The sequence below is a fragment of the Hyalella azteca genome, unplaced genomic scaffold, assembly GCF_000764305.2.
Source record: "Hyalella azteca isolate HAZT.00-mixed unplaced genomic scaffold, Hazt_2.0.2 contig7948, whole genome shotgun sequence".
Classification (NCBI taxonomy): domain Eukaryota; kingdom Metazoa; phylum Arthropoda; class Malacostraca; order Amphipoda; family Hyalellidae; genus Hyalella; species Hyalella azteca.
Genome location: NW_025938055.1, coordinates 72,770 through 203,121, shown reverse-complemented (window position 1 = coordinate 203,121; position 130,352 = coordinate 72,770). Strand labels below are relative to the sequence as shown.

At 38.3% G+C, this 130,352-nt stretch overlaps 1 protein-coding gene across 1 annotated transcript; it reads right to left on the bottom strand.

Moving 5' to 3' along the window:
- Positions 1-8,921: 8,921 nt before the first annotated feature.
- Positions 8,922-92,017, bottom strand: LOC108683409 (histone-lysine N-methyltransferase PRDM16-like). The gene is made up of 2 exons (XM_018172721.2): positions 91,922-92,017; positions 8,922-11,483 (listed from the first exon to the last, which is right to left on the bottom strand). Exon 2 carries the CDS (start codon positions 11,447-11,449, stop codon positions 9,983-9,985), a length of 1,467 nt encoding a protein of 488 aa, XP_018028210.1. The 5' UTR covers positions 11,450-11,483; positions 91,922-92,017; the 3' UTR covers positions 8,922-9,982.
- Between the last annotated feature and the right edge of the window lie 38,335 nt (positions 92,018-130,352).

The following is a 130,352-nucleotide window of genomic DNA, read 5'->3' as shown; positions in this document are numbered from 1 at the left end:
ATCACCCACCCACTAATCACCCACCCACTAATCACCCACCCACTAATCACCCACAACCTGATCACCCACCCACTAATCACCCACCCACTAATCACCCACCCACTAATCACCCACTTACTAATCACCCACCCACTGGGAAGGAATTCAAGTTCCGCAAACGAATTTATCACTTCAAGTTCGTCACTTCATCACTTTAACCAATCGTAAAATATACATTTGAGATCTCATTAAAGTAAACATCATTTGTTCTTAATGTTATTCACGTGTATCAAATAATTAATTTGCCTGTTTTGAAGGCAGCTATTTTTAAATAGGTAGGCACATTAAACATGCTGGGTCTTGCCCGGCTTGCAGTGTTGAGCTAGAACCTATTTCTTCGCCTGGAGAATCTTTAATTTATACATTAAATATACGAGTTAGTGTACATCATGTATGGGAGTATGTGTACATCATGTATACGAGTATGTGTACATAATGTATACGAGTATGTGTACATCATATATACGAGTATGTGTACATCATGTATACGAGTATGTGCACATCATGTATACGAGTATGTGTACATCATGTATACGAGTATGTGTACATCAAGTACACGAGCGAGCCCCATACATCACTAGGCATATTATCAAGTCTCACCTTATCCAGCCATCGCTGACTGTAGACCTGCTAGGTCAGGTCCTGCTCTGACCTGTAGACCTGCTAGGTCAGGTCCTACTCTGACCTGTAGACCTGCTAGGTCAGGTCCTACTCTGACCGTAGACCTGCTAGGTCAGGTCCTACTCTGACCCGCTGCGCTGACCACTGCAACCTGCTCTCCTATTCTCTTTACTAATCTACGAATTTAAAAATTAAAATTTTAAAATTTTAATTTATTTCGCTGAGGTTTATGTTGATCTGGGACGAATTAAATTAAGTAAAGTTGATGTATGAAGAATGTCAAGATTTTAACAACCGTATTAAGGATTCCTTCCCACTATGGTATGTATTCCTTATTTCTATGGTAAACTTTGCTTCAAGTAGATACTGGAATAATCGGTGAAGGTAACTATAATGATAGAAGTTCTTAACGAATGTAACGACCTTCGTTCTACCTCCAGACTGTGCAAGATAATAGTTTGAGTATATAAGTTAAAAAATCAATACGTAATGAGCATATGTGGCCTTGTTTACAGCATCTTTTGAATTTAACAGCGAAAATAATATCCTGAAAACTATAAATACTTCTACTTATTCAATACTATAAATACTTCTGTAAGAAGTATTTATTTTACTCTCATATCAAGAGAATATATTCTAATTGCTTTACATATAATAATTGACATATTGGCAGAAGAAAATATTGCCAAAGCAATGAGAGATGAAACAATATTCACCCAAGCCGACGTCGCCTTCTATTCAAACATCACAAATGAAGTGATCATTTATGTGCTTGTTTTATTTATGGATGCACATTATTTATGCATGCGTATTATTTATGTTTGCACACTATTTAAGTATGCGTATTATTATGGATGCACACTATTTATGCATGCGTATTATTTATGGATGCACATTATTTATGCATGCGTATTTTAAGTGGTCACGGATGGAGGAAAGCTTTTAGAGCTTCAGAGTTTACGCAATGTTAAAAAGAAGGCATTTACATACGTGAATATTATGAAGGTTAATAGGTGCTCAATAGTACGGCTCTTCGAGAGTTAGTACTGGCATAAGTTCCGACTGCTGAAGCTTTAATTATTTATATGGATGTAAAAATCAATTAATATAAAGTTATTTGTGTGCGTTTGTGGTCATTTGCGTCATCCGATTCTGAAATTTTAAACGTTTTTGATGAATAATTTATATCTACGATGTGGCTAGATTGTACACAGTTTTAATGAATGACTGGCATCACTCTCAATGTGTTTTCTGTCAATGAATTTATTACAAGGGAGATCCATACCATCTTACGCAACCCGGCCTTGTTGTTCAATGGAGACTTTTCTCTGTTAACTTCGTTTACGAATAAACAATGGTATTGTTATGGTATATTATTCGAAAGCAAGAATATTTTCAATGAAGTCATTGAAGTACTTTTGAGCTGTTAACAAATATGATCAGATTCGCTGCTTGTTGCGCTTATATATATATATATATATATATATATATATATATATAAAAGATATGATTTCATCTTATGGAGAACTTGTGAACTTTGAATTTAGTCGCTCGCGATGTTTTACGTTCAATTTGTTATGTATTCTATTTATTCATATCGACTTTATTTGGAGCAGGAATGAGTGTCCGGTATAGTAAAATATATAAATTCTCGACATTGATGATGCCGCAGAATTACACAAATTACTCATCCACATACTATATAGATCAGAAGGCATACGAAATACTCAATAATTTTGTTTATTTTTATTTGTTACTTACTTGGACCTCGATATTTAAAGAACTGAACCTCCCATTAATAGTTTGAATTTAATCCTATTGTCTTGTGATCAGTCAACTTTCTAGAACAATCATTAGCACCGAGCCTCTCTTAGGTTCAATTCTTAGCTTGTCATTAAATTTTGACAGTTTTGTGACAAAAAGTTTTGCGACGTGTTCCGTTGCTCCAAAAGCCTGTTTCTTTCCTCCTGTAGGTGAAGAGTCATGTCAAAAATGTATTCTTCATTACATTATTAGGATTAATTTTTCTTATTGAGGGCTCTCTCTTCTGAACTAAAACCGGCCCAAAATTCTTTTTATTTTCATGTACCAATATGGCATGCAGAAAATTCGTTTCTGTACGAACTGATTTTATCGAAACCATTTAAGTGACGGAAAGCCGAAAAAACTCTTATTCAACCCATTACTGTACCTCACAGCACCCAGACTAATGTCTCGTTCAGTATAACGTGCATTTTAAATCTTCAATAATGACCAAATGAACGACCTGCCGTACAGAAAGCAGCAGCTCTCTATTGTTCCATCGACATTCCTTGCATAACAGCTAACTTGAACTAGAATGCAAACCCGGCAATACAGTAAAAGTAATATTAAAAATCGTTATTAATTCCGTGGAGGAGGAATTCACATTTGGATGTCCAGAGCACTTTGCCCTTGTATAAGCGAGAATAAATACACCTTCAGGGACTGGTTGAATGAGTATAATGCGTATTTAATAAGTGGATGAAAGCCTCTAATGAAGCTGCGGTTATGAAGGTTCGTCCGAACCGGCAGCACTTGAGCGCTTCTTGCAGTTGCGTTGAAAACCAAATCAGAAAAACGAATTGTGTGTCCCGACCGTTTTAATACCATGTGCGTGAAAGATTTTTAGACACATTCAATGGACTTATGAGTCACAAAATTCACAATATCTTATCAGACTCGGTGAAAAAGTGTCTGGTTCTCAAAAAGTTTTACATAAGAATTAAGAAAATGTTTTTTGAAGAAAATAGTCGAGTTTGCTTGATACAATGATTGTCATAGTAATTTAAACTTCATAGTAATTGAAATACTTCGACTTGACAATAAATTAAATGCTCAAACCGCCTTCAATGAAACTTGAGTTTTTTAACTGATAACAGCATTTTTTTAAGAAACTGCATTTCTCACTGAGTCATATTGTAGTGAATAAATGAAAACAGGAACATCCCTTAATTGATTCTTAAAATGAATGTTGGGACATCACACTCGTATTAAAAAATGGCAGGAGAAAAATGCATGGTGATGATGAATGCCCCAAAAATGCATCGAATTAAAAACCATAATTTCATTATATCATTCTGAAAAATTAAAACATGCATCAGAGCATTCGTTTTTAAGAAATTTCAACACTTTTCGCCCATACTTTTTGCAGTCACAAAAAATCGTGAATTTCAATTGCTAATTTCGCCCCAGTACCGAGCTTGTTAGACCGACGAAACAAAAACGGCCTCAACGAGAATGGGAAAGCGATTCGAAAAACAATGTTTTCCGTGCCAGGCCGACGACAACAATAAGTCTAGCATCGGGCCAGTGCTTAGTTCCACATGATCGCTTTCTTCCTTCTCAGTAAAATACTCTCATGGTATTTCAGTGCACATGCAGTATTTTCAATGCCCCATCATATTTCACCGTAATTGTTTCTTTGGAAGCCATGCAGTCTCACTAGCCACGTAGCTCGCTTCTACGTGGAAATTGCATGGAATGCGTATATCTCGCTACAAGTGGACATTACGTGGAATGCATGTAGCTCGCTAAAGCATTGACATTGCGTGGCGCTCGTGTATAGCATATACCATATATAATATATCATATATCATATACCATATACCAGGATATATCATATATCATATATCAAATATCAATAACTCGCTACCGCGTGAATATATATTGCGTAAAGCGTACAGCTCGCTAGTGCGTGGACATTGCGTAGAGCGCAAGTAGTTGGCTGCTGCGTGGAAATAGCATGGAGCGCTTTTAGCAAGCTACTACGTGGACATTGCGTGAGGACCTGTGAGACTGGTCATGCGTGAGATTGCACGCAGCTTCATTTCGCGCTAACGGAACAGCCCACATGCATATTGATACCACAGCCCAGGGTGTAAAAAGTATGGGCCGATAGCCCGCAACTACACGGCATTGTTGTTCAAAGTTCAGTTCGAGGGGTCACTTCGATACCAACGCCTCAGACAATTGAATTAGATGAAGATAGAGGCAGCAGCGTGGAATTAGAGCCATTGAGAAGCAAGTGGTCATCTTTAGGTTCATCAGACGGCTTGACATCGTTCGGCTTTGTAGTGCGAGACGTTTTGGTATTCGTTCCGTTTCTTAATAGCCTGCAGAGATTTCTAAATATATAAAGGAAGCTAGACCGCGTATGTTGAGACCTTTAAACGTGTACTACAATAGCATCTGAAGATGGAGATCCTTCTGCTCTCGAGCGTGAAATGAACTCTACACCGACCTGACCTTTCATTAAAGAAGAAGTTTTTCGTCCTCGCAATTATTCCGTCGTGTGTCGAATAAAACTTTGCGACTGCAATACATGGAATGATTTCTATAGTATGATTGGCCCGCTCACTTATAAACGTGACCGACAGTTAACTACAAATTTTCTTCTTCATTACAGATCGGCTCTAATGATAGAACTCGAACTCAATGCCCTCAATGCCCAGTGCCTGGGATGAGAACTTTTAAGCTCACCGATTTTACTGCTGATCATCATAAAGTAAATATACCGGTTTAGTCAGGTTCCTGATTGGGCATCTGTTTTGACCTTAATTATACGGCAAGAAGAAGGCCGAGATGCGCATGAACAAGCAACTTTATGAGCTACCGTTGCAGGGTGACGAGAAGGAAAAATTCTTTTAAAGGAGTTGGCTACCAAAATTTCAGGTATCTTGACAATAACAAATATTCTTTGGTGCCCATACGCTATACATTTTATGCGCTACAGTCGCTTACAAATCATGAATAATAAAATACATCATAATAGACATGAATAATGGATGGACGCGCTAGCCTGCGACGGCGACTTTGATTCCAGCTTATCGTGCTTGATAGCGAAGCTCACCTTATAATTTATGGAGAAAAAGTGGCGACTAAAGTGATACTGTCGACTGTTGTGATACTGTCGACTGTTGTGATACTTGCGACTGCCGTGATACTTGCGACTGTTGTGATACTGTCGACTGATGTGATACTGTCGACTGATGTGATACTGTCGACTGATGTGATACTGGCGACTGTTGTGATACTTGCGACTGTTGTGATACTTGCGACTGTTGTGATACTTGCGACTGTTGTGATACTTGCGACTGCTGTGATACTTGCGACTGATGTGATACTTGCGACTGTTGTGATACTTGCGACTGTTGTGATACTTGCGACTGTTGTGATACTTGCGACTGTTGTGATACTTGCGACTGTTGCGATACTTGCGACTGTTGTGATACTTGCGACTGTTGTGATACTTGCGACAGTTGTGATACTTGCGACTGTTGTGATACTTGCGACTGTCGTGATACTTGCGACTGCTGTGAAACAACTGTATACTTTTGTACACTTTACGCCTGAAATAATTTTTTTTCAATTTCCAGCGTAGATCTGAATCCCACAGTTGTCACCCATGCGATAGCTTACAATGGCAATTGCTCTGTATTGAATATTGAAGGCTAAGCTGCGAAAGAAAGATCATTTGTACGTCCAGTTTTGTTGTGAGCGATCCAGTGCTGGACGATTACCCTGCGGGCCAAATTATTGGTATTTCTGGCTAGGAAATTACTTGCATCTGTTGGAGGATGCTGCGCCCTTCAGTTATTTATTCTATTTAACTCTCATCAATGCTTTCTGATTCTTTGAAATGTCATGATATATGAAGTTAAATTTATGTGTTATAATTAAATGTCAGTTGTAGTGTCCTTTTCTAAATCTTTATTTCGATAAATGCAGTCAGCATTTCTATTTCATGTCATGAATCAGCCATTTCCTGATTAACATTCAATTGCATTTTCGATTTGTCATTCCCCACCTTTCACTTCCTAAAAAAATACATTTTGTGGCACATAAACGGATAAAAATTTTGTATGTTAACTGCAATGTGGAAACAAATAAAACAAGCAAGCTGTACATTTTGAAGAATATTTTTCATTACATTTTTGATAGGCGATCTATTACAATCTGCAGCATATGGAGCTGTGATGTGCAGGAAACTTAGTGAACTTAAAAAAATGAGTGTGACTTTATCCAAATATGTCTTTTTTCCCTCCCTCACCAAGTTTTACCCTGGAAAGGGCGTATCAGTGCTACGTGCCGAAAGTGTGTCACTATTTCAAAAACATGACTCATTAATTTTTTGAGTGTAGCCATATATGAGTTGTGCCCGGCGCCGTTATAATCGTAGAGGGCAACCCACACACGTGCTCCAGTCTGCCGGGTTTTCTTTTGTTCCAAATACCAGCACCAGAAAAAGACCAGCTCACCAAACTACTTTTTTCAATATTGCCTTCCCGAGGCAATAAATGAGCTACGAGCCTTTAATGATAATGGCCCAGGCCAGAAAGCTGTTCTATGTTGCTTTTTTTAAAAAAGAATTTACAGACCGGCTCGGTCCTCGGATTTTGCTTGATAGCTTCACCCGGACTCTGCGGACTCTCTAACTTGCGTGCATTGTGTTTTGGGATGAAGAATTGTGAAGGAGTTAAGAGATTATCAATGATCAATGAGTATTTCCAAATAATGACTTGTACTTTAACGTGCGAATGTTTTCCAAGAGAAATTTTTTCTGTTGAATGTCGGAAATGCTTTTTGTAATGTGAGAATCTAGGTTTAAATAACTCACATCGACATCGAATCGAAAAGGAATAATATGCAGGTAACAATCCTACTATGAACACAGTGGTTAAGGTAAATAAATTGATCAACTGGGCATTTTTAAAAGTATAATTGTGCTCTAGCCTACAGTTGCGATAGACAAGCTTATCTATAAATCTTTGACTCATTTTCGCATTCATGTTTGTTAGAGGAGTAAGCCAAATTTTTCTTTTTGAATCTGAGCCTCTTTCCGGCAATCATTCAATTTTGCGATGAAAATTTCACATTTTGTTAATAAACTCCGATTCACTGCACACGTATTACAATTTTGGATTTATTTATTGAATCAATCTTTTTCCTGTATAGGGGTTAAGCTCTGATAAAAAAAATTGTAAAATCTATTGTAACATTTTCATTCGTGAACATTAGACTCCATTTTGGATAGGAAACGGTATTTCGCCAAATCACATATAAGTTCACGATATGTGAAGAAACAAAGTATTGTTTGCTTGGCTGCTCTTTTATAAAATTTTGAAAATTATGAGTATAATGTGCGTCGCCTGCGCAAAAATTTTAATTTGAACCGTTTTCCCGAAACGCAACGCTAATCCAAGTAATGAATCTCAGGGAACTAAAACTTGTTACTAACAGGATAAGAAAACAGCAAGTGATGTAATATTTTAATAAAAAATATTGCATTTGTACACGACGAAAACGCCGGAGACCACACAAAACTTCTAGTAATTACCAGACAATAAACATAAAATTAATGCACCTGTGACAGCCGAACTCAAATTCGTCAATAATTGATATGTCCGAGTTCATTGTACATTAGTTGGTAGAATCAAAACACAATATTTTGCGTGAGACCTATACTTTTTCTTCCTGATGGATATACGAGACTTCGGCATCAGAGACTGCAGCGTTCTGTAGCATTTTTGAACCTAAAACATTACTTATCCACCAAGTTGAGAAAGTCGTCGATAGTCACTTTTTAGTCACTTGGTAACTTTTGATAGCTCCGAGAATCAGTTCACCACAGGATCTGTATCAGGGAACGAGTAAATCAGTTGTAAAACCCAACCTCTCCCTAACCTCTATGAATTTTGTTTTTATTCTTATTTAATTTTGCAAGTAAACTTTTACCAGAAAAAGGAGGGAAAGGCACGGAGTCCTGCCCAAGCGTCACAACTTAACCCCCACACCCTGACCCGATGCGCAGGGGCGCTCCGCAGTGATGTATCAGATGACACACTTATTAGAATGGCTATGAAAAACTAACAAATTGCATCAGAATGCCAAACATTTAACGGTTTAACATGATTTTCTGTCAACATTTCTCACTAAAATAAAAAAAAATTAACAAAATTTTGCCAGAGAATTTAACACCAAAGTTTGCATGGATAATATTACCTTGAAACAATAAATGAGGAGATCTCTTGGAAAAGTTACTCAAAGACTTCGTAAATGATATCAAAGAACTAATTAACATCGTTTGATAGACTCAACACTTAGAAAATCATCAAATAGCATTAAAAAAATTCATTTCTTTGCCATAAAGTAAATTTAAATACATTTTGTTTTAAAGGAAAACACAGAATTGTTTTAAAGGAAAAAAATATAAACATATTTTCTATCAATCTATGGTGAGCAGTGCAGTTAAAAACATAACTCTTAATAAAAATATTGTCACTAATAAATTTATTTTATATATATTAATGATCTCCAATAGTCGATAACGCTGTAACACAATCAGCGCTTCGAAATAACGTTGGTATGATATCTTTTTGGTTATTACTGGCGACCCTTGAAGAAAAGTGGAACAATATTAAATATGAACAGTTCATGAACAGGCCAGAAAAAGAAGAAATTTGAGATCAGTAAAAAGTATTCAACCCAAGTTTTCACGAATATGAGACAGAAATTTTTATGAAAAATCGTAAATTTTGTCGTAAAGACAACTTGAAACTGCGTACAATAAAAATGATGCCGTCAGAACTTATGTTGGTGCCACCAAAAAGCTTATTTCAGCCACCATGAGTGATGCGTACTCTACGCTTAAGTGCTTTATCTAATAGTGGTGCAAATTTATGTGAAGAAATCGAAGTAACTCCCAGGAAATGAATGATGGTAGAAAACGAGGTCACAGATAATAAATGGAAATAAGGATAGAGGTTTAAATAATTCCATTTCAACGATGAATAAATAATTGTATAAATATATTTCACAAAATAAACATTATTTAGCTTTCTCATAACTGCAAAATGGCATGAAATTCTATAGTATCTTTACGTTAATGTTTGAATGAGAAATAAAAATTGTTTGAAGATTCCTCAAATATAAAAATATATTTCTTCACAAAATTGATATTATTGATGCCGCAAATTCAAGGAATGCCTGGTCGGCACTCTGCCGTGTAATGTCACGTTAACCCGAAATAATTTTCAACTTAACCTTATGTGAAACCATAGCGAATATATGATTTCATACTTTAAAATAAACGCTATTTCAGTCTCTTTATTTCACAGGACATGTTTTATTAGTTCAATCAACCCCAGCTATTCGAGTCGGTCACTGAACTACTAAAAAATATACTGCATTCGACCAAACTGCAATAATTTTAGCAATACCTGAAAATGAACATGCTTTTGGGGTTTCCTTAACACAAAATAAGTCTAGGTCTAAAGCGTCGGATTTTCTACCGGATTTGTAACTATGCAGCTATGAGGTTGCTAGAACTAGGAGAGCAATCACTGTCGTGACTGGCTATCACCTCCGACGCCGGTCTTATTGTCATTTCAAATGAAACTGAGGTATTCCCTAACCCATTAACCTGAGCTTCGTCATTGACAGATTCTTCCTTTGAATAAGTTGCAGTTGAGTCAGGACGTTGATCTTCCTTGTCTGAATCAGAAGTGCCGTCTTCAACCACGTCCACAATTTCATCAATGGCCTCGTCAACGTCTGATGGTTCCATGTCTTCGGTGGACTTCGGTGACATCGCTAGAGCTCCGCTTGCTAGAAACTTGTGCAAAGAGTTTAAATTATTTGACCTTTTAATAGCTTCTCCGATCGATGAATACTCAAATTTCCGTGGGTAGTTGTCTAGGATGGTCGGGCACTCGTTTTGATGTTTTTTCAAATGTCGGTCAAGATTAGTCTGTTGGCCAAAAGCCCTGTTACATCGCGGACATGTGTAGGGTTTTTCTTTGTTGTGAATGTTACGCACGTGTCGCTGGAGATTCGATGATATTGAGAAAGATCGTGTGCAGTGTCGGCATTTGTAAGGCTGCTCACCCGTGTGGGTTCTCACGTGTCTCGTCAGGTTGGCTGAACGAGGAAAAACTTTGCCACAATACTTGCAGGTATAGCGGTCCTTGCTTTTAGAAGTGGTTTGGCATGGACTTGGAACTAAATGACTGTTCTCCCTGCGGTCTTTAATTGCTTCGTATAAAAACGAAGTTGAATTCTCTGAAAACGATTGCTTGAATGAATATGGGGTAGGTTGAACCGGTGGAATTGGAAATGGGTGGTAGGGGGAATTGTTTGCGAATTGGAAATTAACTGGTGATGGCAAAGGTGACGAGAAGTATGGGCTCCCGTTACCCATGCCTGGGTAGGTCACTTGCGGCATTCGTGGATAAAAGAATCGAGGATCAAAAATGAAAGGTAATGTTGTTGAGTCCACACTTTTGTTACCCTCTGAAGGAGTCGGTGAAGGAGATTTAGTATCCCGAGACGTCCTGTTATGGCAAGCTAAACTTTGCTGCATGGCTTCAAAAAATGTCATATTTGGATTCACGTCAACAGTCTCGACGAAGGGAACCGTCAGTTTCCTCTTCTCGCTATGATCAAATTTTATTTTCTTGCACTCTACCCGAAGGTCGAGAGGCTCGTCACTCTCGACGAGATATGGTGGACTATTTGGGCATTCACGTTTGAGGCTCGCCAACGTCTGGCACTGCAAGTAAGCGGGAGGCTCTGAGAGGGAACGTCTAGCGTCTTCCAGAGTGGAAACGCTGGTGTGAATCTCAGGACAGAGCGAGGCTGTTTTTGGCGATGGCAGCAAGTCGGGCAAAGGCCTTCTGTTGGTTGTGGCTGCTGGAGGGTCCATGGTCGGTGGCAGGAGTCCGAAGATCGCAAGTAGTTTAGACGAATTTGGAGTAAACCGCAAGTTCATTCCCCTTTGTTTCCCCGGAAGTTGGCTTCACGGCCTGTGAAAAAGTAATCATTAGTATGTAAACTTAATGCACAGCTTAATTTACTTTTAACTTCTATTGCCTTTATTTTAATATTATTGCTGCAGTGTCAATACTGTATCTTAATACGAAATTAAAACAACATCTATTGCTAAAAAAACAGTCAAGAATGAAAATTTCAGCAATATTTAAAGAATAAAATTAAAGAATTAAAGAAGAATATTAAAATAAAGAATGAAAGATCAGCAATAATTCATTCCCGCGTCATCGATGCTGGCAGCTTATTATTAAACTTTGATCGGCCGAAATGTCCGCAGCTGGAGCCCAGAACCATAACCGTAAGCTGTTCCATAAGGAAGACCGGAATTTATCGAGAGCCGAGAACAATTTATACGGCACTAATTCAGGGGTAGCAAACGGCACAAGAACTCGACGCGGTTGCTTTCAAAAAGAACTCATGCCCAGAAAATATAAAATTTGTATGAAAATTAATATAATGTCAAACAATATAAATTGAATTAGATGGTTTACAGGGCTTTTAGAGCTCCTTGATTCTATTAAACGACAGTAAAACGCTCCCCAAGAGCCAGGGCATACAAGTTTCTGATCGTTAAAGTTTTTTTTAGATACTGTCGATGCAAAACTTGGTCGACGAGCAAAAACTTGGAAAATATTCTCAGAGATTCAAAAGTTCAAGCAAGTCGCGTGTGAATCTTTTATTGCATTGAAACCAGTTCAAGTGACTAAAAATATACCACGCATTCCTATTTAGGCAGAACATGATCTTCTCGGCACAAATTAAACATTTGTTATGGTGGTTTCACTTAAATAACGAATGCGGGTTGATTAAATGATGCGAATCAATTAGAAATGCCACATTCAATAAAATTTAGTTTCCCACGTACTCAGTAAATTAAACATCAACCGAACAAGATCCCACACAGCCAATATTAAAAACATATTTTCGACCACGAGAATGATGCTGGATGTTACGAAACTTGAATCATTAAATATACGGCTTTTATTAATGTTCACTGTATAGAACTCGGACCAAAAGTTATCCCGCTCTCCCGTGAACTGATTTCTAAAGACTGAGGATTATGTCTCCTAAAGAAGCGACCTCTGAGCGGCGAAGACATATAATCATGTCGAGTTTCAATTAAAAGGCCTCCCTTTACGGTGTCATCTCATTACGCGGCCTTAAGATGTCGCTTCGCTATAGGCGCTACTTCGTGCGGGATTTCGTCCTCATAAGAGAAAAAGAGCATATAAAATTTATGGGTGTGACTGGCTAAAAAAGAGCTATAGAGCAACCAATATATTATTCAGCTGCTTATGTTGTATAATTTTCAATATCGTATATATCATTATATGATATGTATTTATTATTAATTTATACATAATAAAAAGCTGGTGATTGTGTTTCCAGACGTAATTCTGTGCATAAAATATGACTGCAGCACGGTTTAATTTCAACAAATTAATTATTTATTTCATTTAAATTTTTGTTTCAATATCGATACAAAATGACGACTGCAGTTTCATCAATATCAGAAGGAACCTTATTAACCTCAGTTCAGCGTCAATGTTTTCCACTGATAAATTTAAAATACATTCATTGGTTCCAAAATATTCATTCAAACTTCAATCTTGATATATTTTATCAGTACGCGAATAAAGTCACACATTCCACCAATTTCGTGTCACTGCAATGTCCTCCAGCCACTAACAATTATCCTGTAAATATTTTAAATCATCGTGCCCCAGTTTAGGCCTGTGCTACTAGACATGACGGTATTTGGTATTAAAAAAAGCGCCAGCGTTGGTCAAGCCATAGGCATGATAGAACAAATTTATTCCATGGATTGTAATTACTGGTTCCAGATCTTCCTTGCATGCCAGGTTACCATCGCGGATCTACGATACCCAGAAGCAGCCTTAACCGTAATCGTCCGTATCCGCAATCACCTAGACTGGTAATTATCACTGAAGAAAGAGGGCCACTGCTTAGCTAGACGTTGTAATCACCATCGTGCTGGACCACAGCGATAACTATGTAGATATCACAGCAAGAAGTAAGTGAAATTTAACATAGTGCTTCTTCATAAAATGAAGAATTATCTCTCAAGCAAATGGCGTGAAAATTGGAGGGTAGGACTTCACTTGCAGTCCTCGGGCCACTGGATGACCTACATTATCTTGTTACAAAAAAAGAAAGCCTTTTAATCGCAATTGCTATTGTGACAACTGCAATTTTATTCTGATGTCCTCAAATAATTTTCCAAATTCTAATTAATCGTCAAGAACTTACTGCTACCGGGCTGCAAATGGATGGTGTTTTGGCAGAGTATTTTCGACAATTGCTCTTTAAATCTAATTTGAGACGGCCCCATTTTTAAGCCCAGGAAAATTGTCGGTAAAGCCTAGAGAAAAAACGATCAACCATGGGGCGAATTAATGGAAAGTACACTTCCCTGATTTGAAGCAAAAGTGCTATGCCTTAATGCTGATTGATTTATTTTATGTACACAAATTCAGTGATTTCAGCATTCAGCATAATATGGATCATCTTTCTAGTCTTTAAGAAAATTGTTTAATCCTGAATCGTCAGTTTAAAATTTTTTCCTCAGATTATATAACACATTTTACAAATGCGAATTTTTGCACTTTTTGCAGCAACAAGACGATCGAAAACACACGTACCTCAACCTCCTTTAGAACACAACTTAATTGGACACCGAGCCTTGCCGCGCAGTGCATCTCTAGACGCTATTATTTGGCACCTAGAAATAAATTTTCAGCTTTCAAAATAGTAAACAAAAAGTTCATGACCAAGCAACTATGACATTGACTGGGCCGAAGCCGATGTTCGGCATCTTCATAAAAGAAAATGCTTTTTAGGCTCCCCTTTCACCACAATCTCCCAATTGACTTCTGGTCGGCAATCGGTAAACAGGCGCCGGGATAAGCACCCATTGACAGGTGATGCACGCAACCAATCAGCTTTGCCGCTGGCCGAACGGCAGAACTAAATGCGCTGCTGAGGAATGATTTACAGTAGTTTTTTACTCGACACAAACCACTGCGCCGTCTTCCAATTCTTCCAAACCTTCCAGAGGAATATAGAGTCCGAAGAAGCAGCACATGCTATGGAGGAAAATGCAACATGCCGCCAATTCTGCTGGTTAGTAACGGTTGCGATCGTCAGAGTGTAAGTGCAGTGCTTGAACCCAAGGTACGAGATCGATATGAAGGCTTTCAACGGGCGTTCCGTCAGGTTTGCAAGTAATGACGCCCCACAAAAACGCTACACAAGACGGAGCTTCCTGATGGGGTCAGAGCAAAAAAAAATGTTCCTCTCAAGTGTTCGTTTGGTGCTCCACACGAGAGAATGTTTAGACATTAAAGTCTCTTAAAATTTGGTTAGACCCATCACCTGCTAATACAAATCCTCTAAAAAGTGAATCATAAAATCTTCTTCAGTTCTTGAATCGTTTCTGAATCTAAATCACCTTCTTGAACTCAGGCAGCTCATCATCTCTCAATGAGAGCAGAGTCTTTAAACCGAAACAAAAAAAGTTTTGCACTCCTATCGAAACGCTTCGAATTCCGATGCGCAGAGGTGGCTTTGGAGCCGATATCATCCGTTGTGTCTCGAGATGCACCTGGAACATATGATTTGAATAGCAGTTTTAGGAGCACCGGGACAAATTCTGAAATTTGCTCCAGTAGAGATTGACATTTATGTGACTTATTCAGAACTTTCTGCCAGCCGAGACTGGCAGCATTGTCAGTGATTCCGAACTTTGTGCCTGCAAAGATCGGCATTAATGTGACGTTTCAAAACTTTGTGCCTGCATGGATTGGCGTTTATGTGACGTATTCCGAACTTTGGGTGAGCAGAGACGGGCACTAATATATCTTGTTTGAAATTATTCAGGATCAAAAATTGAGCTGGACAGTTATTAAAATATGTATGATATTGGTCGTCAATCGTCATGGATGGTATTTGTTCCACGAACAATTACGATCTGGAATTTGTTCCCCGAACATTTACAATCTAAAATTTGTCATGTAATGTTTTTCAGATAATTTGTCACGCTGTTATCGGCTGATCTGCCCATTCCTCGTTTCGTTATTGCGTGATGTGCAGATAGCAAGAGTTCTCTCCCTCATCTCGCGGAACTGCCACGCCCAAGCCTCAGGCTAAAGATGTTCAAGGTTGCGTCCTATAAAAAATCATTTGCGATTCCCGCTTGTTTTTATACTTTTATCTCACACTATATTAATTCTGTACAATTTTCATTTATTTTTATTTTTCTCCAAAAATTTCAAACAATTGCGAGATAAATTTCGAAGACAACATTTTCAGAGATCTGAAAACCACACATGAATGGAATTTGCTCCGAAATTCTGAAGTAATGAAGATATAACAAGAACCCTATTACTAGCTAATCAAATACGTGTGTAAACGTCTGTCGATGAGCTGGGTTAATACAAAGCTGATATTTCGCGAAATTCGCCAGTAATTTCACCTGCATTTCAGCTCAAAAGTTGAAGGTAAAGTTAATATCTACGGCTGTAGTAATGTCGGTTTACACGGGAAATGATATGCAAAAACTATAACCTCGTCCCTATATAATTTTCAAATCAATCTCTGCCAGTTTCGTGATCATATATGCCTAACTAACGTCAGATAAATCACGATTGTTTTTCCAGGCTACAGTGTCTAGAGGCAGGTTTTACTCTGCAAATCGCGTTTACATTATTGCATCTTTGGTACAAGGCGGTTCATCTCAACGCAACTGAGAAATCTTCTCATAAACGATCATGTCATACCGGGAATCTCCATACAGTTTCTGAAAATAAATCTAAACAAATTTGCTAAACATCCATAAGTTTTATAATACTCTCAAACGTACTAGTATCATAAAAGCTTACCATAAAGAATGCAAATAAATCGCTACATAACGCACCACAAGAACGGCCAAGAACTTATTCCTGACGCTGACATAAGCTGTTCTGCAGCACCGAACTGTGGTCATACTGCGCGATTCCTTTGATGTCTCAATTGCCATTTACAGCGGATGACTGCACATACATCAACTTGTGCTCAAATTGATCTCCTAAGCACGTAGAAAAATGTTTAAAAGTCTGCTATCGTATTAACTTTTTTATATCAGTGGTAATCGCTGTCCTCTGGATTTCGCAGATGGATGTCGCCACTTCATTACGCGACAAGAGCAGCATCGTAACTTATGGTCATCATATGTAATTTTGTCTCATTACAACGCTATGACTACCCTTAGGCTATTGCAGGTGGAAAGCTTTCCTTCTTAGTCATGAACAGTTATGCATGACCCGCAGACTTTAAGAAGGTCACGGCAGTTTCGAGGCTTTCTGATCCGACGGCTTTTTGCGCTCTGCCCAAGAAAAATCTCCCATCAGCTTCATCCATTAAATTAACCAAATTATCTGTCATGCGTTGATGGAAAGTACCTGGTGAAATCCTAGCAAGGAAAAGCTAATAGCCGATTAGGATCAATACATCATTCCTAAAGTTAAGGAATGGATACTCTTATTTAACTTATATAGACTAAGTTGGAAGTACGATGCATTAATTTCCATTTACTTGACGCTGGTAAATTTGCAGAAGCAAGTCAAGTTTCCTACCTCTTCCCAATTACATTTCTGTGGTGCATGTCGTAGAGAACTTTAACTTGTAAATTTTTTCTCGAAATGTAGTCCCATTTAGAAGCTGTCTTCTTGAAAACATTTTATTTTGAATTTCAGTGAACCTTCCGTGCCTATTTGTACGGAAGCAACAGTGGTTGAGGATTAAACTAAACTCAGTGGAACGTGCAGCCAGGCTTTTAGTATACGACGAGGAGCTTATTAGCGATAAAAACACAGCCGTTTGTCATGAGAGACAGAACTCTTCAGTCAATGAGATGCACTGAGATTCTCATCGGCCCTGCCTACTCTGCAGGTAAGAACGGCACCGAAATTCTCGAAAGCGTTAAGAGGCTGCGGCGTATGACCGACCTCGATTCATCTGCAACAGAAGCAAGAAAAGCTTAAAGGTTCCACCCAAGAATTTTTTGTTTGGGCTTTAAACCAAGCTTCGCGTTAGGAATGGCTCCATATAAGGTACCAGACACCATGTGTTCTTCTCTAAAATTAATAATTAAAAGAGCAGGTCATTTTTTCAAACGAAGTTGAGATGACGTAAGTTGAAATTGCCGCTGGACGTGCATGACTTGCAAGTGATTGCCGTTCGCATGACATGTTAAAAAGCCCAAATCTCAAGTGGTTAATAACTGTACCCTGAAGTGGCGGTCACCGAGATTTGCTAGAGGGTATCTTTCAAAAGCAAGGCATTTGCTCGAGGCAGACACAAGCGAAGAGCCGTAGTGTGCAGCGAAGAATTCGCTGTGTCTCCCATCCTCATTGTCCATCAGCGAAGGCCACTTAGCCGACTTTTGTGATGTAGATCCACTATATAATGGTAGCCTCAGCTTACCAACATGCTTGCATGCGAGCCTCCTCGCCTTCAGCAGAATTTGTACAGCCTGACGCATGGTGATGCCTGATCGTACCGTTCTGCTCCACAGTCGCCGTAGGCATGAGCGTGAGTGCCAAATTCTTAGTTAGCTTTCGCGTACTATTTTTAGAAATTTAATTGTAAGTTGTAAGAGTAGCACAACTGCCGTCAACAAAAAAAAAGTGGCATATGCTTGAGTCGAATTCGGCACAAGATTTTCTGAGTAAAAAATGAGGTAATGTGAATAACGCATGCGCGAATATGCATGGACAATTGTTAAATCGACTTAAATCTTTCCGATATAAAGAGTTCATTAAAATAGCGTTTCTAAAAAGTTCTGCAAAAACTAAACGGCCGCAATTTTTGTAAGAACGAAATGCCCAATGTTATTTCATCAGGTTTCTCCTTCCTAACGAATCAGATTTTTGCTTCCGGCATTCAGAGAAACATTCATGCTACGTGGTTATCTACTGGCATCTCATTAGAGAGCGCTAATGATATTCGAAATTTGCCGACAACCTTGCGCATCCTCTAGCAATCTTCTCCTCCTTAATGTGAAGAGGATCTGCTAAACAAGCCGTAAATTTATCATTATTCAAGAGGTATTCTTAAAGGCAATTTAAACTATCATTGAGACTCGGCGCACAGGAGTCTTAAGGCCACATTTGCTCGCATAGCCAAGTTGATAACGAAGAGTAGGAACCCTAACGCGAGCAGCGCCGTGCACGCTGGAACGTGAAACTCGTGGGCAATTTACTGCACGTTTTTTCGTAGGCATATTTACTGCCAGTTTATTCGTAGGCATATTTACAGGGCGTGAAACTCATGGGTAGATTTACCGAACGTTTTTTCCTATAGGCATATTTACAGTACGTGAAACTCGTGGGCAGATTTACTGCTCATTTATTCGTAGGCATATTTACTGCCAGTTTATTCGTTGGCATATTTACAGGGCGTGAAACTCGTGGGCAGATTTACTGTACTTCACAATCGTGCAAATTGTGGTCGATTTACTAAACGTTGAACTTGTGGGCAGATTTACTGTTTATTCGAATAGCATCTCGTCAAGACTAAAGCTTATTGCTTTTCATTAACTCGACTGAAGCAACGATTATTCTAAACTTGAAATCGTCTTCTGGTTGAAATAACTAATTCTTCCTAACTACACTCAAATGGGGCTTATTTTATTGATTGCATCGCGAGCTCTGTATTAGGTTCACAGCTGGTTTATGGAAATGAAAGTTACAAAGAAAATTTTACTTGCTGATAGGCTTATTGAATAAACAGCCCCAAAAACACCACAGTTTTCCCGCTTTTAACATTTTCATGCACACAAATTTCTGACCCAGGTTATCAACAAAAAATGTTTACTTCAAGCAACAACCCCATGAACCTCTCTAATAGAATGCTTGAAGAGCCGTAGCCTACGCTCAAACTTGGCTTCATCATGTATATTTTCAGCTGCAATTTCAGCCGGCATTCTTCGAACATTCTCAGGCTTGAAGTGGAGGAAAAAACTATGCCAGGATCGTAAATGGAATGCTGAGCATCTGCCGAATAGAGCAAGAAAGATCGGGCAAGTCGGCGGGTCTCTACTGTGTTCTTCATACGAATACAAAAGCTAGTACAAATGAGGATGGCTGTGGTATTATGGATGGACGCATCAGGCAAGGAAAATTTCTCGCAACAGATGACGAACTTGCTTAGGTGTTCGTGAAAGTTTCCTGCAATCTCTAAATGGAAGCGACAGGTCAAGACACGCCCAAAGGCTAGCCAATAAAATTAGCCGAAGATTTCTTAGCGCTCCACGACAGTCAAGAATAGAAAAGATGTTAATAGAATGAGTAGCATAAATTAGCAAACATGCACCCTGTCGCCGACTTTGATTTGTGCAGCCAAGAAGACCGGAAGAATTCGTATCGAGAATTTAAATTCTAAAGTTTTAATGCATGCAAATGATGACGATGTCAATCAGCAAAGGCTGAGATTTGAGACATTATGTCATGAAAAGTATGTTGTCAGGCTTAATTAAACGACCGAAAATTTCAACGTTCAATCATTATGTGATGGGCGTTAGGAAGGGATAAATTTGTCAGTGTAAAGGCATCGTAAGCCTAAATATGAATGTGTATCATCATTATACGATATGGTTCATCGTCACCAATGTTATTAGCATATGAATGCATTCAATTGAATTCCGAGATAGGCAGTACGAGGGGCAGTGAAGTAATGTAATTTTCATGATCTCCTTCAGCCAAACTCTGAACCTGCACTGAAACTATGCTTATGACTCGTGTCTATGGCCATGCTGCAGGATGTATGTTATTTTCAATGAAACAATTGAAATATCTTCGTTGGTGGTCCAAAGTGTGCGTTTATGCTCCAGGAACGAGTTAATAGAGTAGATCAGATAGCACCTGTATACCTCAATGAACTTTTATGTACTGAACGCAAACGATTCCAGTTTGATTGGGCGCTATGAAGCTCACATGAACGAGGCAACCCAAATTCTGGTAGGAACTATTACACGATAATTTCGTTCATTTTATTCTATTTCTGACTGGATATAAGTATAGGGCAGCTGTTTTACAGCATACGTTGCATTCCTGAACTGAAATTATTGCTTCTCATGGAGGCTAGTACAGAGCACCTGCGCCTGAAAGGAACAGCGGATCGAGTACAATAGGTGTCGTAAAGTCCGAAGAAAATTATTAGATCGATTCCAAAATCCTAAATTATTGTCAGATATTTCAGTCGAATGAGTTTTACGTATAGTAAGCGGCAAAATTTGGCTAAATTGCACCCGAAGAGATGACCTAGAAGTTTCGACGGTTTCGTGCTCATGAGCATCTTTAAAGTTGGGTGCAATGCAAAGTTTTATATGGAACGCAAGCGCCCGCCGTGCCACAGTTATGTCTATTGAATTTGCATGCAAATTTTCTTTGTGATTATGTTAAGCGAAGGCATCCTTCCGAAACTCGATGGATGATTTAAATTTAATTTTATTCAAATCAAGATAACAATGAGCTAAGCTATTTTATTAAAATTCATATGTGGATTAACGAGTATGTAACAGAAGTTTGCGAATGAATTGACCCGATTAATTCAATTTAGATCAGGCAAGCCAAAAACTTCGTGTCATTAGTGTCTATAAAAATTGGATTAAAAATGTTATTTGTTCCTTGAATTAACAGCAAATATTAAAAAAATATCAATCAAAGAATTTATCAACCAATAGTTTGTCATGAAAATTATTTCTGAATTTTCAATCACGACATTTCACCTTCTGCTGATGGCAATGTAGAAATTTTTTTGTAATATCGAAGCTTTTTAGGAATAACTTTCGATAATATAATGCCAATGATGTGCTGATGACGAACCCGGGAACATTTATGGATTGTAACGTTGCTCAAATTTAAAGGATTTAAATTACCTGTTTTTCATATCCTGTCCATCGCCTGTTTTTTATCGACCATTAATTGTTTTTTTATTTCGTTTCCATTAGCCGTTTTTCATGATATTTCCATAGACTATTTTTCCTACTAATTCCACAAACTGTTATTCATTTCAGGTCCACTTCCTGTTTTTCTACCTGATGTGTGGACCCCGCGTGGCCCCCCGAGCTCCCTGTTGTTCAACGGTAATATCATCGATAACCGTACAGAAAATTATACGATCTCATGTCAGGCGGCGCGATAATTCACCACTAGTGACAATTTATTGCCTATAAGTTCTACTTCACACAGAAGTTAACTGCCTGCTTTAACTAGTTTTTCAGGCATACTTTGAAACTTTGAGAGTTTTTCACATGAAGTTAGACACGTGTTCGGATCCCTAACCTGAAGCAACATCTGCAGAGAGTTTCTCAAATATTTAAGCCATTAAAAAAATGTTTCTCTAATCTTTCATTTCTCAATATCTACGATGGCCTCTAATAAATATGACCTTATGGTTACAAAATTATCATACAATTTTCAATGCCCTGAAAGAAATCATTTTCTTTCAAAACAAATTCATATCTAGAGATTTCTTAGTCCTCAGCTGTTGTGGTCAGTTATACAACGTGGCGTTAGAGGCTACCGACTGCGATATTTTCGCCATTTCGATTCATCCACTGAAATATTTTGCAGATTTAGTCGATCGTAAAACCTGGATGAGGCCACATGATAAGCAGTGCTTAAATTTATCTCGCTCTCCAGAGATCTGCCCGAGACATTATTTTAGGACGAGAGTTGCCCGCGGATCGCCGGATCTCCAATAGAAAGTTAGCACCCGCGAACAAAATTGCTGATCAGTTAAAAAAGAAGCGCATCTCCAACAACGGTGCTTCGCTATCCCCAAATTTATTTTCTAATTAAAAAAGGTTGCAAAACAAAGAATTTGAGGCGTGCCTATTGCATATTTTGTTGGCGTACTGGCAATTATATGGTGCGATTTGAAACTGACATTTTCATCACATTATTATAAATACATTTAAATTATGTTAGCTTTTATGTTTCTTACCACTGCTTGCATTGGTTTGAAGTTAATATGTATATCTGCATTGCAGTTAAATCGCAGTACTTTTAATCACACTTATATTATTGTATTAATCTTTACTCAAAATTAAGTGTGGTTACTGACAAACTTTGTGTTTTCTGCAGCATGACAAGTGAATCCTTGCTGCTCAAAACAATTAATTTATCTCAAACAATATGAGTCAATTAATTGTAAGCCTCAGTCAGCTTTTTTAAAAATAATTTTATTTGAAAGCAAAGTTGCGTCTAAGTCGGAAAGAGTCAAATTTCCATTTAACCATAAAAATGCACTACCATTAAACTGAATGCAAATCACAGTGCCGAGTCAAACGTACTGCTCACGCAGCCTCAAATAATAAACTTGCTTAGCTCCTTTACACAATGGAAGCTACAGAGTTTGTTTCACAAGTTCCATTCTAATAAACCCCGAAAACTTTAATTCAAAATACACACTTGTAGTGTTACCTGAAGCAAACGCCAGGTTAACGCCCAGCCAATGTTAAGCGCCTCGAATATTAAGACTGGTGAGCTTAATTTACAGTTACACAATGAATGGTACGGAGCTTGTATCACAAATGATCGTCTAATAAACCCGAAAACATAATTCAAATTGCACGTTTGCCGTGTGTTACTCGAAGCTGACGCCATGTTATCGTGCCAGCGTGATTTAAGAGGCCCTAGAGTAGCTCGTAGAGTCTCCTCTTCCTACCATCAGCCGCACGAAAACATTAACAAATTGCTTTATTACTTACCAGCCTACAGTTTAAACTGGGCCATTAGCCAGCAATTAAGCGAAAAAAAACATGGAGTTACGCGGGAAAGTCAGAGCTGCAATAGCCGGGTAGTCCGCCCTGGTTCCAGGGCTTAATTTATACCCATTAACTGATGAACCGATAAAGCCGCAAACAAATCGCTCCAAAAACTAAGTCCGTTTTCAGGTGTTTTTCTGACGAGGGCATATTTATTACTGCAGGTCGGGCAACGGAAAATGGAGTTGCAATTATGCCCCCCGGAGATTCAAAGCGATCATCCACACATTAATCACGTATTGGTTCGATTTGAACTTTCGACTGCCCCATGGGCCGAGGGCCTGTAGACAATACAAGTTCATAACCAATGCATGCGTGGAGCAAAATATAATTCAAAGGTTGAAGCACGAAATTGGGCTGGTCGAAGCCTTGAAGGTAATTAAACTGTTGTATTTATTTTTTAGATGGCATTTCCACAAGTCGTGTTCTCTTTCTCTCTTATCTCTTTCCCTGCTTATTTAAATTAATTTGAAAATGAATGAACAAAACGAAATGAATGTTTAATTTGAACGGTGCTAATTAACATGGATAAAAATCAACGGCCCTTGTAAACTTCAAAAACCAAAGGAATTATAATAGGCATAAAGAATTATGTAAATGCTGTTCAATTTTAATTTATCATTGTTTGAAAGCCTCGTACCTATATTCGGTCCCAAAATAAAATATTTTACAGACGTGCTGCCTGACCTTCAGGATTCTAATATATACCCTTTCTTTATCGGCACGGTGAACAACACAAATGAAATTTTCTATCTATAAAGTATTTTCCAACATAAAACTCATTATCAGAACGAACTATAAAAATTTTTGAAGAATTAGCAGGCGGAGAATATATTGAGCTACAGTGTCATGTGTAACATATGACTCTGATTCAACGTCCGGCTTTAATGCTAGGCTTGTAGGTACAGGCATTCATTATATCTAGAGACATGACCGTTCACTAATTTATACATGATAAGTGTGTCTCGCAATCGCGCCCGGAAAATATTCTGCACTAATACCATTGTTTGCATTTTACACGAGTTTCTCACCACGTCCGAATGCATCTTCGTTTAATTGAGACAGAACCTGTCGACCGCAATGCAAATGAACTCACCCACAAATAAATTATATGCGAAGAGTCCCGCGAAGGCTATTAAATTCTAGGTTAGAAACCATGGCCGGGAATTGGAACCGTTCCTTACATATGGTGCATCATGGAGAAAGAAAGTTGTCGGGATTTCAACCTGCGATGTTGCGGTTCAAAGAGTGCGCCAAATCTGAAGCCATAATCTCAAAACTGCAGCTGCCACCGTTTCATTTGAGCTTGAATTATGTGCTGAAAATTACGCCAATGAAGCACCAGTAGAGATGCGACCTCAACTTCCAGTGAAGTCATCAATAAAAGTTTTTACTGGTGAGACCGGTTGGTAGTCCGCCAATGCAACGAAATTATGGGCGAATTTTTGCATTGAAGCCACGAGGCTGTCATGGTTCTTTTGCGACAGAGTAGCAGTGGACGAATAGTTTGCTATTTAGATCTGGGCAATAGAGACGAAGAGGAAAACAAGTCATACAATAATGTCAGTTCACGAATACGGTCCCAACAATCGTGTCAGTTCACGTATATCGTCCCAACAATCATGTCAGTTTACATATATAATTTATTGAGTAAACATTAGGTTTTAAGCACAGACAGTTACAATTAATAGATTCAATATTTTTTCTACCTAATTTTCGAAATTATCCAATTAAAGAACCAAATAACAACTAACTATAGTAGTATATTACTGTCGCAATGATTCATGCTTAATTGAAAGAAGCCCATAATTATTCCGTTGAGCAGGTCACGTTTTTCTATTTGAACAAGTCAAATAATCATACCTTTGAGCATTTGAAAAGATTAAATCATTCCCCTGAGCAGATCACATCATTCCTTTGAGCAGACTCCATCATCGCTTTGAGCAGATCACATCAATCCTTTGAGCAGATTTCATCATTCCTCTGAGCAAGTTTCCTCATTCCTTTTAGCGGATCACGTCAATCCTTTGAGCAGATCACATCATTCCTGTGGGCAGATCACATCATTCCTGTGAGCAAGTTCCCTCATTCCTTTTAGCGGATCACGTCATTCCTCTGAGCAAGTTCCCTCATTCCTTTTAGCGGATCACGTCATTCCTCTGAGTAAGTTTCTCATTCCTTAGATCAGATTCCATCATTGTTCTGTAAAATTCATGTGATGGACGACGTCTCAGGTGAATGTACTAATTGCAGTGCTCCGTCAAACGTAAGTGGACGGCATACGAATCGATCGCTAAACATGCGTTCAGGAAAGATGATGTTACTAATGAATGATTGAAGTGGGCATATTTACAGGGAAGGATTGACATGAACTTAGTTCTGCGCTACGTATTTTTGGCTATGTTGCAATAGAACTAAAATAATATTATCGTGATTGAAGTGGGCATATTTACAGGGAAGGATTGACATGAACTTATGTCTGCGCGACGTATTTTCGGCTATGTTGCAATAGAACTAAAATAATATTATCATAATTGAAGTAGGCATATTTACAGGGAGGACTGACATGAACTTATGTCTGCGCGACGTATTTTTGGCTAGGTTGCAATAGAACTAAAATAATATTATCATTATTTTACATTGCCCATGGTTGATGGCGTCTCTCATGTATATTCTTTGGTGAAATAGTAATACGATTTTGTTCATCTATAGATGAAAAACTATATTAGAGCTAAAATCTGTCTTTAATCGAGTTTGAAAATAATCAAGACCTAATTGGTAAGTTAAACAAATGCATAGTACGCATAAACTACCATGCTTCTTGACGCAAATACTTAAGTAATACTTGAAAAGTACATATACTTTAATGTTTTTTAAGTTATTTTATGTGGATAAGTGAATTACAGAAAATAATATATTGTGCGCACTCTTCACGTTGATACCTATGATGATGCAGCTCTGTAAGCGTGCTCTGCACTTAAATCACATGTCCAGCCGGCCTATACTTTCAAAAAAAGTTAAGAGATCGTAAGTTCATCAGCCAATCATTGACGGCCTTTCAAACAAAATCCACCAATTATTATACATAGACAAGAAAATAGAACGTAAGTACTTACGTTTACTTAGCGTGGCTACTGTTACTGTTATTCGGAATAGCTCTGTGGCTGCTCTCGTTATTCCGATTGAGTTTCAGCGCAGGTGATAAAAATCAGGTTTGAAGTCGGCGCATTTTAGCTTCAAATGATGGTTTTCGGCACAAAAAAAAACCATCCTCAACCTCTCTGGCCAACCGAAGCCGCAATTTGGCGTTATGGGGTATGTCAGCTGGGCTCTTAAAACTTTAATGAGATATACCGTTGCAACCTCCGCATGTCCTACTTACAAGAGAGTAGAATATTTCTAAAAATATTGGAGGATACTGCGATCCCTAAGCATGTCGAGAATGTTTTGCTAGATTTCTTGATGACATATTACCTTCGTTTTGCTCCGAGATTTTATGCCCAAGCTTCCTGTTTACTCGCGCCAATAAGCAGGGCCTCGCTATATTTAACTTATGCAAACACACGACTGGCTAGAAGCAGGCTGGTTCGGCAAGCACGACAAGGCTGGTTTGAAAAGCAAAGTTGCCTGATCGCCGGTGTTGGTCGGGAGGACAACGGTTCCATCGTATCCTTGTTATTAACAAAATCAAATTCTTTGGCAGCCGAAAAACAATTTTCATGATGAAAAGCGCCTCCAGCGCGGTCAGGTTTTGTTTGACGTAACCCAGTCGTTGATTCAATTTTGAAATAATAATTTTGACGAGTTATTATAAGAAAAAAAAATGAAAAACTAAGAAAATACTTGACTGAAGCACTTAAGTGATTGAAGTATTCACCGACAATTTCAATGAAGCAAAATGAAGACAATGAATCGAATTAAGTTTTGAAAATTATATTTACATTCCCTTAAATGATCTACAATGAGATTAGAAAATCATGTGATGCGCGCAAAAACAATGTTGAAATACTAACCATAAATAAAAGATGGACTTCACGATGTAGGTGTACTTCTAACGCCTCGTAATTGCACTGAAAACACAACACTTTTTTTTCTCTTCAATAATATTGCATTTTCCTCAGTATTATAAACACTGCACAGATGCTATATGAACGCGTAACTAAAAATTTCAACACAACTCCATATTACTCTAAATTCGCATCAAGAATCTAAAATTTATAACAAAATATTGAAATGGTTATCGTCAGGCAGGAGGAGAACTCTTCAGAAGCTGGGGCAAATATGCTCACTAAATATCATCTCACGTGATACTAAAACTCAATTCCTCATGTGCGTCTCGACAGGCGGAACAAGGAGGAGCTCTAACAATCTGGAGTCACATTCATCGTCTCTTGCTTCAGGTCGAAGGAGATTTTCAGCACAGATAAAAATTACCCAATGCCAGCGCCGAGAAAGCAGGTATCTCTACTTTACATCTCATTACAACAACCTCTTAAGCCACACAAAAGCTATGAAGTGGCCGATGTCAGGTACAATGCTTATATTAATTAACATAACGGAAGTCGCTTTAACCGCTGCACTTAGTTCCTAATTTCGGAGAGGTTATCAGGACACTCTCATGGGACACTTGTCAACGTCAGAGAAGTAGAATATCACACCAAGACCCAGCCCGGTAATGAACTTTGCCGTATCAGGTTTACTCATCAGAGGTGAGTAACGACAGATGACAACGTTTACATAAATCTGCTTTCACTTTGGGGACCCTTGGGGTTATCCAAATCAATCTCCTTGTTGGTGTCGTACTAAATTTGTCCCTCTTTGTTGGAGTCACTTTTGAGTCTTACCAAATTGACTTTTTATTCTCGCTGTTGTTTTTTTCTTGGAGATGCACCAATTGCTGCCTCATTTCTCACAATTAAAAAACGTCTCCCACCTCAAAGTACGATATTCAAGATGTTGATGTTAACATGCACTCAACGCAGGAGCGTAATAAATATTATTCATATTAAACGGCTTTGCATTCTCAATTTATCGAAATGTGCAGGTAGGCCCTCTGCAAATAGATTGACTATAACATATTTATTTTTTTAATAATACTTACAATACACCTAGCGCTAGTCTGAACCCAACGAACCTATGAGAACCAGGCCGAACCTATGATATATATTCTCCAGACCTGCAGGCTACATATAGTGTATATTCATGAAAACTTGCCAGACCCTGCGAATTGAAGACCAGACGATCAGCACAACGCGTGTGGGTAGTCGGTAAGAAGCTATTAATTTTTTCCCTTAAGTCGTTAAACTCAAAGCAAAGGCACGTAACTGTTTGATCGGAGGTGATGAGGAGATCTTCCGTACAAGGCGCGAAAACGAGCAAAAACTCGACCATTAAATTACTACCTACAACACCGGTTGGCACCGATACTTCATATTGCTTTCAAATAATCCGCGGCCTAACAAGTAGATGTTCCGAATAAATCCAATGAGTCAGTTATTATAATGAAAGTTTGTTTTTCGTTTCGAATTTAAATAATAAAATAATATTTCAATGCGAAAATGAAATAAATTTATGACTAGTCCTAGTAAATATGAGCTATTTGAAAGGAGCAAATTTTTCAAAACAGAACTGCTTTTCTGCATTAAAAGTTGTGGCAGCTATAGTACAGCTTTCAAGTACTAGCCGTCACTGTTTATCGTGTTATTGGCCTCGTGTATAGTCACTATTGGCCATGGAGTGACACTGTAACTCTTCACACGAGACCAGCATCATGATGATTATTTCAGTTACCGTTTAAAAATTGCACTGCATATGGCCGCTACTACAGTCCCCGCGAAGAAGGACCTTTACTAGTGCACAGTGGCAAGGATAATGATGCATGGCGGGAAACTAAGCTCATTTCAAATGCATCAAACACTTAGTGACTTGAACAAGCATTTCTAACATATATTAATTCATTAATTCATATAAAATGTAACCCCGTGACCGTGAGTACATTATTTGATTGAGATTAATAATTTATTTGTGCCCTATATCAATTCAGTTTTCTCCCACTAGAAGATAAGAATTGTCAGTTCTTCTTTTGCATCATAAGTAAACACGTACTATTTCATTGAACGGACAATTAAGACAAACCCTAAAATTTTGGAGTTGCTAGCAAACAATTTTAGTGAAATCTTATTTCTGTATTTTTCAGAATACTGACTATATATTTACCCGGGTAATTATTTACTGTAATAACATAAAAATCGAAAGGATCCTGCCGACTAAATCCTATGGGCAGTTACACATGACTCGGTCGAATAAGCTGAGAATTTTCATCTCTATAATTAAGTCATAAGAATAAATTTTTATTGCTCTCGTTTGGCATGGAAATCATTGCTGTTGTGGAAGGTCCATTAGGCGCACCATACCCTGTTACCTAAATGAATGCACGTCTCATAAATAACATGCGCATATCCTTAACATGTACGAGTGTCTTAACCTATAAGACTTCTTCATGTATTTCAAATTAAAGTAAGCTAAATAAATACAGGTTCCGTCGCATAACAAGGGCTTCGTGAAAGTAGCGCGTATTGCAAAACTCCATGGGTAAATTTCAACAGCTTTGTTTAAGAAGAATTTTTATGTGGCACATGAGAATTTGCAATAAAAGATGACTTGCGAGTTTTTTAAACTAATATAATATGCATGAAGATATGTGTGCCCATATTTGCGAAGAATTATTTATTATTATTTTATTTTTTGAGCAGAACAGTGCGAGCGTGGAATGATACATGGCAGGTCAGCCTGTACCACTTCCCGAGCGAACGGACCTGATGCAATATTATATAAGTTTCAAAGAGAAATATTAACAAATTTTTAAAATTAAAACACAGCGAATCACAATTAAATTACAATTAAATGTTGGCTTTCGCTTCAGAAAATTTTAAAATTTAAATTATTTACAACTAATTTTTTTGGTGAAATTTCCTGTGCGCAAATAAAGGTTACAAAAGAGAATGATAATAAACGCTTGTGTTTAATCAGTAGGTGGGAAATTTACAAATATCAAATCTATTTATTCCAATTCATACTGCCTCATGAATATTGTTTGGTATTTCTCAACTGAATCACAACATAATTCATAGATTTGTTTATAAACAGTAAAATAAGTATAACTTTGAAAGAAGAATAAATATTAATTAAAGTCTAAAGTATAACTTACTACCGTACTATTGTTTAAATTAACAATCAAAATCCGGATCTATTGAGTGCCCAAACACTCAAAGACATCATGGGGTCTGATATTCCACCACGGTAATTGATCCATTTTAACTTCCGCATCACCCTAATGTTCAAAACAGTTCAGCACGCACTCATAACTGCCACTGATTTCTCCGGGAGAAAGCGGACGGAGCTAACAAAACGTACCTTCACATACAAGGAGCGAGCACGAGTTTACTGTAACGGACCCGTAATTTTCGGTCGAAACAACAGTGCAAAGCTTCCATTGCATTGCTATGTTCGCATAAATTGTGTTGACGAGTGCGGACCAGGCAGCCATCCTTAGACGACAATTAAAATGCTAGGTGAGTCAACGGTCATTAAAGTACGTAAAGTACGGTTATTAAAAGGACGCTAGGTCATTAAAGTACGTACAAGCAAGTGGGCAGTACAGTAGGCAGCAGAGTGGGCAGTGGAGTGGGTAACTGAGTGGCTAGCGGAGTGGCCAGCTGAGTAGGGAGCTGAGTGTTCAGCTGAGTGGCCAGCTAAATGGGCAGCGGAGTGGGTAACTGAGTGGGCAGCGAAGTGGTTAGCTGAGTGTGCAGCTGAGGGGTCAGCTGAGTGTGCAGCTGAGGGGCCAGCTGAGCGGGCATGCAGCGGAGTGGGCAGCTGAGCGGGCAGCGGAGTGGGCAACAAGTTATGGCCCCCGATCCCCGAAGCACTGCAATGGAATTACATACGGCGACCCTTCTAAACGTGCGTTATTTTTTGAGATTCTAATAATGGCATCTAATGACCCTGAGTAACATTCATGCAGGTTACTTATGAAAACTATTTGATGATGGTCAGACCAGACACTCGTAGTTCAACTCCATCCTGTTACAATGACAACCTAATAAAGCAACCTTGACTCGGTCGCTACTCTCACATTCGGGAACGATTGCTTTGATCCACAACTTGGTGCCTGACGATATTAGGTCGTTCAGTTGCACTAAATTTACAGCTGTTGATGAAGTTTCTTTGAACACTCGCAATATGACTTTCACTAAGCATAAACTTGTGTATTCTTGGCAGGACGATTGTTTAATGTGCATTGTTTGGAGAGGAGCAAATGCAAGGCTCGTTCCAAGAGCTCACTGCAGAGGAGCCCCGACCTGAATACCAGAGTATCCCCGTCAAGGTCTGGGGGACCTCCCTGGTGCTCAGTCGCCTGTTCTTTGAGGGGTCATCTTCTTTCACCGCAGCATCCCTTTTAGACTGTTTCTTACCTTAAATATTAAAGTTTCTTGCCAATGAATCAAACCTTCATCATTGAAGGCTCGAATTATTGAGGTAGAAAATGCACCTCATATATTGTCGGTGTCTACCAATTCTAAATTCTTATCCTTTTCATTACCGTTTTTCGTCACAAAATATTCCAATTTTTCCGAATTATTATTTATTTCAATTGCATTTTACGCAAAAGGGAGTCGTAGCTAGGAGCTTTGACGTATATCCAAATATGTTTTCCAATTGATTATCTTGCTTATCATTAGGTCAATATAGTAACAGTAGTTCTCTTTATTGCAAAATGAGGCTTTTCAAACCAGATTATACCCCAACACCTATATTAGATAGACCGAACAATCGAAACAATGGGCACTTATAGCAGAAATTCAGAGCGATGGAAAACTTCATTTGTCTCGAATTCATTCACGAATGCAGCAAAAATATTATAAAACTATCAACAGGAACCGGTTTACATGAGCGTTATACGAATCGTTCCTGTTCATTTATGATCAGAAATTCGGAAAGCTCATTCACGTAGATTGCACGAAGAACCAACCATATTTTAGTATAAATAAATCATTCACTAATAGTGAAGTTTTCTATGATAAATATTTTGCTAAGAAGCCACGCGGATTTTATGAATTGCATTTAATGTTTATGTTCAACTATTATTATGCTCACTTACACTTTTTTTTAAATCACATTAGCTTCTAATAGTTAATGCATTGTGCTGTACGATCACAGGTCTAATGTCAAGGGTCATTGACTATATTTTTTCTATCTATTCAATGAGTGGACCCCGACATAAAGAACTCTTGTATTCACGAGCATTTTTGATTCTGAACGCTTTGTTCTCTGAACTCATATGAGGCTCTCGATATCCCTGCCCCATGGCGTGCCATCTTTTGTATTGAACTGACCTTGCGCTCCATATTAGATGGTTCACGATCGGCATAATGTGCCCATTCGTCATTCATATTCCTTGAAATTGGGACTTCAGATCAGATTGCAGCTGCTTTAGTCCTGACTTGTGTGCATCTGCATATGGTACTTGCAACTAGATGCTATCGTACGCCTTGCTTCGTCGCTGGCTGGCCTTGCCCTCAAACTGGATTAACTTTAATGCTGATAGAGAACTCGTCCTCGGGGACATCTTCCGTGTAAAGCTAACATCGTAAGATTCTAGTGCTTTATATTTTATAATCAACATGAACTGCGTTTCATATATTACTAGAAGCTATCAATAAAACCAAGCACCAGCAACATTGACAGAGCTTCTAATTATGTATGTTATCCAAGCTCTCCATCGCTCTATACGCATTCCGAATGAGACAAGTGAAAGTGGAAGACCAGCTACATGTCATAATTCAATAGAAAATTAACAGAATTGATGGCAAAGATTTGTATGCAGAGCTCGAAGTGTGCTTAAAAAAACTATTTTTACGACCTTGGATGCCTGTTGACTGCAATAATGGACAAATAAATAGAATTTTCTCAGCAATGGGGAACATGCAGCTGTGCCATCAGCATCTCGTATACTACATTCGGGTGCTGGAATCATGTTATGGAAACACAATAAGGCAGAGTGATATGGAAACATGACGTGAGAATATGTTATGAATACATTCTATGGACACATGCTCTGGAACAAGATACATAAACATGCTGTAGAAACTTGATAGAAATAATATCCGTTTAAAAATTACTTTTTAAACGTATATTCACACTCAATATTTAAAGACAACACTCTAAAGAATCCAGTGTCTCCAATGTAACAGATGTACAATGAATCTCACTTTATTTTCGAATATTAAAAAAATCAATTTTTCAATTTAATTTAATTTATAAAAATTTTTTCCAAAATTATTATTCTGTCAATTGATTCATGCATTGCCTCCGACTTCACACAAGTGTGCAAAATTTCAGATCAATTGGACAGGTAAAAGTGTATCAAATATCAGTTAAAAGATTTGTAGCTGACAAAATTATTTTTTCAATTTCTAATATTCAAAAAGAATTAATTTTTAAAATAATTTATTTTGTCATTTGATTCATGCAGTCTCCAACATTACGCAAGTGTGCAAAATTTCAGATCGATGGGATAAGTAGAAGTGTGTTAAATTTCGATTATAAGATTTGTAGCAGACAGACAAACAAGCAACAAGAAGTGAAGTTCAAGAGCAGTGTTGTAAAATATGACGCGTTAGCATGATGAGAGAAAGTGTTATAGAGACACCATACGGCAACCTGCTTTTTATACGAATTTAGAGACATTTTATAGAATCATATATATAACATAACGGAAGAAACATGTTCCGGAGATCATCCGGTATCTGTCACTCCTTCTGATTAAATGTCACATCGTAGACGAAGGCCGCAGAAATCTAAATATCGCTGGCATTTTTGTTGAAAAAAAATTTCAATAGATTTCATTTCATTGAGGTAAAGTTGGGAGAAGAACCTGTCCAAAATATTAACCCTAATGTGTTATTATTTGCGCTTTTGGTAACAAACAACATTGATCCTTTGCTAGAATATTCTTTCAATAAAGCCACTGAGAATTAATTCTACCCCTGCCATTGCCCCATCACCAGTTGCGCTGTTAAGTAAGGAATTATTAATTTATATTTAAAAAGATGAATGATTCGCTGATGAGCATTGACGTTACGAGAGACCCATCGAGAGCTTTCATCAAAGGTTCTGCGGGTGAATCCAATGCACGAAAATTGATGTCATAGAAATCGAATATCTTGCGTATCGAATAAAAATAAATATCGAATATCCTGCATGGGACATCGCATGTATCAGGATCAGGTGACAGGTACCTCGCTACCACTTTTGTTGTAGTGCACGGTACGCAGAAGCTTAAGAGAAATAAATACGCTTTTTGAATAGTGATAGTTAGTTCAAGATGGCCCACGGCGATGTCAGAGAGTCATCAGGTTAATTAGATGCAAGTAAGTGAACAACCTGAGGACGAGTGGCATTAATAATTATTAATTCAATTATTAATTATAATCGCTAATTATAATTATAATATAATTATATTATAATATGATTATATACTATATTATTATATATAATAATATATATATTACATTATTATAATCTATATTATAATAATATAATATAAATAATTATTAATTAATAATCAATAAGAGAAATTCATAATGATGGTGATTCGCTCATCAGGTTTGAGTCCATGTTAAGTCAAAATCATATTTTATCGAGCAACAATTGTTTTCTTTATTATCTAGCACATTGCGAACTACAATATTGATTCATTTTCTGATCAATCACCTCACTCAAATATTATTGTAGAGATTTATTATTACATGTATATAGATATATGTTAGAATAGGTTGGCAGAATTTGTTCCCTTGAGCAGGTTTCATTAAAGACCACAGAATTTATTTTATTGACAATTTTCTTATTAAATTTTTTGTTTGCAATACTGCAATAACAATATTTTTTGTTTGCACTGATAAATCGAAATTCAGGGTACTGATGATCATTTTTAATTCATTAACAGCGTTTCAAATGAATCGATGTAATTAGATGATTTTGTATCGCTGTCGATACATTTTGTTTTGATTTTGTTTTGGTACAACGTTTATTTATTAAACATGATTTTGTACTTATGTCAATCTAAATTTCATCACTCAATGCGTCTTGCAACTTGATAATGAATGATTGATACATTCGAAACGTTGTTAACGAATTAAAAATGTCCATCGGTACCCTTATTTTCGATTTACCAGTGCAAACGAAATATACATTAAAAAACTAATATCTTGAAAAAAATAATCAGAAAATTGTCATTAAAATAAATCTTCTGGTCTTCAGTGAAACGTGCTAAGACATATTGGAATAAATACTACTGTGTTATAATAGTCCCAAAGATAATTTTTATTACTATAATTAATATAGCATTCTAATGTCTAACATAAAAATGTTATATTTAATATATAAAATCATACTTTACGATACTAAGTGCTTTATTATTACTTACCAAGTTACTTTATACTGAATAGTTTTCGGTTCTCTGAAGATCGTGCTACACTGGAAAATTTGCAAACAGTTTTTCTATGAATATCAATATGTAAATGTTGACATAGGAAGACTGCAATGTCACCTTCATCTCACATCCTAATTTACGGCAGTTAGGATAGCATGCCCTGGCATGCTCGTTATCATTGCTTTTTTGTTGAAGCCTCATTAATTCAGAATAACTTCTGTCTGAATGAACGCTCGGTGCCGTGTCTTAAAAGACAGTAAAATATATTAATTACAATACTTAAAGACTATCAAGTACAACTTAAAGTTATATTATAATTCTCCCAGAGTTCAGTAAAATTACTTGGCTTTCAAATTGATAAGAATTTCTAGCAAAAACAGGCCAGCCACTCGAAAGATGCGGCCGTTATGAACTCGTTTTCAGCAATGAAAAACATGAAGGAGAAAAACACGTGCAAAATCTTAGGCCATGCGACGCAAAGTAATCGTTTTTGGGTCGCGGATTTTAATAGAAAGAGCAACTAATAATGTAAAGAATTGACTTGGAGTTAAATTGCTCGTGTCATCGTCAAACTTCCCTGAGAGCCGAAATTTCAGTTCTAAGACCCTCTACGGTTAATTGAAGTACGATAGAGATTATTCTCTCAAAACCACATTACTAAATTCCCAATAGTATATTAAAGCGCATCATAATCTCCAATAATCTAGATGCATTATTTCAGAATGTCTCACACAGTTGGTCCGGTGCATTATAAAGTTTAATTTATAACCATTCAATACAATGCGTTTTCTTTCGCCATGTTCCATATTAGTGCAAATCATGCATTTCATGCATGATCCACTCCCGCATTTCTATAATTAATTGCTCGAGTTTGTACATGCCCAAGAGGCGCAGAGCAAAAAACAAACGAGATTGGTTCCTATACTGCACTGAATTTTAGTTATAGATTTTTCTACGTTGAGCACGTGCAACATCCAATGTTTTTTCTTGCTCGAAGGATTCACAGACTGGTTCCTGGGTCTTTATTTAAAATTTGATTTTGTTGCGCGCCTCTTCAATAAAAGCCGGTCTCTGCCTACCGTAATCGCCTATTATGTCCAGAAGGGAATATGTCAGCAATTGCAGGAGTGTCTTGTAAGATTGATGAATTCTAGGATTTTTCAACACAATTGAATTCTGATCTTTCGCTAATTCAATGAAATGATGTGTGGTACAAGCCAGTTTTCTTGAGAAAAATGTAGTTCATGGTGTAAGATTAACATAAAGAATAATACCCAACTGCCGTATATGTGAATCATTACAGCCTCGACATGCCTTCAGTTTGGCTCGTCAATTTTTAGACAAAAAACTGGATTGCGTTTCTAAATTGTTTTTTTAATAGAAAATTAAATCGAGAAATTTTCTGTAGTGTCGCTGTCCGCTTAAAACACGTGCCGGTCAATAATAAACAATTTTCTAATCGTATTCCTGGTGAATTCCTGGTATATCCTGGTGAATTTTTCATCGATATAAATATAATATTTTGCTAATTATTTTTAGTTCGTGTGAAACGATTTCTCAGCCCCAGCGTTCAATCATTGCAACAGTCATGTCATTGCAATAGTCATATCAATATTAATGATATCGTTACCAGTTAGATGGTCAACAGTCATGTCATCAGCATTCGTATCAACAGTTACTATTTCATCAAAAACGCTCATATTATTGCAACAGTCATAGCATCAGCATTCTTATCATCAACACTTATTTCATCACAATTAGTCACATTGTTGCATCAGTCATATTGTCAGCATTCATATCATCAGCATTCATATCATCAACAGTTACTGCATCACCAACAGTCACATTGTTGCATCAGTCATATCATCAGCATTCATATCATCAGCATTCATATCATCAACAGTTATTTCATCACCAACAGTCATATTATTGCATCAGTCATATCATCAGCATTCATATCATCAGCATTCATATCATCAACAGTTATTTCATCACCAACAGTCATATTATTGTCACAGTCACATCACCAACAACCCTCAAATCCTTCTAAAGTACTATGACCTTATGACCTTATGATGAGTTCGGGACTTCCTAGTCCCCGGTCACGCTGATGCGCCGCCTTCGTCGTCCTCCGTCTCCGAGTCGTCGTCGTCACTATTAGCACGTTTACTATTATCACAGTAAAGAGCATCTAATTTACATATTATCATCCTCTCTCAGCAAATCATCAGAAAATAATATTCTTCATTACATTGCATCAACAAATTATGTAAATTATGCAAATTTTTCTTAGCAACCCCTTTTATTTGAAGGTAAATAGGATACTGAGACCACATATGCCATACGGTGATCCGGACCAGCCTTACCTTATCTCCGAGTCTCTCAATTAAATCTCGAGTTTCGCTCTGGGCTCGCAAAAATCTCCACAAAAACCAGAATATCAAAATCTTGTGTTCTTTGACTCGACAATCTGGAATTTTGTTCGCTGTTATTTAGATTTTTAATTTGTGTTAGTCTACTTTTCTCAGTCATATCAGTCCAACTTTTTGTTGGGAACCGCAATTTATAGAGGAACTTGGTTCTATGGCAGCGATAGAGGATTTTAATGGGATTTTTGTTTAATAACTAAGCTTGATTACCTCAACAAAGAAATGATGATCAGTTAGCGCATAGCTTCAATCCGTTCTTATTCATGAAATGATCCATTAAAATTGATCTCATATGAATCTCTCTAATGCTAAATTTCAGTGCGTGATATGCTTATTATCAACTTTAATGTGTTACAGTACAATCGATAGCAAATTGCGTGAATTTTGAATGGAGCTCAAAAATTTGCTCTGAAAGAATAAAATTCAAACCAAAGCTCATGCAAAAAGTTGTAAAAATGTTTCACAAAATGCATGCAGAGATGAATGTTCTCACACAATGCATGCTAGATTGAGTGTTCGCCCAAAACGAATGCAGCGAATTTTGCGATTTTAATGGGGTCAAGAACACTCAGACAACTAAATCGCCGTAGCAATAAAACTGATAACTTCTTGTGACATGCAAGCCTCGAACTCGCGGCTCCAGTTTGGGAAGAAGATCCTGGTGGAGAAAAACCCGCTAGGTACGCCCTAGACTGAGGTGCCAGGCATGCAGTTGTTGGCTCCTCGCCGAACCTGTACTACCGTCAGGCATTTTCCTTAGGTTCTAAGATCAGCTTAGCATTGCCACATATAAGTTAACGCGGCGATAAATATAAATCAGCTAAGTATTTCCCCATGAAAATTAACGCGGCGTATTTAAATAGGATACTTAAATGTGATTTTTAAATTTTACATTTAAATACACGGCGTATTTAAATGTGATTTTATCTGACAAATCAACGTTTACCTTTAAAATTTAAATATTCAGCTGCTAAATACCGTACGCGCTAAATACGCGACGTATTTAGCAGCAAAGTATTTCCCAATGAAAATTAACGTGGCGATAAAGATGAAGCAGCTAATTGTATTTCCCCATGAAAATTAACGCGGCGATGAAGACGAAGCAGCTAAATATTTCCCCAAGAAAGTTAAAGCGGCGATAAAGACGAAGCAACTAAGTATTTCCCCATGAAAATTAACTCTTCCATAAAGATGAAACAGTTAAGTATTTCCCCATGAAAATTAACTCTTCCATAAAGATGAAGCAGCTAAGTATTTCCCCATAAAAATTAACGTGGAGATCAAGATGAAGCAGCTTAGCAGTTAAGTATTTCCCCATGAAAATTAACGTGGAGATCAAGATGAAGCAGCTAAGTATTTCCCCATGAAAATTAACTCTTCCATAAAGATGAAACGGCTAAGTATTTCCCATGAATATTAACTCGGCGATGGAGATGAAAATCTTCTAATCCGCAGCATTTACGCACGCTCTTGTTGAGGTGGAATACGAACAGAAATAAAACGACTAGCCTGCGATAAGTGATTCATCATTGGTTTCTTCGCTGCAAAAGTTGTATTCTTGGTCGGCAAGGGTTGTTTTTCAAAACAAAACTTTATATTTAAATTTGACTGTATAATTATTATAAATTCGAGTGGATAATTGAATGTATACTAAATAAATGTAATCAAGGTATAATCATGCAGTATTATAATTATCCACACCTTCATTTGTGGACAGTGATTCATATGTATGATTGTGCAAAGTAATTAAGATAATTAAGGAGTATATGATTTAAGTGACAAGATTGTTATAATCATCAGGATACAGATATAATGGATTAATGGCTAATCTTGATTATCACATGATGATTAATACTAACTTTTTTTACTTTTTTATTCATACCTTAAAATTTGATGCGCATGAATAAACTCTAAACTCTAAAGCCTTTCTTCAATTCATTAAAAAAAGAATACACTTTCAAATTAACAAAAATTATTACGCACGTAAACCCCATTGAATCCTGATTTAAAATACAGTTTTCAATTTTTTTATAAACCCCATCATCCTAAACTGTAATCATATTTTGACTTGAAGTTTTTCCTATGTTGTTGATTAAAAAATAGCAGCATTAGCAAGACAGCTTTCAGCAGGAACTACTCGTTCTTTTTTCCAGCGTGACGCCTTGATTTGTTTGGATCACATTCACCACATCACTGCAGCATCTCTTCGTTATAGAGCGGAGCAAGATACTTCTACATACTTCTCTTAAGGATCAGAATGAGATGGACTACGTAAGGAAGTCGCTCGATTGACACAGAGAGAACTCTCCTAACACTTGGTCTCGAGATTATCGCATGATAACGAAATACCATCTAACTTCAGCTGTCCTGCTCTGCCTAGCAAAATACCAGTTAACTTAGCCAGTATATAGCCCTGTCCAGCAAAGTTCCACTTAAAATATCCAGTTCAACCCTGTCCAGCAAAATACCGCTTAACTTAGCAAGTCCAGCACTGCCCAGCAAAGTTCCACTTAAAATATCCAGTTCCACTCTGTCCAGCATGATACAACTAAGCTTCTTCGCTCAAACTCTGTCCATCGAAACACTTTCCTGTCGTCCGTTTGCTTCAAATAACCCGGACGTCAAATAACCCGGACGTTTGCTTCAAATACATTATGCTGATACATTTATCGGACCTCAAATCAGAATCCACGCAAATCTTTACTTATGTTTAAATTAAACTATCCTCTTTGAGTTCGTTGTTGTTACGGGAGTATCACTTGTTTCGACGAATAACTCCTCTAAACGTCGGAAATTATCAATATTTCGCAACCAATTTTTTCTGATATGACAAGATAGCGTCTTTCGGTGGCGGCCAGTCTATTTGAGGCTCCAATTCATCGACGAATACTTAGTCAGGAACATGATAAGAAAACTATAATTTTGAACACGCCATGCTCTCCTTTTACGTCAATTCTTGCAGTTGATAGCAGGGCTATCAACTTGGTGATGGATCTTTATTGAGAGACTCTTAGAGGTCTACATAATATCGACAATTTGAGCAAATAGCCTCAAAGGAACATTTCTCCCGCGTCTGCATCTAAAAACAAGGCAAACAGCTGCGCGCAAGTGTGCTTAATGGGCATTATAGCACTACTTTACAGCGAAGCTAATCGCATTATTGCGATCTTTATTTAAGGAACTCATAAACCCATGTTGAATAGAAGTAGTTGAGCTTCGTTTCGGGGCAAACAATTTTTCCTCATTTTTTCTTGTAAACTCATGCTCTGTTCATCAATTCTGTCTAGGTATATGTGTACATTTGAAGGCTTAATAAGCAAATCTAATAAATTCCATGCAGTACCATGTAATTGAGTTCTTAATTCTATCAAATTTAATGCCATGATGATTCGTTGACAGAAGGGGAGGTCTAAAAATTCTTCTCTTCCGAGAGTTCAAACGCCCTACTTTATAGGAGTGAATGAATACTACTAAACAGTCTAAGCGTGCAGGCGCAATCTTATGTTATGCTTTTAATCGTCTTCCTTACAAAAATATGGAAGCTTTGAATCATGAAGTTCTGAGTATATTGTGCAGCGAGCCTCTAACTCAGTGAGTGAAGACACTACTCCTACAAATACCATCGCTTGCATGGCCGCAGACCTTCCCTAGCTATGATATGATTGCGCTAAACGCTCACGCTTTATTTGTCCAAGTGCGAAACCTTTGACTCCTTGCGATCCATCCATTGTCATGAAGAGCCTTAAACCGCTAAGACTCACGCTATTTTGCTGCTCCCCCTAAAATTTGTGAGATAAGATCTACTGAAGTAGCCGGCATTAGTGCGGCTAGGAGACAGTTCTATGCTAACTATGGTTGATATGCCGAGGGTCGTGAACTCGCTGTAGTTTGGCTGTGTTCATTAGAGAGAGAGTCCAAGCTTCTGGCATTTTTAGGGTCACGAACGTCTCGTCCGAAATGAGTTTAAAATAACATCGCCACAAGGACTACTACACACAGGACATGCATAGCCTATGTCCAGCCTCTGCTAGCAGAGGCGATCGCCTACACTATGAAAATGCTGGTGTTTTAGTGGCATCAACTTGTAGGCGATCGCCTCTGCTAGCAGAGGCTGGACATAGGCTATGCATGTCCTGTGTGTAGTAGTCCTTGCATCGCCATAAAGTTCGCTGTAACCTGGGGCTGGTCTGACGCTCATACCCTATTGGACGCAGTCATGGGTAGCCAGAACATCCAGCACTGTAGTGGAAGTGATGCTATCACGTAAGCAGCTCATGTACTTTAAAATACTTTTAGATATATGAAGAAATACATTACTGAATTGTTCTTCGCATGTCATTGAGTTTGAAAATACTCGCAACGAAACTACTGCTCCGTCTAGAAAACTCTTTTTAGTTCCACTAAGCGTTCATGCTTATACTCATAAATTTTTACCTAATCTCTTATCAAATTGCTTTCATGTCGAATTTGAGTCAGGTGCACATCAACTGCCACCGGTCTTCCCTGGTGAAAAAATTAGATCTCTAGATACTCCATATTCTATTGTACTTTGTAAAACGAATTAATCGTATTTTACCGAGCCAAACTAGGTCAGAATGACTCACAAAAGGACAAAAAGTGCATAGCTGCATGGACAAAGTCTCATTCATTTTTCTGAGTGTACTATGTATGCTCTTCATGGCAGTTCCAAATGTCCACGCCGTCAGATTTAACTAGAAACTGGGTCTGAATGACCCACACTTGGGCGAAAGTGCATTATTATTTGAACAAAGTCTCACACATCCCTATGAGTGTACTATGTATACTCTATAATTATCATCACATGGCTCATTGCGCTGTTCGCCATTACAGTTCCAGGTGTCCAAGACCCACACAAAGACCCAAGACCCAATACCCACACTGAGACCCATGACCCAAGACCCACACTGTGACCCAAGACCCAAGACCCACACAGAAATCCAAGACCCAAGACCACACAGAGACCCAAGACCCACACAAAGACCCAAGACCCACACAAAGACCCAAGACCCACACAAAGACCCAAGACCCAAGACCCAAGATCCACAAAGATACCCAAGATCCAAAGACCTACACAGAGGCAAAAAGTGCATCGCTACATGTAAAAAGTCTCACACATTCCTCTCGGTATACTCTGTATGCTCATCATTGCAGTTGCAGGTGTCCACGACGTCAAATGTGAATACAATTCATTGGTGGCGCTTCTTCTGAACCGCACGTGGCAGAGGACGGGATCTTGCAATCTGACACGGCGGCTCCACAACACAATGGATGACTGATGAATCCCATCAATCCTGCTGACAAATGGAGCTGGTTTTTAATCCCGAAGTTCATCTGCTCAGTGTCCATCATTTCCAGCAACATATGAAGGCATTTGCATCCATGATTTGTCGGGAATCCAGGCTACTAGAAGCTTATGAAACATGTACGCCTCGCTCTGCCCCCCGTGGGCAATTTGCATGTGTTATTAGAGGAGCATGGAGCTCGTTCCAGGCCCCAGACACCTCTAATGAGCCTCCTAATCTTGACTAATGCCTTCACTTGGACTTATGCTGCGTTACAAGGCGATCTAGATTTTCAAGTTTTGATGTCATCATCGGTCTATAAGTACTACACGCAAACGTCGTCGTCGACTTAGCTGACGTAATGTAATCCTCTTAGATAACGTGATTTACAAACATCTATTTATTCGTTATATTTTATTCCGTTATTAGCACCTATGGTTTTATTTTGACGATGATTTTTTTTAATTGTGAGTCATTTCGTTTGATTTGTTTACTTCTTTTATGAATGTCATATTATCCTCTTAATCTTCGCCTTCAATTCAACCGCTAGAAAGTCTTAATTTTTTGCTATTCGAGCAGGTTGGGGGTGACAATACTGCGCCTGCATCCTTAACCATACTTCTGATAAGATGATGGCACATCATTTGCTTGCTAAAATGATGTCGCGTTGTTAGAGCAATACAATTAAATTTATTAGCTCCAAAATTCAATAAATTGGATAAATAAAATAAGAAAAAAAAATCCTTCACTATGAAAAAAAACATGATTAACTAGAGTGGCAGTGACATCATACATAAAAATACATAAAAGGGCTAAGCTCATAAATATTTTAGTGTATAATACATATTTGACATTACGTACTAAGGTTACAAATTTGATGCAAATTGCCCTGCCCCATTCTGTTCACTCACACACTAAAAAGTACTTAAACAAGAACAAAATAATGAGACTCTTAGTGAGTACGATGTTTCTATTGTTTCGACTCAAATATTTTACAATGATTTCGCTGTTATTCCATAGTAATTCATGTTTATTGAGTAACTTTATGCCACTACAAACTGCATGCGCTCTTTAACGTGAAGCAACTTAAGCAGCTGGGTAAGTTGAGTAGCAGTTTGTGTACAGCTGGTAAGCAAGTTAAGTAGCTGATTCATATCAACTGATCAGTGAGTCTAGCGGATGGCTCGTTACAGCCGGTGAGTAAATTTAGTATCTGGTTTATTACAGTTGGTGAGAGAGTTAAGTAGCTGGCACATTGCAGCTGATGGGCAAATTAAGTAGCTGTGTGATTACAGCTGGTGAGCAAGTTAAGTAGCTGGTTCATTGCAGCCGGCGAGCGAGTTAAGTATATCTATAGCTGCTTGATTATGACTGGTGAGCGAGTTAAGTAGCTGTAAGATTACAGCTATTGAGCGAGTTAAGTAGCTGTATGATTACAGCTGCTGAGCGAGTTAAGTAGCTTTTAGATTACAGCTGTTGAGCGAGTTAAGTAGCTGTAAGATTACAGCTATTGAGCGAGTTAAGTAGCTGTATGATTACAGCTGTTGAGCGAGTTAAGTAGCTGTAAGATTACAGCAGCTGCGCGAGTTAAGTAGCTGACTCACTACAGCAGCTGCGCGAGTGCCGTACAGTATAAGATGCTAGACTCGTTCTCCAGCCCCAGGCGCATCACGAGCGCCGGCGCATAATCTTCAGCCCAAAAGCAGAGCCTCGACCCCACCTTCTAGTTTACGGCCACTCTGTCGATAAACGCAGAGCTTTCGTTTAAAGCTCAGAAAATAATACCCTCTCAGAAAGTGCCCTTACTGGTGAGCTCCATGCACTGAAAGCCTCTACAGGATAAAAACATGAAATATTGTTGACTTGGATGGCCTGCTTGAGAGCAAAGTTCTTGCAAGTCCCAAGTCATCTCAAAATGAGGTTGCGCTCAAGAATGGACCAAAAATATTGTATACCGACTCGACTGGACCTAGCACGCGTCATAAGTTCCTCGTGAAAAAAAAATTGGGGAACAGCTTAGCCTGCCTTCAAACACGCGATTTTTTCCTGAAGACATAATGTAAATGTACAATGAAGAAAGACAAAAGAACAATATTCTATACAACAACGAATATTTTGTAATCACTTCGTGGGGACCGCATGCCCGTTCATTATGAAAAAAATACGATCTGATTTGTAACCTGATACTAAATTCGAACTACACTGCATCCCATGATTTCATACCAAAATTGTGATTGATATTAGTGAATATTTTCCCGGCACATGCTATTATTTATGAGCGAATATTTTAGGGGCCCTTGCTATCGGTTATAACCGGACATTTCCCTCTTACGACGTGCTACCTAATCATTACTTGATATTTCTTTGTACCTGCTGTTATCTTATAGGTAATGCTCATCGAGTTTTATTACCTACAGTTATCTAATAATTCATACTAGAATCCTTGAATATAGCAATACTTAAGTCTCTGTTAATCCTCTGTTAAGTCCTCTTGAATATAGCAATAATTAAGTCTCTGTTGAATAATTAAGTCTATGTTGACACTCCAGACTTTATTATTATTATTTATTATTTATTTATTGACGCTTCAGATTTTTATTACCTACAATTATCTAATAATTAACACTTAATCCTTGAATATAGCACTAATTAAGTCTCTGTTGACACTCCAGACTAAGATAATAATCCCTCTGTGTATGTAACTAATGTATTGTCCGCAGTCATTATAGTAAATTTCGTGTACGTGAAGATTTAGCATAGTTGATTGGATTACATTTTTCTGTAAATATGTAGGAAAATGGGCCGCCGTATTCACTAATTCTTGTATCATGTAATAATGCTTGAACTGCTCCAATACAAAACATTTACCTACGCGACCCCAAAATTCCAGAGCTAAAAGCATGAAGCCGATACAAGGCATCATGAGACCAGGCGTAGATGATGTGTTGACCAGCGTTGAAGTCTCCTAGAAAAGATCATTTCACATGACGTGGTGCAGTCTCTTACGCTATGACTTTTCCGTGACTCCACGATGACTTCACGACGACTTCACGACCACTTCACGACTTATAGCACTTCCGATGCTATGGAAATGTTCACTTTAAGAAATGAAACTACGCATTTATTGCCCTGAAGGAAAATGTTACAAATTTGTTTGCCAGCTCAATTAAAACACGCAGGTTTTCTTTTTGCACCAATGAATGCCGTACAATTTGATACATACGTAAATGCACACATACACGTTTGATTAAAAATAATGCTATTTTTATTCAAATCTTATTAGAAGTTTAGTTTCTCCATCTGTCTAATTCATGGTAGGGGTATTCATACACACAATCATACATTCAAACACATACCAGCAAATTAAACAGGAAATTCCGACCCAGCAACCACGCCGTGCCTAATGAAGCTCTCCCTTAGCATTCATCTTTGTTGTGGAGCGCGTATTCTTGACGCTTTTATCCAGAATTACGTTTCCCGAATATGAATGAGTTTCACTGAGAGAAAGCCATGTCTTAACAACTTTTTAGAATAGTTGTGAAATCTTTCTTCTCTAAGGGATTATACAGAAGCATACAAGTACTTCAGCCGTCGCATATTGTGTGATTATGTATAACCAATTTTGTTTAGTTCCATGATATATGAAACTCTCAGTCTTAACTATGTAAAAAACTCATAATTATTCACCGTCAATTTGTATATAGGCTTAGTTAGTTAGTTTAAAAGATCTAATATTAGATTAGATCTTTTTGTTAAATTCACTTCCCTAACTTCATCCGAAGAATAAGTATCCAGTCTAATTAAATCAGGGGTTCTGGAGCGGTTTCCAACAGTCATCGTTCAGTTATCTATCTGGCAAAATTTTATTGTGATTCATTCTAAAAAAAAAACAATAAACATTCGTCAAGATTACCGTTTCGGAACCGTTTGACAACTAACCTGCAACAACGTCTAATTTAGTATATCTTCTAATTTAGTATATCTGGTATTTCCTCTATTCCTCGGTTTGTGTGAATGCCGTTTGTATTTTCATTTTGTATTGTTTTTTTCCCCTATTTAATTAATTTATTAAATCTGTTTGGAAGTTAGACTTGGAGTAAGGCTTACAATTTCAAATTAATTTCAATTCAAATTTAATTAGTCAGTTTCTCTAAATTGAAATAACCAGTTAAATTTATGTGCTCTTCGCTCTAGAAGTGCTTTATTCTACTACGTTACGTGCGAAGATCACTCGTCAAACCTTAATCTTAAGTTTTTGTTTTAATTTCCAATACATCAAAACCTTCATCTGATCTTCCTATTTTTCCTATGCAACTTCCCACCCCTTCAACTGATTTAAACTATTTTCCTCCCATTATCCTTCCTTCATAAAGTGATCTCCTGGACATTTAAACCTCAGGTTCGTAGTACATTTCAGTGGATAAACTTTTTTATTATTTATTATTACCTGAATTAGTTTACCCTGCCATGTTGAAAGCTTTATAATTTGCATTTATTTCTTCTGCAGTATACCTTCATCACGCTCCTGCATGACGCTGGCCGGCCTAACATTATGTTACGTGGTGCGTAGGTCAGTTATTGCACACATCAGTTCTTCCGACGTGTAACTAACCATTTACCTCCTACTCAGTTTGGACAGTATCCTTAAGATTACATTTGGGATACGGCTTTTAGCGACTGAACATTGGCAGTCTTTGGAGAAGCCCTAAAATCTGTCTTTCAACAAAGCAAAACCACTTCCAGTCAAATTCAAAACTTTGTTGAAGAAATTAAAATAAAAGTTTCCTTGATTATTTCTTTGATTTAAAATACTGACGATAGCGTGAAAACTTCACAACTAATCGGTATCGTAAATTTTTGCATAGTAAAAAAATCCATATACTATCCATTAGGCTGTACTGAATGCCTTGTCCGACATACCGAAATGCGATGAAACGCTGATAATATTTTTTAGCAAAGAGGCTAGAATAGAGGATAGACATTCAGGAAAGATGGAAATAAAATAACTTGTAATGCAGAAAAGATTTAACTGCGATATTAGGCATTTCGTGCTGTGCATCGCGTTTATTTTATGGAAATATGATTGAACATACAATTTTTTCTATCGGGCATAAATCATCCATTGTAATCGTAACCATTTTTCTAGAAAGTCTATAGCCCGCTGCATTTCGTATCCATTTCTGGATGAATTGTTGAGCGTTCTAGCTGAATTTTTTGTCTCTAAACTTCCTTCATCTTAAAAATTTCCCGCTGCAAAAAAAAATTTTTAGTGATGATTTTATATTTATAACATAAGCATATTTATAAGCAAAACTGTAATATTGAGCAGAGACGAGATACAATGGTGTGGTAGAGAGGATGCAGTGGAGTGACAATGGTAGAGTGCAGTGAAATTGGTAGAGCGAAGTAGAGCGAGCAGCGTGAAGAAGTGTGAACAGAGTTGAGCAGTGTGGGTAATCTGTTCAAGCTTTTTCCAACTGCGAATTCTGCGACAAACTATTTAGTGCAGCATTCAAAATCATAACGTACTGTATCTCCGCGATAATGAAGCACTCTTTATGAGGCTGAAATATCTCTCGACATGAGGAGTATTATTCTTCAAATGAAAATACATACATAGGTACCGATACGAACAAAAAATTTTTCTTTTACTTAAGTTAACCATTCCTGCATCTACCCAAAAAAATCGTTTTGTGGGCTTGCCATGTCCTACATACCAAGGAACGCCTTGTCCTTGCTTGTAGGACTCTCAAATATCGTAGAGCAGCTTGGAATTTTCATCTCCTTCAATAACATGGTGCAGCTTATGCAACGAAGAGCTCCTTAGTGCTGTCCTATAATATACAGCGACCGCTCACGTCAATTCCTTCAATGGCGACTATGACACTCGCCTGCCAACTTCTCTCTTGTGCAGACGATGCACTCGCCTGCCACTTCCTGCTTTTTTCTGCCACTCTTCCTACTCACCCCAGGCGCTCCTCTGACACAACCTGCCCTCATCTGCCACTCCCTGCACTCGTCAGCAACTAATGCTGTTTTCTGCTACTATCCATACCAACTCTAGACGTCGTCTGCCACTCCCTGCACTCGTCTGCAACTCCTGTTTTTTCTACCACTCTTCATACTCACCCCAGGCGCTCGTCTGCCACTCCTTGCTTTTTCTGCCACTCTTCATACTCACCCCAAGCACTCGTCTGCCACTCCTCAATATTGCCCCAGGCGCTCGTTTGCCACTCCCTGCTTTTTTTTACCACTCCTCAATATCGCCCCAGGCGCTCGTTTGCCACTCCCTGCTTTTTTTCTGCCACTCTCATACTCACCTCAAGCACTCGTCTGCCACTCCCTGTTTTTTTCTACCTCTCCTCAATATCGCCCCAGGCACTCGTCTGCCACTCCTCAATATCGCCCCAGGCACTCGTCTGCCACTCGTCAATATCTCCCCAGGCACTCGTCTGTCATGCACCAGTCCCAGAAATTGATACTTCCTCCTGTTTGGCGCAGCGACCGCGACGACGACAGCCTTGAAGCGGACAAGCCACAGCTTGTATCACGCAAGGGGTGGACAGACGAGACCTACAGCTGCTGTACTGCCGATAACGGACTAGAGTTGTAGCCTTCGCTGTCAACGTAGTATGACTCTTCCTGGACATTCAAGAGACATTTTCTATGCGTACTCAAGAACGTGTGTCTGGAACATTAATCCCATTCCGTTACGGCACGTCTATTGCTAATTGTTTGAGCAGTGAACGAAAACGTGTTAAAGTTGCTCGTTGGAAGAGACCAAACCTTTTCTAATAGAAGCTTGTCTTTGTTTTTGTCAATTTGAATTCTGCTTAGTCGTATTGTGTTTAGCTTGGAACTTGAATGAAAATCTCCAAGCTCGAGCAGTTGTTTATAATTCTATTCATTGCACTGTAGCTCTGAGCTCCCAAGCGCAGCGAATGGTACTTCAAGTACAAAGTTTTCTATCAATAATTAAGTAACAGCTTCGGAGAGTCAAGTGAGTTGGACAACAAGCCAGTGGCTACATTGTACTAAATAAGGTACAATGGCACTCCATATTGAATAGACTCGTGGCCCGACGACTTAAGAAGAGCGCTACACGCCAGTCAAGCGGTTCCTTTCAATGCTCTACACACCCGAGCGTCTTACGTATTTGGAGAGGTCACAAGAGTTCCAAAGCCTGCTATTTATTCGGTGCTTTTGTCCAGGAGCAGAGTTCTTCAGGTGATTTCGTATGGAAGTCTTAAGAAGAAGGCACGTAAGGCAGGCTGCTGCAGACCAGTTTATCAGCGTCCTAATGCCTCTAAATTGCATTGGACTTTGAATCGGTAACCTTTTTAAGATTCCTCTTCTCACATGCCTGAATCACGGTAATCTTTAGCCAATGAAACTGAAGGTATTCCTTCAGAAGGCATTTACAAAGCTCTGACAGATCAATCCAGTTTTTTTTCGCGAGTGCGAAGTGATTGAATCATTATTTCATAGCCGAAGGTCATTAATGCAAGAAATTACGAGATTAACTAATTAACTATTATATTCCCAATTAATTAACTAACTAACTGCATGTAACTATTTGTTGGCGACACACTGCCTATCACTGAACATTATCACCAGGTACATTATTGATGATTTACACTGAATTTCTGTAAATTAATATGTATTAAGTAAAACCTAATAATCTAAAGTGAAAACTTTTGTCTCAGCTTAGTTTATGAAACTTTCGAAATGATTCCCATAAGGATATATCTTTCATCCGCGACTGCCATTACTTTTATAGGTCAGCGAGCGTTGAATCTCAAGGCTATCTGATCTTGATGACGGCTCCGCAAATCACTTAATCGAGACTTTGATGTATATAACAACCGGAAAACTGTCATTCGCTCATCGGTGTTAAGCGAGGCGCGCAAGATTTCACAGTACGACTCCCAAGGGTGAGGCCGAGTACAGATCGAGCGTTCGAGGAAACTATCCGCGATATACGCATCATGAATCCCGGGATCTGAACTTGACTGGTAACGACGATGACGCGTGATTATGAGGTACTCACACGCGGGATAACTATGCTAATGATTACCGTGATGACTGGAAAGTCGTGTACAGGTGCCAGGGTCATTCACGAGATGACTAATGTAAACGTCGCTAGTGTCATTGGAAGCTCAGCGCTCTTCTGCACTCGTTACCTCATTGATTTAACGGGTAAAGCGAATTAAATTTACGCTAAATTTCAAGACAAGATATTTGTATCGTAGGAAATAGATTTTTCGTTCATGATATAGCGTTGAGCTGCTGACACGGCCTCTTTTGGTCAAATTTTCTATCTGTAAATCGGTGCAGAGCACGCCAGACTTAAATTAATAAAAATATGACAAAGGCTATATTATTTATAATGTATATAAGTATTGCTTCGTCAGTGAAAATAACAGGAGCAAATTGTATGAACAATAACAAAACCTGTACCACCAAAAAATTTCGTATCAAATGCAGCCTAACTTTTACAGTCTATTAAGTTGAACGATAAAATTTTGCAACATTGAGTCAAAGTTCGGTGTTTATGAATAATCTGTATACTCTACACTGAAAGAAATGGGCGGGTCTGGATGACCCACTTTGATGAGTCAACCGCGTCCGAAAATTGATGCACTTTTTTGACTCACTTGCCCCATTTGTGGGTCATACTGACCCATTAAATTTCAAGCATGACTCACTTGTGGCGTTAAATCGCTCTGACGCCCAGATGCTAACTACGTATCCATGCTACGGGCGGCGTCATAAGGGATTTGACGTCACAAGTGAGTCATGCCTGGAATTTAATGGGTCAGTATGACCCACAAATGGGGCAAGTGAGTCAAAAAAGTGCATCGATTTTCGGACGCGGTTGACTCTTCAAAGTGGATCATCCAGACCCGCCCATTTCTCTCAGTGTATAGAAGTTCACACACTGAATGATAAATTCCAGTCCCATTAAGAACTGAAAGACCAAACATATTTTCGTCACGGATGAGTTGCGAGAAATTTCAGCTGATGATCCTACCGAAATGCATTCTTGAAGAGATAAGTACAAACTTCCTTACAAAAGTTCAGAGGTCTGTCGCTTCTACTAAATAACATGGTTCTGTACTTTTCTCATTTTCAACATGTAAAAAATTGTGAGTGATAACTTCGAGGATAAACAAAAACTACGCTTCTCAAATCTACGCTGGCTGTCAGGTCTCATTACAAGCTTGCTAACAAACAATGAAGGGATCATTAGTCGTCCATGATGCGATCACCATTAGCTGCACTGTTAGAAAAAACGGTTAAAAAACTGTCCCACTGGCGTTCTAGTGGCCGGTCGCTCCGTGAAACTAAACTGTTTCGCCGTTTTTATCATATGTTTTACAGATTTCTAGTGTTAAATTAGAATAAAAACGGTGACACGGTGTTTCTTTTCACGTGCCGACCGGCCACTGAAACGCCGGTAATACCGTTAACGGTAATTTTTTTAACAGTGTGCTGACTCAGAAGCCGAGCACTGGACTCACCTTCGCTGGAGTCTGCAAGATTGAACGCTCGGATGACCTATCATGTTTCACCAGGCGGTGGTCAACTCACAAGGCTTTTCTCACTCGTAATGAGGCAATCATGTAAGGTGTGGCCACGACCGCGGTGCGAGCAAAGAGAAATGTGCGCTCGTCCAAGATGTATGAGTTATAAACCTCGCTAGGTAATAAACGCTTGCCTATCAACCACACCTGAGCAGCAATTTAGACTTGTATATCTCAGCATTGTGCCAAAAAATTTAAGATGGATACGCCATTTCTATAACGTTTTCATAGAGAAAACACGTCGGAAAAACTGCTGATCCCGGCTTCAAATGGTCGAATGACTTCTGCATCAGACAGCAAGAGACACTTGCAGTCACTGATCTTAATAAGCAAGGAAAAGTCAAGGGTGAGGCTGCCGGACTTCCATTATTCTCTCCCAAGGATGAAGGAGCGTGCGCTCTCACTATACGCATGCGCAGCTTCCACGTACCTCCTCGTCGTCGTACTAAACGTGCAGCCTTTGAGCCGTTGCCAAATAGCAGGGAAAATGCGACGTGTTGACAGCACGTGCTTCGTTGTGGCACAAAAGAGATCTTAACGTGACGCAAAGAAACGCAGTGCAACGCTACTTCAGTGCGTCCCAGGTACGAAGGCGCTCTGGGACGATACGTTACATTTCGTAATTAATGTTGGTCTTTGAGAATAAATTAACAAGCAGCAGGATTATCATTTTTTGTTGAGGAATAATTAAATTTCAATCGAGATTTGAAAAGAATATTCTGAATAATTTACACTGTTGGATTCATTAATAAGTTTAACATTTCATCTAAGATAATTTTGAAGCTCACAATCTTCACAAGCGATCAAACCTGGATGCGTTATGAATCTAGCCTCGGATGAATCCATCTTTTAATGGCCGCTTCTGCAATAAAAACCTGCAATATTGCGCGAATGTACTTTAGGCCGCTCAAAGTGTTGGGGAAAGCTGAATTTCGACGATTCATTACTTGAGACGCGTGTGCGCTTCACTGTAAATCGTTCGGTTTGAGAGCTCAAAGTAAAGCGTTTAACGTCAGAACATTGTGGGCTGGGCGTAACTTGAAATTTAAACATGGCTTGCAATCCAGCGCTTGATGACTGAATTCGTTCAGTAATTTGTGGTTCAATATTTATCATCCTATTACCATGCCTGTGGAATGTCTGAATAAATTTCAAAAGCATTTTTTCTACAAAAAAATATCAATCAAATATGTTAAAACTATTAATAATCAACAATTCGATACCATAGGGGTAGCTCAACCGCATAATCATTTCAACGCACTGAAAGAAATAAATGAGGTTTTTCCAAATTGCGACTCACTTTGAGCACTTGTGTGGGTCATCCTAACCCAATTTGGCCCGGCAAAGTGCGTATCCAAGCTACGTGCGTGTGTCACTATTAACTATAAATGTCACTATTAGCACAATTTCACCCACCCATTTCTCTGAATGTATAAAGCCTATTTCTGCCCGTCGCGCATCGGAATTCAAATCAAGGCTCATGCAATCGACACCGTGAAAAGAACGCTGCGAAATGAACGTTCGTCATCGCAAGGAGATCACGATTTCTTGCGCCACGATGAGCGACTGATGTCACGTTTTGCAGCCCAGTTTTAAATGTCGGACATGAAATAATTTTTCGTTCGTTCTGCATAGTTAACCGCGCCTGCATGCGCGCCTGTTCATTGTTCATCTGAACGTGAGACATTCGCACCTAGAGACCGATGTTCCATCACAGAATACAACTTTAAACTCCGGACGCTGCTGGAAGTGTGGCTCGATACAACAGCTCTTTATTGCTAGAGAGCTTTTGGCTTTTGGCCAATACTCATAGTTTACGACAAACTTTATTCTAACAGCTATTCGTGATGGTGAATTTCTTTTGAAGATGTTGAAAAAGAGACTTCTTTGCTCACAATGCAACTATTTTTGAATATGTACGTACAGCTTCGGCCGAACTTATACTCATTTGATGTGCATATTCATTTAATATTTAGGATATTGATGTTGATTGGAAAAGCCATTAATTCTTTACAGGAATTTGAATGTACACGAGATATTTGCTTTCCTGTCACATCTTCACGAGTCTTTTCATTTAGCTGTCATTTCAATAAATCACGTATTGGGAAATATACAAAATGTGTCGCCAAATTTTCGTAGTTGTTTCGTCGTTTAACTTCTGAAACTACTACATTCTAAAATTCCAGTAAAATAAACCGTGAGTAGCTGTGATGAAAGGACATAAATGGTAAAACTAGTCTAATTCTTTGCTAAACCGGTCCAGACGCAGGGGGCTTCCAAAATATATGAATTTTCATATGATGTGATGACTCCATATCTATTTTTCAGAGTAAAATTTCAAATAAACAGTACAATATTTCAATCACTGAAATAAAATTGCATCTTTTTAATTGATATTATAATAAACTTTTTATCAATGATCGCCGCAAAATGCTTTCTTTCATTTTATATGGCCAATTTCATTAAATCGAATTAAACCAGAAGTTGAGCGAAGTGACTGGCACCTTGTCTGATCCGCGTCTGCAGAATGGGAAGGAATGGCAGCTTCTGAACCCGATTGGGGCTCGGCGCAGTTTTCCTACTGATGGACAGGAATGTCACATTCTGAACCGCAATGGGGTTCAGTCAATCCCTGAGCCAACAGGTTCTTCATACTATTGGGGAAGAATGTCCCCTTCTGATCCATTTTGAGGCTGGGCCAACCCCAGAGCCACAAGGTTCCTCCTGCCCATGCTGATATGCCTGATGGAGAAGAATGTCACCTTCTGAACCCCATTGAGGCTCGGCAAACCCCAGAGCCAGAAGTTCAAACATGTCATCGTGTCACTCGACTGTCGTCCAGTGCTGATCGTCGGACGGTTGATCGCGCGTCCAAGCGTCCCGCTTTTGTTCTGATCGTCTCAGCTATAACCTCGCGTCTGTTTTTTATTCTTTTGAAAATGCGGGAGGGAGAGACCGCTGCTCTGATTTAACGTGGACCTCGAATGCGACCGAGAGCGACCTTATAGTTCGCTCCCTCTTTGCCTACCATTGTTCTGAGGCGGTAAGATCAACAGGCCCGTGGCCGTCGTTGCTGCTGATCTTGAAGAATGTTGCAATAAAACGTTGCGAACGTGAGATTTGCTCTGAATAACGTGCGTAAATTGCGCAAGCCATCGCTGCTCCTATTTCAAGGAGACTGAAAAACCGCAAAGAAACCCCCAAGTTACACGAAGAAAGTTCCTAAACTTTAACGAAATCAGAGAATGTTCATCACAAGGATTTGTTGTATCGTCACCGTATCTATTTTCGCACCTAAATTCCTACCAGAAATAGCATTGGTGAAGGCTTTCGAAATTTTGCTATAATTATGTGACAAATGAAAAACAATTTGGTAAAAAAAGGCGTTCGCGAAAAAAATAACTCTTACAAGCACCAATGCTTATTTAGCAAAACAAAATTTAGAGTAACTGATATGCATGCAGGTTTCCTCAACGCAGATGATTTATTCTCAACTAATTTGAGGTTCTGTTCTTTCTTTTTTTTCCTTTTTTTCCTGTCCATAAAACTTTCATCCACAATACCAAGACAACTCGGAATGAAATCAAAACCGCCATCGCAATGAGTGAGTTTGTGCTGAAATTTCCCAACTTCCCATCACGTTCGCCGTGTCGGTTTTCGCTTTCGGTGGAAGCACGCACTTTGATTACACGAGAGATCAGAATTTCGTCTTGCGTCAGAGTTCGTTTTTCCTTCGCACCGATAATTTCCAGCTGCGTACAAGTGTCGTGCTCGATTGCATCGGAAGACGCACACTTGCAACCAACTCCTGGAAAATATCGTGGCGAATGACACGTCTTGGGATCTGTGCGGGAGCTGTGGTCGAAAACGGCGAATTGATAGACGCAGTAAGGTCGAAAACGGTGATTACAGAATTGTGAAGTTTTATGCCTGTTTCAGCATTTTGATATTCTGGTCATAAGCAACGACAAATCTCTGTGAGAAATTCAATCATAATAAATTGCTAATTGACGACGGTGTCATCAAAGGCCGTACATTTTTTGAGAGATGCTTTCGATATGTACCTCATGAACACAATATTTATGGAATTCGTTGTTTCAAACTACGCCAATAGCTAGATTTATTATAAGAAACTTCGATCACTATTCATGCAAATCTGATTAAGCTTCAGGAGTTAGACAGAAAGGCTAATGAACCCTCTATAGAAGAAGCAACTTGACTGCAAAAAGTTCCGTTTTTTCGAATGTAACAAAACGCAATTTTTTTAAAATATAATTTGCATAGAGGAGTGAAAACCCTTGTCAGGCTGCGAGCTGAATTAGTATACTGCGCTTGATTGAGCGTAAGAAGCTCTTTTATGAGCTCAATTTATTGAAGCATAAATGCTAGCGAACATCCGAACTGCGATGCAATCCGAACGTCGTCTTCTGCGTAAATCGCTTCTAAAACGTTGATAGAAAATTCATCCGCCCCATCCCAACGGTAAGCATTAAATCATCTTTTATTTGGGATTTTGCCATCGAAAGTGTATAATTGAGAAAGCTCCAATTGATACACTTTGACATGGTCTCACATAAATAATATGAAATGAACTAAAAAGTGAACTAATGTTTTAAAGTTTTTGTCAGTCTGCTGAATGCAATGCGCCGCTAATTATGCCAACTTGGAGATTCGCCGCTTTTTAAAAGCAACTTAGCATCTCATTACCCTCAAGAATTCGGAATTTTTTAGACCGATGAGTAAGCGATAAATTTTACTACTGAGAAAATTAGAGCGATGGACAGAATACAAAATAGCCTGCATGGTCTGAATCTCGGTAAGATGCTTCGTTAGAATTTACATATTTTACTGAACTTTATTGCAAAAAAACGAAATCATTGTTTAAATAATTCATTCAGTCATCTATTTGCTGTTTGGACGACCTAAAACATTTACCATAATTCAAAAATCATTGGTGACTAATATAATCATGAGAAAGAAATTCATTTACCATTTATAAGTTTTTAAATGCACAGCGCATTCAAAGTTAGAAATACAACCGGCTGGACTATTTCTAAATTTTGAACTTAACCAATCACTAATAAAATAGCGGATTCAAACCCTGTTTTAGCGCATTTTCTCGTTTATGGAAAAAAGGCGCTATTATGCTCGTTATGTCCGTCCGTCCGTCTGTCCGTGACTTCACGTTTTCGTCGACGAGAAAATGTGCTTTCTGTCACTCACTGCAGTGAGTACTGAGTTATATTTTTTATTCGTTAGCAGAAGATTCTTGAAGACTGCGTTTATGAGCACGACTTCAATTTGGCGGCATTGAGAGGCGACCGTACGACCAACAGCTCATCAATTTAGGGGGCTGTTTACCCCGGCATTTAGACCCTAACCTCGAACTACGGAAATAGCCAGTGAGCTCGAGATAAACAGATCATTAATTTAGGGGACTGTTTGCCATTACAGTCAGAACTAAAAACCGAATGATAAAAATAGCTTGCATTTTAATGTCTTTCAGCTCTTGCAAAACAGGTCTTGAAAAACCGAAAATATTTTCAATTAAAAAAACAGTCATGAAAAATATGTAAGAAATTACATTGGAGAAATATTTTAAATTCATATCTAGTGCACTCAAAAGTAATCAATATTCTTTTTTAATACACTGGGTATATACCAGGAGAATCTCCTATAAAAACTTCAACAATTCCACTCAATGCAAGTTGTTAGAATCTGACAAGCAACACATAACAATAACGACATCTATCAATAAACCTTGGCTACCTCGTACTTGTATTGAAAGACAATGAGAAAAAATTTATTCCAAACATAAATTATTGGTAAACCATGCTAATTTCGAGACAAATGCCAATCAGTTTTTAATTATTAAAACATCCTATTACCATTCTAATATCGAGAGGGAGAGTAATGCTCACATGTACAGAACTATCTAAACTAGAGGTCGCGCTCTCTGGTCGCTAATACGATACCTGCTATTTCACATCTCGTGGACATGTACACTGTACAATGTACACGTATATGTCTCTACAAACGTCACCTCGCAGCTCACTGTAATGGCCCTATCGTTATTACGATACCTGCTATATCACATCTCGTGGACATGTACACTGTACAATGTACTTACGAGACATGAGACCTGCAACGCAGACCATGAGACCTGCCATACGAGACATGAGACCTGCAACGCAGGCCAAGAGACCTGCTGTACGAGATACGAGACCAGAAGTGCTTGCCAAGAGAACCACAGCCTGCCAAGGGAACAGCCATGCATGCCAAGAGCCCACTGATAAATAGTTTTAGGTTGTTTCTGCATCCACAGTTTTCAAGCCACGTTGACAAAAAAATCTATTTTCTTTAGATTCATCAAGAATAATATAGTTGCAGTTTTTCGCTAAGAACAAGATAAAATATTAGCAGCTTAATTATTTACTTCATTCATTACTTATTTATCCAAATAATTATCCAGCGTAGAAACTACTCACCCCAATCAATGATTGATTCATAGCATTTAAAAACAAATTATAGGAATATATGAAACACGAGTAAAATGAAAACTGCTTCCAAATTACTATCAGCACAAATGAATTCAGTTATTTAAAAGACGAACCAATCGTTGAACCGAGACCGAAACGAGAAGAACAATCATCCTTCACCTCAGCCATCTCAGGCACTTCCAAAAATCTGAAAACAATCGGCGGCGCGGCTTTCTGTTTTCTCGCAAAAAACTCCCGCCTGCCAACATAAAAACAAAGCTCCAGTGAACTGACGCTCGTCTTTTTCGCTACCGATGATCGCAGTTCAGGTAATGAAGGTTGCGGCACAAATGCTGCCGCACTCATAGCAATGAGTGAGACTATGTCCAAATATCAATACACTTCTTGCCCTGGTGTGGGTCATCCCCATCCAGTTTGGCCTGGTAAATAGGGCGTACCAGTGCTACGTGTGTTCGTGCTGTGGTAAGAAAGTGTGTCACTATTTGGTCAGTATGATGCACTCATTTTTCTGGAAGCGAGATGTGAGTGCCCTAACCTCTTCTTCTGCCCCTCAAGGGCACACAAAACTCGTTAATCTGCAGCCTAGCCTCAAAAATGTGAACGCGTTCATCTGGTTAGACGGAGTAAATGAGAACAGACCTTGAAAAAAGTTTGGAGTGATTCCACCTTGGGATTTCACCCATTGATACCACCATGGGATTCTGTCCATTGATTCCACCCATTGATTCCGCCCTGGTTCCACCATGGGCTGGATCGTAGCGTTTGGTTTAATCAGAGCAGAGGTTAATTATGATGGTTGCATCGTAATATTTTATGCTAGTGTATATTTGATTAAGTGGCAAAGGTAAACAAAGCTGATTATTTGGCAAAGCTTCGTCAATATTTATATAAAAGTTATCAATTTCTGGAAATACATTCAACTGAAATATAAGAAAACAACTACTCATGCAAGCTCATAAATTTATCAAACATTTCTCGACATTCCCAATATAAACTGCAGACAATTCATTTTCGTGGAATACTCTAATTATGTTGACAGAATAAAGAAAAATCGAATCCAAGAAATTGTCAGAAGAAGGCCGCCATCTAAGTTCAAGAGAACACATGATTCTGCAATTCTTTGCTCGCCACGTAAATTGCTTCCACTAGGAGAAAAAATCTATAGGAAAATCGTGCAATTTCGATGAACAAGATCTCTGGATGAGGGTCTGGCCTTGAGATACTCAGAAAAATAAATGGTTCATATTGCCCAAATAATGACACAGTTTCTTACACACAGAAAGGGGACGTAGCTGATTACTCTAATTATGTTGACACGATTCAACATAATTCTAGTTCAAATGACACGATTTTAGATCTATGAACAAGGCACGAAAAGGAAAAGAATCGGCGACAGGCCACATCAGGCCTACACTTCAGCGCCGACATCACTATGTTATGTTATGTAGCACTGATACTCCCTTTTCCCGGGTGGCACAAGCACATTAAGTGTCAATTCGGACAAATTTTCCCTCATTTTTTTGAGAGGACCATCGCTCTCGTGATATTGTAGGTAATTACGCTGCTGCATTTCTGCGTCTATCAGATGATATCCGGAGCATCGGGTCCTGGCAATGAGCCATAATGACTGCCAGTGACACTTCCTCGTCTAGTGCGATGCAGAAGGTCAATGGCTGGAACAGCGTTTGCTCCAATTACGAATCATTTTAATGCAACTAATAAATCACGCCGCTGTACCCTTACAATTCATAAAAAAGTCATTATAAAAAGCAAAATTTACCAAGATCATTTGCCGTGAATGATGGAACTTTTCCAGGGGTGATCAAAAAATTTCTCCAAGAGAGATAAAAATCTAACCATTTATTTAAACGCGAAAAGACATCCCTCTCAAAGAACCGAAAATTATATTTTGCTTCAGGATTGGTGGCGCTGCCTTTCTTGAGCGCTGATCCCTCGTTTGGCCAATAGAAGCGTGTAGTAGGAGTAATATTGCAATTACAACACCCACAGTTTTATTGAATCAATTGTCAAAATGTTCTAATAACCATTCTGAATTAAATGAATTCGGAAATATGCTAACACGATGGCCAGAACAACCCCTCAGCTACCCTATACACGCTGCCTCGTGGTGCTGCAGTCCAGACTGGTTTTGATGAACTGGCAGTAAAAAAACTCTTATAGCATTAGGAGACTGAGACCATAAAACAACGTTGACAATATTCTCAACTGTGATGAAAATTAATTAACACTTCTTCCTAATGTCAGCCAGTATAGATTTTCAATTATTAATAGGTTTGCAAGAAATTATTTCACCATTATAGATTGTAACTGTCATCAGTTAAAAAGTTTTCTGCACAAATAGTCCTGTGGGTTTTAAATTGACTGGCACGAGTAATAATATTAATATGGGATGAAAAATACAAGCCTTGATGCGAGATTTCCAGGTGGTTTCTTCCTCATCCGTGAAGGAAGTATCACGGAACCTCCATGATTGAACGTAAGAAGCATCACGTTTGGCAAACAAAAATTTTGTAGTCGCTAAAAAAAATTCTTAAGGGTTTTAACCATTACGTTAAATTTTAATGTAGCTGATAAAAGTTTCCGGATTTTCTGAAATAAGAAAATATTTTTTCATGTAAGTTGTTTGCAGACTCCAAGAATTAATAAAATAGTTTCCTGTCCTGGCAAAATGAATTAGACTCGAAACTTAAGGTTTGTTTGAGGTTTGCGTGAGCGTTGTATAGGTCAGTATTTGGTATCAGAACAATGTTGCAAAGGGGTTCCTATGAAATAATATTACATATATTTGTAAAAGTATGTATGTGTTTGTTGAAGTCTAGCACCGAAAATATATGAGACTTTTTCGACGCATATTCAAGATAATTTTCGTGTTGAAGAATAACCTGGACCAGAAAATTTATTCATATTGGAAGAATAAGAAAGGGCTGGAAGAAAGGGAAGAAAATATTAGATACAAAATTTGAGTATGATTTTGAAATTATCATTATAAATTTAAGTCAAAATGTGCACAAATAATTATTCCATGTTTTGAAATAAGAGAAAAATGGAAGTTCTATTTTTATGTAAAATGTGTGTTTTATGGGATTTTATTTAATTGAAATACATAGGGTTTACTGTAATAAGCGGGATTAGAGATTACTTTGATGAAAAGATTTGGGTAATAATGTCACTCGTTTGCTTGAATCGCAAATTCACTAAAAACTTAAAAGCAAAGAAAACTCCACAAAAATTCATAGTACCTTTAAAGAAAACGTTTCGGAGTCCAGCTCCATCGTCAGTTCGAAAATTCTAGAACAAACACAACACGGATCAACATAGCAGGAAGAATCAAGACCGGGCTTCGCTGGGCTAACCTGCAAGTATTATATACAAATTTCGAAGAACAATGCTTGGACACGATATTATTTAATTATTGAATGGACAAAGCTACCAGTCTTCTCAAGACCAACGCGTGCGCAAGACTGCGCTCCAGTCATCATTAACAATTCTATCAGTGAATGCAGGAGATGGAATGTATAAAAAGAAAGCATGTTATGAAGTCGTTATAGTTCCTTTTACAACGTCAACATCCGTCGTCGTCAAATTTATTTTACAAAATTGCTTGAAACTAACTTTAGGAAACTTAAAATTAAATAATTCCAAATAAACAATTGAATTACTTTTTGTTATTCAATTATAACAAAAATTCAATTAAAACTATTTTCATCTGCTTCTGTCAATCGAGGAATTTTTAGCCCTTTGGACTAACTGTAATAGAGGCCCACGGGGCCCAGTGGTTACAGTTCAGAGTACCAAGATTGCAGCAGAGAGGCGCGGGTTCGATACCAGCTACCTGCGACAGTTTCTGGTCAAATCGGCGAGGAGGCCGCGCGGTTAAACAAAGCAAAAACTGGAGCAGTGAGTTGCGTGTTCAAGACCACAACAAGCTGTGAATGTTCTGCGATGTAAAGAATCGGCGGCAGTACTACGACCTAATAAACCCTGAAACCGCTGTATTATTAACTGGGATTTATTTTCTCCGGTAAAAATCATTATAAATCGAAAAGAAATTACTAATTTAAATGCATGGATAACTTTATATCGTAGTGGAAATGTAGCGTCGAGACTGTCATTTTACCGCTCATCATCGCATCATAGCTGGTCATCGCAAGCCAGTTCGCAGGTCATCAGCAGACCGTCAGCAGATCGTCAGCAGGCCGTCAGCAGGTCATCAGCAGGTCGTCAGCAGGTCGTCAGCAGGTCGTCAGCAGGTCATCAGCAGGTCGTCAGCAGGTCGTCAGCAGGTCATCAGCTTGTGTCATATGAGTGTGTCACAACCGATGTGTCACATGAGTGTGTCACAACCAATGTGTCGCATGAGTGTGTCACAGCTGATGTGTCACATGAGTGTGTCACAACCGATGTGTCACATGAGTGTGTCACAGCCGATGTGTCACATGAGTGTGTCACAACCAATGTGTCACATGAGTGTGTCACAGCCGATGTGTCACATGAGTGCGTCATAACCGATGTGTCACATGAGTGTGTCACAACCGATGTGTCACATGAGTGTGTCACAGCCGATGTGTCACATGGGTGTTTCACAACCGATGTGTCACATGAGTGTGTCACAACTGATGTGTCACATGAGTGTGTCACAACCGATGTGTCACATGAGTGTGTCACAACCAATGTGTCCCATGAGTGTATCACAACCGATGTGTGTGTCACAACCGATGTGTCACATGAGTTTGTCACAACCGATAAGTCACATGAGTGTGTCACATGAGTGTGTCAACGCGTATGTACGTGTGTCACATGAGTGTGTCAACGCGTATGTACGTGTGTCACAAGAGTGACTCAAAATGTATGTGCTACGTGAACGAGTCGCAAAGTATGGTGTGGATGACATGACAACGCAGCGTGATGAATTTATAGGTCATTCCATTCGTCACTTTGGTAATTCATTCGTCGTAGATTATTTTCTGCGTTCTTTATTACGGTTGTCTTTGACGCTTCAGCATATGGTAGAAACAGGTATAAGATGTGAAAATAACAGTTTGTTCTCATTCATTGTTTAAACTTTGCCTTTTACCATTCAATGATTTTACCATTCGTAGGACGAAATAGTCATAGTTAAAGCCCTTTATCTGACACTACGTCTTTCCTTCTTCTCCTATTAACCTTCAAACTTGAATCTTTATGAGCGCACGATTGGCAAAATCGCTACGGAATTTATTCCTCTGCACGAGTACGACTGGTGCCAGGGCAGCAACCTTGAGTTATGCCCATTTTTGCGCTACCTTATCCTTTGAATATTAGGTATCCACCCTTGAAGTTCTCTCCTGTCCGATGGCTGCGGTCACACCCCACCAGCCCATATACAACAACTTGTCCAACCTTCAAAACAATTTCACTTTCATCCTCATTTGTCCAAGTACTTATTTACAATGGAATGTTACAAAATCTCATATATATTTGAACGATTACTTGAAACAGTTAGTCGGTTAGAAATACTTATTAGCAATAGAGTATTACATGACGTGATTATCGCACGTGCATTTAATCAATTAGTCAATTGACTGGAAAACCTGCTTGCCCGAGGACATAGGCGTCCTTCATGCCATACATGGTCCTGAATAAGTGAAATTTCGCAAAAAAATGCACATGACTCTAGGAAAAAGCACCTAGTGAATAGAATTCACTTCGATATTTAGTGAGTTATGAAAATAAATTTTAATAAAAGCACGCAATAGTGTACAGCTAAGCTTTAACTCCTGCTATGACGCAACGTTGTATTTTTTATCAGCAATAAAATACAAAATGTCGGTTTGTTATTTTTTTTTCTTTTCAGTTAACTGAAGAGGAAAATTGCTTTAGTTCATTTCAAACTCAATCACGATACAGTTTTTGGTGTAACGTGAAAATTGCTCAGCGGAAAAATTGGTATAAAGTACTTACAGGAATTTTGTCAAATATCCTTTTCCTATGTGCATATGAATTGAATGTTTGAATAAATCAGTTGAATGATTTGAATATTTGAGTAAACTTCAATATGAATAGATTTAATATTGAATAAATCTGCGTACACTCAAAAATAGCAAACATTTTAAACTCATTGATTCTCATAAACTTGTGCGAGGATACGACAAACAGGAATAACATAAACATGAACCTCATTTGGTGAATAATATTCTTGCATCCACTAACTAAGCTTATTAATCTGCTACTTGAACAGAGACCAATCATCAATAACGCTATTATCAAGCAATGACGAAGCAGCAACGGCAATAATTCTCGTATCGCTCGGAAAAATGTATGGGTGAACGATCACAGAGGGGACTTAACACTGATATACCCTTTTTTCGAACCAAACTGGTTCAGGATGACCCAAAAATGAACAAAAAGTACATCACTATTCGGATAAAACCTTGTTCATTTCTCTGCGTATATAAGAATAGAGCAGAGCTCAGCTCCCAGAATATTAGTGAAGCATCTCTTAAGAAATGATTTATTTTCCGCCAGGGGCCATACTTTCAAAACTCGCTAAGTGAACGTAAGTACTTACGCTCTATTTTCTTGTCTATGATTGGTGGGTTTTGCTTGAAAGGCCGTCAATATGATTGGCTGATGAACTTACGATCTCTTAACTTTTTTTGAAAGTATAGGCCCAGATTAGTCCCTGCAGACGCTAATGTCTTCAGCACAGTAATTACTGAACGCTTTCCGATCACACCAAGATATTCTTGGCACCATCCCGCATGATATTTTGACCGAAAGATTTTATCACAAATGGTGATTTGGAGGCGACAATTATTGATGTGCAATGTGAGTCAATACTATGAGGGTTTGCGACGATGTGTTCTGTACCTTTTTGGCTGTTGAATATTAATGTTTAAAATTCTTGTCCAGACTTCACACAATCATCTTTAAGAAAATATTTACGTAAAGATCTTGAGAGATATCTCCAAAATACCTGGTCAGTTGTTCACGAAAAAAAAACACACAGGATCGGCGGAATTTATTACAAGAAGTGGTGTAAAAACTATAAATGAAAATATTCTTTAACAATGAAGAATTTCAGGAACATACTTGATTTGAAACACATTGAAATTGCGAAGACATAGTTTTTATTAACGATTTTTGTTCTCTTTTTTTCCATTTAGTGTCAAGAGAGGAGGGAAATATTCACGACGCCGAGGACAGCGTGACTAGCAAGTGAGGGCGAGGCGGGTCACGAGGGCGGCTCAGGACGTCTAATGGCGGCGTAGGTCAATCTCTGTACGTCACGAAATGTGCTGCGAGAAGAGCAAGGGCATATACCAGTTCAGGTGTGAGATATACCTCATGAGGTGTGAGATATACCACATGAGGTGTGAGATATACCACATGAGGTGTGAGATATACCACATGAGGTGTGAGATATACCACATGAGGTGTGAGATATATCACATCAGGTGTGAGATATACCACATGAGGTGTGAGATATATCACATCAGGTGTGAAATATACCACATGAGGTGTGAGATATATCACATCAGGTGTGAAATATACCACATGAGGTGTGAAATATACCACATGAGGTGTGAGATATACCTCATGAGCTGTGAGATAAATCACAATGGAGAAAAGATATACCATAAGACTTATGAGACATACCATATGAAGTATGGAATATGCCATAAGTGGTATGAGATATGCCATAAGAGGTATTTAATATACCACATATAGTATGCGATAAACCACAACGAGTATATGATATACCACAACGGGTTTGAAATATAATACCAGGAGTATGATATATAACAAAAGTAGTATGAGATGTACCACGCGAGGTATGAGATATAATCCCATGGAGAATTTAATATACCACAATAGGTGTGAGATATACCACAAGAGGTGTGAGAAATACCACAAAGGATATAGCGAGAATGAGTTAGAATTCATACGTTTCGACGGTATCTCACTCTAGTGAAGCATGTGCCATGCTGGTGGAAAATAGATTCACGAAGTCATTGTTCTGGGAGATAGCCAAGGATAAACCATATATTGCAGTGTGGTATAGACGGTCCTTTGTGAACTTCAGGGTCTGATCATCGGGGCTCCAAAAATTGAATTTTAAATTACCTTGAGACAGTGCAGTGAAATAGATTTTGGTTCCATTGCAATACGCTATTCAAGCGACAATTCAAAATATATTTTATATTTATTTGTTGCATCAAATGAGGATGTATAAAAGAATACTTTCATCTTACGCATATTTTTCTTCAATACATTTTTTACCTTCAAAACTTTCATAAATTACTGTAATACTAAATACACTTTATCTTTCATCTTTGCATTTATTTTATCATGTGTACGTGTCATTGTAGTAGACTTAGCTTGATTTCCTGTTAAAAAGTTCTAAAATATTTGCCTGCAAACTAACTCAATACCAAATACACGTTATCATTCATCTTTGCATTAATTGTATCGTGTGTACGGGTATTGTAGTAGACTTACCTTGATTTCTTGTTAAAAAGTTCTAAAATATTTGCCCACAAACCAACAAGCTCACATTCCCTATAATGCGTAACAACCTGCCACTTCACTTGCCACGTAAATCCCTTCTAAGACCCGCTGCATAATCTCACAGTTGTGCGTCTTGCAGGGGCCAGCTTTTGGGTCCAAGAGGTTATGATTCTTCAGACGTGTCTTGTTGTGAGGAGGAAGGTAGGGGGTCGAGAATAAATTCAGGGCAGAGGAAGGCCACATTCGCGGTACACCACAACCTGCCACGTGCCCAGCGGTGACCTATGACCTCGCGTGCGCCGCGGTTCCGTCATTTGTTTCACTTGCTCGCTTAAATCACCGGCTCTGATGGCAGGGCACGCGCTCAGTTCCATGCGAGGATGAAGCAATTGTACAGGTGCCACAGACACTCCCATGTCTTGCTTTAAATGGCAATCGACTAGGAATTTCCAAAAGTAATAAACGCAGGAATGAGGGAAATAAGAAATATATACAAAATTGTAAATATGCGTACTTTATTTACAAATCTATTAAATGAAATCAAATAATTCTGTTTAGTTTCTCATTAGCCCTTGATCTAATTCAAGCGGTTTCAAGCCGCGCGAAACTTTTCAACTAAGTTAATTACGTGAACTTCCACACACATTATTGAACATAAATTCGAGGCTGTATTTAATACCGAGACGACGGTTACAATCGTACATCAATTAGATAAATAAAAACGTCAGCTCCAGGCCTTGGCATCCCGCCACCCTGGCACAACAAAACATTTCTTGACCTCGAAAAGACGATGAAAACCTCATCCTATCGTGCATTAATGACGAGCATCCTGAACTGAGAGTAAGACTCGTCTCGTGAGTCTTTGTGGTCTTAGGGAAAAAATGAGGAAGTCGCGGTAGTCTTGCACGGCATTTGGTTTCAATGTAATGTTTTGCTATTAGGCTCATTTTATTGTATTGCTATTGGTCTTAATGTATTGTATTGCTTTTGGACTTATTGCATCATTATATTGTTGTTGGTATTTTTACTTTATTGCTACTGGTCTTATTGCATTATATTGTTGGAATTTTACTGTATTGTTATACCTTTTTTGTATTAAATAGCTCGCTTGATTTGTTATGTTGACTTCAACTTACAAGTTCCACCAAACAAACTATTGGTTGAATGGACTTGGCAAATGCATTACCCTTGAATAGAATTCATTGTTTAATTATTTTTATTTGTATGGGCAAAACCTTTCATCACTTAGAAAATTTACAGATTTATTTTTTATAAATAACCGCACTCCAAACACTGGATACATTCGCGCCCGCCATAACCTATTAAATTCACCGTGTATCTAAGTGAAGCAAACCGTGCATGGCTACCAGAACCTTACTTCTTCGCTCGGAAAAACAATTAGTAGTATTATCCAAAAAGCCACACACTTCATATCCAAAGCTCTAGCAGAGAGCGGACGTGTCACTTATATACGACCTTTTGACGGACCAATGTGGGTCAAGTTGACCAACACAATTGCATAAGATACATCACTATTTGGACAACGTTCAGCTTATTTCTGTGAGTACTCAGCGATGTTACCGTCGCGCAGCATCACAGCAACGACAAGGAAGCCTTCATTTAATAAACTAAATTGACGCCTCGCCTTAAGGAAACACCAATCTAATGTCTCATCCACGCAGCCACAAGAACTATCATCGCCGTGCCATCTTCAAGGCTCGTCATTAAATAGTGGCGGCAAGAAGCGCTGACGTGAACACATAGCATGGATAAGATTTAACTACGGCATCTAACCTCGAACTGGCGAGATGACATCCTGATATGACGTTTCTTTGCCTTTGAACTTGAACTTGACACATTGATTGTTTAGATTGAGGTATTGAGAGTATACAAGCCGTTATCGCGGGGTGAAAGTATCTTTTGATATTGCGATATATAGTTGCGGTAATGAATATATTGAAGATTTTATAGATAGAAGTAACGCCCACACTTTCTCTGGAAGGCTTTAAATGCTGGTACTTAGTTTTTGCAGTGTTTATTCTCGGAAGGCATTGAAAAAGTAAATGAATTCATATTAAATAAAAGACTAGAAAGTTATTCGTCCATTGTTTAATATCAAGACTCTAAAGTTTTCCATGCACAGAATTTTAATTTGATAATATTAAACACATATGTACGGCTAATGAAGTGTTAAACGTTCATAGTCACCGCGCGTGAAACCTGTAACAAATGCCTGTTCCTTTCAAAGTTATTCATGCTACTCGTTTTTTTTTTGCGAGTCAGCGATTAAATGTTGGAAACAACATTTCTTTTGTGCCCACTCATTGTGAATGGATGCGTTATTCCTCGCACGTGCTAACTCTTGTATTAATGAAATATTACAATAGAGTCGAGGACGACGTGAGCCGCATACGCTGACCGAGATTCCTGTACGTCACCCAATGTACTTTGGTCTAGGACATTCCTTCAATCTTTAATTCCTTTTCTCTTTTGCAAAAGACGTCCCTGGTAATCTTATAATAACATAGAATAAGGGAAAGCCAACATTTCGATTCACAACTCCATGATTTTCTAGACCTGCCTTTGATCGCCACAAAAGCTGGCACCATACAATGCTATTGAGGTTTGGTCGGCAATGCGCTTGCCCATTGCAATATCACGAGCCAAACAAAAGAAGCCGAACAACATAAAATCGCCGTGAAAGGATTATTCAAATGAGAGCAAAAGCCGAGCGGGAGACAAGCTAGCCTTGCCAGGCAGCAAAACCAACACCACACTCGCGGGGAAAATAAAAGCTGGGCTATTGAAAGGGACGAGCGGGCAGCGTGTACTCGACATATATGGACTGCACATAATGAGGTAATAAACAAATGCCGGCCGAGCAACTGAACCTTACATAAATACAGGGCGAAAGTTCGCCACATCGCTCATGAAAACCAACGACATGCGCAGTCCGCGGCACTGAAGAGATGCAGTCCAGCCCAAGACTGCTGGAGTGAGGCTTGATGTGTGCAATGTTTTCTCGTAATGACGATGCGAAACGCAGAAAGAAACTACTGTTTATTGTATAAATAAAGGATACTGTTGGTCTAGTACCCTTATGGCTATGTAAAAAAAAGTGTTTCAATTCTAATTCTGGTTTAACATTATTTTCAGCAGGTCAACAGAGATTACCACTTCTCATAGATCTCATCTACTGCATGAATTTCATGCTAATTTCTGGAATCAAACAAAAAAATTTTTGCAAGAAAGTCGACTGCATTTCTTTCGGGAAAGATTCAACATCTCGAGCACTCAAGTTTTGTGTTCCACATCGAGCTGCGTTGCCATTGCATTGGAAATTAATTCAGATCATGGATTGCCGGGAGGCCATTTTTATAGACGGAGGCCCACACGCTGGTTGCGCTGAGCTGATCCATTAACTTGATTTGCTGAGCGCACATTTTTCTGCTGCGCACTGAGAAGATCCATCAAAAAATTATCTCCGCTGACTGTCTGTTCGACGCTCAATCAAATGCCGTCAGATTGACTCAACATGACTGCGTTTTGCGGCTTAGGCTTTGCCCAAACACTTGATGGATGCACTCATGGCAACACGAAACGAGCTCACATGGTGAAAACATTCACCGGAACATGCATAGAGCTCACGTGTAGGAAATATTCATCCGAACATTCATCAAAACATTCATCAAACCATTCATCAAAACATTGGTGCTACATTCGGTGCCCAAATGTAGCTCCAAACAAATTCAGAAGTACCAGTAACAACTGAATCAGCATCAGCATAGAGCATCACATTCAGTATCAGCACCTTACGAGTACAAACTGTCATCATTTTTATTTCATTATTATTGACACATACAGCATGGGCATTCAGCATACAGCATGCTGCATGTAGCATCAAGCATTAGAATCCAGCATGCTGCATTCAGCATCAGCATTCAGCACCAGCATTCAGCATCAGCATTCAGCATTCAGCATTCAGCACCAGCATTCAGCATCAGCATTCAGCATCAGCATTCAGCACCAGCATTCAGCATCAGCATTCAGCACCAGCATTCAGCACCAGCATTCAGCACCAGCATTCAGCATCAGCATTCAGCACGCACCACGCGACCGCGTTCCAGTGAGAGCGTCAAGGCTGAAGGCTTCCACGTCTCGTGCTGCTCGACTCTCCCGGAATGTCACGATCACGGCACGCGATTTTGATCCTTGCGCTCTCATTAATTTAGGTCTGTTATTGCGTGCGTGTTTTGGATCATGGGAGTCCGTGGGTGGGGTCATTTTTTTTAGCGCTCCTTGCACAGGGCGAAGAGTGCCTTGCACTCAGAAAATAAATGGGTTATGTTGTCCAAAAAGTGACATTCTCACTGCACGTAGCATTGATACGCCCTTTCCCGGGCCAGAACGGCGGACATATAAGGGCGAAAATGTATCTCTATTTAGACAAAGTCTCGCTGATGTCTCTGAGTGTGCGAGTGACCTGAGAAGGGCAGGGCGGGAGGCGTTGGTGTGTCTTGACAGGTCAGTGCCTTGCCGAGGAGCACTCATGTAAATGAGGGAAACTTTGTCTCAGTAGCGATGCAGTTTTTGTCGTTGTCTGGGTCATCCTGACCCAGTTTGGTTCGTTAAAAAGGCGTATCAGTGCTACGTCTGTTCTCTGATTGTGCTGTGGGTAAGAAAGTGTGTCAAAATTTGGACAATTTGACCCATTCATGTTCCCCTGATGCGGGCGCTTGCGGCTACAAAAGCCCGGGATTACGACACACAAAAAAATAGATCAAAGCTTGTATCTTCCGTGAAAATAGACGAGATAAAAGCCAGACACAGCGTCGTGAAGGGATTTTTTGCGGAGGTCTTTTGCAATTCTGCCTTTGATGAGAAAGAAGGTGAGGTACAAATCTCCCGCTGAGGAATAAATTAGCATGCGGTACTTAAATGTTAAGTGCATTGCTGTGACTTTCTGTTTTTGTTGAGTGAACGGTGAGTAATGTGGTTCTTATTGATGAAATGACATATATTCACGAACCGTGTCATATATCAGATTATATCATCGACCAGACAGTAATTCATCAGCCAGTATAATGAAGAATAAAAATTACAAACATGTTGATAGGAGAAACCTTTCCGTAACTAAGTTCATTCAAAAGCCTGAATTAGATTTTCCTGTAATGGGTAAACTTTTGCAATATTTTCTTCAGAGAGATAAGATGTATAATTTGCTGATAAATAATTAATTATCAGCAAAATATCGCCAAGCCACTGCTGCACGATGCCATAGATAATTCAGAGATATTGAAATCTTATATTGAACATACGCGATTATCGTCTGTATCGTCTTTCATGGTTTATTCTTAAATTTTTATGGTCTAACGGGTTTGACTTAACTGACTTTACTGTTTACCAATCCATTTTGATGGTTATCTTTAATGACAGGCTTAATGAACTAGTTCTTCATCCGAATATTCTGGTATTATGACGAAGGAAAAACATCGTTAATAGTATTAGTCAACTAGTTTAATTTTCGAAGATGTTCAATGTCAGTCGAGCATAGAACATCGCGCATTATATTGATTAACTAGTTTAAGGTCATAATAGGTCAATAATAGGAGTTAGTTCGCCACGCTATTGTCTGACGAGGTCGGAGGAGGTCGGATTCTTAGTTAGTGCTAGATCATTCTAGGTAGCTAGTTCTACATAGAGCATCCTAGGTTTCTAGATCATACTAGGTAACTAGTTCTAGATCATCCTAGGTGACTAGATCTAGATCATACTACGTAATTAGTTCTAGATAATCCTATGTAACTAGATGTAGATCGTGATAGCTAATTATTTCAAGAGCATGCTGGCTAACTATTTCTAGATCATGCTAGATAAGTTTCTAGATCGAGCTAGGTCAATAATAGGAGTTAATTGAACAATATTGAAACTCAAGCGAGTTAATTGAAACTCAAGCGAGGTCGGCAGCCTCAGGATCTCCCATAAACCGTTCCGGACGCCAGACAAGGCACTTTCACTGTCAGGACGTCCGGAGCGCATCCTTAACCCTTTACCGCTCAAGGGAGTCGTATTCGCTCCCTTGTTGCAATGCTATTCCTACCGCCAATACATGCGATGGTGAAGGTTCATCTCATACACACGACTTCTTCTCATTGCCAGCAGCTCGTCAACTTTCCCCTTTATTTGACGTGGAAAACTCGCGTGTCTGACGTCGACGCCTCAGAAAATCCCGCTTAATCGGTCTACGTACCCGGAGGATATCTGCGATCTGGTCTTGTTTAAGTGGATGGTAATTGCAAGGAAATTCCTATGCGCTTTCGATTGAGTTTTTTCTTGAAATAAATCATCTTGGAGTGATTGCTGCAGAAAATATTATTAGGTCTAACGTAATGAAACAGTCCATAAATGCGAATGAATTGAAAGCGATCCGATTAGTTAATTTCTAGTTTATTGCCAACGGTTATTTTACTTGCCCACTGCAGACAGAATTGGTGAATAGAGATTTTCTTATTATAATAGAAAATCCGTCTCGATACATTGTTGAAATCATTAGTACCCATCGTGATGTTTAGAGTGACGCATAATCGCTTTCTTTTGAGAGATTTTTACCGTTTTTTATAACTACGATGAAACTCATATATATATTTTCGTTAACTGTAGCACACAAAAAGAATTAAATTTATCGGGATGAAATTAAGTTCGAAATTAATACAATAAAACTCGCAATTAAAGGTTGAGTATTTGAATAAAAATCTCAGAAAGGTGCAGGATTGCTTTAGACGTGATCTTTCCTGGTTAATCAACTAAACCTGACCGTCAACAACTCGGCCGCGGTTAACCCATCCTCAGTTTCAACCGTACACTAACAAAAAGTGATAGGTTAATCCGGTTGGTCGACTAAACCTGACCATCAACAACTCGGCCGCCGTTAACCCATCCTCAGTTTCTACCGTACACTAACAAGAAGTGATAGGTTAATCCGGTTAGTCAACTAAACCTGACCATCAACAACTCGGCCGCCCTTAACCCATCGTCAGTTTCTACTGTACATTTACAAAAAAGTGATAGGTTAATCCGGTTAGTCAACTAAACCTGACCGTCAGCAACTCAGCCGCCGTTAACCCATCGTCAATTTCCACTGTACATTCACAAAAAGTGATAGGTCAGTTTATCTAAGTAAAGACTTTTATCTAAGTAAGACCACTTTTTCACTCAAAGCACTGAATGCTTTGAGTGAAAAAGTGGCAGAATGCAGACTTAGCACTGATCCACCGTTTCGCCGGGCTAAACTGGAGCCATGATGATCCATACAAGGGCATAATGTGCATCGCTTTTTGGACAAAGGCTCACTAAATTTCTGATTGTAGCAGCCCCCAGGCCTCCAAACGAGGCACCGTGTCCTCCAAACGTGGAGCAATTAAGGAGCGGCAGTTGGAGTCGCGGCGCTCCAGTTCTGCGGTGTTGCACAATCGCGTCCTGCTCCTTGAGACCGCAGAGCTGCACTTACTGAACACCAACGCTAATATGTCTCGATAATTGCAGCCATCAGCAGCAATCAATGATTGGATCGAGAGTGTAATGGTAGCTCCGTAATTGAGTTATCAAATGTTCAATAGTTATTGAGCAGATGATCAATAATTGAGTTATTTAATCTGCTCAAAGTCAATCTAATTTAACTCATTGAATCATGTTTATTTTCAACGAAGATCCACGATATTGAAGCTGACGTAATCCTTGAAGAGATGTAATTTAGTCATTATTTTTTCCTTTCAGTTGTACGGAAAGTGAAATCAGGCATCAACAACTCGGTCATTCTTCCAAACAAAGCCTCATCCTACGGTCACCTCATGGATTTTTCGTCAAAAAAATACAACGTGGCATCGAAGGACCCGTTTGATTTGCAGAACAAAAGCGCCGGACAAAGGCATTACGGGCTTGTATAGTTCGGTCCGAAAACACGATCATCCATCGGCCAAGCTTGTTACGGAGAGATCACAGGGACCTGAGGCGTGCAATAACGCACTCCACACACAAAGACAATGTTACCGTAACCTTGGATACTCTCGAATCCAATTGCAAAAGATTCGGAAAAATACACGAGCGGAGACTGAAACAATACTGCGTGACTCACGGGAACGCGGAGCTTTTAGAGGCTGCGACGAGCAGAGAAAAGACTGACCAACTGAAAGCGCTTTTACGCCTCACTTTTGACTTCATTCGGCTGCTGAGGCCATTTATTGGGAAATATTTGAGACAAATTTGCTTAATTTTACGAATTTTTATCGCTTGCTACATCTTCCATCGCTTTATTTTAAGATCACGCTTGTGAACATTTTGCATACGTTATGTAATGGAAGATCAATTTCAGAGTATGGATTTGTGGAACCATCTTTATATTCAACTACATGAAAGTGTACGCGCACACACAGAAAGTTTGTTCTTCTTATAGCTGATGCCACTATTATTACCATAAGTGGCATTGCCTTCATTCACGAGCCATTTTCTCCGGATTTTTAAACTGAAATTTCGGTGCCTAGCATTTGGGTAGATATTACTGAGGTCAATGACGCGGCCTGACCACACCTACGGCATAATACTCCAGCGACGTAATAATCCAGCGGCATAATACTCCAGTGGCATAAAACTCCAGCGGCATAAAACTCCAGCAGCATAACACTTCAGAGAGTTAATACTCCAGCAACACAATACTCCAGCAATGTAATACTCAAGCAACGTTATACTCTAGCGGCATAATACTCCCGCGACATGAAAATCCAGAAGTTTATCCAGCGGCATAATACTCCAGCGACATAATACTCCAGCAGCATAATACTCCAGCAGCATAATACTCCAGCAGCATAATACTCCAGCGGCATAATACTCCAGCAGCATAATACTCCAGCAGCATAATACTCCAGCGGTATAATACTCCAGCGGCATAATACTCCAGCGGCATAATACTCCAGCGGCATAATACTCCAGCAGCATAATACTCCAGCGGCATAATACTCCAGCGGCATAATACCCCAGTGGCATAATACTCCAGTGGCATAATACTCCAGTGGCATAATACTCCAGTGGCATAATACTCCAGATGCATAATATTCGTATGCGCGATCCCAGCTACATAAAATGTTCGAGGGTGAAGCAGCTTAAGGACTGAATTGCTCTCGTGTGTAGCATTGACAAAATAACTGGGCAGCTATTAGTCACTAACAGGAATTTAATAGCTCGTTATTATGATTGTCAATTCATAAAGGTACGTATGTTTTTGCCTTCTTTTATTAGAGTTCATTTGAAAGTAAACTTGCCTGAATTTGCTTGGGAACTAATTTCTGTATTCTTAGGAGAGAAATAGAGTATTGCGTGATTTTACTAAAGGGAAAATATGATTACGTGTATAAAACTGGATAACGCAAGAACAAAGCAGTTCATAGCTGAAGGCATAACAGAATGAACGCCTATACTCAGCCGCGTGATTGTCACAGCAAAAAGTGCATTTCCCTTTCATTTGATCGATTCAGTTTTTCTTCCTACATTTATGGAGTGAAACCGTGCCAAATGAAATGAATGTCTTGGGGAGAGAATCATCACCGCTACCATGCGACTACGTGTGGAGGGAACGGGCGAGACACACGAGTTCCCTTCAATCTGCAGCGTCAATAATTTTCTTTATGGCAACCGCAAAGCATAACTCGAGGGCTCATCTTCTGCTTTCCCGCGCGATCAATCTACCCACTGGGCGATCCACGCCTCGACTGACCGACCGACGCCTAACTAGTTTTTCTGGCGCAGTGAAAGCAGTTCCAAATAATGAAAGAAGCTTTGCGATCACATCTGCGAGCGCCCCGCAGTAGAACTGCTCTGAAAGAAGCAGCTGCAACCAACGGCTTGTGCATTTGCATAAGCCGACATCTTCGGGCGTTATTTGCATGGACAAAAGTTGCTGTGGTCCCGATACTTCGTGGAGATCTTTTTAAGTTTATTTCTAAACAAGATAACAATGCGTTGACTAAAACAAATGCTCAAGGTTTTTTCCAGACTTTATGATATAAAGTCTTAAATCAGTAACAATAACTAGATATTCTTATTTCAAATTGTCAGTATTATTGAATTGAAATAATGAAAAAAACTGAGATTTCTCAGTCCAAAGAAAAACGTTTAGTCACTGAATTTTCATAAAATCACATAACCTTGCAAATAATCTTATTGTTTTGCTCGCTTAGCAGATTACAAGATACGTTTTCGGCGGCTAGTCATCTTGTTTTTGATCGCTTTAGCAGAAGTTTGAGCTGCTGCTCCGTATGACAGATGCTAAAACAAACTATTTAATAATATGTTTCATCGCGCGTAAAAGATTACACACTGCATGTACTGCCGATCACAATTTTTGCTTTATTTCTACTTATAGTTGATAGTTCTCATCGTATTTTCCGTAAGGATCAAAGATCTATAGTTAGTGCTCATGTCACGGGCGTTGCAAGGACGATGACATGGGATCCAAAGAACCGAAAACTGGTAGCAGACTGTTGCCCATTTGTAACTGCAATCGCACCCATAACGAGATGTGCTGGATATGTTTCTTCTTATACGCCTATCGTTGTAATTTCTGAAAAAATATCATTAGACTTCCAACTAAGTAGAAATGAATCTGTATTAGGAATTCAAACTGTAAGAAACACCCAAACGCGTTTCCACGGCCCAGCATATCGTTACTGTTTTTTTTTCCTTCTGATTTCATTTTCTCAGTCGGTAAAATATTTCCGATCGCTGAAGGCAAAATAGTTACAAGCGTCTTCATGGTTGGAATGTCTTCTTAGTGGCTGCTGGATGACTTTTACTCCTAGAAAAACCTCGTATTCACCTGCCTCATTTGAGGTGCCTCAGGTAGAAGATTCTTCTCAACGTAACCTGTTCAGTAACCGCCGCTGCTAGAACCTGAAAGACGGGAAATCACTGAAATGTCTTGCAGGGGCATCTTCGGTTTACGAGTTCGGAATGCTAAGCCGCGGGGCTTTGACAAGATACAAGATCTTTACGGTGGAGATGATGATACCAAAAAACAAGAAGAAATGCGTAAATTCCCGTAGAAAAAATGTTGAAGCGATGAGAGAATGACGATTGTGGGTTCATTTCGAGGTTTTAGCATATCAGATTTTTTATTTAAGATAATAAATAAATAAGATAAGCCTTTTCTCTATTTCTTTAGAAACACAATGTAACTTTTGCTTCTTCCCGCTATACATAAAAATCACTGTCTTTTATATCTCGAACAAATTCATTTTAAAGCAGAAACAAGAACTGAAAACTCGCGAATTAGCCTGAGAGGATAATAATTCGCGTCTTTGTTGCTCTCAACGAAGCAATTATTGGCAATAATAAATTAATTTTATTGGACGAACTGACATCCTCGCACAATTCTTTCTCCTCATGTTGCCCAACTTAAAGGCTAAGTTGCATTTCTCGACCTTCTCCAACTGGCCATATCAGGACAGAGATCTTCCGCTATACATATGGACCGTAGGAACACGTAGGGAGAGTGCCACACTAATGCACAGTCCTTAAGTACATTCTAATTTAAAGCCAGTAAAAGTTGGCTTACAAATCAGTTAACTTTAAATATTAGAAAAACAGGGAAAAAAGTTCTTCTTACCGTAATTTTGAATACCTTCCTATGCTAGTGCTTCAAAAGTTTTTCGAAGAAAGGCAGCCTACAATCCATAGATATTCATTCTATAGAAGGTTTCAATTTTTCTTGCATATATTTACATTTCAAACTAAACTATTTCAAAATAAACCACTGCACTTACATTTTTTAATAATCAATTGCTGCTAGTATACGATAACCACACGCACTCTTCTGAACATTTTCAAAATTAGACCAACTGTACGCGCACCAAACTCGCCAATTTTCAAGCCCTAATTCATCACCATCTCCATGACTAAAACATGAGGATAATTTCCTCAAGTCAGAGGTCAGGTGCTTAGAATTGGAGCCCGATCATTTGCAGTTCGAGGAGGATATTCCACAGCCAGGAATATGAGCTCTGCAGTATCCCCTGAAATAATATACGGCAGAGTTGAGATTTCCGCCTGATTTATGACGGTATAATTATAGGATACGTGAAATTGGGCTAATTTCAACGGTAATTTTAACCTGGATACGGTAGGAACGTTATATTTTGTATCGTATTATTATGCGAGGATTTTTAGCCTCAACAAGAACTTGAATAAATTTGAGCTTTCGTTGAAAAATCCAACGTTTAATTAGAATAAATTTTTCAACTAATTTTCATTATTAAAGCTCTATCTTCATTTCTTTTATCTTTAAATAAAATAGTATCTTATTGCATTAAATATTTATATCGAATTTTAAGCTTTCATAAAGTTTTGGTTATCACCTGCCACACGACTTCTTTCCTAAGAAAAATACTTCATAGAATTTTTATTAATTGTTCAGAAGTAAATTTTATTATTCAGTATCTAATTCAAGCAAAAATAAGTCACTGGATTTTAAGCAGCCTATATATAATGACAATTAGCCTATAAGTAAAATTAACGATGTATATCCCTAATCATTATTATTAACGGATATTAGCAGACATATGATATTAAACAAAGTAAATTCAATTAAGTCACGGTAGTATGAAGGAGATAAATTGAAGAGATTACGTATTGAAGATTATACAATATTGAAAACATCGCTGCAATGTGCAATCGATAGCTGCATTCACAGCCAGTCTTATCAATCATACAGTGAACGGATAATTAAAATTAAACCATCCATTGCATGTATGAATGAATTCAGTCCATTCAATTGATTGATGAATGAATTTAAAATACAGCTCAACGTAAATCATTGTTGAACCTTTGATTGACGATCGATGCTCTCGAGAACTCGATCAACTTTTCGACGACGATAAGCAACGAAAAATGATTCGCTTATCTTGGTGCGCTTCATGCATGCAATTTAAAATTAAATTAATGCTGTAATAAAGAAAAAAAATACAAAATAAACTTACTCTGGTACAGACTGCTACTTGTCTGCCATGTAAAATTTTTCGGTGTTATCTCTCATCGGTCGCAACGACACCTAGGGATGAGTGGCATATTTACCACTTGTATTTATTGCCCTGTATACTCGCCCCTACAAAATCCTTTCACTTGTGCACTAATCTGCACCACGGACTTCCCTTTTTTGCTGCCAGGCCTCGAAGGCACACGACTGAAGAGGATCATGTGAACCAGTAAGAAGTGTATCGCATTCAGGAGACGCTCTTCCCTTCAAAACTTTCACCGCCTCCTACAGCGCCTTCTATGAAAGGGAAGAGTCTTGTCCTCTTGAATGTCGCAACAGAATCACATATCGTCAAAGATTTATATAGGTTTCGTTGAGGACCAGGGAGTATCAGACCAGATATACAATATATATTTACATATACATTATATAATACATATAATATATATAGATTATATATAATAATTATATGATTATAAATAATGTATAATCAGACGTTGAAGACCAGAGACTCTCTGGTCTTCAACGAAACCTGCATTAAAGAAAATATTCTGCCAAACTACACAAGAGATTTATATCTGCACAAAAGCCGGTCGTGCCATAGGTCCCGATGATTTCACATCAATTAGAAATATTCCGTTGTTTTTACGTGCTTTGATATCACGCCTATGCTTCAACATGCATGGATATTAATCCGATCTTTATATAAGTATATGTATGACTCCTATGCTTCAATTTGCATGGGATTTACTCCAATTCATTGATATGCAAATGCATGTATATTACACCGATGTCAGATAAGCATCATTCTAAAGTATTATTATACATGGTTATTGCTCCGAAGAATGACTACAGTAACGCTACATAGCAGCCCAAATCATCAATAGAAATCAGAATTTAGGCATCGAAAGCCCCCGACACCACAGGCCGCGTTCGCGTGGGAGGCCGCTTTACTGAAGCGCCAATAAATCGAGAGGAGGCAGCTGAGGGATAAAGAAGGCCTTCCAATATTTAGGGCGTACTGTTATAATCAAGGATGAAGCATTTTAATCATAGATTTTTCACAATGAGTAATCACGTAATTGCTGCCTAAAGCCATATTTGGAATTTAAATGCATTTGCTTCTTAATCACTTGAAACAAGCATCTTCGCGAGTTACTTTGTATTCTAGTAGCTTGGAAAAAATGAAATCGTAGTCGCTACTGATATTCTTCAGTAAATTGTCAACGGCTTGCATAGTTCTCTATTCAGAACCTATTAAAAAACTTCCTGAAGAAAAATTAGTAAATTCAATTGTTAGTAACCTTTATTTGCCATTTTATTATTTTATTTTTAATTTATATGTCTAAAATATGTAATAGGGTACCCCGAAAATTAAGCCTTGTTAAATACTTTTTTCCATTTTTGTGTGTGTAGCATCCCGAAATTACTGAAAATGCTGGATTTCTGGTGCCAAAACGATTAGAAATAATCTTGGCTACATGCAATCAGAAGAATTTTTTACTTGGCGATGCCTCAACAATAGTAATCCCATAGAAGCGCTGATCTTCATCAATGCTCCATCTATAATTTTTATTCTATATGGAAATTTTTGAACACCTAAAAAACTATTCATCGCTTACATAAATTTAAAGGAAACGCTAAAATTGCCAGTGAGAAAGAAACTGAAATGCTATTTAATTTTCAGCGAAAAATCCAAAGAAATGTTAATTTTTTCCGCTTTTTTAATAAATCATTTTGCGTTCAATCTCAATTTCTGTTGAACTTAGTTTCATTCGTGATGTGTATTTGCCTCCCTTTTATTAAGCTCAGAAATATCCAAAGACCTATTTCGAAATATGCAGGTCTGCAAACTCATAACAATTGTTTTATCTTTGATCCCCAGGCTGGCAATATAACTTCTAATTGTGAAAGCCCTAATCTCACCCCTCGTGTTTAGTATTCGTTACGTCGAGCACAGTTTATTCTGTCCAGACAAGTTCCGATGACTGAAGAGCTTTAATAAAGCTCAGCAAGAGCCCCCGACATCATGGCAGGAATCCCACTGAGACCTTTTAAAGACCACATGCAAATGGGGCGGTGTAAGCATAAGCGATACACCTTCCGACATCAACAATTAATTTCAAATTGGTCATCTGAGTGCTAATAGCAATTGAAATTTCAGTTCGAGTTCTTACGATGATGTTTGATAGCCCCACTATTGTCAGGTATCAAAGCCATACCTGGAATGTTGTGACTGACAAATGTGTGTCCACTGGTACAGAGGTGACTTGTACTCTCTAGTCTCTGCGAAGAGAAAAGCTCATGGAAATTCATTTGATATGGACGTTCTGCAGCTGAATTCAAATCTCCTATAAAAGCCTTCAAATTATAATTATATTATCATTTACACATCAAATTGGATTGAAATTTTTAACAATTAGATTAGATACGCCCTGTATTAAAAAGTCGTTGATTTGATCTCACCTATTATTCTTTATATACATGTAATATCGGTAACATTTATTGATATAAGCCGTCCTCTAAATTCTGTGCCATCAGAAGTTTTAATCACCCAAATGTTGTGAAATTGATTCAAGTGTGATGACATGGCGCCGTGCAGGGCAATATTTCAGGCCTGCATGCAAAAGACTTTGTATTTCAAAGCTTGAACTTCGCATTGCTCGTTTATGCGGACATCTGATCTCCCTGCACTGTCAGAGCAGAATGCAAATAACCTTCAAGTATCAATTGGATCCTCTGCAATGACTCGAAGCTCTCGATTGCAAGTCATTATAATTCGAAGCGAGAACATGATCTCAATATTTTATCAGGGGCCACCCTCGAAATATCAGGAGTAGAATTGAACTCGACAACTAGTTTGGTTCAAAAGTGTATCTCATTATTCAGGCACAAGCGTGCAAGAGCACTTAAACTACAGCTAGTTCTGTGATCGATAGTGAAGAGTTCTTTCGTGTTCAAGTTGGCCGGATATGGAGAGCATGGCCAAAATTAGCGTCCATTTGACCAATATTCCAGGTATTCATTATTTATGAAACCGATGAAGATAGAATAACTTTGCATAGATTGAGGATGCACCGGGACCAACTTTTAAATATCTCCAATAAGAATGACTTAACATCTTACTACTCCAACACTGATGATAGACTATTAAACTGAGTAAAACAAAATATTGTGTTCAGGGGATAAATAATACATTATTTTTCGATGAAAATCTACAAATAATCTATTTTTTGAAAATCTACAAATAAGCTGGAGCTTCTTATACGTAATCTGTGTAAGCTCGATCGCACTTTTACTTGATACGGATCACTATTTCAACATTACAATCAATAGCAATCACACATTTACCAGTAAAGATGTTATGCACGCTTGAACTAAATTCTCCGGCATTACCAAAACCTTTTATCTCTTCTACACGTAAAGCATGACAAGATAAAATGCTCATCTCCCCCCGAGTCAGGCCTTCGTAACAGCGATGTACGTGTCGTCTACAGAGGATCACATGCAGAGGCATTTAGCTAAGACGCTTGCATCCATTCATAATTCTACTGATAAGGCTAAGGCCTTGGTAGCCTGTATACATCACTCAGTAAAATGCAAGGGGCTTTTGCAGCGCTTTCCTTTGTACGAAAGATGAATCGTTGCGATAGAGGCGTCTTGTATCACGGCATGCGCTGTTGATGCGAGCGCCAGGTCAGCGAACAGTGTTGTAATTTCTGACGCTTTTGTGCATCTTCAGCAGTCGGAACGTGATTACTTCAGGCCTTAGCCGCACGTGGGCTTTTATTTGACGATTTGTAACTCCTATCATAAGTGAAGATTTATTTTACTTCATGAACGGCGTCGGATATGCAGTTGGCACATCAACTTCTACTTAAATTCAATGAGTTTGTTAATATGTGCAGGTCATTGAGTTCAAGATAGATTTTTATCTCATTTGCATCACACTTCAGACCAGTGCACATCAGGGGCCATACTTTCAAAACTGGCTAAGTAAACTTAAATACTTACGCACTATTTACTTGTCTATGATTGGTGGATTTTGCTTGAAAGGCCGTCAATGATTGGCTGATGAACTTACGATCGCTTAACTTTTTTTGAAAGTATAGGCCCTGTACATTAATTTTAAGTACTCCCAACTGCCTTATTAAATTTCATAGTTACAAAATGAGAACAAATCAGCCAAGCAGACTTTTGTAAATATTTTATTATTGTTTTACCTGTGACCTAGAGGGCAAAATTTCTTCCCTGAGCAAATAATTTCCATTTTTTTACTTTAACTGTAAACTGACGTGGACTCGAGGTACTCGTCTATAAATCATCCCACGCAAAAGTGAACCTTGTTGAGAATAATGTTCTCTGCCCCAAACAATAGAACTCTCCCCGAAGTTGAGTGGCAAAATAGAACCAAAGCCTGTGTCTCTCGAATTTGTTGGCAGGAGACCAGATGGATTCGGGTTACGGAAGGTGAGCAGTCTTTAAATTCTTGCCTGATCTCCTTAAAAATGAACTTTATCTGATTATCTGTTGTATAATATGTGGCAGTAGGTATATGTAGTATTTGTTGTATAGTATGCGGCATTAGGTATATGTAGTATTTGTTGTACAGTATGTGGCAGTAAGTAGAGTGTGTGTTGTATAGTATGTGGCAGTAGGTATAGTGTGTTGTATGGTATGTTGCAGTAGGTATAGTGTGTGTTTTATGGTATGTGGCAGGAAGAATAGGATTTGTTGTATGGTGTATGTGGCAGTAGGTATAGTACGTGTGTGTTGTATAGTATGTTAAGTCTCTACTGCGTGTAGTGTTCAATCACTTACAAATAACATAGGAAATTTGATTCGGAAAAACCTTTCATAGCTCGAGAAATTTCATGAAATAAATTATTCATGACAGAAGTTTATTACCCTCGCTAATACGTGGAAAACATCACTTACTGTGATTGTATTTTCACTTTAATTGCAATTAATTGTATTTAAAAACCATTTATTCTCCCAGACGGCATGAAAGCAAGCCCAGCAACAGACGCCCTTGAATTTCATTCTTCAAGAAAGCGAAGAAGAAGTAAAGCTGTCAGCGCTGGCGCGGACGCGGCTGAGTTGCTGCAAACAATAGCGCGGGCTTATAAGCGACCGTCGCCTTGCCATGTCGGCCTTCTCAACGGATTAGCGGGTCCAACGTACGAGCTGAAATCACACCTCAATTTCAGGGCTTATTTTCCCTTTGTCAGTGAAGAAATTTTAGTGAAGAAAATTAATTTATCTTCCCTAAATTTTCCACTCGAGTGACTTCTTTACCCGATAACAGTCTTGGGAGAACGGGCAACAATCTTCCAAAAGCGACGTTTTTTGGAAGACGTACTATCGATCTAAAAATGTAAATTACATACGAAATGTTCAACAAAATCAGTCATAATTATAGCAATTCATGTTGTTCATTTTAATGTGATGCCTTATGTTTTTTTATTAAATTTAACCTTCAAGAAATATGTCGTACATGTAAATGTGTCATAATTCGTTTGGCTTCTGCTAACACGGTAAGCTGTATCAATATTCATTCGGAGCAAGTAAATAAAAGTTATCGAAAGTTATTATGAAACGATTTTTTAAGTCCTGGCTCTGGCATGAAAAAATATAAAAAATTCAATCTTTGCAGCTTTGATCCGATATCCCACTAATAGGTAGAATGTCATTAATATTCAGAAGTTAATTTTTTGTAAGTGTTCGCTCATAAAAATGCTGGAGAATTTTCCCCAATTTGCTCGCTTATATGGAAGAAGAGCCTCACGATTCTGAAAGTTTACGTCTATGATATCGCTGTGGCAGATGTAAACTGCACGGTTCAGGCAAGACTGAGTTCACTTTCATACACAATAAAATTTTGGAAAGCCTCAAGGTGCGTCAATTGGACAATTTAGGGAGCTACGTGTGAGAGAGGCGCTGTGCGATGTACGTCTTTATTGCGGTGATGACAGCATTTACGTCACTGTGGTCACTGTACCGTAGCCATCTTGCACACGAATACGAACATGAACTGTTTCATCTGTTGATGGCCAATTGTGTTGATTTGTTGACTGCCAACTCTGCTTACGTAACATCCTATAAGGCCACTCACACATGGAAACCTCGCAGCTGAATTTTGAAGACATTATAATGATTAAGGATCGTGCGTTATACTCATCTTGCTCAAATAAGATACTGACAACTCATGGGATCAAAATATTGTGTAAAAATTTATTCTAGTAAATAAATTCTTTTTGCATAATTTTTAGTCAGGGTAAATAGATTATTTTCTTCATAGTGAATAGCTGAATTTTTAATCCAATTATTGTTTTCAAAATCTGACTAACTGTCAACCATAACTGCGCAGCGCATCGGGAGGAAAAACATATCCAAAGCTAAAGCAATTACTGACGAAGCTCGGATCCCCGCAGTTTTTAATTTTCCTTCTTATTTGCTTCTGTTGTGATGGGGTTTCAAATTGAAGCCCTGCATTCGGATCGTAAAACTCAGGCGGCAACAAAAATTACAGAATCTAAAAGCAGAAAACTGGCGAGGTTCCTCGATTGGCATCATAATTTGAAACGCTGCATCTTGGAAAAACTCTGCTCATAGAAAATTTATAAAAAAAAATCCGAGAAGCGAATCGTCGGGACTGCCTCGAGCTACGCAAGCTTGTAAGCAATACGGAAGAACCAAGTCGGTTAGGTAAGAACATTTCAGATCCGAAATGCCGTCACGGGAAGAGTGATGCATGTTCCTAGCGCCGTGCTCTGCTCTTGGTATAGAAAGTGTGGGTGTGGTAGAAACAGTCGCAAACTTTGGCTAATCATTGAGAAAATGACCCAACAGCGTCGCCTGCTCGTTATTGGAGCTCGTGCAACGAATTTGCTGGCTGCAACATCGTGTACAAATTTCCTCCGACATCAGTCTGAACATTAGTGCGTGCTGCTGCATTCGATAGCTAACGGACTAAACTTGCTCGCAGTGAAAAATCTGAAGTGAATAAGTCTTATCATCGCAGTACAAAAAATTCAAATTTTTGAATTACAAGCAAAGCACAAATTAAATCAGAGAGACTACTAATGCAAATAGGGATTTGCTTACAATCAATCATATCAGATATTGCAATATCGTACTCGACATTTTCATTACAATTAGTATATGGCTTAGAGCGAAATCGATCTGCCTGAGAACCCGTCCCAAATCGTAGATAGAGTTCCTGTTAACTCGCAGCCTTGCTGTCGTAATATGCGATCGCTCGTACACCGAGACCAGCCTTAAAGTGTTGTAAACACGTACGATATAATATTATATGGAACATTATTTCGGATAGTTGGATCACGCGAAACAGTATTACGTGTCGTTTGATTACACGAAACATTAATTGACGTAGTTGGATAACGCGCTACAGCATTACGGAATGTTTGATTACGTGAAACCGTATGTTGAAAAGTTAGAATGCGTGGATCAACATTTCAAAGAGTTGAATCACGTTGATCACTATTATGGATTGTTCTAATGCGTGAAACATTATTTTGGATAGTTGGAATTCATGCAACATAATTTTTCCAACTAAATTGCGTGGAACTGAATTTCTAAAAGTATAAGGTTGTATGTACCCTTTCACGCTCGTTGTAAATTTATTAATTAATTTGAAGAAAACTCTCACATTCTTTTCTTTGCTGCTGAAGGCAGTGAACACACTCGACCACTGTGTGAAAATTCATTGCCCTCTATATGAAGGTGGTAGAAAATCAAGAGGAAAACATCAGGTATCTATGGCCTCGTACGATGTGGGTGCTGTTAATTCACCATAAGCATTAGACGTAGGAAACATTGACGGCAACAGCTCGACAGCAACGACTATGTGGTGATCATCCCACAGTGCTCACCCATGATTTCATCATTACAATTCCCTAATTTGAATTTCTTTATTTACTCTGGAAGATGTGATCCCAAACATTCACTTTCAACTGGCATAAATCGTAGCCATTATTTACAGTCCCTGATTAATGTAACTCGGGCATTTAAATTCGTTTTTCGACTTCACTGATCTTTCTGTGACATAGAAAGTAATACACTATGCTAAAAAGAGCAGTATAAATACCCATCAAATGCAAAAAGCAGAATAAAGAATGCAACATTTATAAAAGAAAAGACATAGAAAGTAATACACAATGCTAAAAAGAGCAGTATAAACACCCATCAAATGCAAAAAGCAGAATAAAGAATGCAACATTTATCAGAGTAGCGCACTGCATTATCAGACAGCGAAGCCTAATGGTCACAATAACAAGACTGCAAGTCTGTGTCCTGGTGAGAACAACTGCTTGCTAGAACCCTTGTAACAGCGGGGTGTCCATTTGGCTCATATTCCCTCCGATAACAATTTCTTTCCATGATCTAAATTTTATAATTGAGAGAATTTTTGTCATTTCCCATGCGGGAGTTTATTGAAATAGGTACATTTAATTAGTATCAAATTGTTTAAAATATTTAAAGAAGGTTTTCACTTTGGACAGCTTCTGAGTTTAAAATCATGCGTGTGTAATAACGTCGCAGATATATCCGCTAATGCTGCTGCTAATCAGGATGAAAATTCACTGGAACTGCATGTTATCATGTTCTGACTAGATTACTTGAAAGAAAATATTATTGTGTAGTGTTAAAAACTTGTTTTCAATGCAATTTCTGCCAAGAAGTTTAGCAACTGATCTCGATAGCATGAGAGGTCATTGCTCTTTGTTCATTAAGTGGGCGCTATTCGCTGATGTTGACTCTCATTGAAAGATGGAGAGAGAATAAAAAATATTCTTTAGACTTCACTGCAGCAAACAATGACACTCGGCTACAAGCGAGCTGTGCGATCGATGATGGAAACCAAGATTTCAATGCCACGTGCTTACGCGGCGTGGAGCCGCCGTTCGAAGTTCTTGAGAAATCCTACGCTACCGAGAACTGCTGATGCTGCCTTTTTTCTTTTACTGGCATTGGAACTACAAGGTTGAAAATCGACATAGTGTCGCAATACCCACATTGAATTTTTTGACAGGGCGATGTGATTGAGTAGTTTCGCTTGTGGTGATGGCACGAAGGTAGAGAAAAATATTAAGCTAGCGCCGGTGCGGTTAAGCTTTTTTAGCGCAGTTAAGCTTTTTTTGTGGGAAGAGGGCAATGTTGTTGATCTTGTGATGAAAGTTAGTGACCTAATCTAATGCTCATGAAATGCTTAGGTTCAACCAACCAATATTCTCGAACCAACATTCTCGAAAATTCAGTGACACAATATTTAATTATGATTGTTCTGCAGAGTTTGAACTTCGTTCATTTAGACCTTCATGATCATTCAAGATCTATTGAAGTCCTTCTCCCATTAATTGCATCTTAACACCTGATGCATTAAAGCTTACCGATCATTATACCGAGCTTATTGATTGCCAAAGCCAATCTCTAACAACCCAGATACCAAGAAGTAATTATATTTTAGTCCCGAGCGGCATGATTAACCGTGTTTGCGTCAGTGTTAAGTCAAGGCTCGGCACTAATGGACAATGCCTCATTTCCGTCTGTTATTGGACGCTTCGATGTCGCCACAAGAGAGTGAACTTTACCGATCCATTGTTTATGGGTGAAAGAAACACGGGAGGACATCGCCAGCGTCCCACCGACATCCGGGGAACATTCCGAGAAAATGATGATTAATTGAAGGCCATCATTGGCCTACATCATTGAATAAAAAAATTTTAACAATGACCACAGCTGCTTCCATGAAGCCTGGAGGACAAGCCCGCTTATTGGTATTTGAACTGATATTTATGACTCAACAAATTTTTTATGGATGAAACTATTGAGCGTATTGCTTTCATAATTGTGTTTTTTCTTTTAATACGAGTACTTCTTTCCGGGCCAATTTTTCTCGTGAATACGTCCAGAACACACTTAACTGTACGGTGGAGGTATGGAGAACGTTTTTATTCAAAAATAGTTTGATGAATCTGGCATATATAAATGTTGAACAACTCCACAAATTTCGTTATTTTGCTTAAAGATTAGTTCTTCCATTTGTAATTCTTACTTTTTACTGACCACGAACTTTGGATTTAGTTCTAAGTATGAATGCATGGGTACAATATCTCTCTTCTGTAAAAAAGACTGAGAGAACAATGGTTCCACTTCAGCATTTAAACGATTGATAATAATCACGGCAGAAACAGCATTCGACATTTCTCGAGATACCGGCCGATATCGCGTTATCTTAGCGGCATCAGATTGCGATACCGAAAAATTGCATTGCTCTATTTTCTCGGCGTTGCCCAAGACCACCGCTACACACGTCCATTGAGGTCCTCCCTTCTACATAGGCACAATGAAAGCGAAGCTCGCTCTAAAAAGAGACTTTTTGGTCACTCGCTCGGACGCTGATTGCACTTGCGAGCTTTTGTGTGTTCCGTCGTGATGAAACTTGTTCGCTCTCATCGCCGTGCATCGGAAGTGAAATGGACCAAGCGACGAAAAAGTTAAATCTCCATAAATTATATCTGTTTCAATAGCCTGTTCACTTTTTTATTGTACCACCATCCTGCGTTCAGAAGAACATTTCTTAAAAAAAAAAAACATTGTAGCGCGCAATGCCGTCTTTGCAAAAAATATTCTATATTCAAACTTCACCCGTCATGTAGCTGTTCTTCAAAAATAAATACATGCAAAACTTATAAATTAAAATTTGAGGCAAAACTCACCTCACTGTCTCAGGAACACACGCGGCTTCTGCAGACGCGTCAACACTCTCGCTTTCGTCCGCTTGCTTCCGTTTTCTATGTCAAGAGTTTGTTGTTCGGAACGCGCCGCCGGCGACGGAAACGTAGTACGGATACTAAATACAGTCCTCACCTAGTATTCATATTCATTTCATTATATTTTAGAGTTAAAATTTCCTGAGTAAAATCTTGTACAACTCCTTGTATTGCGGAGTAGATGTGCAAATCAAATCTATAAACATCGATCTCAAAATCTTCGTTTGTTTGCATTTACTCTGATATTTCCTTGCCAAAATTAGAAGAATTAATGGATGTTATAAGACAGCCTAATGTTGTACTAGATTGAGTTCTTACTGCTAATTAATTGCAATGAATATCGGTCATTTCAATGACCCCTTAAATTTAAAAGGAAAGACTGGCGTTTCAATTTCACTAAAATAATAATTTATAATTCCAAGCACAATAGTTGTAAAAGAACCACTGTTATTCACATAGGTGGAAAAATGTACAATGGAGGTAGAAAATTAAATACTAAGTTGAACCCAGAGATTATTTTTGATAATTAACTTCATAGAGAGACTTATATTGCTAAGCTTAAATTTTGCACTTAAAATCACGAGCCAGTTTTCACAATAACTTCACGATATAACTTCAGTCAACATTTTGTTCAATTCTTAATCATCCATCTACTCAAATAAATTAATTTATAGAAAAAAAAATTTCTAGTAGTTATGTTAGTCAGGCACTTTCATAATCAACCTACTAACACAGGCAAATAAAAATATGATAGACTTTCAAGATCACTTCCTGCCACCGCATCATTTTGTATGCACAAAAGTTCAACAAGGGAAGGACCGGTGAGGTTTGGTTGACCTGCACTGAGCCAGTAAAGTTCCGTTGGCGTGACGAAGTCGGTGCTGAGAGCCGAGCCTTAGTGCCTGGGTATCCAGAGTGCCAGGGGCGTGGCATGGGGCACGCTCGGGTCAGAGGACGACAGTGCGCATGGCTGCTGCTGCTGTTGCTCCACTGCACTTTCGATTCTCCGACCATCAGGCCGATACGCCGTCAAAGGTTACTTCAAGCCACGTAACGACGCTGAGGTAAGCTGCTTGATCGAACTCCACGTGCAGCCGATGCCAAGAGTTTTCAACCACAGTTTGTTTCACACACCTATGCGAAAGAGTTACTAGCCAATCGCCAGTGTCCTGTTATTTTTCTGCACTTCACTTGACATCCTCAGAGCAATTTACACTCTTTTTCTATTTTCATTATTTCATGTCACGCAAACTCCACGGAGCGAAAAAAATTAAAAAACTAGACCATTTGCTCAAATTCTTTCTAGCAATTTTCTCGTTTATAATTCGAATAAGTCTAAATTCAAGACCACTTTATCATATATCCGGATAATTTATTCAGAATTAAAGCATCTTGGAATCCATTCTCCTTGCTTAATAACTTGTTCCCTTTTTTTCTCGCTTGCCTAGGGGCGAGTGGCCACCAACGTTCTCTGGACGGAGCATAGGCAAGAAATGGCACCGGTCGCCAGGTCTCGCGGCGCAGCAACAACGCAGCGGCGCGAGCGAGATTAGGTCTCCGTGACACGACCACGTGCAATCGAGAGGGCGAATGTGCGGTGGTCTAGATGCGAGGGAGCGACTGCGAGAAGGAGGAGTAGTGGTTCAGTTGATGTTAGCTGTGCCGACCATGTGACCAGACTGCAAGTTGAGGCGAGTGCAGCGGGTCCGAGGGAGTCTTGTCTTGACGCGTGAGTGAGTGTACGGTGGAGGGGGTGTGGCTGACTACCTCTCGTATATACGACGGCGTATACGAGCAACGCTCTCGTGTGTAACAGCGTAAACGCACACCTATCCACCCCTCCACACCCCCCTCTCACAATTTACTCTTACAATTTCACGCAGAATTATTTTCTCCCCTCATTTTGGCTAATGATTCTGATCGTTTTTATTTAATTACTCGAATTCTCACTATATTATATTGGGCCACAAACCAGCATGGTTATCAACAGTCATAAGTTATTCTATTTTCCCTAAAACATCAATGTTCCTCAATATTGTGATATAAATGATGGAAAATTCAATGGCCAGTTATAAAATAATGGATAATTATCTGATCTGCGTTGAGGTTCCTTTTCTACAAGATTTACTATTGCTCGTAACTAAACATGTATTGCAATGAAACTTATGTAAGTTGAATGGAATGTGTGTACGTTGTATGGGCTTCACCAATCCAAATATCCATGTCTAAATAGTGCGAGCTTGAAATTAAATTTGTATGCTAAAGTTGACGTGAGTGCTTAAAATTTTTAATTCGTACTTTCTATGAGAGAAACCAAATTAAAAATTTTATTTTTCAAACAATAAATGCAGTTTCTATACTATCGATAAAAATATATATCCGCTTAATACATAAATTTGTGGCACGTCCCAGCGCTTTAACCATCACAATAGCAACCAACGACTGGTTAAAAAACGTATAAATTCGCTCGGGCCTCAAAATTTCTCTAATCCTAACTTATGCGTGTATTTCGTTCATTTACCAACTAATTTTAAAACCTGCGGCATCGAAGCGTTTCTCATTACTACAAAAAATTTATGAAATATTTACTTTCCTCCTGTAACAAGGCACGTTATGTCTTTCTCAAGCTTTGCACCGTTACGTTCTAAATACCTGCATGCAATTGAGCGTGAAATTCGGAAGATCTTGAAGATAGTCCCCGATCTGCTTCAAGTTTCGTCACCCAGCGCCATCCGCCCTCGCCAAACGCGACACGTCAAAGTATATTACTCATCGCAGAACAAAGACAAATGGGGCAAGTATTAGCTTTTTCTTATAAAAAATAAACTTCCATTGGCCTGACCTGGCACACGCTGTTTAGTCGCTCACTTTCGGTGCATCCCATATAAAAAATGTGTTTAGCGAACCGCCCTTGTAATGGCACGAAGCATCTCGTACTCCCTCAAGGGTTTTGTCACGTCACGCCCTAGAGCGCCTCCTTGTCTGGACGTCGCTGTGTCATCGTCTTAGGAGAGACCGAGTCTGGGAACCTACAGAGTTTTAAACAGCAAAGAAATGCTCAGAGTAGAGTGAGTCATGAAAACTTACGATCCAAGATAAGGTTAAGACATAACAACAAGTAGAATGCTACGTTAAAAAATCCTAAGAACAATTAGGTGAATGAACAATTTTCTCAGAGTCGCAAAAAATAGCTAATGACATCACAGGCATCGTCAAAAATTCTATGAAATTTTTACTGGTGACCTCGCGAAAAATAACCGATCATCAACATGTTAAAAAGCCATTGTGAATAAGAATATTCGGAGCAACATCAGTTTTAATCCTGGCGACCAACAAGAAGTTTTTTCCTTGATAATATGAACTCATTTTTCATAGCTATAGGTACAAATTTTGTTGACGCTAAATTCAATTCCAAAGAAAACTAAACTTTTCCTTAATTTTTTTGCCGTTGACGCTATATTGGCGAGAAACAGAAGTTTTTTTCGCTTACTTTGAACTAATTTAAAATATTGTTTAATATACAATCAACAATCGTAAAATTTTGAGAACTTCATTATAATAAATGTCTTAAATACAAATTTCTACTAAAAATCCATCCTCCATATGCTAATTAAACCATAATTCTTTACTGACATGCCCTCCCTGACTAGAATAATTTGTTGGCGTCGGTAGCCTCCCATTCAGATGAAAAATGAGCTCCTGCAATTATGGAGAGTGCTGCAAATAATGCACCTCACCATACATGCTCCTAATTATTTTAACCTCCAATCCTGATTTTTTATAATGAATGACAGGCAGTAGAAAAAAAATAATTAAATTTGCGTATTCAAGAAATGAAAAATGGTTACCTATTAAGTTGATAGTCACATGAAAACGACGCATTTACCGCGGTTTTGTTAAGTAATAATTCAATTGATGTCAAGCTCCACTATAATAATTAGGGCTCTATATCGATGCCTGCCTTGTCTACTTTGTAGTTCAATTTATACGGTTTAACAATATGAATTGTCAGCTGATGTTCTTAAGTGAACGAATGCAGGTTAAATTCCAAATTTCAATACTAGTGTAGCATTCAAAACGAAAAAATGAGAAACTCTTCTTATAACGACGCTTTATCTGAACTTTTGTTTTTTTTTCTTTCTGCTATCATATCGATTTCAATGAAACTTTTTATGAAGGTGGATGAAGTGGTGGCAATCTTATTCCAAAAAAGCCATAAATTATAAATTTGTGCATTTTCTTCAATGCAAGATACAGTAGATCAAGCGTTGGTCAAAGTGTCATAACTTCTGATCAGTTAGTCCAAGTGTCACAACTTCTGATCAGTTAGTCCAAGTGTCACAACTTCTGATCAGTTAGTCCAAGTGTCACAACTTCTGATCAGTTAGTCCAAGTGTCACAACTTCTGATCAGTTAGTCCAAGTGTCACAACTTCTGATCAGTTAGTGCAAGTGTCACAATTTCTGATCAGTTAGTCCAACTCCAAGTGTCACAACTTCTGATCAGTTAGTCCAACTCCAAGTGTCACAACTTTTGATCAGTTAGTCCAACTCCAAGTGTCACAACTTCTGACCAGTTAGTCCAGCTCCAAGTGTCACAACTTCTGACCAGTTAGTCCAGCTCCAAGTGTCACAACTTCTGACCAGTTAGTCCAGCTCCAAGTGTCACAACTTCTGATCAGTTAGTGTAAGTGTTACAACGTCTGATCAGTTAGTCTACGTGTCACAACTTCTGAAATTTCGACTGAAGGACGTCGGCTGTGGGCGTCGCGCGCTCGAGCGCCACCGAAGAGCCTCGTGTTCACGGCGACCGCCTCACGTACTACGGCTCACTCAGCCAGCCTTGGCCTAGCTACCTAGCGACGAACGTGCGTCTTGCTAGCGTCATGTACACGAATTAACGTAATTGCCAACTTATGTACTGCAATGATAGCATTACGTTAGGTGTGGGTGTCTGGTTATGATCTTACAGAAGTCTTTGTTAGAATATCGTAGTAATAGTTTACCACGACGTCACTGTCAGGTGTCTATTTCTGCGACCACCTGATGGATTTGTACTGAGGGTCTGGGTAATTATTGTTCCAAGTGTGACTAAGGCAGGACAAGTGAAACACGATTAACGCTAGAACTATTATAATAATAAACTGGCTCGGTGAGTACAGAAGGACACTGGGCAGGGTGGCCCAGTGGTTACAGTTCAGAGTACCAAGATTGGAGCAGAGAGGCGCGGGTTCGATCCCAGCTCTGTGCGTCAGTTTCTGTGGTCAGAATCGGCAAGGAGGCCGGGCGGTTAAGCAAAGCAAAAATTGAAGCAGCGAGTTGCGAGTTCGAGACTCGAACCAAGCTGTGGATGTTCTGCAATGTTAAGAATCGGCGACAGGCCTACGGCCTAATAAACGCTGAAACCGCTATTATTATTTATTATGTATTCGTGATAGATATGATTTAAGGTGGTTAACAACTTACATATGTACTGCAATGACAGCATTACGTTAGGTGTGGATGTCTTGTTATGATTTTACAGAAGTCTTTGTTAGAATACCGTAGTAATAGTTTACCTCGTCTTCGTGATGGATATGATTTAAGGTGGTTAACAACTTATGTACTGCAATGATAGCATTACGTTAGGCGTTGATATCTGGCGGGATCTTACATAAGTTAGCATGTACGAGTTGCGCATTTTGTCTCTGTGATGAACACCATTTAAGGTAATTGAACTGAATGCAGATACAAATTATTTCCATCGGCAGTTGATTTCAAAGAATTTAGGTGCGATAACAATAAATTTGTATGCTGCCAATGCAATATTATGTTTAAGTAGATGAGACGAAAGCTGGCTAATGTACACGGTTGAGAAATTCAAAATAAATAAATATAGGGACAGTAATGAAACGAAGGGCTTTGCTTGAATTTTTTCATAATCTAATTCAGGATTATTCATAAATGTTAAAAATTTCGATAAATTTTCATTCATCCGATTTAATTCGATATGAAGACCCTTTATGGCAGTTGTTCAATAAAAAGTGTGTCTAATAGGGCAAATTATCGAACGAAAAACTGCGATTCCCGATGACAAAAAAAGCTTCTACTAAACTAAACCTAGGAAATGCATTTATTTTGCTGTCCATTTTTCATCCATGCTTTATTTTCGGCGGCCTATGTGCCATTTCTTCCATTTCTCCTCATCCTATTATACACAATGATTTTATTTTCGAAATTGACGCATCTTTACAACTCGGACCTTTCTAGACTAATTTTTTTCGCGAAAAAAGTTTTTGTTAACACCAAAACTCTATTATCGGTCGAGGCAACTTGAATAGCTCTGTGCTGCGTCAACCGGTATAAATAATAACTGCTTACGATTTTAAAAGTTTTTGGTCAACAGACCAAACGTTTCATTTTGCTCCTGAAAATAACACATTGTCTTGAAGCTTGTCTCTGCTCAGAGCACACAGGATTTTTCGTGTATTGATGTACGAAGGCCTACAGTATAGCAAGAAAAATCTAACACCCAAGTCAAGCTTTACAAAAAGTACCAGAACCAGAAATGCCTGCACATTTTGAAAAAAAAATTTTAAATTGAGATGAAACTTATCTCTCTGGTAAGTAAATTTACGGTTATACGAGTAATCGTATAACCGTAAGTTATACATTCGAGTAATATGGCGAGTTATACGGCAGATTACTCGAATTTCAATCTTTTTGTGGAGGTCAGCAGAATGTAAAATATAGATGAAAAAACATTTTGCAACGTCATATAAACTTAATCAAAATTGAGTGGTAGCTCAATGAGACTCAAAAAAATTATTATCAATCCAGTTCAATTTAAAATACAATGGATCCTATAAATTGATAAACCATTAAAAATAATGACATTAATTCGCCTCAAAATACGTTATTTTTCCAGCAACAATATTTGCAAAGTCACCATTGAATATCATACACGTGGTACTCAAAAAGAGTACGGTGATATACCGCGCGCTAACGCGACATACGGTGGTCAACCTGTCATCATACGAGACATCGTAAGAGACATGGCACACGTACGAGACATCGTAAGAGACATGGCACACGTACGAGACATCGTAAGAGACATGATACCCGTACGAGACATCGTAAGAGACATGGCACCTGTACGAGACATCGTAAGAGACATGCACCTGTACGAGACATCGTGAGAGACATGACACCAGTACGAGACATCGTAAGAGACATGGCGCCTGTACGAGACATCGTAAGAGACATGGCATCTGTACGAGACATCGTAAGAGACATGCACCTGTACGAGACATCATAAGAGACATGGCACCCGTACGAGACATCGTAAGAGACATGGCGCCTGTACGAGACATCGTAAGAGACATGGCACCAGTACGAGACATCGTAAGAGACATGACACCAGTACGAGACATCGTAAGAGACATGGCACCAGTACGAGACATCGTAAGAGACATGGTACCAGTATGAGACATCGCAAGAGACATGGCACACGTACGAGACATCGTAAGAAACTTGACACACGTACGAGACATCGTAAGAGACATGGCACCCGTACGAGACACCGTAAGAAACACGGCACCAGTACGAAACATCGTAAGAGACATGGCACCTGTACGAGACATCGTAAGAGATGGCACCCGTACGAGACTTCAAATAGAGGAAGCGATCACCGTAAGTACTGCGACGAGCGCCGTTCCGTGTAACTTAACTGATAATCCATCAGGGCCTCTGAGTAAAAGTGTCGTTCTTGACCGTGAAAGACGATAGCTCTTATTTGAACCAGTGGCGCACTGCTAAATGACATTGAGTTCAATTTCTCCAAGTAGTCGCTTCATTGCGCATCGTTGAGATCCGCTTGTTAACTATGTCATCAAGAGGCAAAACCGCAACGTCGTAGAACAATTTTCCGAAATGAACAAGTATATACACATATAAATGACCTATTTTTAAACGTTATGAGCAATTTCTGGCCCATTTTGTAATCAAACATCCATTTTACTTACATTTAATCAGAATATTTTTCTTTGACATTAAGAATTGAGTCGATGTATTTACTGAATCATTATTGGACTCAATGAACTGAATCATTATTTTCAATGTCAGGAAAATTGAAAACGCTTGGTGACGACACCAGAAATAAGAAATCAAGGAATAATGCTTATAGCCGAGTTACTTCATTTGTTACAAGCTCGGTAACGGAATGGAGACTTTGATCATCTTTAATTTTAATGATCATTATATTAGTCAACTTATTATATATTATACATTAGAGTAATTCCAATTTGACTTCATACGTACTGACAGACAACTTCAACTTCTAAACTTCGTAACACAAATACAGGAAAAATTTACTTGTCACTATTGGCATTCATCCTTTGATATCGCACTGCGAAATGAATAGTTCTGTATAATTCTGCTAAACTGGAAGTACTATGGCTACTAGTAGAATGGCATGTATACTTAATTGATGCATATCTCCACAAGCAGTAACTTCCTGCCGCGAACACGTACGGACTTGCACGCAGAAACATGAATAGGTCATATTGTATAAATAGTGACACACTTTTTGCGCGTGGTACTGATACACCATTCTGTCTGCACAAAACTGTTTAGGATGACTCCACGTAAACAAAAGTGCATCACTATTTGGACACTGAGTCCTTCTTTTCTGCGAGAGTACGTGAGGGTCGCTTCGACCCATGGTTGAATTATAATTCAACCATGACTGCGACCAGTCCGTGACATTTGACGCGAAAGTGTTCCGGGGAGTCGTCCGCCCGCAGGCCATTACCATAATGACTGTGAACGACGAGTTCACTGGCGCATGAGGAAGTCAAGAGCACACGAAGATTCACACGCACTCTTACTGAGGCTCCCGTTTTTAGCGCATTTTCTCATTTATGAAAAACATGCACTATTGTGCTCGCAATGTCCGTCTGTCCGTCCGTCTGTCTGTCCGTCTGTCTGTCCGTCTGTCTGTCCGTCTGTCTGCCGTCTGTCTGTCCATCTGTCTGTCCATCTGTCTGTCCGTCTGTCTGTCCGTCTGTCTGTCCGTCTGTCTGTCCGTCTGTCTGTCTGTCCGTCTGTCTGTCCGTCTGTCTGTCCGTCTGTTTGTCTGTCTGTCCGTCCGTCCGTGACTTCATGTTTTCGTCGACGAGAAAATGCGCTCTCACTCACTGCAGTGAGTACTGAGTTATATTTTTTAAATATTTCTAATATGCAGGTTCATATTATGTTATTTTGTAGGCGGCTGCTGCTATCATTTACGTAGTGTAAAGGATATGACCCCCAATAAGAGGAAAAAATGGATGCGCGTATTTTATTTTGCAGTGAATTTTTGCAAATTTCTCGTACATGAAGTGAAGAAACTACACGGTCTTAATTACTAGGTACATTTGCTGCATGATTCACTCGGTTGTCGTTCAATGTCAGTTTGCTTCGCAGTTATAATTTTGCCCAATTTGCACGTGCAAAAACAGTAGAATTTACCTAACCAAATTGCTTTAATCCATAACAATTTTCAGATGTTTTGTAATAAAAGTTTCTATAATTATAAAGTTTTATTTTGTTGATGAGGAAAAAACCTATTTGACTATGAGGTATTGTCTATATTAAGCTTAACTCGTTGAATTAGACGGATAAAAATGTTATACAATTTATGTTGCCTTTAATGTCTTAATGGTATTATATTCAGCAATAATCATTACATCTGTTTAAAAAATAAACATTGAAACCTCTTTCTTTCAAGTGCATCTATATAGATCAATTTTAATTTATATATATATATCCCAGACAATTATATCCCAGTCATAAGTGATATTTAATTGTTAATAATTTAATGGTTAATCTTCAATTAATATTGCCAGTATTGATGACATGTTGCTGATAACGGCAACTGTTCTCCTGATACTGAATACTGGACTAAAATTTTGACTGCGTTCTCCATTCCTGCTCGGTCGTCACCTCCACGATTTTGTTAAATGTTTTTTGGTTTCATTTCATCCAACAGATCGTCGGCCATGGTTTCTGTGTGTGTAGAGTTAGACCATGAAAACAGACATGTGTAAAGTGTGTGTAGAGTTAGGATATCATAGCGGATATGTCTAAAGTGTGTGTTGGTAGAATTAGGACATGAAAACGGACATGTGTAAAGTGTGTGTGTAGAGCTATGACATCAAAATAGACATGTGTAAGTGTGTGTGTAGAGATAGGACATGAAAACGGACATGTGTAGGGGATTTTGATATTTTTCTCAATATCTTTAAGATCCACGTGTGTTTTAATAGGCGTTTTTGACTGTGAATACGAATCGAATTCCACTATATGACGAACAAAATTTAATTTTTTTGCGTTCCATCGGAAAATGAACAAGTTGGGTGATCACTTTGATTTTGTAGAGGCGTAATTAAAAGTTTCATTTGCAAGTTGTAACCCAGAGTGGCGCGAGATTATAAATCGGGGTTACTAAAGCGAATAAAGAAAACATCTCTAACTTAGCAGCAGAGGACCGTGTACGATAGCTAATTGCTCATTGATATACCGCGCAAGAAAGAAATGTAGCCAAACATAAATTTTAATTTAACATATCCGGTTTCAGCACCTCGCAAGGCGAAACTGATCTTAGGAGTTCCGTCCCGTTATCGTGTTCTTCTAATGCAGTCTTAGTCATTAGAAAGTCAACGAGGGAACTCTTGAATGGGTAAGGACGATGGACACTTGTCGTAAGAGATTCACTTCGCATTATTCATAACACGTTGTGGTCAGTGAAAGACGTTCACCTCATGTTCCATTACAGAAATAGATTAAGGCTATCGTTCATTAGCATAGCGCTTGTTCCGGTCGTGTCTGGAATTTTCGCCTCTCACTCCAGTTTGTAAGATCGCTTGGACATCGATAGGACGAGCTTATGCTGGGCCGAGGCACGCTTGCGTGGTTCCGAGACCATAGAGCACCAAGGGTCAGTGGCGGGCCCTTTTTGGAAGATGCTGGAGAGCGAAAGGCGTGGTTGATGGTCAGATACACCGATGCTTGAGTCACGAACTGTTCTCTACCGAGACGGCAAAGCCTCTCGGTCCATCTAGTTTTGGCAAAAAAGAAGCTCAACGAAGGGAATTCATCGTCCATCTATCGAGATCGAGGAAGAAAAAACCCTTGTCGAGAGGAGGTTTGCGAAAGGAACTTAACCATGTGGAGCGAAGGTCCGGCACGAGCCACGGAAACGAGAGCGATCTTTGGCTCGCCCGTATTATGTAATGAAGACTTGGTTAAATCCTTGATAAGATTGCACGCCGTGCTTAGCTGAGCGTCAACTATACCTCTATTCTGGCATTAAAGTTTAAATCTGTGTTTAAAAACATCATAAAGTGAGATTTTGTCATATTCTTCTGCGCTTTCTCTTGGTCATACTTTTGAAAATACGAGTGACTATTGCGTCTCAAGTCGGGATTTCAGTGGTTAGGGGAAAAATTTGTTTTGCCAAAGTCTTTCTCGTCACAGATTTAAATTTTGGATGAAAAGCACATACTGAAACATCCAAATAACGCTTACGAGATAACATTAGGCGACAAAAATGAACATTCGGAGTGATATCACAGTTCATGCAGAAGTGAATTCTTCTCTATTAATTTGCAGTGTCAAAAACATTACCATTATTAACATTATTATTGAGTTTGACAAGTGACAGTAATGAACATCTTACCCTAAATAAAGATATTCTTTCGTGATGATGGCCCTCAATGTTACAGGGAAAACACTGTTATTTGCCTTAAACAATCTTAATTGTGCTCTTGTCATGCGATCGATCGTATTTAAATTAACATTAATTAAGTTCTTAATGATAATTATAGCTCAATCTGAATAAAGTTCGTGCAAATACCGTTTGTTAGAGGCTCCCGGCAAACTGATAAATAATGGCGAAAGATGTTTGAGTATCGAAAATACGACCCCGATGACTTGGTGCTGTCTGACAACAGAAAAACTGTTCATTTTACTCCAGACTATATTTCTTCATTGCGAAATGCAATGAACAATGTTATATTCATATTGTATCATGGAATAAAATTTTTGAAAATTTTCTGCGTCCACGAACACAGGAATGCATATCGCTTACTTTGATGCTTCCATCTTTTGTAGAAATCGAAAGATGTTACAATGCAGCATAAAAGACTAAATACGAACTGTACTCGAGTCCAATCTAGTCGTGTAGTTGAGTTCAATTGTCTGAACATGAAGTTACAGCATACTGTATTCTAAATGTTGTGTCCTAACAAGTCAAAGTTTCTGATGCAATTCCGTAGATTAATTCAGAGGAAATTCCAGTTCAAAAGGAAAGTCGTACATTTAAATATATTTTTACGTATCCATGAAAAATTCATGCAGTCAAGGTGCAATTTCGAGAAGAAAATATATCACCTTCTAGTTTGAAGATATTTAATTTAAACTTTTCTGATAAGTGACAATTAATGAACAATCGATCCTTAAGCCGGATTAATTAGATTTAGTTTTTGTAATGTTTTTATTTGATAAGAGATTGATGCTTTTGTTTCGACCGTATTTAAAGCAACGATCAAGATCTAACATGACACATGATCAGTAAACAAACTTTTAATAATAAGAATTTTCTTACAAAATTATAAGACGAATATTCTAATGTTAATGAAGATTAATTCACATCTATACGATAATCACCTTCAATTCTGCAATATACCTTCCAAATCTCTTAATTAATATCGAGTACCGTCCTAAAATTGCCAAATAAGGGCCATTATTGTTATTGAAAAACAGCTTACTGAAGTAAAACTGTAAATGAACAGTGTATTTATGGAGACGGGGTGGGGTGTTGGCTATAGGAATATTCTTTACTTAATTCCACATTCACTTAGGTTCTCAGAACTGATCGAACAAGAAAAAATGACCATTTATTGCGACCCAACCCTTCAGGCCAAAGACATTTAAACAACGTTGATTACAGAATATATTTCAATTGAAATAACGATTAATTGATGAAACAATTTATTCAACGATTAAGTTAGTTCAACGTCAGATGCCTGGTGGGAAGGTAGCTGATGATGCCACAGCGTGTAAGCATGCGTGTAAAGTGTATATCCAGAGGCGGGTGTTGGCTTACAGCTTCACCATCGACTGGGCTGAGTCCTCAAAACTGACGAGACAACACCTCGCGTCTTCGAGCCAAAACTTTGGTCACGGCGCCATTAGCATTGGCGTGACAAGCGTTATAGCGTCTCCTCGAAAACACACCGCTTTTATGAAGCGCTGTTGACCTCATGTGATATTTATTAATGTTGTGGGCGGGCAGCTCATGCAATAGCAGATTGGAGATGGACCCGCCAACAGGTCATCATTGCCTATCGAGGTATAAAATCAGTTTAGAGGGGCGGTGGCATCCCATTCACTGATGGGATGGCTTAGAATACATTGTTATTTTAAAATCTATGACCGATTGCAGGTTTATTTACACGTGCATTTCAACATCCAAGATGCGAAACTATATTACCAGCTACTTTATTTGTGATCTCTTATAGATTGAATAGTAAAATTGAACGCCGATCGTATGTCGTCCACCTGAAAGTAAAGAAGTTCTGAGTAGTGACTTCATGTAAGTAGCTTTTTCAATACATCATACAGAAAATTCAAATCCAAGTTGCTCGTTTCATGAAGAATGTCATCCGTCAAGACCTCCCATTCGAGCACAAACTAAATATTCCAAGCCAGTCATGACAATTTCCTCCAGAGATCCTTGCCAGCATAAACATCCTGAAATTTATTCAGTTAAGCAGAAAATTAGCTTGCAAATCGCTACACTCGTTACAAAGCAGACGACTGAACTGCTTTACAAGACCCAAGGGAGATGGCACAGTGATAGAGACCATCTTGTCGGCGACACATGCTAGGTCCTGTCCGCAGACCTGCAACCAAAGCTTGAAATCCTGCGCGTCCGACACGTTCTAGCAATGGGAACAGACGGTCTTCTCTCAGATGCTATCAATACCATCGATTTATGTTCTTATCTCATGCTAGGAAGTGATATTAGACGGATTGCTTTCAGGAACAAAGAGAAATTTCACTCTCCATTAGATACCGAGACGCTATTGATACATTTATTTTATAATGGAAATATTCAAAACGTACTATTTCACGAAAAAAATTTCTGAAGCAATGAGATATATCACAAATAAATCAATTGATTCTTTTCCTCAAGCTTGGTTTCTTACAGAGAATTTGTCGCTGAATATAATTTTTTACTTAAACTAAGAGACCGGAATATTTACCTCTTCTATTTTCATGCCGAGCCTGTCCACGGATGTCCACTCAGGTCCCGGGTACTAGAGGGTTGAGAGGAAGACTCAACAGCTTACGAGTCCATACAAGTAGACCTGTAAGTGTGTTTACACAACAGCGGAAGCTCCGTCTCTATAAAAGGACTGAACCATCTAAATGAGTTAGCCAGTTAACACCCAGCGCGGTCGCCGTATATTGCAGTCCTCAGTAACTGCAATGGTTTGATGGTCAGAGGAGCATCTGTTGCACCCGCGCTTACGACTCGAACACTAGACTAAATTATTTCAGAATCTGTCAACCTTTTATAAAATAGTTTAATTTATTACATGCCAATCATTAATTACCAATCATAAAAGTCTTTATTAGGCGATGAAAATACTCAAAAACTCTTTGAGCCCTAGGCTCCGACCTCGTAAACTGACTAGTGACTCGCTTTACTGATTGCAAGGATGTGGAATATAGTTAATAAAAAATGCTAATAGTTATTTTATTTAATAACATACAAAATTCAAGCGTACCTTAAATGTTATCTACAATTTTATTAATAGTCGTGAATATTACACCCATACCACATGAATGTAATCTGATTTCAAAATTGTTTCAGTTCCACCTACTACCTTCACCTGAGTCACAAAGTTTTATGCAACGACCTCCGTTACATAGATTTTCTCACGCTGCCAAAAATTAATGACGCAATAAATAGCCAACTGGGTAATTCAGTTCAACCAATATTATTTTCATAACGTTATGAAATGTCTAATTTTTTATTCATGAATGATATATATACCAAATACCAGTTACTGTTAGCGATTCATGTTGTTGAAATTTCAGTGTAGTATCCGGAGTCTAGCTTTTACATGATTACTCGATTACGCAAATAATTTCAATGATATGGTGGCTCATTCCGATGCCCTTTTCCGACCTGCAATAAATTCACCGCAGGAATATCAGTAATTTTAAATAGCATTCTCGTAGGTCTTCGTGGTAGCTTCAGTATAATTCATCGGGCTCATTTAGACATCGCAATTAAATAGAAAGCATTCCGATCCTCACTTGCGATGTCACAGAAGGAATTGTCTCGTTATCAATTGAATTCCAGCTGCTAAAAATATTCAGCAAAATTTATTATTTTTCGATGAAACGCCATCAACTGTTGTTCTCTGTATCGTTCTTCAGCGTCTTTGAAGGTTCTCGAAAATATTAGTGGATTCTTAAGCATCTTAACCATAAAATAAATTCTACACTGCAAAATGTAGCCGATACTATCTCAATTATGTCACTTAAATACATAATAAGCAATCAATTAGATGCATAACCTGGCTTCAAATCACCGAAAATTATAAAACAAAAAATTCCAATAGGAAATTACCACTCATTCTTTATTGGTCAACAGAATTTTTTCTCTCAAACAAAATTTCATTTTTTGTACCGACGTCTTTGTTCTCGTGTGAAGCTTCTAGTCTTCTACACACAAAATTCCATGAATCATTGATGAGGCCAAATGAGGCCTCATCACAATAATTATTGAAGGTTCAAGCACAAGTCGCTTTCATTAATTTTGAAATTAGGACGAGTTCAAAAACCGGGCTCTAATTTTGGGAGCAGAAAATGACTCAGTTCAACCGCAAGCAGAAACACAGAGAAAGATTCATTGGCTTCGTTCAAAATAAGCGGTTATGCTTAGAATACAGTTGCAGAAGATCTCATAAATCATGCGAGCCTCGAGAAAAATCCCGAGTTCCATCAGCCATGTGGGATTTTTTTTTTGTCGACACTTCTATAAAAGGCCCGCGCCTCGCAAGCACATCTCTAACTTTAGGGAGCGCTTTCTAGCAACGAGGTCCAGTTTTTGCCCCAGTATCGGTGAAGATTCTAAAGCACTGTAATTAGGCATCAGGAATTTCAGAAGCTCCAGGAAAAACGGTGTCTTTATAGGCTCCGATAATACGAGAGTGTCGATCTCCGAACTTTGAGCCGCCACCAACTGGAGAGACTTTAAAACAAGAAGCATATCAGGAAGTCTCCGGTTTCGAGCGATGTTAATGCCCTTGTGTTGTTTGTTGTAATGCTGGAACACCTGTATTATTGGTATAACCTATTATTACACTGATATTTTTAAGTTGCGCTTGCACTTCTTGAGTTGCTAGCAAGGCCAACAATGTTAGCGGCTTGGATAAGAGATATTGTCCGCGAGTGTTGATTTGCAAAACGTACATGCAGTACCGAATATCGCATTACTCGGTGATCTTTAAGAGCCGGCGCTAAACAATCAGTGAGCTAACTCTAACTTGAGGAACTAACGGAATGGATTGTTCCACAAACTTAAACGATGAACATATGTTTAATCATACATTAAGAACTCCACCATTTTTTTACTTTTCGTTCGTCGGAAGCATCAGTTCAAATTTAGGGATTTTTAACAGTAAATATATTTTTTCTAAACATAGAAAAAATTGTTGTACAATTTTCAATCTATGCAAAATATGCACGTATTTTATTTCCATATATTCAGCCTTCGCACATTCGGCCGTACTGGATCGGAATAAAAGAGCTAAAAATGCACAGGAAATTAATTTATTTTTCTTTATAATCTGTCTCAATAACTCAAAATTATTCACTGGACACCTGATCTTGCTGGTCATGGCCATCTTTAAAATTAAATACACCATTAGTGCGGGATTCCCTAAACAAGTATTAATGTTTTGTTGTACGTTCTGGCAAACTGGCATGATACCTGATCGTAATCCGGGCTTTATGCTAAAGGTGAATAATCCTGGAGAATTTTTGAAGAATATTGTCTGCAATAATTTTAGTTATCAAATGAATTCTAATAAATATGAAACTGATCAAACTCGATCCACCAAAAAAAAACACATTTCAACCTACATTTCGATAATTTTTAGGAATTTAATCTGCTTTTATTAGTGTAAAATTCTTATTTCATCTATTAAAATTGAACATTGCAGAGAATCTTACAGTCCCCCTCAATTTCACTGCAATATATAAAATTTGCCGATTATGTAACAGCCTCCCCGATGACATCGTTGGCGCTCCAAGTATGAACGCGTTCAAGAACAGACTAGATAAAGCTATGGAAAAATATATGTTCAGATTTGAAATGCCTAGCTCCTTATCGAACCCGGTGGAAGTCTAGTAGCTACTTCAAACTATCGCCAGTCATGAAAAGATCCGGTCAAATGGCACGAGTTTAGATCTATGAACAAGGCACGAAATGGAAAAGAATCGGCGACAGGCCACATCAGGCCTACGCTTCAGCGCCGACATCACTATGTTATGTTATGTTATGTAATATCCCTACACATGCGCTCGAATAGCTCCAAAAATATTAATAGTGCCAGTTTTATAACTCACAAACACACAAAAACGCGGTCTGAAAATAACGATTTCTTGATACCCGATAATTAAAACCAAACTCAACCAAGCTTTGCATAAAAACTTGCCAATGTGGGTCAGCCATTGAAAAAACTACATCCAAAACACTACATCAGGCCGTTAATCTTAGGAGATTGACGAAGGGTGCATTAAACTTGGCAGATGACGCCGCTGCTGGACCGATATCTGGCCATAATTATTAAATTAAGATCTGAAAACATTTTCATTGTCTCCAAACACTGCAAGTTCATTAAGCGAATAAATATAACGAGAGCAGGAGAGCGGAAGTCTTTCCAATATTGTGTTTAGCTAAATACCCGTTTCTATTGCAGGCAAGAATATACAAGATCATCCCGTCCTATGAAAGCAATCTTATACAAGATCAAATTGCTGACAAGTAATTTTCTATTAAGAAAGAAATAGGAGAACTTTAGACATCTTTTTAAACACGTATTGGGGAAAAAATTAATCGGTTTTCACATACACATGCTGTGTATTTTTCATTTTTTGATGTGTCTACGTACAGCCCGAAAAATTTACCATATAACGATAAAACTTCAATTATATCATGACCAGATGTTCGTATATATTTTTACTGTGAGGCATCGAACACTCCATGACGACCATCTGCTTGAGGTATTTTAACCATGGGTCTTGAAAATTGGACGCAGCGGTAGCCTGACTCTCTTTTAACAACTCGCAGTCACCATCCGAGTCTTGCTTCTTGGTTTCGCTGAACACGAGTTCAGAAAATAAAAGATTTCACCAGGTCCCTAGAATATAAGGTTCTTTCCACGGTCGGTTGAACTGCGAGCGCCGATTTTAAGCCAACAAGAAAAGTGTCCTACCAAACAAGGACCCCAATAAGTATCTTACTCACGAGGTCTCATGGTTGGTCAGTTAGAAATCACATTCCCGATTCAAATCAGTGAAATTTAATTTTTTCTGGGCTCTGAAATGCAGAGTATCGCAAGTTTGATCAGGAACCTGAGTAGCGTAGCAGTTAGTGTTCGATATGGCAGGCTTTAACATTAGGGAACCATTAGGTCAGCTTTAGAATGATGGAACCATCGGTCAGGCTTTAAAATTAGGGAACCATTGGTCAGGCTTCAAAATTAGGGAACCATTAGGTCAGCTTTAGAATGATGGAACCATTGGTCAGGCTTTAAAATTAGGGAACCATTAGGTCAGCTTTAGAACTATGGAACCATTGGGTCAGCTTTAGAATTATAAAACCATTGGTCAGGCTTTAACAGTAGGGAACCATTAGGTCTCCTTTATTGTTATGGAACCATTATTCAGGTTTTCAGTTTCAGGGGCAAAAGATCAGTCTTTCATGTTACAAACTACAGAAAAACTTTCATATTGAAGAGTCATAGGAAAACTTTACATTAAGGAATCATTGGGTCAAGCATTAACGTTATGTAACCATGGGCAAGCCTTAATTGATTTAAAAATCGATCAAAATTATTTTTATTTGATTGTATTTTTTATTGAGAGAGGCACTAAAGCTGATAAAATTTAAAAAAATTGAGTTCTATTGTTTATTAGAAAGCCATCCCTCATTCGGCAGATTTCCTTTTCATTCTACTTATCAAATATTGTTTCACTTCAACTTAACTCAATCAATGACAAAATGAGTTTTTCAGACTCCCTTCCCTCTTTTTACATTCAAAGCAGATGTGAGTGCATCATCTCAGAACTTAAAAACATTACAATGGGCAGCCATGGTTCAAAACCGAGCTAATTTTCCACTCGCACGCTATATACCGTAATGATGAATGTTATACCCTAATGATGAATGCTACACCGCAATGATGAATGCTACACCGTAATGAAGTAATGCTACACCGTAATGATGTAATGCTACACCGTAATGATGTAATGCTACACCGTAATGATGTAATGCTACACCGTAATGATGTAATGCTACACCGTGATGATGTAATGCTACACCGTAATGATGTAATGCTACACCGTAATGATGTAATGCTACACCGTAATGATGTAAAGCGTCAATCCCACCACACGCACACCGCAGCCGTTGCCCTCTTCGCCGCCACAAAAACGTACCTCGCTGCTTTGTGACGCCTGTCATGCACTGCCTGGCCGCTCGCCCCAGCTCTGTAGAGACGAGCGTTCAAAACTGTGGTGATGTGTCCATATTACCAACGGTAACATGAGGTTAAAAAAGTTTACGAAAAGATAATCCGTATTCACTACAATAATAGTAATGTGAGTAACATTAAAGGTGCGCTTCCCAGTGAAAATTTACAGACGCGGCAGCTTCTGCAGCTTCTGATTTGGATTACCAGAAGCTGGGGCGACTCTAAATTTTATTAGGGTTAGAAACTGTGGTGATGTGTCCATATTACGAACGGTAATATGAGGTTAAAAAAGTTTACCAAGAAGATAATCCTTGTTCACTACAAAAATAGTAATGTGAGTAAAGAAAGGTGCGCCTGTTGTGATGTGTCCATATTATGAACGGTAACGTTAAGGTAAAAAAGTTTATGAAGACGATAATCCGTGTTCACTACAATAATAGTAATATGAGTAATAATGGTGTGCTTGGAAAACTGTGGTGATGTGTCCATATTACGAACGGTAACATTAAGCTAAAAAAGTTTATGAAGACGATAATCCATGTTCACTAAAAAAATAGTAATGTGAATAAGAAACGTGCGCTTAGACTGTGGTGATGTGTCCATATTACGAACGGTAATATGAGGTTAAAAAAGTTTATGAAGAAGATAATCTGTGTTCACTGCAAAAATAGTAATATGAGTAAGAAACGTGCGCTTAGAAAACCGGGGTGATGTGTCCATTTTGCGGGGGCAACGGCTAGATTAGAAGCTAAAAATGAAATTAAATCATTTTAATTAACAACTGAAAAAGGGTAAGAGGTGGAATTTAAAATTAGGCAAAAAGATTAAATTTTGGGTTACAGTGCTCTATCAGAGCGCTCCTGTATTGCGGTTACAACATATGGTGGCATGATGCTCATGGTCCATTAAAAATCCGAGCGTCAAGTACACTCAACAAGAGACTACAAAATTAACTTTGACTCGAACGCTCAGGGGTAATTATAGTATTTGAGCTGGAAAATTATCGGACTCAAAATTGGAAAATTATCGAGCTCAAAATTCTTTTGAGCTGATTATAGGCTCCTATAGAAATTTTATTCCATTGCTCAAGAAAATATCGTATAATATCATATATGTCTGATGGAGTGTTTCATTCCAAACACTTCTTGCTCATTGTCAACTCGATCTTTATTTTTTAGCAATATATAATGAATCTTGCTCTACCTATAGAAATGGAAACAATATCAATCAAAAAATGAAAGTGTAGCTTTAAGCTTCAGTTTTAGATTGTAATATTTAGGTTACAATATATAAGATAACTAAAGTTTAACTAAACTCTCTCACGTTACCATACTAAAGCTAAAGTAAATAAATTTTATTCTCTCATTGCAATACTTTAGCCAAGTTACAAACACCGAGACGGCAACAAAATCGGCACACGCACTGCAACTAAAAAGTTTCTGTTGCAATCCGTTTCTCACCGCTGGCGACCGACCAGGCCACGTTTAAAGTGCGACCGCTCGCCCCGGTGTGGGTGGCCATGGACGTCCGTTTGTTATCGTTTACTGCTGTGAAGTGTGCCACAATATTCCCTACGAGAATAAGAACAGCGCTGTGCAAGAACACTACATGCATATGCTTGGCAATGAACAGACAGCGGCCTGCAGGCTCGACGTGTGCAATGGTTCGGCTGGAGCTTCGCCTCGATGTTCACTTTGATTACTATGAAGCATAGCCCCATAGTACAGGGGTATCAGCAATACAGTGAAGGGAAATGTACTTTGCATAATTTTTACTGAGAAAATAATTCATGGGTGGAAGGTAATAATTTTCTTTCTAGGCTATTACTCAGCGTGCAAGTTATTGATTGACGAAATTGTTTAGCAATAAATCAAATAGACAATAGCAATTATCAATATCTGTGAATCTCTCATTTAAGTTGAACTGTTTCTCATTGTTTTTAGGAATCTTTCAATCTTTTTTTCCATTCAAATGGCTAATACTTGAATATATTTTCGTTTATACCCCTTAGGGAGCCGATTAAATAAGAAACCACTGACAAATGGATACATATATCATCCTATTAATAATTCTTTTATGGATAACGGAATGAGAGCATGGCTAAGTTCTATAGATGGCGGCTGTATTTTGGAGCGGACCAAGGAGCCTTTGGTTGCCATTCATCAAAGTTACATGCACTGTTTAAATGCAAGTCCTGCCAGTGGGGAGGACTTATTGATGTTCGTAAAAACCACATCGTTCTCAGCAACAAGCTTCATGAGCGTCCAAATGGAAGAGTAAATCGCAAGCCATGATAAAATTTTACAGTGAAGGGGAGGGAGAGAGCGAGAGAGCATTAAGCGATGCCCCATGACGATGCCATGAAATAATCTAAAAATAAATGCATTGAGATTTTAGAACAGAACACATAAGAACATGAGGGTAAACTTGCCTTCGTTACCTTTGGAACATCATAGAGGTAAAAGCAAGTAATTAAAAAAAATTAGAAAGAGTTAATAACGAAATTCCTGGACGAAGTTTGAAGCCCACCGCTGCTCAATTTCTCTGCTTCTGAAAAGTAAACATAAGGTAGGATTTTCGTTTGATAGCTCTAAAGCGCATTCGCCATAACTCAAAACATATTTAGCGTAGTCTTTGAAGCGTTGAGAGCCTTCAATAAAACGTCCGGTTTTTGCGGGACTTGTCCGGGTTGCAAACAACTTTTCAAGTGAATCGTCATTGCTGTTGTAAAAAGTCTTATTGAAGGACAATAGTCTTGCGTCCCAATAAAATCCCTCCGAGTCTCGGAGAAAATTACTGTTCTAGAGAGCCGGATTATAAAAATCCCGGACTCCTTGCACCTTTTTGACTTTATTGCCAATTACGCATAACTCCTTCCAGGAGTAGAACTTGTTTCCTATCAATCAGAGGCAAATTGTACGCAGTATTAGTGACTTTGATGGACCGTAAATCCTCAAATGGCAACTTACCCTGACAGTTACGGTGGCCAACTTTCAAAAAACAAAACAAGATCCTCCAAAACTCGTGTGTGGTCTCATTATTCGCTGAGAAGAAAAAATCGCTCGAGACACCGATACCATCTCTCGAGTGAGAACTTACCGACTTAGAAGTCAGTAATGCGCCAAATGGGCTTCTTGTAATTCATTCTGCAATGCGATTAAAATTTGCATGCTGCCTTGCCCGTAAATAGATCCTCTTGAAATTGTTTGACTCGAGTATTCTTTTTAGGTAACTCATTCAATTTTTGGCCTATTCTAAAATATATTTTTGAATTTTACATCTGCTCGAATTGCAAAAGTACTTCTGAAAGACAAAAATATAAATATTATTTTAATGATTTGAGAGCCGTTTACGAAGGAAAAAAATAGTTTACGATCACTTGCACGTTCCCAAAATTACTTTGCAATTTAAGGTATTAACTAAGACACATTGAAGTGCTATCGAAATTTCTCTGGTATTTTAAGCAGTCAGGAAAGCATTTGAAATAAACTACATGACGAACGCTTGTCACGGAGAGTCATTGGAAAAAATAGTTAAATTTTAAAATCACACTTCAAGTGACGCCCAGTTCAAAATCTTCTTATGGAGAGATCATAGGCAATATAATCGAACTAAGCTTGATTCATAGCGCATTGCCTAGCGCGATGCCCCAGCTAAGTGTTCTTGAACGGATCTCAAGCATGGCATAGTGAAGAATGTGGTTAATAAATCCAGAGCAAAGATTACTGATCTCTGGTAAATATGGCGAAGATGTGGAGCTGATTAATTGCTGCATTCAACACGCCACTATATGCTGAGCTGAACCTGAATGCCAGAGCTGAATGCTGAATGTAGGTGCAGCAGCAACATTGCGTGATGACGTGGCATGAGGTTGACAACCCCACATGGAAGAATTGTGACACTGCGGTGACTGGATGTGGCGGATTGGCTCTTGATTTTTTTGATAAGCGTCTCATCATTTAAAGAGAATGTATATCAAGTCCACAAGGATTAATCAATAACTAGTTTTGTAGCATTTAATATTTAGCTTTTGATTTTTTAATGGAAGCGATCAATTTCAAAAATTTACTAAAAAGGCTCCTTACTCTTCAATAAGAAAATAGTGAAAAAACTCTTCATGGTAGAGGTTTTACTCCACTCACAAGTACAACTTTTTCTGCACAGCAAATCTTAATACAGAAGAACCTCACAGTACTTACCGCACTAAACCGTGGGCAGTTGATGTTCAGATAACCACTGTGTTTAAGGGACCTAATGTATAGCTACATTTTGTCCACATAGAGGCTGGGTAGCTCTGGCTCATTAGGTGCGTTTACAGATCTAGAGCTTCAACAAATTACCGAGTGGAAATATTCGTATATTTTAGCACTGCATCGCCTTTGGCTAGCCGCTTCGCTATCTTCTTCTACTAAAAGACGGAAAAGAAAGGTCCTTTCAAACTATTAAAAATTAGACATTAGATTTGGATGAGTTATTTATTGAAGGTTCACAGATGCGGATCACGTCTCTACTCGGTTTTATTTTTCACATCTTTTTCGATCTAGAAAATAAAAGTAAATATTTGAATTAAGTCAAATCATTTATATAATTCCAGTGTCAAAGCATTTTCCAGAAAAAACGTGATTAGTTCATGTATTCTATCATTTTTGCTCTCGTCGCAGCTAAGATTCAATTTTTATATAGCATTTAGGACAAAGATTTTTTGTCAAAGACGTTACGTATAAGTTCTTGCTAAATCAGCCCAAGCTTGGCTTTTTACCTTTACAAAAAAACTGAGGCTACCGCGCTCCAGAATCGCTTGACTTGCCACATGCATGCGTCTCCTGTAATGAACTCTCAAAGAGCAGAGCGAGATTTTGTCGAAATAGCGATGCACTTTTTGTGCAAGTGGTGGTCATCCTGACGTAGTTTAGGCAAAACAGGGCAACATCAATTCTCTGCTAATGCTGTGGGTGAGTGAGGAAGAGTTGCTATTTGAATATGACCCATTTATTTTTCCCAGATTAGTTTTCATCTATAACACTGCAGCTCTTCTATTTCAATAAATAAAATATATTTTTTGAAAAGTCGAAAGTCCAAAAGACATTAGACAGAGCAATGCCATCTACACATCAACTTTCTACTTACGACTCGACGGTCCAGCGGCCGGCTCTGCCAGAAAACCATGCGGTTTGGCATAACCATCCCTGAAATTAGCGAAGTCGTGAGCGTATAAACTGTAAATTCAACTCGTTCTTATGATTAAATTTTTTAATTAGAGGAATGCAAAATAGTATTTATCAGTAAAACATTTATGTTTAAAAGAAAGCGCAGTATAATAGTTATCCTGTATTCCAATTCATTTCGAGTTATGGACACATATTTCGAAAACAATGGCGAGTGGGGAAATTCAATTTTTTATTCAACAAATGAGTCTCGAATTCAATTTTTATTCAATGGACGAAATAAATGAAATTATCGGTCGGCGGTGACAACGGCTCAACGCACGTCTATGGCGCTCCCCAAACCACCCGCCACCCGTGGTTCCGAGATCGGAGGCAGAAGCGCAGCTGTCAAATAAAATTACGTAGTGAGTTGCAAGGCAATGAAAGCTGTAAAATAATTCAATCCCGACTATTAACCTTAATGTCTCTAAATATGAAGTTAGTATACAGGTAAGAGTTATAGATTCAAGTACTTTAGGTAATGATAACTTGGTAATAAGGTAAAGTTAAGAGTACTTGAGGTAATTGAGATTCGGTAAAACAAAGGTAAGATTACAAGCACTCGAGGTAATGGTAATGGTAGTATCAATTAGGTAGGAGTACGAGTACCTGCAGTACTGGTAATAGTAAGCATACTCGAGTAAGAATACAAGTACTTAGGTAATGGTAAGAGATACCTAGGAACTTGGTGTTACCAGACTTCAACACCTCCGTTCGGAGGATTTGATGTATTGTTCGGAGCAAGTAGCGAAGCCAGCCCAGGTCGAGACGTCCGATAAGGCGCAGAGCGTAGCGTAGCCAGCCCACGTCATCCCGCCTATCACCCCATCAAGCTCCTTATATCTTCATAGGGATGTGTGTACGAATGTAGAAAGAAAGAATGGGCAAGATCATGATCTTGTGGGGGAACAGTGTAGACGAATTCGTGCAAAGCTCCTGCTGTCATGGTCGGTGAGCAGCAACTGGTTCATCACTCGCCCCTAGCCCGGTTTGTGATAATGCGGTTGGACAGATGGTTCTTGAAAAAGGGTGGTGGAGACAGGGTTGCAGTGGTTAATTTAGTTATAAAAAATGCTGGCATTGAAGGTTAAATCTTGAATTCAAAATCCCAAAGAGTCCTCGAGCATTGATTGATCAATGTAAATCGCAAGCTATCTTAGAACGAATGCAATTCAAGCTTATCGCATAGAAATGGGGTGCTATGATATTATGAATAATTCTATCTAAATAACTAAAGTGGCTTTTCATTTTCAACATCATATTTTGGATTGGATAATAATTTTTTTTTCCTTTATCCCACTCAAGTATTTGATTCTCACCTCACTTACGGATCGTCTTCATGCTCAAAAATGTCACCCGCCAGGTTTGTGCAGCGGGTTTTGCCCCAGGAGTTCACAAGGAAAACAAACGGCGAAATCTTTATGTGGTAAAAAGTGGTCCATTATACACAGATGCTGAGAATTAAGCGGAGCTTTCATCCAGTTTTTGATGTATAAGCCCGTTATATGTCTCAGATTTTATCACGGCAAAGTGTAGACTCATAGGCATTTATTGATCCACAACAGTCCACTCAGTCTTTTTCTAGCTCGACTGATTTTTTCATTCATTTTGATAATGAAGTCTAATTCATCAACGAATCAGTAAAGAGTGAAGATATATCAATTTATAACTATGCTCATCTTTAAGGGTTTAGAATTGTCAAAAATGCACGAAAAGTTACTACAAATCCTTCTTGCAGGGACGTAAAATCATGATATTTCGTGACAAAATAATTTTGTGTACAACACAAAAATAATTTTAGGAATAAATTTGAAGAATAATAAATACTTTCACAATGCGGTGATTTTTTAATGCAACTATTTATGGTTCCGGGTTTTATTATTTTATCTATGGTATTTCTGATCAATTCTCTTATTGATCTCTATAAATAAACCATCGAATTGAAACCATTATCAGTATCTTGGCATTGTATTTGTAAACCAGTACATGTATCATTTAACTGCAAACTTCAAGAGATATCATGTACTTTCCAACGCTGACCAAAAGATTATGCCTTCATCAATTCGAGATGCTTTCCGGTAGACAATGAACTATAAATCAGTGATGGACATAAGGCCAGCAACCTCTCAGATTTTTCCGCTTAAATTAATTCTACCAAAGTGTAACAAATCAAAATTTACATTTTTATGGATTTAATTGATATTGATCTATATATTGGCCCAATATGTTATGTTGTTTTAATAAATATTACCAGTCACGTTAGATCACACTACTAAGCTCATATGATTTATGTGTAATTTAAGCCCACCTATTCAGACAAAAAGGAAAAAGGCTTACAAATTTACCGTTGGTGCAAGCTTCAAAAATCAGCGAGTGGACATTTAAAAAAAATGTATATTAGTAATGTTTTTATCATGCAAGCTTTACATGCAAATAGATTCGAATATATAATCACATACTTCAGAGTATTTTATGATAATCTTGGTTTCATATCACCACACTCCCGTTTTAACAAAAAGGTGATTTCGGTCGAAGTTAACACGGCAAGGCATTTTGTTAGAACCCCTACAAGTTTTTAAATTTAGCAAGCACTCGAATCGGAATGCGTTCGGCCTGCATGGAGGCTTGGCTGGATTTTCTTGTTTTTCAATGTGTAAAATTATTAAGGATAAATAGTTAGAAAATCGTCAGCCACTCCGGGAGGAAGTTTGGTTTCTGTTCGACAATATCATATTTTGAATTTTACTGAATGTAGAATATATTTCGAGGGGCAAGTTTATCTCATCAATATTTGAAATTCAGCTGGTGCACGGTGGGTGAAGCTCATAATATGATTCTTGCCGCATAACACTTTTTTATTCGGGTGGAATTTTTGAGAGATGCAGTTTTCACAAAACTGTTTCCGTAATTCCGGAAGAAAAGAAACATTTCAATCTAGCGTTCCAGTTTATGATTTTGCGCATAAATGAAATTTGAGAAAAACCATCATCAAAACTAAAACGGACTATTACCAGTTTGCGACTATTACCAAAAATTGCTAACATATTTTTATTAACAGATATAATGCAAAATCTTGCTTCACAGTCATAAGATTACTTATTGCTCATTAGCAGCTTAAGGTTCCACCAATTAATTTATTGAGTTTTTCCCCATTTTAAGGAAATGTCAAGCATTCGGATCGGTTTCAACCACTCAATTGGACCGCGGTCATTTAGGGGTGAAGTAGGCTGTACCAGATCGTCAAGGTTGACCAAATTAGTCCTTTACTCATTTATCGCCAGTTCGGTCGCCAATAAAGCGTGTCTATGGCTTAATACAATGCCCAAATGAGCCGTTTGGTTCAATTCAAACATCATTCCGACGTTTATCATTTCTTATCTCGAAGCAATGCCGATCGGCCACTGCGGTATCGCCAAAAAACTTCTGTTTGACAAGCCAAGTTTTTCTTAATAAGACTCGAACGGCCTGCTCTGCTGGATTAGGGAGTATTGAACCTGCTACTTCCTCGTTCTGACAATATCGGTTCATTCGGGACTCTAACTTAGAACATTCGGCCGTTGAGCAGCGTTAATGAAAGCTTGCGTATTATCATCGAATCATACAGTCTACATTATTTATTTATTTATATTTATTTCACTTTTTATTTGTCATTACTGAGAAACTATTAACTGTAATCATTAAGTTAAATTAGATATTAGTTTAAAGAAGAAATTATATTTTCTCCAGATAAGTGGTAAAATAAGAAATTTACTATAAATTTAGCCAAAAAGTTTTTGACATTTATCACAATCTGTTTTAGCTACAAACTGAATAGTTTTCACAATTATTAATATCATTAATGACTTAACTTCAGTCTGCGAGATGAGTATAGTTCTTGCATCATTGAATCAACTTTTGAAACACTTAATGTGCAGTGAAATACGATCTGTACCGTAAATGAGTGATTATAAACGGTCTTTGCCGTAAACGTGTAATGAAAAACGGCCTTTACCGTGAACTTGCAAAAAAAAATTACACATTAACGTTAATGCGCTGTATACAAAATATGTTCACAATCCTTATTCACATATTCACATCACAACCCAGCACTTACCTTCACTCTGTCTTTACATGGCACAATTATCTTCTATCCATCCAAACTTTGCCTCTGGTTAGCTCCAAACTCAAACAAAAATTGTTAATTTCTAATAATATACAACATTTAACTAATATAACCGTTTAATATGTAGTAAAATTATGAATGATTGACGATTTCTTTCCCTTAGAACCTTCGTCTGTACAAACGATGTACCATCACAAATGCCCCAACCAAAGCTAAATCGAAAGCACAAAAAGAATTTATTCTAAATACAAAAAAAAATGTACGAAAAGTTAGGGATGAAGTACGAAAATGAAGTTTACATTCTGCACGCAATCGTATTAAAGTCCAGTAACAAAATACTCTGGTAACAAAATTAAAAAAGTCCAGTAACAAAAATTAAAGTCCAGTAACAAAATTTCTGGTAACTGATACTGCCTCTTAAGGACCGAATCTGATTTTCCATCATCTTAACCTCCGGCCAGTCAAGCCTGATGATTCTGGTGCCCAGGGAATGCGAAGCGACAAAGCCCCCAGACAATTTTTCTTCTAGCGCTGGAGATGTATATTAATTTGCATAAACGATAATTCCGGGAGCCCATACGCAAATCGCTTAATTATATTTCCCGGGCATGAAACTTAATTAAGAGGGCGAAGACCTTGTACCTTTTCACGAAGAATATTGACGTAGTATGATGCTCCGAGTGGAAGGTGATTTCCTTTTTAATATATTAGCAACATAAAAAGATTTTATCAAACGTGATTCGGATGAAACTTGAGTTTATCATTTCTCCTGAATCAGATTGCATTTATGCAACATAAAGTGGCAAAGTATTACCGAGATCGCGAATTTCCAAAATGTGCTTGAAACAACTTTTTCTTCGAAAAGTACTTGGAAAAAGATGATCTATGAAGCGAAATTTCATAATAAATCATGTAATGAGAAATCAGTGAACCTTAAATTACGTGTATACCAAATAATGACTCCTATAAAATTTCTCCAATAAATAAATGAAATAATACGTCACTGTTAATTGCAAGCTTTTGGTTGAAGTGATGTCTTTACCGGGGTGCTTGAATTATATTGGCTTAGCTACATAATTCTTCCTTGATTGTAAATTGCCATCTTGGATTTTCATGAGAACTACTAGCGCTGTAATTACGATCTCACTAACGCCAAAAGAGTGGCACATCGTGTCGAATTGCAATGATTTAACAAGCTCTAATATTTGCACATTAACATAACAATTGAGATGCCCAAGACTAGGCTTGAATCGCTTACGACCAATTAAACTAAAGTCTGTCCTATCAATTCTGGGATTGAGTCTCCACAGCACCCTGATTGTGGGCATAAAAACAATATCGTTAAAAATAAAAATAAATATATATAAAAATCCTTAATTTGAAAAAATAAAATAAAAATCCCATCGATTCATTTAGATATACAATTGGTTTATTCTCGATTAGTGAACATCGTGTAGATATGAGCGGTTGGAGCAAACGCTCTCCTTTGAACCGGCCTGCTCTGTTATCATAAATTTTTCTGTCCAGCAAAATTATATTAATCAACGATAATGTTACATTTTTTAGGTAAATCCATTCAAGAAATTTTTACCGGAGATGAATTATTTGGCGTATGGCGCATATTTCAAGAAATTATCACGTGCGCCGTTGAATATTGAATTAGGGTAGACTCTTCTTGATTTTCATGGCTCATAAATCTTTTCATAATTTAGAAAACCCTTTGTTATATGCAAATGATTATTTTCTAATTTTTTCAACTTTTACCATGAATCTTTTTTTTTCGTGATGCAACAATACCAATTTGTTGGTTGATAATTAATATTGAATGTTCGAAATTCATAGTTGAGCTACCATTTTAAATTTATTAACGTCTTTATAATTACACATTATTAATTTATTACTTTATTAGTAATTTGCTCTGCAAATTCAGCGATAATTTTGCTAGAGCAGATAATAATTATTATCTGCTTAATTATTATCTGATAATATTTTGCTAGAGATAATAATTTTTGCTAGAGCAGATAATAATTTTGCAGAGCAAGTTCAGCTTCCTTCACCTCACCTTCATTAGTTCATAGAGAACATTTTTATTTACCGGTTATATTATGCCAATAAATAGTTCAGAAATTTCTTCTGGCTAATTAAGAGTCAATAATTCGGTCTCGGTATAAGGAGGCTTTATTACCTACTCAAAATTCATGACCATAAGGATGACATAACTGGACCGCCATGATGGTTACCGTTGCAACATTTTGTGCCATGTATGACTTATTAAAGTTTTTCTTCAGAGCGGTCCTTATTTCAAACAATAAAATATACTTCAATATTGCACTTGCTTGCTGTACAATTAAAAGAAATTCAACAATTTCTGGGCCTAAAGTGAACTAATCCTAATCTGTGCGTTCCCGCGTCCGATAATTGAACGTTCTCACCGACTGAGATGCGATGCGATTACTTATGAATAATTTTCTTCATACTTTCTGGTCCATTTTGATTAATTATTTAAAATGTTCTGTCCATTGGATGAAAACTTTTTGTTGTAAACTCTTCTTTGTGTCCATTATATTATATCACACTGCCGATGCATATAAGAAGTCAGGTTGTAAAATTATATCATGTAGACGCTGCAGACAATAAGCAGGATTGTAAAATTATATCATGTAGCCGCTGCAGACAATAAGCAGGGTTGTAAAATAATATCATGTAGCCGCTGCAGACAATAAGCAGGGTTGTAAAATAATATCATGTAGACGCTGCAGACAATAAGCAGGGTTGTAAATTTATATCAGTACCCGCTACAAACAGGCAACTAGGTAGCAAAATTTCAATTAAACAAGGGCAACAGATGCATGCGCTCAATATTTTATAAGTCAAATAACAACTTTGCCCTGAATATTCATCGCAGACTTTCTCTAGGCCATCATATGATTTATGCCTACAAATAGAATAACCATACTAAAGATGATCGTATATGATTAAGCCTTGCTGAAACTGCAGCCAGCAGCTCTCCTTTTGAGCTCTCGTGCCTTAACTATTGATAGTTCATTGGAATGTTCGCATGGAACATTATTTATGCCGTAATAAAAAAACTATATATAATCGTGTCAAATTTATCGGCGATCCTAGCTGTCAACGAGGGACGGTAGTGTGAACGACCAGGGCCAGTAACTGTTAGGATTATATCATTATTTATTGCCGATGACTATTGACTTAAAACCGATTTGCATGATCAGGAATACCATAGAGGGCTTTTGGTTTGGTGAATTGGGGACTCTAAAGATCGAGGGACTCACAATTGAGGCTTTCATTGCAACACTCAGAATTCAACATTACACCGAAATCTTTCGTACAGTTGTATTCTGTAATTTATATTATGTATGAATCATGCTGTTTTAAATAATATTTAATACTATTAATTAAAATCTAAAGGCTTTATCTATAAATGCAGCGGTAGCGCTGTAGCGGCAAAACCTCGTATCGCTACGTAAATATGTAGCGGGCGCTACCGCTACCGCTGCAATTGCTTAAATGTAGCGCCGCTACCGCTACCGCTACCGTTACATGTAGCGCGCTACTGCCCACCTCTTCAGAAAGTAAATTGGTTGATGTTGTCTAAATTCTGACACAATTTCTCGGCGCAGCCCTGCTGAGCCAAACTAGGTCAAGATGACCCACACAAGAGGAAAACATGCACCGCTTTTAGACAAAGTCTCCTCATTTCTCTGAGTGAATGCTTCAATTCATTCTTTACTCACCCGCTGACTTGAATAAAGGCTGATGGCGATTTGAAATGAACTTTTTGAACAAGATATATTATGCTTCTTTCGTTGGTTTATACGCTTTAAAAATATTTGATACTTCAATATGAATATTAGATGTTGTTAAGAAGTTGTTAATAGCGTGTTTTTTGGTTGTTATAACGCATAACTGACATTAGTGACTGAGAAAATGTATTAATGCGGCTTTTGTAAGGAATTAATAGAATATTTTATGCGACAGTTAATGGAATATAAAATTGTTAATCATTGAACTTAATAGCCATTCATTATCATTATTATATTGCTGCATCCATTCCTTGCTTCTTTCTGAGAACTTGAATGTATTATAATTATTAGAGTACATTCATAATTAATATAATATAATACAATATAATATAATATAATATAATATAATACATTATAATGGCAAAACCACGTGAAACTCGCGAAATGATGCATCTTTCAAATTCAATTTAGTAATTGAGATTATTTCCTAAAAATGGTCCAGGCGCGAACAAACACTTTACACACAATTTGTCCATACAAAAATTTGATGACGAGTTTCCTAGTCCGGCTTGCATCAATGGTCCGGAAAGAAGACTCATTTTCTCCAACCAAAAAGACTGAATAATTTCGGCTCTGCTTGCTAAATAATGCATTAAATTCTTCTCGAGCTCAGCATGGTCCACTAATTAGTTATTAAGAAGGCATGTCGAGATCGTACAGTACCGAGTAGGTCGCATTATACTGTTGCTTTATCAGTTGCCTTAAATTGTCTAATTATTTTCTCTTGATTTTCCCCTTAGTTGCCTTTAATAGTACTATCAAATGACATTAATTGTCCAATTGGTTTTCATTAATCGTCCTATCATTTGTCCCATCAGTCGTCCCTTGTTGCCCAATAACTAATCCTTAATTGTCTTATCAGTTTGTCTTAATTTTCCCATTAGTAGATCTTAATACTTATCAATTGTCATTAATTTTTCTGTATCAGTTGGTCCTAACTCGAGGCAAACATCCCAACGGAACATGCCTGGCGCATGATAGTCTCTCAAGTTCCACGGGCATTTCAAATCGTTTCAAAACAAATGGCAAATTAACAATAGAGATGATTTTAAAGAGAAAAAAATGTATTATTTGTATGCTAAGTCCGGCAGCTCCATCCGCATCTTAAATAGTTTGTTCTGATCGTCTTCACGTACATTGAAGATTCGAAACCAGAAGCTCTAATGAAATGCATGTCGAGCCTCCAAGTTATGCGCGTATAACTGTTATGCAAACGCTCTGCTTTAAATAAATAAGAAGAGAGAACCGCATTTTTATGAAGTGGTTGTAAATTTGTTTTCCTCTTCAGCCGCGAGGACCTGCCTAGTAAACTTTACAACCTCGCCATCAATGTCACGAGGTTCGATTTGTTTAATTTGCAGGAGCAGCTCTACGAATTTAGCTTCTGTAGATAAAGCTGACCCAAATAACGATGTTGATTTTCCCAATCTGGAAATCAAATTGTTAAAAATGACAGAACATTATTTTTAACATCTCAAAACATCACGTTTGTTGCATGCTGTTAACTGATTGCTCGTTAATGATGTTAACAGTTAATTAAGAGACGTAACGAGCATTTAGTGGAGATTAGAGAGCCTTCAATGGACATTTTAACCGTTAATTAAAGGACCTAGAGAGCATTTAGTGGAGATTAGAGAGCTTTCAATTGACATATTAACCGTTAATTAACGGACCGAATGAGCCTTCAGTGAAGATTATATTGGGTTAGCCAAAGATGTACACCCACAGCTAGTATGTCCACGAAAAAATATTCAGGGCGATGATTGAAGAAGTGGTCAGACTGAGCTTGTGAACTTCCACGGTGCGGTAAAAGCAGCGAGTCTAGTCTGGGTTTAGGATATCTGCCAGGGCCTATATTTTCAAAAAAAGTTAAGTGATCGTAAGTTCATCAGCCAATCATTGACGGCCTTTCAATTAAAATCCACCAATAATAGAAAAGAAAATGGAGCGTAAGTACTTACGTTCACTTAGCGAGTTTTGAAAGTATGGCACCTGGAGGATATGGACGATCGGATGACAGCACGCGATGTATGTACGTCATCTTATGAGATGTCAACAAGTAATTTTCTGCCTTCTTAAACAATTATATATAAAGATCGGCCGAAGCTCATTACGAGACGAAATGATTGTATGAGTATAACTTAGTATTGTTACAATGTTAAATGCATACAACATTCATTGCAATTGAAATTATTTTCGCAATTTGAAATTTTTTCGGTAAATTTTTGCAATTTTTTTAGGTCTCATGCATTAACGCAAAAAAATTGATTAAAACGTGAGTTTATTTACGACGAAAATCAAAAAATCTAGTTTTATATACGTTTGGATCAATTTATTGTTTCTATTTTCTTGATATACGGTCAACATTAGTAAATCATTCACGTACAACAACGACATTCAGGGTTGTTTTTCTACTTATATTCTCATTTTTTAATTGATAATAAAGTTGAAAGGGGGCACGATTTTAATTTAAGTAAGTCTTGCACGTCCTATATTTTTTATGGCCTAATGTTCCACTGACCGGTATGATCATGAGGCGTCTTTAGTGACAAATAATATTGAGCAGGTTCCTTATATGAACGAGTCGTCTAAGCTCTGCTTTACTCCTGCATTTAAACTCACTGCAAATAGAGTATGTATTTTATTGGGTCTTAATATCGCTTCTTTATTTAATAGAGCAACGTACAGTTATTATGGGAGGCAGCTTGGAATTCCAACCCCCCATAAGTATAAATAAATAAAGGTAATAATCTAGTTTTTTTGGTCAGGAAGGACGAGAAAACCGTTGTGAAGGAAGACTAGCTTCGCCATGCAGTGAAGTTCTCGTTAGGGTTACTTCATACCATGCAAATTTGACGACTCTTTACAATTAGGACCTCTTCTCGATAATTTATGCTGCCGGTGTGTGATCATTCAAACCTATACAAGTATCGATTTCAATCACCGAAAGCAATGTAATAAAATTGTTAACGAGATTTCTTCGTGGAAGTTCGTGTGAAGACAACTTTCGTCATTTGCATTGCTCATACGACCTAATTTTAAGTCACTAGAATTATTGGTTCAGCTTGAGTAAGATGCAAATTTTTTTAAATATTCAGCTTTTGAGTACATGTTCATTGTTCAATCATTTACCTAATGAAATCAGTGGACTCTCTCGATAGCGAAAGATATTAATTTGCTAACACTATTAAAAACAATATTATAAACGATGGCTCATCGAACTTGAAATTTTCTATCAATATGTAAATTAAAATCAAACAATGTTTGCATTGCATCTCATCCCGGACCAGGCTCGTGTTCAGAATGGGTACACTCAGAAAAATCAGTAGGTCATACTGTCCAAATAGTGACACACAATATCGTACCACAGCACGAGCGAGCAGACAAAACACTGATGCCCTCCTTTTGCAGGACCAAACTGGGCCAGAATGGTCCACAAAGGAGCAGAAAATATAACTCAGTACTCACTGCAGTGAGGGACAGAGAGCGCATTTTCTCGTTAACGAAAACGTGAAGTCACGGACGGACGGACGGATAAACGGACAGACAGACAGACAGACAGACAGACGGACGGACAGACGGACATGGCGAGCACAATAGTGCATTTTTTCCATAAATGAGAAAATGCGCTAAAAATGCATCACTATTTGGACAAAGTCTCGCGCATTCTCTGAGTGTAACCTGGCACTGACAACTGCCATGTTTAAAGACCCGTAAACTCTGGCCAGGTTGCAGGACTCATCACTTCCATATGGTGATGAACAATAAAAGCTACAAACACTTCAAGGTGATGAACAGATACTTAGCTACCACTCAATGTGAAGAACAGTTATTATCTTATCGCAATAATATCAAGTTGATCATTTCAGCCGAGTAAGATATATATGACTCCATTTCTTTGAATGCTTTCATAGTTCACTCCATAATACTCAAAGATTTAAGATAATGTGTAATCACACGAGTATTTGATATGCAAAGCAACTCGTTAATAATACCGTAGAATCTCTTCCGTTGATAATTTCAATGAGCTGAGCCATCTATAACTGTACAATGTTAATAGAATAAATCCTAATAAGCGTGACCTCTTTGAACTCAATTTAAGCAAGGTATGAACTCATCTAAAACAACCTATAATTTGCGTATGTAATTTCCACGTGTAATTCAAAAACCTTGCCCCAAATCCATATGTATGACTCATCGAGAATAGATCGTATCTAATGGTCAAATAAAACCCACAAACATAGAGTCATTCCCGAGCGCTGTTTCATTTCTTCGTTGGTTAAATTAGAAGGCAGATGCAGGTTTACGATCGTCTTCACTCGTGGATATTTGCATACATGCTGATTCATGATTTTCTTGCTGCAGGCAAGCGCTGCAGTGGGCCAGTTATATTCATGGACCGAACCCCTAGCGGTTTGCATCAGAATTGAACCTATTAATGGTGCATTTTAGCATAAGCTCATGGACTCACCAATATTTATGATCGCTACCGCTAAAGCTCTGGCTCCACTATAAGTCATGATCTACACCTATACTTATAAATGAGCTTGCTTCGTTCATTTACCCTTGAAAGAAAGCCCGTTCCCTAATTGGATCTTCTTCTGATACTTCGTATAAATAAGTCCGATCTATATATGCCTCAGTTTATCACTCGAATGCAAGTCATCAACGATATTGTTGCGCCAATTGCAGCCGAATTTGAAGATGCTTAGCAATTATGTGGAACGGAACTTAAAGTCAATAAACCTGCTCCGAGATCAAGAGAAAATGTGGCCAAACTTAGCTTTTTTGAGCAGCAAACCGAATTTGGCTATCTGATCTGAAAGCCCATCGGTGGCAGAAGAAAACTTGCTGCCGAGACCGGCTTTGGATATGCAAGCAGAGCGTCCGTCTCAGGAATATAAGTGAGTCATATTGTCTAGATAGTGACACACTTTCCTGATTACTGCAGGTAGCAGAGGGCAGATGTAACCCTGATTTGTCCACTACTTGTAGCCAGGCCAACTGGGTGACGATGACCCGCTCACGGGCAAACGTGCATCGCATTTTGGCAATGATTTTCTCATTTGTTTGAGTGTGTGATGGGGTAGCAATGTCGGGGCTTCATCTTCTTCTTGCCTGTGGTCACGCAAAAAATCTGGCAGCTCTTTGATTATGTCAAGAACTATAGTTTTTATTTTCTAAATCGGGTTATGCTTCGTCTTATAATATAAAAGTTTTAACGGTATTCTGTTGCATAAGCGAACCAATTTAATGAACGATCGAAAAGGTTTTCTGCTAAACGATTAAATCAGACCATTTAATTTCGCGACAGATTGTTGTATTCTTTATTATTATCTATTAATAATGAATCGTGGGGTTATGTTGCATAACATCATGACATTTATAAGGCCTACATTTTTAAGCTACCAAAATTAAGTATCGAATTTATTCCGGCGAAGAATGTTTT

What these genes read in the sequence shown, in the direction of transcription:
- LOC108683409 (XM_018172721.2), bottom strand. Translation starts at nt 11,449, where the DNA reads ATGAACTTGCGGTTTACTCCAAATTCGTCTAAACTACTTGCGATCTTC.